This window comes from Acipenser ruthenus, chromosome 1 (assembly GCF_902713425.1).
Source record: "Acipenser ruthenus chromosome 1, fAciRut3.2 maternal haplotype, whole genome shotgun sequence".
Classification (NCBI taxonomy): domain Eukaryota; kingdom Metazoa; phylum Chordata; class Actinopteri; order Acipenseriformes; family Acipenseridae; genus Acipenser; species Acipenser ruthenus.
Window position 1 is genome coordinate 117,339,726 of NC_081189.1, and position 144,179 is coordinate 117,483,904.

Here is a 144,179-nt window from a genome sequence, read left to right on the forward strand (position 1 = left end):
TGAGGAAGTGCAGGCTCTATATTCTCTGTGGGCAGATAGAAGTGTTCAGGAAGATTTGGAGTCATGTCAGAAATGAGAAAGTTTATGCCTGAAAAGCAAACGGACGTAAACCACAGGTACGGTTTACTCACGCACAAAACCACAATTCTACCAAATTTCTCATCCTTGACCTTTATTATATTAATATAAAGAAAAAAATGTGAATAGAAAACAATTCTGAACTTATTTAGAAAAATAGTCAAAGTACTGTACAGCTGTACCATGCGTACAGCTACAGCTCTCAGTGCACTCACGCAGCTGCCTTTTTATTTATTTATTTATTTTTTTAACCACCGAAACAAAAAAACAATTAGAAGCAAGAACTATTCTTAAACAGGATAACTTTTTTTTTTTTACCTAGTTTCAACTTCTTTTAAGGCAATGCTTTTTACCGAGATGTCATGTTGGTTATTTATTTTTTTCAGTATTGTGTATTGACAGAATTATGGGTTTATTATTTGTATATATAGAAGGTCAATTGATGTAGAATATGTAAGAACGATAAACAAACCAAGATAAATCAGTATTGCTTAATAAAATACCCATACCCAACCTCATTATACAAGCAGTCTTGTAGATCACATGGTTTGTGTTGCTTAATTGCATTACAAATCAATCTAATTGTTTTATATAGCGTCTTTTGTGATAAATCGCCTCCAAAGTGCTTTTACAGATAAAAACAAAAATAAGTAACATACAAAACAATTTGGAGAAATAGTCAAATATAAGATGATAAAATACCTTTTTAAATAATATACAGTAAAGTGGTTAAAAGTAATTAGAATTATGATCTAAGAGAGCAATTAGGGAGATGTGGGGTCAGCAAATCTTTTAGATAAAGGGGAGCTAGGCCATTTAACGGTTAGAAGTTGAAAGCAAGACCTTGGAATGAATCCTAAACTACAGGAAGCCAGTGCAAGGCTGCCAACACAGGAGTAGTGTGTTCATACTTCTTAGTTCTTCTTAACTGGCAGCAGCATTTTGCACAAGCTGCAATCCAGGTAAAACACAACTTGAAATAGCAGAGAAAAGAGCATTGCGATAATCAATCCTCAGTGTTATAAAGGCATGCATCAGTCTCAGCATTTGGCAGTGAAAGAGAACATCTTGGTTTTGCAATATTTATAAAATGAAAAAAAGACCCACATTTCTCATTTCAGACTTCAACTCAGGAGAGAAACTACCAAATGTAAAATCAGATGGATTTATGTTATTTGGTTGATTTTGTGATCCCTTTTTTAACATATTAAAACATTTTTTGACATCCATTGCTTTATGTCAGCAAGACAGGTAGTCTGAGTGTTTTCAGTTGTGGTGTCACATGAATTACATAGCATGGCCTTCATATCATTATCAATAGAAGACATGGTTACAACTGAATAAAAGATATAAATAAACAATAGGAGCCCCAGTTACAGAACAAGGATCACTTGATTTCCACAGCTGCTGCTGCAAAAGCAGATGAATGAAACAGTAATACACATATAATGGAGTTCAGGCCCAACAGCTTGCCTGCTGTATTGCAACTGCTAGAGAAGTCCAGGCCTGAGTCACTTGAGTTTTCCTGGTGGAAATAACCACTGCTGCAGAGCGGAGTGGAGGCCTCATTCACTGAGCTGTCCTGTGTAGGTTCTGATCCACACAGTGCTCTCAGTCAGAGAGGCTCCTTGTGGGCATGAATTGTCACCTCCCCTGCCAACAGCAGCAGGTCCATGGACCAGAAGCAACACAGCGGCAGGCAGGGTCCGGTAGTAGGTAACAGGTGGTGGCACCTTACAGGCTCTCTACTCAGGAAGCAGCAGCTCCTTACAGCCAGTTTGTCTGCTCAAGCAGCAGGTAGGAATACAAACAGTGGCCCCTTGCAGATTTCTAGTTAATATGACAGGCAGCAGCTCCTTTCAAGCTCCCAGCTGGAGTGGCTCCCAAGCTTGGGTTTACAAAACTCTGCTGCTCCCAATCTAGGCTGCAGGCAGAACTCCTGGCAAAATCAGCAAAGAGTTGGAACACAGGTAGGTTACAGGTTTGGGTTTGCAGGCTCCCTGGAAATGCAGCTGTTACAGTACGAATGACCAATTTTATTTTTTTGATTTTTTGCAATGTTTTCAACAAAGTAACTTTTTAAACAGTGTATTTTCCCTTGTATAACATTCTGTGACATGCATACATACAGTATATACATAGGACAGGGGGCTGTACAATACAATACAAACTGTACATTAATAATTTTATCAAGGGGTATGTTTTTCAAAATTTATAATCTGGATCAAAGTGATCCGGATTCTGTAGTCTTATATTTTGTGATCGAGATTACTTTGTGGTCCAGTGGTTAAGTTCCAGGGCTTGTAACCAGAACAAGTCACTTCACCTCCTTGTGCTCCATCCTGTGGATGAGATGTTAAATCAACGTCATATTGTAAGTGACTCTGCATTTAATCCACAGCTCACAGCCTACCTCTGTAAAGCGCTTTGTGTTGGTGGTCCACTATGAAAGGCGCTATATAAAAAAATAGATATTATTATTATTATTATTATTTTATGTAGATTATTTTGATATTTTTTTCCAGAAAATGTCACTGCTGGATTACTTTTATCCAGATTGCAGATAGAACTATCCCAGCACAGGAGTACACAAAACTGAACCTTGGATATATCACTGCGTGAAATATAGGTGCTATCATTCATCTTCTAAATATGTAGTACCTATCCGCAATACTACAAGAACCCAGAGGTCTGTTTTGCCAAACTTTGTGAATGGTGGGTGGGCTCAGTGCTTGGTTGTGGAGGGATGGTGTGTGCCTACTGGTTGAACCCTCTAATTGTTCAGTTTCCCACAATTCCACTGAATGCTCGGTTTACTTGTTTTGTTGTTGTTGTTGTTGCTGTTATTTTGTGCTAAACTTATGAAATGGAGCTTCTCTTCACAGAGATGTATATGGAATGATGCACTGTAAAATACTAATAAAAAGTATTGCTTTTTCAAGTCTGCTTTTTTTTCTATCTAACTTAGAAAACTCAGCTTTTTCTAGTTGACTCGTTAGCTTCTTTTAGTTATTGTTTTCCTGTGTCGTGCCACCTTGTGTTCTGATGTCATCTGAGCTAAATGTTTTGCTGTCTTGAAGTGGAATTTCACCAGGGCACTGTGTGTTTGAGACCTCTCAATGTTGCATATCAAACCAGCCTGGATTACAAATGAAAACAAGGTTTGCCTGTCTTATTTGTTTGTTCTGTTTCTCCAACAGAGGGCTCTATTGGCTTCTTCATTAACTTAATTAAGAGAATTCCTACGCAGCACGTCCCAACTGGCATATTATCACAGAAAGTGATCAAACCCCTACTCGGCTTTCCAGCCAGCTGTGACTCTGCTGCACCTTCTTAAGCACCTTCAATGTACAAGAACCTCGAGGCACTTTGCAAACAGAACTTCAATTAATACAAAGGAAGAACAGGAAAAGACGTAGTAGATACTGAAGTACTTGTAAAACAGCTGAGATATTTAACTTGTGGAGTAATGAAGAGTATGTTACTCATCAGTTTTTATGTTTAAGGAAACTTAAGAAGAAAAATTTCACAGATAATTCTATGCACCTGCCTCTACTACATTAACAAGCTTGATCCTTCCTGCCAGTGCTCAAGAAGAACACATTTAAGCATGCAGCTGAGAACGGAGTGTTGGGAAGTAGAAATGAAGTTTAAGTGATCTGAATACTGACATGTATTATATCACCTCTGTCCCATGTTAGGGATAATACAATATCTTACACCAGTACTACCTTACAACATTATTGCCAATTGAACATGATTAGGGCAGAAACTGGATATCCCTTTTCAGCAGGAGTTTGTAATGTGTTTACAAATAAGCTGTGGAGTTACTGTTCAGGTAAGTCTGGTGAATGAGATGGGGTTGCCATTTTGGAAAACATACACCAAAGGAGAGAGATTAATTGAGTTATAACCAAGGTAGTAAATTCCATTTCCTCCCTAGTATTAGCATTGGCTTAATTAGGACTTGTCCCCTTTCTAATAATAATAATAATAATAATAATAAAGGATATCATTTTAGCAGGATGCTGCAAAACAGAAGTGTGTATGTATGTATACTTTGGCTCCCTATATACAGTGTCTATTGTATAAAGCTTATGCTTTCAATTTCAGCTCCTGTAAAATGCTATCAGTTTAACACAAACAACTGCATGCTTTGCTACCTTAGTTATTTACTCCACTTGTGGTAGAAGATGGATTTCGTATGCCAACTCTTTTGTAAATGTAGATGAACCATGACAACAAAGCTGAACGATGGAGGAACAGAGTGACAGAATGAACCAGTTACGTTTGTGTAAAATGAAGCACAACGGTGGGACTGCCAGCTACGTTTAACCAGCCAATCAAAATCTTCAAGATCAGGACTAAATAACGAATTGAAACGTTTGGGAACTGTATTTTTTCTCTCTCTACCAAACGCCACACATTAGTTCGAATTGTTATTCCAGGAACTACACTTCCGACAATGCCTTATAAACGCGTGTGGCATTGTGGGGATTGTAGTACTTGAATTTGTCAGCGTCCGTTCTCTAGCACGAAACATTGGCGATAGAAACATGCATCCCCCAGAATGCCCCAAGGTTTAAATGACCTAGTTTCTGCAGCTTTGATCAAAGCAGCACTTGGCTCACTCTTTTGAAAAAACTGAACATTAATTTCATAAACAGATAACCGTGCTTCTGTATCATGACGGATGATGTAGCCTACCCACCATTTAAACTGGGCAAGGCCCGGTACGATCAGGTAAAACGAAACTTTTCAAACAATTTACCGTACATAAAAAATCCCTAGTATAGAAATGTATATTATGAATAATGCAACGTGCGCTGTACCGTTCGTGCACTGCATTGCAGAGCAAGCGGTTGCTTAACATACGAGGAGAAAAAAAAGAAAAAAAGTTTGCATTTCTCTTTTCTTGACAAATTGTGTTTTTAAGACACAATTTGAGCTCGGTAATTGGTTTCGCGGAGTGTCAATAACGTAATTGTGACGATCACTACTGAATTATTATGATTTCTATTGGATTGAGCCAACGCCATTCATTAATCTACGCCCATGAGGTACAAAAAGAGACACGTTACAGTAATTGGTTCTGCAGAATTGTTGAAAAACATTGTCTAGTGTTTTGTTAATCTGGAAGGTTGTGTCCGTATTCTGCCTTTTGCAGATCCTCGTCCTCAAGTGGCTGTTGTGTTTTATTGTGTTCAGACAGTTCTTATTTGTTAACAACAACACCACAATCATTACAACTGCAGACTGTCTTAAAGAACTACAGCTACCTGCATTGGTTGAACCATCTGGGTAAACAGCGCGCGGTATCGCAGTTAGGGAAGGGTGCAACTTGAATTTCAGTTTGTATTACTTCTGAAATATGTCGCCTATATTCACGGTCTTAAGACTTTTGAGTGCTTAATAGTTATGGGTTTCATTAGTTACATCGCATTAGATGTAGGGTGACCAGACTTCCCGGTTTTCCATCAAAGGTCCTATTGTCCAGACGTTTTGCTCAACATCTTTAAAAAGTACCGGTTTTCAGCTTACTTCAATAGTCAAAATAACGTAAACAACTGCTTTTAGTTTATGGCACCTGCAGTGAAAACAAGCTATAATAATAATAATAATAATAAATAATAATAATAAAAACATGATAGGTAATATAGAACATTATTTTTATAAAGTGATTAACACAGGTGTACATGCGTTTCAATTTAGTTTGTATTCATTATGAATCTGCAATTGTGTGTAATGCGGTAATTTTGTATCTATTCAGTTCTGGTGGGATTTTATCCCAGACACTACAGGTTAAACCACAACAACATCTGGCTTTTCGGAAACCACACAGTCTGCACATAGTCTGCACATAGTCTGCACTCATAAACGTTGTTAATGACATCCTGCTGAATGCAGATGAGGGGCTGTTATCAGGGATTGTCTTTTTGGATAAATCTGCTGCATTTGACACCATTGATCACACACCACTTCTTGATCGTCTTGAGAAAACTATTGGCATGACTGGCACAGTACTCGCCTGCCTGCGGTCCTGCTTAACCTCCCCACATCAATGTGTATCCTTCGGAGGATCAAAATCGGCTAATTCTCTTGTTGTTTCTGGGGTTCCACAGGGCTCTGTTCTTGGTCCTTTACGTTTTAATTTGTATATGTTATCGCTGGGTAATGTGATCAGACAACATGGTTTTAATTTCCACTCTTATGCCAATGACACTCAGATTTATTTAAAAATGAGTTCAGATGACGTAAACGTAAACTCCAGACTATCAACTTGCCTTCAAAAAATAGGGGCTTGGATGTCAATTTTTTTGCAGTTAAATGCAAATGAAACAGAATTTCTTTTAATTGGCTCTAAAACAGCATTAAATAAAATCCCACAACCAATGACCTTTGGCAGCAACTCCCCCCCCCCCTCATTAGCTCTTCGCAAGCTGTGAAAAGTCTTGGAGTCTTATTTGATTCTACTCTTAGTTTTCAGCATCACATTTCAACTGTAGTGAAGTCTGCTTATTATCATTTCTGGAATATATCTCAAGTCTGTTTGTATCTTGCAGAATCTGACGTAGAAATTTAAATTCATGCATTTGTTTCATCCTGTCTGGACTACTATAACACCCTATTGGCTGGTCTACCTTATCAATCGCTTACAGTAGGTTCAGAATACAGCTGCACAAATTCTGACAGGTACAAAAAGATTTGAACATATTACACCTGTTCTTGCCTGCTTGCATTGGCTTCCGGTGAAGTACAGAGTTGTTTTTAAAATGTTATTAATGACATTTAAGGATGTCTCTGGAAATGGCCCTGCTTACATTAATTATATGCTTTAACCTTGTGTCCCTGGACGCCAGTTGAGATCTGCTGATGCTGGGCTTCTGGTGACTACAATGATAAAACGTAGCTCTTGTGGTGGAAGAGCCTTTAGTCACTGTGCACCTGTATTATGGAACAATCTTCCAATTGAAATCCGTAAAGCTGACTCAATAAATGCATTTAAATCAAAGCTTAAAACACATCTTTATGCAGAGGCCTTTTTGTAGATTGAGATGGCCTATTTTAGAATTTTGTTTATGTATTTTATTTATTTATTTATTCCCATTTGTTTTTGGATGTTTTTTTGATATTTTATTGTATATTGTATCATATTATTGTATAGTATATTTATTTGTCATGAAGCACTTTGGGATGCCTTGGCATGAAAGGTGCTATAAAAAATAAATTTGATTGATTGATTGAACAACAACGCCAGTAAATAGAGCCATTATTATTAGCCACAAATTATACACCCAGAAGCAGGGGTGAATAATTCTGCCACCAGGACTTATTTTGATGCCGATACTGAGTACCAGGACTTATTTAATCTGCTTTTCATCCAACACGATGCATTCCATCCACTCACAAGTCCACTAGCACAATGTTTCTCAAATGCGCTTTCATTCAGCACAGTTCATGCTGCTTGCATTGTGTTTCTGTTAGCTGCTATTGGCCATCATTAACGTCAGTATAATCACTGCATGTTGATTGGCCAAGCTTTCATTCTGATTAGATTTCATTTTGCCATGAGTCACAAATCTCTGCCCATTTCGCTTTGTGTCGGTGCTCATTTGTTGATCGACGAGATAAGACTTTAGCAGTGCAACGTGAAAACAGCGGTATGGAGTACCGTAATTATCATTATTGAAGCGATAGTGCCCGTCGATGATGGCTCTACCATGTGATAGTTGACCGCAACGGGAGTTATGCTAGGGGGTTATGCTATGCGAAGGCTAGGGTGCTAACGAAAGTTAAGGTCAACTATCACACGGTAGAACCAACATCGAGAGGGTACTATCACTATTAGAAATTTTTTCCATTGTTTTTTTTTTTTTAAAGAAAACTCCTTAAAACCTAGATTTACCTTGAACTTGTATTGTTCTTCGGGTACTTTTCCCCTGAGTAAAGACGTTCTAAGAAAATAGTCTGGAACATTTTTTTTTAAAATAAAAACAAGGATGACATACATATAAAGAGAAAAACACTTAAATTTTTATTTAGTAAATCGATTTTTGTTTTTGTTTATTAACTTGTTATGGTTTATAATCTGGACATTGTCTGAGGAATGAACGGAGCAATTACTGAACAGTCCACGATGGAGTCTGAACTACCAATACAATCTCTCATTAAATACCACTTTAAAATGCCGCCTAACTCACCATGTTTCTACCTTAAGCTAAAGCCTTTCTTTCCTGAATCTATATATGAATGGAGCAATATTACTAAATTGTCCATATCTCACTTTGTTGTTGTTGAAAGATGCTGTGTCTGTGCTCCAGTCGAGCTGACCGTCTGTGATTGGCTATCGGCAGTTGCGAGTACAGGATTGGTTGCTTTCATCGATGCAAAGTATTGACTGGCAGGTTTTGGTGGATAATAAAATTAATTTGGACCAATTGTGTCTTTGTTTAGTATATTCTGTCCAATAGATGTGAAGTATGCTTAAACATACAAGCAAGTCAATAAGAAAAAGCCAGCACTTGTGCGGATTGATTTTAAATTTGATTCACATTTGGTGCTAAGATGTCTATCTACCTTCTGTTAGAGTCTGCTAGAACTGGGAGCTGATTGGCTGACGGTTCTGAATCATTTTGTAATATGAAGTAATAATTATTTTCTTTAGTGTGGCGGAGAAACTATCTGAAATTTTCGAAATGAACATTGCTGCACATAAATTTGAAGGCAAAAATCCACGTCAGTGTTTGCTATAAATTACATTAGTTGATAAATATTAGAAATAATTATCATAATGTGTTTTGCCTTGCACCGATTTACCACACTGCCAGAATGTGTGCAAAATTTTCTAAAATGCCAAGTGATGTGTGGGACAATAACATAAAAAAACAGGATCAAAGTGCAGCTTCAGATTTGGTAAAAGAGTCAGAATCGGGAGATGGAGGTGTGTTTCACGCTTTTCAAACACTGGCCCAACTTGCAAGGTACAAGTTAAGCATAGTGATCAATGTTTTGTTTTGTTGTGATCCTAGTTTTTCTGTTATGAGTAATGAACGAAAACCAGGTGTTTTTTCTTTGTACAATACCCCCTTTTGTAAAACATTTTGAAGAGTTTAAGTTAATGTTGTGTGCACATCTTCAAAAAAAAAAGGCAGAAGTAAACCACTGTAGTGATATTACTTTATGAAAATGTGTCTTTTGCCACTTTATTTCTTGTGCAGAAACCACAATACCAAGGATAAAAAAATAAAAAAGTAAGTCTACTTTTATACTGTTTCTGCCTGTTTCTGGAATAGATCATGTTAATTAATCTACACAGAAACAGAACAGAGAAGCACACAGAACATATTATTGTAAGATAAGTAATAAGTATGGGGCTCCCGAGTGGCGCATCCGGTAAAGGCGCTCCGGATGGAGTGCAGGATGCGCCCTATAGCCTGGATGTCGCTGGTTCGAGTCCTGGCTATTCCACTGCCGACCATGGACAGGAGTTCCCAGGGGGCGGCGCACAATTGGCTGAGCGCTGCCCGGGGGGAGGGGCTTATGTTGGCATGTCCTCGGCTCACCGCGCACCAGCGACTCCTGTAGACTGGCTGGACGCCTGTGGCCTTGCCTGTAAGCTGTCCGGAGCTGTGTGGTCCTCCGACACTGTAGCTCTGGGTTGGCTGCATGGTGGGCCTGCAGAGTGTAAAGAAGCGGTCGGCTGACGGCACATGCTTTGGAGGACAGCGTGTGTTCGTCTTCGCCGCTCCCGAGTCAGTGCATGGGTGGTAGCTGTGAGCTGAGCCTAAAATACAATTGGATATTTCAAATTGGGAGAAAAACGGGGTAAAATCAATTAAAGACTACTACATTTTTGAAGAAGAAAAAATAAATAAAAATAAGTAATGAGTACAAAATAAATAAAAAAAACAGGGATATTTTAATCCAAGTCTATTACTGTAGCATGGCCAGGTCCTGTTGTAGGTGAGTAGCCAGGGTCTGGAAAGTATGGGGATGATTTCAGAGAATACTATGGAGATTAAAATGACCAGGTACATCATTAGTAGTAGTAGTGCCTGTTACATAATAAATTAGAGGGGTATAGTGCATTGTTTGACTTAGACCTTTTTGTATAATTTGTTCATAGCACAGTTTTTTAATACCATTTTTCATAACATCATCCCTTTTTTAGGATATCTTGAAATAAAACTCCCTCTCTACAGCAGTTGCTGTATAGTGTAATATTTCTTAATGCTTGTCGTTTTAAGGTTTAACTTAAGTGTTATATTGCAGTACATGACTGAGTGATACAAGCAGAGGGTACAAACCTCTCAGTATTTTCAGCTTCTTTGTTTATGTTGAATTGGTTATAATTGATCAGTTATTTTTTAAGGCTTATTTTGTATTTATAAATGTATCGTGTACCGATATGTATACATTTTTAAAGTATTTACTCATTGGCACTCAAACTGTCTCCATTTTTAAAATGTTTACACCCGGCTGTGCATATGAGTACCTGCACTGTTTTGTTGAATTTCACCCCTGCTCGAAAGTGTACTGAAATTAGCTAGCTGCTTAAAAAAAACAAAGAAGATAATACTAAGAGTGAGAGGATGGCTATTTAAATAATCATTAAAATAGCCTTTATTTAAATGGTTTAATTAGTCTTATCAATTAATGAACAATGTGTCCTGTTTTTTTGAGCTTTGAAAATCTGATCAGCTTAATTAGATGGCATGATGCATTTGATGGTGTGATTATCTTTAGTACAACAGCCCTGCAAGCAATAAGTAAATTAAATGGAATGGTACTGTAGTGATTGGAAGAAGTATTCTACCTACAATGCTGAGTCACATAGCTAGCCCGAAACCCATTTTTGGTGGGTAGTGTCCCACCCAGTGGGTCTGCATTGATAGTAACCAGATTGCATTAAGGATGCCACTGGGACGTATTGCTTGTTAGAAATCTTTTTTCTACTTATGAAGAGGGGACTATTATCTATTCAGCTATACCAAGGTATTTGAGTGGGTTTATGGGCAGTAAATGTATTGCCACGTGTGGTTTGTCATTCCTAGAAAATAAATGGCACTGCTATCTTGAGATGCTCATTAAAATCACATTGTGACGAGTGGACGATTATCTATTCAGGGATACGAAGAAATTTATCAGTGGTCTGGGTAGTGGGTAAAATGGGAAACAAACCAGCATGGGTGGTTGAATGCTTTTGAGTCCCTGCATGTGGTAAATTCATTTAGGTCTAGTATTTGTGGTCTCAGTTAATTCAAGTGTGTTCTTCTGTTACAAAACTACTTGAAAATAAAAAAAAAAGAATCTTTCAAGTAAATCTTATTTTGTATTATTATCTATGTGGACCCATCTGCTGGAAAGATGTAGCTGCCAATGTTTTTGGTCTGTAGCAGATAGTTCTGTTAGTTGCTACCTATCTGCTGAATCCTATAAGCATCTGCCCAGCATCTGACAAAAACAGGGTCTAAGTGGCTCAGTGGGTTCATTCTCACACTTCTCTTTGCACGTCTTTCACTCCTAGGGGCCAGAGTTTGAATCGTCTCAACCACCAAACATTTTTCCCCACTAGGGGCCCAGGGTGTTGAGGTCAGGACTGGGGTGTGCTCTCCTCATACTGTTGTGAGGGGAAGCGCTTACACATTTACACCTACCGGCTTACAAATAACCAAACCATACTTTCTTAGCTTTCCACTTTCCAAAAATGTGTTAACCTCCTTTAACTTCTTCTAGTTGTTATACGTAATGGGCAGTACACTTCCCCGTTGCAGATTCTGGCCCCAGTCGGTGAGATGAGATTAAATGCTCTAAGACCATGAATGCAGATGAGCCCAGCTCTTTTGCATTGTGGTTAAGACGTTTGCTAGCGGTGTGTCGTGTCCCGGTTTGCGCCCAGTCTCTGCCCTGTTACATTGGTGCCATAATCCAAATCTCAAAGGGAGGAAGAGTGTAAAGGGGCAGTGCTGTGTGATACTCTGCCGTTACAGATTCTGTCCTGTCCCCTGTCGGTGAGAGTAGAGGAGGTTACAAGCTCTAAAACCATGACTGCAGCCGATCGTGGCTCTTGTGCATTGTGGTTAAGACGCTTGCTTGCAGTGTGTGGGGTCACCGGTTTGCCCTGTTACATCTACGCAAGTGTGAAAATGTATCAACATGAGTGACTAAAGGCATTTCAACCCAGTGCTTAAATCCATCAGAACCACTGCGTTATCCCAGCATAATAAATCCATCTGTGACTCTGTCAAATCTGTTCTCTTTCAGACCACGTTTTCCGGGAGGCTGCGACACTACATGGATATCATTGACCCACGGATGCTCTTCGTAACAGAGGTACAGATAGCCACCCAATCTCTTCCTTCCGCAGTGGAAGTATCTTCAAATTACACTTTCTTACTTATTTTTTTACTGCCCCCTTTAAATTCCGTATTATGTTTGCAATAGTTCTTAGTGGTGCTTTATGCAATTGCACAAATATTTATTTATTTGTTTATTTATTATTTTTTTATTATAATTCTGTGTTACGGTGCTTTGGCTATGAGAAACCAGAAACAGAGGTCACAGTATGAAACAAAGTGGAGACTGAGCACGGAGGGTAGGCGACACCTCTTCACACAGAGAGTGCTGAGGGGATGGAATGGCTCACCCAGCCATTTTGTTGAAGGAGACACCTCTTCACACAGAGAGTGCTGAGGGGATGGAATGGCTCACCCAGCCGTTTTGTTGAAGGAGACACCTCTTCACACAGAGAGTGCTGAGGGGATGGAATGGGTCACCCAGCCGTGTTGTTGAAGGTGACACCTCTTCACACAGAGTGCTGAGGGGATGGAATGGGTCACCAAGCCGTATTGTTGATGCTGAATATTTGAGATCTGTTAAAACCTGATCTGACAAAGTTCTGAGATCGATCGGGTACTAGGAAACGGACAAGCATTTTGTTAAGTCTTCTTACTTTTTTGTATTCTGGTTCTTTATGCAATTACTCAACTACTGTAAGTCTGTGTTAAGGTGCTTTAACTGTGAGTTCAGGAGCTGCCTGTCATACATGAATACTAGTGTATTTTTATATTAGTAAGCACCAGCCCCATCTAGTGCAGAGCAATGCATTGCCAGCTAAACCAGAGGAAAGTAGCAGATTGCTACAGCAGATGGTTGTGGTTCTTGCTTTTATAAAGACATCTTGGCTGATCTTGCTTGCATTACATATATCTCTGGCAGACAACTACAACTGAAGAACTGCCCCTGAACCTGGGTAAAATCACCTCAACACAGACTTGGCTTTAAAAAATAATATTGCAAGGAGATCCACTCAGAAGAATTGCAAACATCATAACAAGTAAAGAGACAAACAAAATGAATAATTATTTTAAAATATTGTGATCAGAAGCTGTCGCCCCACTGTGATGGTGCAGCTTGTCTGTGGGCTCACAGCAGCACAACTGCAGCGTTGGAAACAATAGTGAATTTAGTTGGCAATGTGTAATCTTTGGGATCTTTTAAGACCTGACTTTGACAGGGTTTCGGGATCAGTCAGTACTGGAACCGTGCGAGCACTGGAGTTCATGGCCTCCGCTCATTCGTAAGTTTCCTTCTAAGTTGCGTGGGTGGGGCAGATCGGAACAGAAAGATTCATTGGTGCTAGAAAAAAATATTTCAATAACAGTCAACAGGGCCATGCCATAGTAAGGTGACTCCACTGCAACTGATGTTACATCTAGAGCTAAGCTCACCACATAGATTCACAAGTTGTCTTTTTGTCTAACTGCTTTTGCCCAAGACTTCATATACTGCCTGACAGGAGCAGTACATTAGAAAGTACAGTAAATTAGGAAAACATCAAGGGGTGTACCGGTTACTAACGTAACTGCAGTATGTGACTGACAATGCAGGGGTGGAAATAAGACTCCTACTGCATAGCAGTTTGATCCACTCCTGGCTTCATGATGAGTTTAGTACGTCACACCTGAGCTTGTTACCTGTTCGCTGTGGCTAATCAAGCTTGTATTAAAACCTGTAATGGGTGAAACTGCTATGCAACAGGAGTCGCATTTCCATCCTTGTAACACTTGTGAACCTTGACAAATAATTGGACTGGGAACTTGAAATTTGGCTCAACTAGGAACACCAATTTCTCCTTGTCATTGGTGAGGGGCTTCCTCCTCTGTGGTCCAGAACACTATTACTATGCAGGATCATTTCCCATGAATAGATGGGTGCGCCATAAATTTACATATCTAGTATCCCCCTGTAAACAATAAATGCATTTTTCAATAGGAGTGCCCATGAGTTTCCAAGTTCAGCAGAGCTTACATTTCCTCTGTGTTTTAAACAAGGAGAGCCAGCTTGAGTCTGCCAGAGTCCTAACAACAAGGCCCCCCGTGGTGTGTTAACAGCCTGTCTTTTAAGAAACAAATGAGCCCAATCCATACAGACGCCCTTTGCTGAGCTCTCCTGCTGCAGGCTAATTGAAGCTCAATTAAAAGCTCCATCCCGTGGCTCTGTGATCTCTACGCTGATAGAAAGGGAGCAGGCCCAGGGATGGGGGGCGGACAGGGGGTGGTGACACAGGCCTGCTGAGGGGCTTGTGAAGATGTGTCAGGGCTGAAATGCCTCTGGCACACCTGTCTAAATGTGGAGCACTTACTGCTTTATCGTTTTGCTGTAAATCGTTTTCCAGACCCTTTTAACTAAAAGAATAAAGAAAATTATGAACAAGAGGTGGCCATTCGGCCCATCAGTGCCCATCCTGTTCCTAGTAGCTTGTTGATCTCAAAACCTTTGTCGGGCTGATTCGGCATCAACAACGTGGCTAGATAACCCATCCCATACCCTCACACTCTCTGTTTAAAGAAGTGTCTTGGCTGGGGTTAACTTTGTCTTCTCCTTTTAACTCTTTCTGCTCATTTCAGCATGGTTGGCATCCCTATCTCAAGGGAGCATGTGTTAAACAGTATAGGACTGTCAAACTTATAATAAACTTCTAATAAACTTTGCAATGGCTTGCTTCTTTGTTTTAGAGCCGTTTGAAGGAATCTAGAAAGCTGCTGGATGATTTTAAACATGGAAGTCTGCCCCCAGGAGTCTCTGATAAACAGGTGCAGTATGGGAGGCAGGGGCGTAATGTCTTTTAAGAAGTATTTATCAGCAGGTATTTAAGAAATCCATTCATTGATTTTTAAAACAAAAAAGCTGTCCTCCCGCACATTTTAAAAGCCGATTGGAAGAATATTTTCCTCTCATCCGGGCCGCTGACATTTTTATTGGCCTGAAAGGTGTCAGTTTGAGAAAAAAGTATTCTTCCAATCTGCTTTTAAAACTCTCAGTGTGGAAGTTAATGGCCTCTTATTTGTACTCCATTGGGATCACTTGTTTAAACAGAGACCCTGAATGAAGCAATGCAGATCCAATGTCGTGTGCTCCCTGAAACAGCAGATTGGTACATAGGGCAATATTGCCCTATCAATATAGCTGGTATCAATAAAATAGACCCCAAGGAAGGTACCATTCAAAAATGTCTGTTGGAGTGAGAAATGTAACTATTAATACATAACAGTAAACATTTATCACCCAAACAGCTGTCTAATTTAATAACTGTGTTTTTTTTCAGTACTAGTCAATAAATCCAGTGGACAGGATTTTTGTCATGTAGCATTTTTTTTTCTTCATATTTTTAAGTTCAAAATGTAAAAAAAAACAAAACAAAACGCTTTGTTTAATATGTTGAAAATACACATCAAATGGTTCTGTTCATATTAGTTACAAGTTAGTACTGCTCTTTGTCTGAAGAATCACGGGACTAACTTAATACCTTGCTTTCCAATCCTCTAGGGGCAGAAGACTGAGACATTGTGTTTGTTGCAATTGAGAACATTTTAAAACCTAACCTGTAGTCTATCTGGAAGTGCTTGATTCATTGCAATTGAACCTACCCTACAGTGTATCATTAGTACTGTCCTCTGTAGTAACCACAGGATCACTCCCATTAGTACTCTGCAGTTCACCCCTAGAGATTAATCAACTACTAGCAGTGGGGCGAGCATTGATTGGCCGAATGTTCGTCTCACGTTACACATAACTGCCACGTTACACATAACTGCTGCGACCATGTTTTTCCATAAAAATTTGCCCTGTGCACGGAACAGACAAGTAAACACAGGTCTGCATTTACTATGTATGCACCATGTAGAACTACACATTGAAAAAACATCATAAACATTATTACTATAAATACTTGACAGCATTTCCTTCCACTGGTACTTCAGTTAAATAGTTAGCATGTTGCACTGCTACCATCAAGCTGGTAGGTTCCATTCAAAAAAGTAAATGCAGACTTGCTTATCAGTTTGACTTTTACCGTTTTCAAGTGTGCGTCGTATTTACTAATTTCTATGAGTGTGCCACTTCTCTCCTTTCTGTCCCACGGAGCAGAGTGTTACAAGTCTGAAACTGCTGCATCATTTGCTCTGCCCTTAAAGGGATTGTAGTAGACAGAATAATTCCATGCATTCGTCCATTCACTATACAGGTCTCAAACTTGTTTACTGATCACGTATTTTAAATCAAGGTATGTGGTCCTGCCCTGGTATCTCTGTTTGTAGGCATTGCTGTCAGACACTGTAATGTGTGTTTATTTCAAACCTGTACATTTCAGACCTATATGAGTGCACGACAAATTTATTACCTTTTTTTTTTTTTTTTTAGGCTTCAAGTACTTGAATACCTGTTTTTGAATTGTCCTCGGCTTGCTGACCCTAAAGCTGGGGGCTTGCTGACCAGAGCTGTTAAAGGAGCAGCTCCATTAGTTAACCCTTTTAACTCCCATTAGTTCAACAACTTTCTTGCAAGTCATTTGTTCTGTCAATAGTTGGGTTTTCCAAACATTCCCTCTCAATAGGATGAAGCCCATTTACCTCTCGATTCACTCCTTGTGTGGCAGCTATCAGGATGCAAGAATAGGGGAGAAAGGGACTTTCGGATTGGGTCCTAATAGAGTGAATCTACTGAAAATAGTTTCTGCAAAGGAAAACTAGCTGTAGAAAAAGGGGCATGCTTGTGACCTGGCAATAGCCCCTTTAAGAGTTCCACACATTATCCTCAGTGAATGCAGCAACATAACCTGTTAATAAGTGCAGAATACCTCCTGAGACTACATAGTCCAGCATTTGGTGACTGCTAACGGAGCCCTGAGATAACACTGAAGCCTTCATTGCCTTGAGTGGGATACCAGAGCTCGTCCCAGCTAACCCAAAGTGGTTCGGAGTTAATTGGTCATGTATTTTGTAACCTGAAAAAAAGAAGTTCAAATAATGACTCTTTTTATTATTTGCTACAACTGTCATCGTGCGACATTTATTTGTTATTTTTACGAGTGAGTTTGCATCTTGCAAGCGCAGCCATTTTGGGGGGGGGGGGGGGGGGGGGGGGGGGGGGGGGGTTGTGCTGTTGATTGCATTCCCTAAGGTCAAAGGTCAAGGCAGTGAAGGATGAGAACTGCAGTCCAGGCTGGGGATTGTGGGAGGTGATCCATCACTATGGCAACATGGCTAACAGAAACATAAAGGAGGACTGTGACCTTAACACTCACTCTGTACTCAAGTGAGAGCTCTCCATAAGCCACTGTGCAGAAAGAAATGACACCCCCAACATAGTTCCCAGAAGGAAGGAAGGATTGTGGAATGGTCTGATACTTTTCACATTTTTTTTGCAGTGCCATGGCAGGTGTTTACTATTTTTTTTTATGCCCAACTAGCTTTTGTCTAGTATGATGATGCATGCATGTATTAATTTACTCTTAAAGCACAAATGAATCTGTGCTGTAGGTGATCATTAGCAGAGTTAAATTTAAAGACTACATACAAATGCATTGTAACTTAAAAAAAAAAAGAAATGTTTTGTGATATGAGCATTTAAAGATTTAATATAAAAACCTGAATTTACCATCATCAGATGTATCTTCAGTTTTGTAGCAATGTGCAGTCTTGTATTTACTACTGTCGTTCTTTCCCATGTCAATGCAGTTTTTATCGCTCCTCTCAGTGCTGGATTACACTATGTAACACAATTTTTTTTTGTTCCTGGGTAGTAAGTGTTATTTCCTAATTGCTTATGCCACAAAAGTATAGAAAATGGCTATTACTCCCCACAAACTTTGCTTTTGTGACCACGACAGTGATATTTTGAAATGTACCTATTTCCAATGAGAAAACGGGTGAATTTGTGTCTTTTCGTTCACATAAAGTCAGAAAAAAACAACATATGAATCCAAATTAACATGTATTTATACTAAAGTAATACAAAAATGACTACAAAAGATTTAGAAGTGAGTAGTTTTCGAGATTTACGATTATACTGTAAATCACTTTCACGAATCAGCCCCCAAATGTTGTCTCCCATCATGTTCTCGTTATACTGTCCTTGGTAGCGGCGTTCAAAGTCCAGTATATCCTGGTGGAAGCGCTCGCCTTGCTCCTCCGAGTACGCTCCCATGTTCTCCTTGAATTTATCAAGATGAGCATCAAGGATATGGACTTTGAGGGACCTCCTACAGCCCATTGTGCCGTAGTTCTTCACCAGAGTCTCAACCAGCTCCACATAGTTTTCGGCCTTGTGATTGCCCAGGAAGCCCCGAACCACTGCGACAAAGCTGTTCCAAGCCACTTTCTCCTTACTAGTGAGCTTCTTGGGGAATTCATTGCACTCCAGGATCTTCTTTATCTGTGGTCTGACGAAGACACCGGCTTTGACCTTTGCCTCAGACAGCTTAGGGAAGAAGTCTTGAAGGTACTTGAAGGCTGCCGACTCCTTATCTAGAGCTCTGACAAATTGTTTCATAAGGCCCAATTTGATGTGTAGTGGTGGCATCAGCACCTTCCGGGGGTCCACCAGTGGCTCCCACTTGACGTTGTTCCTCCCCACAGAGAACTCGGTCCGCTTGGAAGGGTCCGCCATGCAGAAGTAGCAGTTGCTTGAGTGGTCAGTGGGTTCCCGCCAAATTCTTGGGATAGTGAACTTCATGGCTCTCTTTTCCCCTCTGTACCATCCTACAAAAATACATTTATTTCACCCATGACTAATGTGTAAGAGATTCTCGCAACATTTTTCATATATGATATATTTTTCAATAACATTGAAAATTGTAAAACATTTTAAAATTAAAAACTTTTACAATTTTAAAAATTAACACATTTTATAACATAAAATTCCGAGCAACAATTGTCCATCTTAACTTCCAGAGTTTTTTTGCAGTGCTCGCAGGTGAAATGAGGTGCCCAGGGTTTGCCTTGATCCCGACAGGCATGCCGAAATATGCCTTGTAGGCCTCACACATCTTAGCAGATGCTTCCACGGAGTACTTTTTCGCTCTTGTCTTGATAAATTGGCCGCAGACATAGCAAAATGCGTCTGCCGGATGCTTGCAGCCTCTTGATGCCATCTCAGAAAAATGCAGATATGTATCCACTTAGGCAGCTGGAACTAAACTGAACTGGTGGGCTTAAGGCCCCTGTATTTATACTACTATTTATATTACTGGAAAGTTCTAGAAAGTTCTAGAAGTTACTCCAAGTTTACTCAGCACTGAATCTATCTGGAATGTTCTGGAAAATAGGTACATTTCAAAATATCACTGTTCTGGTCACAAAATCAAAGTTTTTGGGGAATAATAGCCATTTTCTATACTTTTGAGGCATAAGCAATTAGGAAATAACACTTACTACCCAGGAACCAAAAAAAAAAAAAAATTGTTACGCGGTGTTATTATAGCATTGGACAAATATTCAAACAAACCCTGCTTGAAGGCTCTGCTTGAAAAATGACCAAGTTCGTATTTATTCCTGCTATGGAAAGTGAAGGACATTGGAACACTGATGTTCATTCCAGCACGTGTTCATTATACACCTAGGAATGTCAGAAGTGTGCTACAGCTGGTTCCTTTTTAGCATGGAGAGCGGATGGAAGCAGTAGCATTGTCTTCCTGCTGAGTTCCAGTCCAGGCTGTGGTTCTCAGTTTAGTAAAGTCTTCTGTTACAGGACATGCACTGTTCTTGTGGTGTTGTTATTGGGTTTATTTTTTAAAACCATTCCTGTTTTTCTCCCTAGCTCTGGGAAGCCCAGAAGATCAAGCAGGTAAACTGTTTATTGTTATTGTTGTTTAGACTTTTTGGTGGCTGAACATCCCCTTAAATCTCAACCAAAGAAGTTATTTGTAAACATTTCAGTTTGCAGCAGCCAATGACTGGAATGTGTTTCAACAAATGTTAAAATTAGAGCGATTCATATCGGAGGTTGCTTTTAGCCGTAGGGTTGACTCATTGCTGACTGACATCTATCGCTCCTGAGTTGCTGCTGAGTTTTCTGTTTTATGATTTATTGTGTTTTCTACTCCTTATTTCTTGCGTGTGCTGTGGTTGTGTGCGCCTCTTGCCAGCTCGTCATTGTAAAGGAGAATTGGTTCTCAATTGACTGATCTGGATAAATCAAGCCAATCTATCAAATGGTAATGGTCTCACCTGTACAGGTATACAGTGCACAGCATACCGTTTCTTTTAGTGCACAGATTTATACTTTCTGTTTTTTATACTTTCTGCTTTCCTATTCTTTTTATGTCTTGCCTGTTTAAACCCAATTATATGTGTTCTGTATAATTTTCTTTTGCTGTCTTGCCATGCTTACTAACTATTCCACCAAAATAGTTTTTCAACCACTTCTGATAAGACTCCACCACCAAAGCTGATATTCTGAAGTTAGGTGGGGAAGCATAACAGTGATGCGCACGCTTTAATGTTTTCCCACTGAGCTGTAGCACACTGTGCAATGCTAATATGTTTCCCTCACTCAGAAAATGTACTTTTCAGAAGCAGCCCCCAGTGCTTGAAAGAGCAGATATTGTAACGCACCAAGACTAATGGGCAAGGACCCATGGAACTGATTTATAGATTAAAAAAAAAATTAAAAATCAAAACAGTTGTAGCGATTATGTTGAAAAAGATATTGCAGGAACACGTGCAGTGCAGGGAGCAATGGTAAGGAACGTGTTTTGTCGTAAACTTTGCAGCGTGTTCAGTAAGACATTCAGGCACAGTCCTACAATTTTATTTCATTGTTCCATTCATTTAATGTGTTGAACTGTAGTCCCAGTTGGTGTTTCCTGTCATTTTAACTAATTTAACCATATCTAATATCATCTTTAATTGCAGGCTATCATCCACCCGGATACTCAGGAGAAGATATTCATGCCGTTTCGAATGTCAGGTACTGTGCTTATTAGAATAACCTTTCAGAATCCCTATAATGAAGGCTTGTGTCTGCTTCTTCAGTGAAGTAAATGTTAAATCACAGCAGGTCTGTTTCGAAGGAGAGCTGAGAGGGTTGTGATACCATTTAAAATACTTTCTCCCCCCCCCCCCCCCCCCCCCCCCCACACACATAAAACATGTCTTAGTAGCATCACACTTTCTGCCCTTATGAGTGCTGCGTAACAGTGAAAACTGTACAGAGGTATACAGACTGACAAGGCTGTCTTTGGTGTTAGAACGAAACGTTGGTACAAGATTAGAGCTATCCGTATCAGAAAAAAGTACATTACCCCATTACCCTGACCTGTACCCACAGTACTACATGTCCTGTATAATGTCTTTACCAAGTTTCATCACACTTAAGTAGGTCTATTGATGTATGTAAAACTATAATTATGGGATCCTTAAAAGGCATGACTGAGTGGTGTGGTGCATTTGTTGAGTAATGGAATCAGGGGAGCGCAGGTTGGTGTCCCGGCTGTGCCAAGTTGTCAGTCTTAGCTGGGGATCCCACATGGAGTGTTGGGTTCGCCCAGACACTCCCATGCAATTTGCTTTGTGCTGGGCAAGGTTGCCTCAATAGTTTCTTGAAACTTGTGTTTTTGATATCTCCACTTTAAATGGCTGGGCACTTTTGATAACTTGGCATTTTTTTCACATTTCCAATGTGTTTTTGTTTCAGATATCACTTATTTTTTCACTTAATGGATAATAACAACAATTAATGGATAATAACACACACATTACGGGAATAGCAAAATTGTTCAACCTATATTGAGGCAATGTATTGCCATTTGGACAGGGTAAATGTAAATAGTAGCCTAGTCTGTTGAAAGCGTTAAGATGTGAATCTGTGTAGAGTAGCGATTATGTAGCTGGATTGAAAGTATGACTAGTTAGGTTTCAAATACTGCCTTTATATATATATATATATATATATATATATATATATATATACACACTACCGGTCAAAAGTTTTAGAACACCCCCATTTTACCAGTTTTTATTGAAATTTAAGCAGTTCAAGGTAAGCGGTAAACTGCCAGAGGTTAAAAAAAAAAAAAGTTTAGGTTACCAAAAACTGAAAAATAATGTACATTTCAGAGTTATACAAAAAGGCCTTTTTCAGGGAACAAGTAATGGGTTAACAACTTACAGCTGTTCTGTAGCAATGGAAGTAAATTAAGCCTTGAAAGTTGATGCTAACAATTCCTACAGGTGTCCCAACTTTTGTTGATTACTATCAAACCCTCTGTCTGTATAAAAGCAGTGTTGGAACAGACTGTGTTACTACACCCTCTTAAGCATTATTTGGACAGTATTGTACTGCAGGAAGTAGTATATTGCTCTCATAATGGCGAGAAAAAAGGCAATTAACAAAGGAAGACAGACAGACCATTATAACCCTTAAAAGTGTAGGTCTTTCCTTTAGAGAAATTGCAAAGAAAGCCAAGGTGTCAGTGAGTACAGTTTCCTGCACCATCAAAAGGCACTTGGAAACTGGAGGAAACTCTGACAGGAAGAGGTCTGGCAGACCCAAAGCCACAACAGAATCAGAAGACAAGTTTCTGAGAGTCAACAGCTTGCGTGATAGGCGGCTCACAGGACAACAGCTTCAAGCACAGCTTAACACTGGTCGAAGTAAGCAAGTCTCAGTTTCAACTGTGAAGAGAAGACTTCGAGCTGCAGGTTTGACAGGTCGAGTGGCAGTAAGAAAGCCATTGCTAAAATGGCAAAATAAGAAAAAGAGGCTTGCCTGGGCCATGAAGCACCGCCAGTGGACTACTGAAGACTGGAAGAAGGTCTTATGGACCGATGAATCAAAATTTGAAATCTGCGGTTCATCACGCAGGGTTTTTGTACGCCGTCGAGTAGGTGAAAGGATGGTTCCCCGGTGTGTGACACCAACTGTCAAACATGGAGGAGGAAGCGTGATGGTCTGGGGCTCTTTTGCTGAGTCGGCGACTTGCACAGAGTGAGTGGCTGAACCAAAACTGAACCAAAACTGCTACCACAGCATTTTTCAGCGCCATGCATTACCCTCTGGTATACGCCTAGTTGGTCAGGGGTTCATCCTACAGCAAGATAATGACCCAAAACATACCTCCAGGCTATGTCAGAACTACCTTAGAAGAAAAGAACAAGACGGTAGGCTTCAAATCGTGGAATGGCCAGCACAGTCTCCAGACTTAAATCCCATCGAGCTGGTTTGGGATGAACTGGACAGAAGGGTGAACGCAAAGCAACCTACAAGTGCAACACATTTGTGGGAACTTCTGCAACAGTGTTGGGAAGAACTTTCCGAACAATATTTGATTTCCATTGTAGAAAGAATGCCACGAGTGTGTTCGGCTGTTATATCTGCAAAAGGTGGCTACTTTGAGTCAAAAATTTAGATTAAATTTTGTTATCTCCAATTGTTTATTTGTTCTATGCTTTAATTTCAGAGTACATTGAGACATTAAACTGCGTAAATTTCAATAAAAACTGGAAAAATTGAGGTGTTCTAAAACTTTTGACCGGTAGCGTATATACAGACGTGCTCAAATTTGTTGGTACCCTTACAGCTCATTGAAATAATGCTTCATTCCTCCTGAAAAGTGATGAAATTAAAAGCTATTTTATCATGTATACTTGCATGCCTTTGGTATGTCATAGAATAAAGCAAAGAAGCTGTGAAAAGAGATGAATTATTGCTTATTCTACAAAGATATTCTAAAATGGCCTGGACACATTTGTCGGTACCCCTTAGAAAAGATAATAAATAATTGGATTATAGTGATATTTCAAACTAATTAGTTTCTTTAATTAGTATCACACATGTCTCCAATCCTGTAATCAGTCATTCAGCCTATTTAAATGGAGAAAAGTAGTCACTGTGCTGTTTGGTATCATTGTGTGCACCACACTGAACATGGACCAGAGAAAGCAAAGGAGAGAGTTGTCTGAGGAGATCAGAAAGAAAATAATAGACAAGCATGGTAAAGGTAAAGGCTACAAGACCATCTCCAAGCAGCTTGATGTTCCTGTGACAACAGTTGCAAATATTATTAAGAAGTTTAAAGTCTATGGAACTGTAGCCAACCTCCCTGGGCGCGGCCACAAGAGGAAAATCGACCCCAGATTGAACAGAAGGATAGTGCGAATGGTAGAAAAAGAACCAAGGATAACTGCCAAAGAGATACAAGCTGAACTCCAAGATGAAGGTACGTCAGTTTCTGATCGCACCATCCGTCGCTTTTTGAGCGAAAGTGGGCTCCATGGAAGAAGACCCAGGAGGACTCCACTTTTGAAAGAAAAACATAAAAAAGCCAGACTGGAATTTGTTAAAATGCATATTGACAAGCCACAATCCTACTGGGAGAATGTCCTTTGGACAGATGAGTCAAAACTGGAGCTTTTTGGCAAGTCACATCAGCTCTATGTTCACAGATGAAAAAATGAAGCTTTCAAAGAAAAGAACACCATACCTACAGTGAAACATGGAGGAGGCTCGGTTATGTTTTGGGGCTGCACCCGGCACAGTGTGCCTTGAATCTGTGCAGGGCACAATGAAATCTCAAGACTATCAAGGCATTCTGGAGGGAAACGTACTGCCCAATGTCAGAAAGCTCTGTCTCAGTCCCAGGTCATGGGTCCTCCAACAGGATAATGACCCAAAACACACAGCTAAAAGCACCTAAGAATGGAGAAGAACAAAACCTTGGACTATTCTGAAGTGGCCTTCTATGAGTCCTGATCTGAATCCTATCGAACATCTATGGAAAGAGCTGAAACTTGCAGTCTGGAGAAGGCACCCATCAAACCTGAGACAGCTGGAGCAGTTTGCTCAGGAAGAGTGGGCCAAACTACCTGTTAACAGGTGCAGAAGTCTCATTGAGAGCTACAGAAAACGTTTGATTGCAGTGATTGCCTCTAAAGGTTGTGCAACAAAATATTAGGTTAGCGGTCCCATCATTTTTGTCCATGCCATTTTCATTTGTTTTATTATTTACAATATTATGTTGAATAAAAAATCAAAAGCAAAGTCTGATTTCTATTAAATATGGAATAAACAATGGTGGATGCCAATTACTTTTGTCAGTTTCAAGTTATTTCAGAGAAAATTGTGCATTCTTCATTTTTTGTGGAGGGGTACCAACCATATATATAAAAAAATTAATATATGCATGTTAAAGTTGTGTGCAAAAGTATGTACGTTCAGTGAAAGTGTCATTCATATCAACTACATTTTTTTCCACATCACAAATGTGTTTTGTTACACATAAATAAAATACATTAAAAAAAAAAAAAAATTGAAGTTTGCAATATAAACAGTGTGTGGGAATCGAACCCAAGACATGCTTCCAATGCAGCTTGGAATGCAGACACCCTAGCTTACACACCACAAAGTTTGTCCTTCCATTTTACAACATTTGCAAGTAGTATAGCAGTAAAGTAAAGTTTTTAACTAGTAAAGTAAAGTTTTAACTAGTAACGAGACGAACAAGGTTTTGTAAATAATGATTATGTATTATCCCGATTTGTATTGAAAGCTTTCATTTGATTTTGCAAACTATCATAATAAGCTTGATCTGTTAATTTAGTATACTGTCACATTTTCATGTTTAGGAAGTAGTACTCTGTTGAATTCTCAAAATGTTTTATTTTTATTTGAAACTACAGAGAATTCCTGTCAGGGGCCAAAATTCACAGCACCAAAATAATAACCCTACATTTTAGTCTTGGCACTTTCACTGCATATTCTCTCCGATCACAGCTCACACACTTGCTCAGTCGCACTCACAGTTTCTCATTCAAGTTCAGTGCTGGACTGTCTCCAGTACCCAGGCTCCCAGGCCTGGAAGAGTGAAACGTTCCCATGCACCCCCTTATATAACCTCCCGTCGATTCCCGCTGCTGTCCCGCTCATCAGCCAGTCACATCCATACTCTGCAACCCCCAAAAACAGCAACACACATTCTCCCCTCTCATTCGTTCAAAACCAGCAGCTTCTTGTATCTGAGTCTCTCTCCTGAAGGAAACAAGCCTTCAGAGGCGATTGGCAAGGGATTTGAGGGTGCCACTTACCTTCAATACAATGAGCTGCTTTGAAGAGGAGCTGCTGCAGCGAGGAAACTAAATCAGAGCATGAATAAATGATTTTGATGATTTCAACACCTTTTGTAGTAGAAATATGTACAGTAAATATTACACTTGATTTAATAAAGATACTCAGTTAGACTTTGTCAATGCTGAAGGTGCACAGTTACTACAGATGACCAGAACGACAATTAAGTACCATTAAACCAAATATAGACACTTTCAGTATTCAATAGTGCTGAACTGTCTCTTGATTCCTCTAATGATAGAAGAAAAAAACAGTAATGCACAGTTCAGTAGCTTTAACACTGTTTAAAACATACCTCCTGGTGCAAATGTGTATTAACAGTTGCTAAGGAAAGTCAAACTTAATCAGTTCGTGGGTGGAGAGAAGGAAACACATTTCCATGTGTGGATCACGTTGCATACTGTATTATGGCATGTTTCAGCCAATTTGTTCATGTTTGTTTAGTCAATCTGTTAATGCACCGATTCTGAATTCTCCATGTCAAAAATGCTTTGGAACAATGGAAGTTTTGTTGATATTTGGCTGCAGATAGACGGGCCATGCATTGCCAATTAAACATGCATCAGTAATAATCTTAGCAGAGTAAAACCCTCAAATTGAGTTCTCATACCTTATCAGTAACGAGATTCAAAACCGAAGTTGCTGTGACACAAATGTGTTGATCTACAGGTAACGTATCACACCTAAACATTTAAACCTCCAGATTGCACAAGTGTATATATGTAGGGAAATGGTTCATTTTAACCTTGTCATTTTATTTAGTTAGCAACTGACTAAGAACACGCCACCTAATGTGTTTGTATTGCAGGTGGATTGTCACTAAACACTGGGTTTGCCTGATGGCGATGAGTGTTCCATTTTCCATATATACACTTAAACAGAGCTGTGTCCTGTAAATAAAGGACTGCTTTCAAACGTTTTAGGCTTGAGTCACAGTTCAGACTTGCTATGAAGTCACAGCATCAGCGAGAGGGTTAGAGTTTAATAAGCCCTTTCAGTTGTTTCTTATGCCTCTTTTCCATTTTATGACTGAGCCACGGTGCGGTTAAAGGGGAACTGTACTCAAAATAAAAAAAAAGGCTCTCTAAATGCTCTGTCTACATAACAAATGCGTCTCGCTGTGCCAATTTTGTTAAAAAGTCAAGCGTTTGGCCAGTATTTCAGTTTTTTTGTCAGCTTTCTGGGTCAACTGGAAATGCAGGCCGCCGCCATATTGTAACCTTTCTGGCGCCGCTGTTACGTCATATCGTTGACAGCCCCCCACACCAGTGAACGACACCGGCAGGGTGAATTATGTCGGAATGCAAAGCGTTCGGGTGCAAAAATAACAAGGGAAAACAGTAACAAAAAGTATTTTTGTGTGCTTAAGCCTTTAAGCCAACAAAGGGTGGTCATAACAAAACAATGGCTACATAACATAGGACATGTGCTTAATAGAATACTATGTGTGACTACAGAGAGACAGGACGTCACACAAAGCAAGACGGAAGAGAGCTCCAATGCATTAAATGTTCATTTGTTTGAATGGTTTTTATACTATCTACTGCTCAAGGAGAGGCTGAAAATAAATCGAAAGCTTTTGTTAATATGTTTTCTATTTTCTATTGAAATGGTTATGCAATGGTGTTCAAAAATTAATAGACCAACAGTACAGCTGTATCTTGTATCGCTATATTTTGTTTTATTTTCCACATTTTTTTCTTTATATTAATATAATAAGGTCAAGGATGATAAGTTTGGTAGAATTGTGTGCAGTGGAGAACCACCCGTACCCGTACTGTACCGATCCCTCACGGGTCGGATGTACCACTGGAGAACCACCCGTACCCGTACTGTACCGATCCCTCACGGGTCGGATGTGCCAGTAGAGAAGGGGTATAAGTTTGGTCTCACTACCTGCTACTGCAGCATCCTACACACTATGCGTGGTTACAACTTTCTCTTTAACCCTTTACTGATATGGTGACTAATATGATACCAGCTCGTTAGTGTAATTTAATGGGCTTAGCCACTATAATATTAAAGGCTTTCTGCCCCCGCCATACTAATCTCTTGCTGTGAATTTTCCAGGTTATGTGCCTTTTGGGACACCAATAGTAAGTACTCATATATACTATTATAAATAATAAATAAAGCTTAATTATATGGGGGCACATTTTGAAATCAAGATTTATGTGTTTATGTGTTTCTTTCAAAACTACGCTTTAGCTAGCATCACTTTAACCTCCCCGCGCTGCATTGTTTTCCAGGTTGTTGGCCTCCTTCTGCCCAGCCAGACGCTGGCCTCCACTGTGTTCTGGCAGGTGGGTACTCTGATCTCCTGTGCTGCATGTGGTCCTGAAGCCCTGGGTTCTGTTGTGTCCTCCTTGGGTTATCAATGTATGAGCCCACAAAAGTGGACTGATAAACTGTGCCTGACAGTGTGCCTACATCTAACCTCATTGTTTTTTTTGTTCCTCTCTTTGGCAGTGGTTGAACCAGAGTCACAACGCGTGTGTCAACTACGCAAACAAGAATGCCACCAAGGTATTCTGAAACTTTGGTTTGTAGCAGTTCATTTAAAAAAGGCTGTACAAGTCATGCACTGAAATCGGATCAGAAATGTCGGTTGTAAAGCAGGTTATAATTATTATTTATTTATTCTTTAGTAGACGCCCTTATCCAGGGTGACTTACTTTGTACTGTGATATTTTGTAACAGTTGTATCACGTTACAAAATATCACATTTCAGAATATCACATTACAGAGAAGAGCAGTAAAGTACAATAAAATCAGTAGCAAAAGATCAAATCCAATAAGAGCAAAGAATAGAGAATACAGCAAATAATTACATGTAAGAGCGGGTTCGACTAAGAGCAGTTAACTTATATTAAATATTTACTTATACGAGTAAAGTCCAGTATGACCACATAGTATGTACGATAAATGGATGAGAATGATTTCAATAAGAGCAATTACAAAAAATGTGAATACGCATACCTATAATGTAATTGGATATCCCATACAAACCCATTAACCATCTCTACAATACAGACTAAAGCGCATTCAAGCATGCAATCGAAAATGCATTATCTAAACGCAAAATCTGACAATATGAGTGGTTTTTGGTACCACAGAAACAGAGTCGTGTTCAAAAGTCTGGCAACAATAGTTGATTTACAGCAAGACTAGGGGTGGGGATTGTATTGCCCATTTTTCCTCACTCGGACCCCTTACTTCCTAAATATCTTGGTATCCCTGAATAGATAATTGTCTCCTCTTGAAAAATATGCAAAGTAGGCAATGCTGAACAATCCCCACCCCTCGTCTTCCTGTAAATTGGTATTTTTCCACACTTGAACACGACTGTATTTCTTAGAATGCCTTTAGACCTTGGTGTTAAGTGTGGCGCATTAACATTATTTTATACAGAAATGTTATTTAATAACAGACTTATTATGGAGAGAGTCGCTGAATGATTTTGCCACTTCAGTCTATGTTGACACACTTCTCCAAATCATTTGACAGTCATTTCATTATTATATAACTTGTTAGGATGTTGGCACTGCCTTTCTCTTACCCAACAGTCATTTTCCAATCTGTTATGGTGACAAATTGCTAAATACACCTTTTATTTCTAAATGCAGTCAAATTCATTAATTGCTTTTCATTCTGATGATTCTAATTCTTAGAATCCCCTTGCTAATGCCTCAGGCCCATGCAAAGCATCCAAATAGTAACTACAAGTTCTCCTCAAGGCCCTGTATCCTGTAACTGTTGGAACTTTTATATATGTACCTGCAGCTGAAGTCCCAGTTTTATATTAACTTGGTAATATTACATTGTACAGCATGCTACCCCCACAGGGGTAATGAGATTCCCATTGCATAGCATTTTGATCCATTCCTGGTTTTACTATAACTTAAATAAGACACATATGTTACCTATTATTATTATTATTATTATTATTATTTATTTCTTAGCAGACGCCCTTATCCAGAGCGACTTACAATTGTTACAAGATGTCACATTATACATTATTTCACATTATACAGATATCACATTATTTTTACATACAATTACCCATTTATACAGTTGGGTTTTTACTGGAGCAATCTAGGTAAAGTACCTTGCTCAAGGGTACAGCAGCAGTGTCCCCCACTGGGGATTGAACCCACAACCCTCCGGTCAAGAGTCCAGAGCCCTAACCACTACTCCACACTGCTGCCTATTATGGCAGTAAGGCCTGCAGGGGTGATGTCAGACCAGGAAATGAAACAGAAACACAAGATGGTACGGGGCAAAACGGCATGGCTGCGCTCGTATTTTAATTCAAAATAAAAGATTTAAACAAAACCAAAACACTGACAGCAAAGCAGGGCACATTGGCCAAAGTAAAATAACACACACAATAATAATACTTATTATCAAAACGAGTGCCGTGGTTCGCTCACTTGGTAGCATTCGCTGTCGCTCTTGCTCCTCTAAAACTCTCCCCCAACTCTGAGCCCGGAGTGGGTCTTTTATACTGTGGCTTGAGCCTTAATTACCCATTAGACAATGACCTTATTAAGGCTCCAGCCACATTCCCACGAGCTACTCGGGATCAATCAATCAATCTTGCTCTTAATTGTATTCTTGCTCTTAATTGTATTATTACTTGTACTGTGATTCGTGAAATGTATTTTTGTTTACGACTGTCAGTCGCCCTGGATAAGGACGTCTGCTAAGAAATAAATAATAATAATAATAATAATAATAAAACGATGCTGGTATTCAGATCAATTGAATAGATCTGTGTCAATGTTATATATAATCTAAAAAATCTATATATTTAAGAATAGCCCAAAAGTAGAGTGACGACGGTTTGGCTGAAAGATTTCCCTTTGTTCAGACGTTCTAGATTTAATCTGGAGTTTTTCAGTCTTGGTTATAGCCCCTGGGGATTAAATATGATTTAACTATTTTTTTCAACAGCCCACCCCAGTGAGTAAGTTTTTCCAGGGATATCTGGGCGCCGTTACCAGTGCCGTCTCAATAGCAGTGAGTAACATTGCATTTCTTTTCAATTGTTGCTTTCCTTACATGCTATGTTGTAAAATTCTTCAGTAACTCATCAACGTTCAAAACAGTTTATAAGATATTAAAAAATGTATTTAAACCCGGCTTTTAAAACACACCATTATTTGTTAGAGGGGTTCTTTATTTCATACAATAGAACAATTTTATACCACTACTACTAATTTGATATCATCTACACTGTCCTAATAGACATTTCTGTACTGGTTTGATCTCCTATCATGTGTATTCTGTATGAGTGTTCACCTATGGTGTTCACTGCACAGAGCAACACGAACATGCTTCCTCGCCTCATAAAATCAACCAGGAGTCTTTTTTCAGAAGCAACCTTTTTGCTGGAGTAGTTATTAAGCATGGCAGATAATGATCCAAGCAGAAGCACCAATAGAGAATCACACAGGATGCGCATTACAGCTTATCAGACAGGTAGGAAATTAAATAAAAAGAAACTGTAGATGATGCAAAGTATCCCATAAGCAGCATTTGCTAACAGTCCTCCTTGATTGAATCAACTCAGTGACATGGTTACCCTTGTGAGGGGGGAGGGGGGTCTAGAGCGAAGGAATACACTTTAAAAGAAAATAACAGGTATGGAAACAAACTGCTTGGGATCAAACCGACTGCAGCGTATACGTTCTCCACATTGCCTGATCACAGCACTCAATTAGAGGCAATTAGCTTCCCTAGTGGGAGCCTGGAAGAGTGAAGCAACCTGAAAGCAGCAGGCAGGCCAGAGTTCAGGGGGGCTAATTAAACCTGAGACCCTTCCCAGGGCATCGAGAGGCAGAGATAATGAGCACAGGACTGTGAAACAAGGCAGGGGCCTCGCAGGGTCATGTTTGGAGTAGTTAAAAATTAGACCTCTAATTGGGACAAGATTACTCATTGATCAGCTCCATTGATCCCGCAGGCCAGTGTAAGTTTTAGCTCTCTGTTGTCTCTGCTCCCAGTCTCCCTGCAAACACCCAGGGAATACACTACTTGTGCCTGTGTTTGTGCTTCTATAAAAGAAAACACTCAGTTATAAATCTTATGTAAAACTATATATATATATATATATATATTAAAAAAACAAAACAAAAAAAAAAACACAATCTTCTTTTTCAGATCAGAAAAGTGCATTTTCTGCATCCTGATGGGGTCGTATTTCATCCTTTTTCATACAGTCACAGACAAAAGCGTTTGTCAAAGAAAGTTCTATAATTTCCAAATGTTCTATTGAACGCTATAAATGAAAGTAGAGATTCAGCTTTATAATAAAACAACAAATTATTACATAACATGCATAAAATGAAAAATAACAAAACTAATGAATCCCATTCGTTTCTAATTATTGACAATTATGATTGAAAACCATATTGAACACCTGATGATAATTATAGAATAAATACATAATTATTGACAATTATGTTTGAAATTATACATGCAATTATGGTTTTCAATCATAATTGTCAATAAATCAATACATAATTATTGACAATTATGATTGAAAACCATATTGAACACCTGATGATAATTATAGAATAAATAAATACATAATCAAGTGCTGAAAAATAAATTGGAAATTTCTGATTCAAAAAAGCAACAAGAATGGTTAATACTAAAGAGTACAGCAACAATCTCAAGATGGGAGTGATAAAACTAAACGAAAAAGGAGAAACTACCAGAAAAATAGCAGAAAGACTGTGTGGGCTATTATTGACAAACACAGGAGAACAAGAACTACTGCAACTAGCTCCAGGTGTTGGATTACTGCAAAAAATGTCACCCAAGAATTGAGATGGTCAAGAAATTCACGAGCAAACAATTCAACGACACCTTAACAAGATGAATGTCCATGGGTGAAAACCAAGATGCAAAACAATACACAAGAAAGCGATTGGAGTTCTACATAGAATAAGCCTGATGATTTCTTCAAACACATTTTATGGTCAGATGAATCCAAAATAAAACCGTGTTCACCAAGAAAGCAGCAATATGTGTTTGGAGGAAGAGAGGAGAAGAATTAAAAAAAAACTCATCATGCCCAGTGTTAAGCATGGTGGAGGTTGTGTCACGGGATGGGCTTGTTTTTCTTCCTCAGGCATGGACGACCTTTGTATTGTAGAAAGATCAATGAATGCTGCAAAATATCAAGACATTTTGCACTCTCATGTGTCACCCAGTGCTAGAAGGCTTATTGGACGGATGTTTGTATTCTAGCAGGATAATGACCATAAACATTCTGTGAAGTCAACAAAGGAATTTCTGAAAAAAAAGGAAGATTACAGTTATGGATTGGCCATCTCAGTCCCCAGACTTGAATCCCATTGATGTTGTGGATTGACTTGAAGGCTGTTGCAAAAAGGAAACCAAAGCCAATTGCAGAAAAATCTGTATGTGTTAAAGATCCTACTACTTCACCTGGTAGGCTATTCCATGTATTTATACCTCTCTGTGCAACAAAGGGCATTCAGCTTCCATTTATACCCCCTTGTTCTTCTCTCTGTGCTAAATCTGAAGTAGAGTCTTGGGTTAAGTTTATTCCAGTCTGATTTTACACCTCTCACAATGACTCTCTGCTTTCTGTTTTGTATCCAATTGCAGTACATAAGAACATAAGAATGTTTACAAATGAGAGGAGGCCATTCGGCCCATCTTGCTTGCTTGTTTGGTTGTTGGTAGCTTATTGATTCCAGAATCTCATCAAGCAGCTTCTTGAAGGATCCCAGGGAGGCTTCAACAACATTACTGGGGAGTTGGTTCCAGACCCTCACAATTTTCTGTGTAAAAAAGTGCCCCCTATTTTCTGTTCTGAATGTCCCTTTATCTAATCTCCAATTGTGACCCCTGGTCCTTGTTTCTTTTTTCAGGTCAAAAAGTCCCCTGGGTCGACACTGTCAATACCTTTTAGGATTTTGAATGCTTGAATCAGATCACCGCGGAGTCTTCTTTGTTCAAGACTGAATAGATTCAATTCTTTTAGCCTTTCTGCATACGACATGCCTTTTAAACCCAGGATAATTCTGATTGCTCTTCTTTGCACTCTTTCTAGCACAGCAATATCATTTTTGTAACGAGGTGACCAGAACATGCCCTCCCCTGTATTCCTGCTGATTTTAATTTAAGTCCAAGGCTAAAAATCAAGGCAAATTATATGATAAGCATTGCTATCATCTACAGCTGTAACATCCTCAAAAAAAGTAAAATAGGTTACTGTTGCTGTATAAATAGTTTACCTCATAATATTGCTTCCATCATTTTGCATGTTACAGAAGTTAAACTAATAGGTCTATAATTAACTGGGCCTGACTTGTCCACATTTTTTAAATAATGCCACAACATTTGCAAGCTTCCAGTCTTCAGGGACCTCACCTGTTGTTATTGAACTGTTCATGATATTTGCTAATGGTACTCTTTCTACTTTTACATCAAACATAGCAACATGTTACCACAGCATATAGAACAAACAAGAACGTATTAACATTATAATTATTTTAAATAACTAAAACCACCATATGGCTGTGACTGCCATTTGAAACAATGGCAGGATTCCTTAAAGTAAAAAAGCAAATGAGTTTTGTATGCCTAGGTGGTCCAATTTCAAATTTTCATGTGGCTACTATTAATCTTTTGTAACATTGTCATGAAATAGATTTTGTCAGGTTCTGTCAAGCTTCTATTTTGATATATGGCATGATCATTTCTCTCTTCCTGCCGATTTATCAAATGGAACAGAAGCAGACATTGAGAGCCCAGAGAAGTTGATTGCAATGACTTCAGTTCTACTACTTGTACTCAGCGGTGTTGTTGAGCCAGAACAGTTCCAGTACTGTTTTCTATAGGCAGCTCAGACATCATCGTTCTGCCACTGCACACAGACACAAAGTAAAGCATTCTGAAAAGATGGATACATGCTTTACCTAGTGTATGTGTTACTAGACGTTCAGTATGCAAATAAGAAGTGAATTTGTGTAATAGTTCTTGTTTTAGTGGCGTTTCGGTACCTTCACATTCAGGACTATGCCACTGCTTGCACTGTATATCTATCGGCTTATTCACTATTCCAGATTTTGTCAGCCTGTTATCGTGAGGACAGGACTCTGGTCTCACAGGTTACCAGGGGCAGTCAGGATAGTAGTGGTGTTCATGGAAAAGGTTTTACAGAACCAAATGCCAAGTGGACCTGTATTTCTTTCTTTAGGTGGGACTGAATTTGCTGATCCAGAAAGCCAAGTTCAGCCCTGCGACTCTGGGTTTGATCCAGAGGTTTGTGCCCTTCCCTGCTGTTGGTATGTATCAATTCTACATGCACCTGTTTACAGCTTTCCCTCTCGCCCAGTGCTTCTCAAACCTTCTCCAGGTGGTGCCCCATTTAAAGTGACTTTTCTCGAATAAATGATGGAAATAGCTAAATCTAGATTTTTATTGAACTAACAGGAAATGTATAAATAATAAAGCAAAAGGACATATCTATTATTATTAATCTTACAAGAGTCAATTCACTAATGTAGGACCTGGTTGGAAACAGTCCTGGACTGGAACACGCCTGAAAACCATTGCACCTGTTAAACCTGGAACACACCTTAAAACCATTGCACCTGTTAAACCTGGAGTGGGATAGCCCTCCAGGACTGGGATTGGATGCCTTTGTATTAAGTGAGAGCCCCAACCTGAAATCACATAGCTGGAACATCCTCCAAGAACACTCCAAAAATCTGTATGGAAAATGGCCCCATTGCATCGTGTGCAGGACAGTTTGGTGATCCTAACTATACTGGTTCAGCGGTTGTATAAATAATAAATATATGCCTATGCGGTTTAGTCTTAATCCTTGGATGATCTTCCGTACACTTGAATGAGTCATCAACTTCTTTCCTGTTTGCAGACTTTAAGGCCCAGAATACAGCATCTCGACTAGAGTGGATGTTTCCAAAAAAATACTTCCTGGAAATGTTTCTTAGAGACACATTTTCATGTGTATTATTCACACAACGAACACTATATTCCCTACCGTCCCCGCAGCCCTCCCCCAATATCATCTCAGCCTTAGGTTCCAAGTAAAGAAGCCAGTATCCTGTGATTTGATCTAAGTTAACATGTATAGTTCAGTCTCTTATGGAACAAGAATGTCTTCTGGCTGAACGTGCGAAACTATAAGACACTATTATACCTTAGGAGAGGTTCAGCTGTGCATGTTGTTTTGGAAAGGCACAAAACATTTTAATGTTTTAAGTAAAAGAAATGCAAAAAATACACAGTCAATTCTGTGATTGTCGTCTTCAGAATTGTTGTCAGTCGGGCGTGCACTAGACAACACTTTTTAAGGAGCTGGATTGGTAGGTGACAAATCACAGAATATCACTGGTGAAGTAAAGTCGTGAAGTGCTTGAAACAGTCCTCGGAGTAGTACTAGATTCACTTAAAAAGCCAAACAATCCTATCAAATGCTTCTGCAACAAAAGTGAACTAACATTTGAATTACATTTCACTGCTGTGTACAGTGATTCAGAGGCCGTGCTGACTCATGATCGCTCCATGTGTTTTGAAGGGGAATTAGCCGCCCTAATAAATCTGAAAAGCCTGTTCATTGCAAGGCTATCAGCCAGCAGAGCACTGAAGTTCAGAGTGAAGGCTGGCTTGTTAGAAAATGAGTAGATGTGCTCGGGTGGTGAAATAGGTTTTATTTGGAGGATAAAGCAAAATGTAACTTAATTATGTTAAGAATGCAAAAATAAAGTTGAATATATTTTTTGATACTAGAAATTCCACTCCTAGCTGACCGTGTCACAGAGCAATCCTTGTATACAGTGGGGTTTAATGTATCAAGACAGTAGCCATTACAGTCTTACATTAAATAGTATTTAGTATTTGAAAGAAACAAACTTGATTTTAAAACTTAGTTATCTACCTTGTAATTAAGCAACAGAAGCCTAATTAGTGGGCCTTGCTGTCTGGTAGCAGAGGGAAGGACATTACCGTACAGTCAAGGTCAACTACCAAGGCAATGCATTGCAGTCGGGGTTTTATTGTAAACAGTGCCTTTATTGATATTTTAAACAATTGAAATCTTGAATTGGCTTGGAACTAGGCATGTTGGGAAGCAGAATGCAAGCATGTGCACGATATGACTGTCCGTCCAAGTGTGGTGAAGGTTATTGAGAAACTAGGCCATGGTCACCTACTTTTTCTTGGAACTGACCAGTGATTAGGTGATCTGTTTAGGTTCTCTCTTGGGAACTGTGCGCCTGACTGATAAAGGTTTACATGGTTACTACAAGAAGTTGTTACACATTAAGCTCAGTAAACATTATTCATGGTGACCTACTTTATCAGGGTACTTTTGAGCCTGTTTTTTTAATCCAAGGCAAAGTTTACCACACAACACATTTCATGTTCTGGAACAACTGAGCTGCTCGCACATTGTAACAAAGCTGTTTCATGTGATTGATTATGTTCTCCTTTTAAAAATAAATGGGTGGAGGGGAACCTTTGAATTTGTGTTCTTTGTCTTTAGGAACTAAAAAAAAAACTCAAAAAGGGTACCCTTTAACTAATGAACTCTCTTCAGATCTGTTCAGCTGGCTGTGAAGGGTAAGAAATCTATTCCTTCTCCTCAGGTCAAGTTTACACCTGGCAGGACCTCTACTCTAATCGGACATTGGCAATTATCATTCACTCTGCACGCCTTTAACGAACGCAGTCCAGTGCTGGTCTAAAGACTCAAATGATCGTTCAGAGCGGCTTGATTCGGTTGACACACGTTGGTCTGGCTGCAGCTCGGTCTCTCCGGGATTTCATACCTTTTCCGCCTCCCTTCTGGTCTTATAAATGTAGTGTGGATTTGATACCCTTCGCTGCACCTTGTTAAAAAGTAAAACAAGTTGGCTCTATTGCTTGCACTTATGGCCGTCGGTATAACGAACAGATCTCAATCGTGTTTGCTTTGGGGTTCCCCAGTGGCTCACGTGTGGTGTGCAGAGTGAGTCAAGTTAGTTTCTCCTCCTCGCATTTTAGGTGGGTAAAATATAGCTTGGGTTTATCAAGTCCTTTAGCGTTCCGCTGAAGCTTTGAGGAAAAGGGCTGATTTATTCAAATAAGACTCCACTGTTTTTAACATTCCATTATCTTTTGTGAATATTTCCCCGAGTGAATTAGACAAATAGTTTTGGCAAGTAAATCTGAAATTATCCAGTCCAAAATTTGGTTAATGCTGGATATATCCAACTAACCCTGCTCGTTAACCCTAGAATGCTGTGCACTCTGTTGAATGCTGAAATGTTTGTCATCTGCGTGACTTCACTGAAAGGCAAGGACTAGCTGTCAGTTCAGTCTTCCCCAGAATGGAGTGCTGTCCGCCCAGAAGCTGATGCAAGGACTTAGAACGCAGGCCCTGTGTTTTTAGTACTTGTCTAAGGTGTTGAATGACAGAGATCTGGAAAGGTTTAGCACCTTCCAATGACCAGGTCCTCTTTCAGGTAGATTAAGCGATTCATTGTTGCATCTCTAATTATATATTAAATACAATTAAATGTCCTTTCTTACTCATTGAAACTTAAGAAATGTATGTTACAATGCTGATTACAATCTGGAGTTCCTTGCCCACATAAAGTAGGTTAAATATAAATATATAAATGAAACTCCACTGTTCCCAGTGTTGATAACGGAGACAGTCCGCATTATGTCTGTGCCTGCAGCCTCACTCCCACCCTCTCTCCCACAGGTTCACCCCCCACCTCCCCCAAAAGACCTTTGATTGTTTCCCAATAGGACAGGGCAGGACAGGCCCCTGTAATTGAATTTGTTTGCACAACTCCTAATTAGATCAGTAGCTCTTGCTATTCGTGCAGTTTTATAGATTAATTGGTGGAAGATTGGGCCAGGGTGCTGGAAAAGCACCGCCTAATTACCCTTTCTTGGTTTGCTGAGAAGCAGAGGGCTTGCTGTTTGTATTAATAGAAGTTTATGATGAGATTAATTGAAGGCAATAAAACAGAGGTGTTGCTGTGAGCTCTGTTTGTGTACCCACATTCTCACTCTCTGATGTGTTTATTTTGATATTCTAACCACAGTCTCGTCCTGCTGTAGGTAACAGCAGAGGTAGGCCTTTTAAGTTACAAGTATTATAAGGCTTCAATGGGGAAGGACATCCTATGCCTGAGGCTGAAATTGCCTTTCAGAAATGTGAACCTCTAATAACATTGATAAACTAGTGTATTTAAGAGTGCAGCGATGCGCCACTTGGAAATCGTGTTTTCCTGTAAAGTTGTAGAGGATTGTGGTACAGTACATGCAAACCCTTTTCAAGCATAAATGAGGCTTTCAAGCAGGTATACATTCTCATATTGCTCTTATCTCAAGTACAACATAAAAACTTATAGTAAAAATATGTGCTTATTCGAGTAAAGTCTATTAAGAGCACATAGTAGGTACGATAAATGGATGAGAACGATTTCAAAAAACAGCAATTACAAAAAACGTGAATACGGATACCTATAAGAGTAAAATCAAGTACCAGATACAGGAAGTAGTTATAATTAAAAGCAGTGGTAGAATATGGCAAGGTATGGAGCAGTTCAGTGCAAGTACAAGCTGATGCCAGTAGTGGTACAATTGGGTGCCATATAGTCCAGTATAGTCGAGAGTTGTGAGTTTTACAGATGCTGTCTGAACAGGTGTGTCTTGAGGAGGCGCCAGAAGGTGGTCAGGGACTGAGCAGTCCTGATATCCGTGGGTAGGTCGTTCCACCACTGAAGGGCAAGGGTGGAGAAGGAGCGGGCTCTGGAAGCGGGGGAGTGGAGGGGGGTATAGTTAATCTGCTGGTGGTGGAGGAGCGGAGGGGGAGAGAGGGGGTGTAGGGAGAAATGATAGTCTAGGAGGGAGCATAAAGGTTGAGGCTGAGATAGGCGAGAACAAGAGTTTTGAATTGGGTGCAATCAGCGATAGGGAGCCAGTGGAAGGAGCGGAGCAGCGGTGTAGCGTGGGAGAAACGAAGAAGGGAAAAGATAAGGCGAGCAGCAGAGTTTTGGATGAGCTGGAGCGGACAGGTAGCAGAGGCAGGATGGCTGGCCAGGAGGGAGTTGCAGTAGACAAGGAGGGAGAGTACCAGGGCCTGAACTAGGAGCTGTGTGCAGTAGTCGGTGAGGAAGGAGCTTGCCAGAGTAGAGATGTGCTGAGAGTAGGAGAGGGAGGAGTCGAGGGTGACACCAAGGTTCTTGGTGGATGAGGAGGGAGAGAGGATGGTGGATTCAACAACAATAGAGATAGAATCTTAATTCTGATTCAGTTTCCAAAAAACATCCCAAAGCACCATACTGGGGATACGAAAATATAGAAAAAAAGGCGCTCGGACATTCTCAAGAGTGACTGCAAGCATTGTAGTGTTAAAACATTGCTGACTGATTGATTGATTCCAGTGTCCGCTGCTTCCCTTTGTAGCCAGTGCCAATATCTGTAACGTGGTCCTCATGAGGCACAACGAGCTGATGGAGGGGATCAGCGTGCTGGACTCCAGTGGAAACGTCGTGGGCTCCTCCAGAGTGGCTGCTAAACATGTAAGTTGCTAGTCGTGTTCTAAAAACGGTCAGGGTGGGTAGTAACTTCCCAGTGGCCACTCCTGAAAAAAATCTCTTCTGTGAATGAGAAGCGGCACATTGAAAGCCTATCATATTGTTCAACGAGGGCAGCATCGTCGGTTTATGGGATTGCATCCGTCAGCCAGCGGAATTGTGTATAGTACCTGTACAATATCAGTACGCAGATCTGTTTTGCGTTACAATCTGTCTCAAAAGTTGTGCCACATATCTTTTCTGTGCTGCACTACTTTTTTTATATAAAAAGGTACATTTGTATTTCACTGTCTTGTTATATTGTGTTGCCAAAGGTATTACTTTTCTAGCACAAAATATAACCCCAATAAGAGCATCAACATGGTCAAAGGCTTGCCCATTTATATTTTATGTGTTTGTTGTTTTGGATTTTAAAGACTTGTGGACCATGTACAAAAACATCTTCCACTATTGCTCTTCCTATTATTCCAGTTTGGGTTTGTAATTTGTTGGTTTCTAATAAATATATGAAGCCTAGACCTCATTGATTTTAATAGGTGTATTGCATTGATTTAATGTTGTATTCTGGCTAAAAAGACTTGCACATAAATAAGTTTGGTATAATTGTTTACCAAAAAAAAAAATTCATATATATATGCTCATCGCTTCTTGAAAATTGCTTCCAAAAATATTTGTTCTAGGTTTTACCTGAGAGGTTCTTGTATGTCAGTCAGCATATATGTACGTATGTCTGCCACTCTGCAAAATGTGTATTTGCAATTACAATGTCTAACCAATTTGTCACCCACTCAAACCTGCTTTCCTGTTTATATGAGTTTAGGCTTTGTTTTGCATTGTCAAACCAACTAACTCCACTGAAACCGCCCTCCTGTCTGTCACCAACTCCCTTAAGTCTGCCCGAGCTGCCTCTCTCTCCTCTGTCCTAATTCTCCTCGACCTCTCTGCTGCCTTTGACACTGTTGATCACTCTATTCTACTATCATCTCTTGATGACATAAGAACATAAGAAGAACATAAGAAAGTTTACAAACGAGAGGAGGCCATTCAGCCCATCTTGCTCGTTTGGTTGTTAGTAGCTTATTGATCCCAGAATCTCATCAAGCAGCTTCTTGAAGGATCCCAGGGTGTCAGCTTCAACAACATTACTGGGGAGTTGGTTCCAGACCCTCACAATTCTCTGTGTAAAAAAGTGCCTCCTATTTTCTGTTCTGAATGCCCCTTTATCTAATCTCCATTTATGACCCCTGGTCCTTTTTTCTTTTTTCAAGTCAAAGAAGTCCCCCGGGTTGACATTGTCTACACCATTTAGGATTTTGAATGTTTGAATCAGATCGCCGCATAGTCTTCTTTGTTCAAGACTGAATAGATTCAATTCTTTTAGCCTGTCTGCATACGACATGCCTTTTAAACCGGGGATAATTCTGGTCGCTCTTCTTTGCACTCTTTCTAGAGCAGCAGTATCTTTTTTGTAACGAGGTGACCAGAACTGAACACAATATTCTAGGTGAGGTCTTACTAATGCATTGTAAAGTTTTAACATTACTTCCCTTGATTTAAATTCAACACTTCTCACAATATATCCAAGCATCTTGTTAGCCTTTTTTATAGCTTCCCCACATTGTCTAGATGAAGACATTTCTGAGTCAACATAAACTCCTAGGTCTTTTTCATAGTTCCCTTCTTCAATTTCACTATCTCCCATATGATATTTATAATGCACATTTTTATTGCCCGCATGCAATACTTTACACTTTTCTCTATTAAATTTCATTTGCCATGTGTCTGCCCAATTTTGAATGCTGTCTAGATCATTTTGAATGACCTTTGCTGCTTCAACAGTGTCTGCCACTCCTCCTATTTTTGTGTCGTCTGCAAATTTAACGAGTTTGCTTACTATATCAGAGTCTAAATCATTAATGTAGATTAGGAATAGCAGAGGACCTAATACTGATCCCTGTGGTACACCACTGGTTACCTCACTCCATTTCGAGGTTTCTCCTCTAATCAGTACTTTCTGTTTTCTACCTGTTAACCACTCCCTAATCCATGTGCATGCATTTCCTTGAATCCCTACTGCGTTCAGTTTGAGAATTCATCTTTTATGCGGGACTTTGTCAAAAGCTTTCTGGAAATCTAAATAAACCATGTCGTATGCTTTGCAGTTATCCATTTTCAATGTTGCATCCTCAAAAAAGTCAAGTAGGTTAGTTAGACATGATCTCCCTTTCCTAAAACCATGCTGGCTGTCTCCCAGGATATTGTTACCATATAGGTAATTTTCCATTTTGGATCTTATTATAGTTTCCATAAGTTTACATATAATAGAAGTCAGGCTTATTGGTCTGTAGTTACCTGGTTCGGTTTTGTCTCCCTTTTTGTGGATTGGTATTACGTTTGCTATTTTCCAGTCTGTTGGTACAACCCCTGTGTCAAGAGACTGTTGCATGATCTTGGTTAGTGGTTTGTAAATAACTTCTTTCATTTCTTTGAGTACTATTGGGAGGATCTCATCTGGCCCAGGGGATTTGTTTATTTTAAGAGCTCCTAGTCCCTTTAACACTTCTGCCTCTGTTATGCTAAAGTTATTTAAAATTGGATAGGAACAGGTCAACATGTGGGGCATGTTGTCCGTGTCCTCCTTTGACCTGGGGATCTCTGGCACTGCTCTGGCCTGGTTCTCCTCCTACCTCTCCAACCGCACTTACCAGGTAACCTGGCGTGGAGCAACCTCCACACCTCACCCTCTCTTAACAGGAGTCCCCCAAGGGTCAGTCTTGGGTCCTCTCCTGTTCTCTCTCTACACTCGCTCCCTAGGCCCCCTCATCGCATCCTATGGTTTCTCATACCATTTCTATGCTGATGATGCTCAGATTTTCCTCTCCTTCCCCACCTCTGACTCCACCATCTCCTCCCGTATCTCTACCTGTCTGTCTGCTATTTCCTCCTGGATGCACTCGCATCACCTCAAACTCAACCTCTCTATATCTTACCTCCTTTTCTTTCCCTCCTCCTCCCCCTCCTCTGATCTCTCTATCTCTGTTCCTCTGTAATCTACCACACTCTCTCCCTCTTCCTCCGCTAAGAACCTCGGAGTCACCCTGGACTCCTGCCTCTCTTATTCCCAGCACATCTCCACTCTGGCACGCACTTGCCGATTCTTCCTGAGCAACATCCGAAGAATCCGACCCTTCCTCACCAACTACGCCACCCAGCTCCTGGTTCAGGCCTTGGTACTCTCCCGCCTAGACTACTGCAACTCCCTCCTGGCTGGCCTCCCTGCGTCCGCCACCCGTCCGCTCCAACTCATCCAGAACTCCGCTGCCCGCCTGGTGTTCTCTCTGCCTCGCTTCTCCCACACAACTCCACTACTCCGCTCACTCCACTAGCTACCGATCACCACACGCATCCAGTTCAGGACTCTTGTACTAGCCTACAGATGCCTTGACCAGACTGCACCCAGCTACCTCCAGACCCTCATCTCTCCCTACACCCCCACTTGACCTCTCCGCTCCGCCTGCACTAGAAGACTGGCTCTACCTCCTCTACGCTCCCCTGCCTCCAGAGCCCGCTCCTTCTCCACCCTCACTCCGCAGTGGTGGAATGACCTTCCTACAGATGTCAGGACTGCCCAGTCCCTGACCACATTCCGGCGCCTCCTTAAGACTCACCTCTTCAGACAGCACCTGTCAATCTCCTCTGTTTTACTCCTGGGACACTATCACCCTTCCTTAAATGCGCTTTATTTGCTCTTATCTGCCCCCTATTTTACTGCATTTAGTCCTGTACTTCAGAGTACTGCAATCTGCCAAGTGTTTAATCTGTAGTATTTTGTATTTAATCCTATCTTGATGTAACTATCACTGTCACTGTTATCTGCTGTATTATTGAATTGTATTTTGTCACACTTGTACTTACTTGAACCAAAGTCATTGTTTTTATCTTGCTCTTATTGTATTACTTGTACTGTAACACTTGAAATGTATTTGCTTACGATTGTAAGTCGCCCTGGATAAGGGCGTCTGCTAAGAAATAAATAATAATAATAAATAATAAGAGGATCCATCCATCCTGTGATATGTTCAATTTGTACATAGTCAGTACTGACCAAACTTGGTCAAACACTGCAGGCATCTGTGTGATTTCCAGTTATGTACCTGCTGATGTAAGTCATGGTGGTATACTTCTATGCTTTTTAATGACAGGGCAAATGTTGGTGACATACTTGTTTATAAATTGCACATCTTTCTAAACATGAATGCTGTTAAATAGGATTGCCTTAAATGGGATTGTTTTATGGGTCCTTCTCTCTTTCCTGGTTGTTTAATTTACAGGCACTGATGGAGACAGCTGTGACTCGAGTGGTCCTCCCCATGCCTATCCTGGTGTTGCCTCCCATCATCATGTCCTTTTTGGAGAAGTACGTACCTGACATCACCAGACCTGTGTTGTTTTAGACAGTTTTTTATAACTACATGTCCATTTTTCTTTACAATATTCAAAGGGAAGCACATGCACCCCAACATGTAACATACTGTATACCCTTTTTCACTTTCTAGCTTCAACTTTTTGAAGTTGTCCCTGTAGTATTTACTACAGGAACATACTGGTGTGATACACATAATTGCACATTTACTAACTTGGAGATCTTTCAAACAAACTTAGGTGGGGTACAATAGAATTTAGAAATTGATGGATCAAAGGAAACAAATGCATGCGAATGGCACACTTTGGTATTGTTCATAAGGTAATCTGATGGACTGCAGTTGTACAGTTGTAGTCAAAAGTTTACATACATGTGGCAAGCTGAGCGGTGACATCAGACCTGAAAGAAACACACAGCGCTGCGTGTGAAATAGATCCACAGCAGATTGGGGTAATTGATGCTTTGTTTTTTGAAAATAGGTATTGTTTGGCATAGGTTATTGATCTCCAATTTAGAATTGACATGGCAGTTGCTATTTACTTTGTGTAAGATTGTACTAATTATACAGACGTGCTCAAATTTGTTGGTACCCCTCCACAGAAAACGAAGAGTGCACAATTTTCTCTGAAATAACTTGAAACTGACAAAAGTAATTGGCATCCACCATTGTTTATTCCATATTTAATAGAAATCAGGCTTTGCTTTTGATTTTTTATTCAACATAATATTGTAAATAAGAAAACAAATGAAAATGGCATGGACAAAAATGATGGGACCGCTAACCTAATATTTTGTTGCACAACCTTTAGAGGCAATCACTGCAATCAAATGTTTTCTGTAGCTCTCAATGAGACTTCTGCACCTGTTAACAGGTAGTTTGGCCCACTCTTCCTGAGCAAACTGCTCCAGCTGTCTCAGGTTTGATGGGTGCCTTCTCCAGACTGCAAGTTTCAGCTCTTTCCATAGATGTTCGATAGTATTCAGATCAGGACTCATAGAAGGCCACTTCAGAATAGTCCAATGTTTTGTTCTTATCCATTCTTGGGTGCTTTTAGCTGTGTGTTTTGGGTCATTATCCTGTTGGAGGACCCATGACCTGCGACTGAGACAGAGCTTTCTGACACTGGGCAGTACGTTTCGCTCCAGAATGCCTTGATAGTCTTGAGATTTCATTGTGCCCTGCACAGATTCAAGGCACCCTGTGTCAGGCGCAGCAAAGCAGCCCCAAAACATAACCGAGCCTCCTCCATGTTTCACTGTAGGTATGGTGTTCTTTTCTTTGAAAGCTTCATTTTTTCGTCTGTGAACATAGAGCTGATGTGACTTGCCAAAAAGCTCCAGTTTTGACTCATCTGTCCAAAGGACATTCTCCCAGAAGGATTGTGGCTTGTCAATATGCATTTTAGCAAATTCCAGTCTGGCTTTTTTATGTTTTTCTGTCAAAAGTGGAGTCCTCCTGGGTCTTCTTCCATGGAGCCCACTTTCGCTCAAAAAGCGACGGATGGTGCGATCAGAAACTGACGTACCTTCACCTTGGAGTTCAGCTTGTATCTCTTTGGCAGTTATCCTTGGTTCTTTTTCTACCATTCGCACTATCCTTCTGTTCAATCTGGGGTCGATTTTCCTCTTGCGGCTGCGCCCAGGGAGGTTGGCTACAGTTCCATGGACCTTAAACTTCTTAATAATATTTGCAACTGTTGTCACAGGAACATCAAGCTGCTTGGAGATGGTCTTGTAGCCTTTACCTTTACCATGCTTGTCTATTATTGTCTTTCTGATCTCCTCAGACAACTCTCTCCTTTGCTTTCTCTGGTCCATGTTCAGTGTGGTGCACACAATGATACCAAACAGCACAGTGACTACTTTTCTCCATTTAAATAGGCTGAATGACTGATCACAAGATTGGAGACATGTGTGATACTAATTAAAGAAACTAATTAGTTTGAAATATCACTATAATCCAATTATTTATTATCTTTTCTAAGGGGTACCAACAAATGTGTCCAGGCCATTTTAGAATATCTTTGTAGAATAAGCAATAATTCATCTCTTTTCACAGCTTCTTTACTTTATTCTATGACATACCAAAGGCATGCAAGTATGCATGATAAAATAGCTTTTAATTTCATCACTTTTCAGGAGGAATGAAGCATTATTTCAATGAGCTGTAAGGGTACCAACAAATTTGAGCACGTCTGTACATTTGTTATACAAATTTTATGTTTTGAACTAGGAAAACCCACCATTCTCAAGCCTGTAACTGAGTCCTAACGAATAAAAACTGAACACTGCAGGCTAGGCCGTTTCAGGTGACTACATCGCACTCCTTTCTCCGACCCATTCATTCTCAATTGCTTTCAATGGAGCGTGACTCATGTGTTTACCCTCAAAGATGGATGAGAGTGGTGAGAGATGGCCTGTGCTAACTGCAGGAGCCTGGTTATCCTGCAGGGAGGATCCATATTGTTCATGGCAGACCCAGGGAGACCCCAGCAAAGCCATTCACTTCTGCCATAACCATAGCATCAAAATTAAGATTCACAGAGTCCAGCTTCCAGCATCAGAGTAGTATGAGGAGCTTCCAAGCTGTTCATATTATTGGTGGTAGTAGTAGTACTCATGGTAGTAATGGTAAATTCCTCATCAAGGCATGTACAAGAATGTTTTCCAGTGAGATACAAAGTTCATTTTTAAGACCTTACATGGTCTTGCTCCTGCCTATATTTCAGAGCTGCTTTTCCCATATGTTGCTAGCCATGCCCAGCGGTCTCCAGATCCCAGTATCATTGGAGCATAGAGTTAGACCCAGGGAGCGCTTGCCTTTTCATACTATGCATCTGAAATCTGAAACTCGGTTCCTAATAGGGACTTGAAACAGGGCGAGGAGCCCTGTATGTGTTATTTGTTTATTTATTTATGGAACGGGGTCTCCTCCTCCGCCCCTGTGCAGTGTATTACTTTGTATTTGTTTTGTTGTATTGTTTTATTATTATTGTTACGGTTTATTGTTTTATAAATTTGACGGTGGAGCCGAATGTTTGTTTTTGTTTCGTACTGTTTGGTAGTGTGGGTGGGAAGCCTCGTGCAGAAGGTGGCCATCTCCCGAATTAATTAAGTGATTAATTTGTTGCTAAATCGGGAGATGGTCACCTACATATAAACCTGCAGCTCTCTCAGTTCCAGGTGGGTGTTCAGAGGAGGAACGAGAGCGAGCGGATTGAGAGAGAGAAATAGTAATAGTAATACAGGAACAGTGACAGCAATTGCCCAGCCTGACCTGTATTGTTTTAGTTTTGTTTTGTTTTGTGTTCGAGACTTGTTTTGTTTACCTTTTTATTTTCGCTCTGTGACCAAGTTTGTTTTTGTTAAAACATTTTATTTATTTTTGTATTATTTTAATAAACGGCTCACGCCTTGTCCTTTTTGCACCGCAGTACTGCCTTTGTGTTTTGGTTCCTGCTTCTGGCCTGACGTCACCAGACTAAAAAAATGTTAAATTCTTCCAAATTAATTTAGACCTTTTTTTTTTTATAGTTTGACCTCAGTATCTGCTTAGGAGTAATGTAATGTTCTAGTGTTCTAGGTTTTTATTTTATTGAAATTTTGCATTGAGGTGCCCTGATAGAAAAAAGTTCAGATTTGCTGTTGCTGTTATTGTTGTTTTTAGGTGTTGATTATGAATTATTTAGGTGGCATGTTTTGGTATGAGTTCTTTAATTATTTCTACAGTGCAGTAGGTTTGTGTCACAAAGACGGCCGGAGTGGGTGGCGTCAGACCAGAAGCAGGAAGTAAACAGACAGAGATTTGTGGTTTGGTGAAGCTGAGCGAATGCTTTCGCTCAGCATTTAATCAATAGAACAGAAAATAAAAGGTTTGAAACACAAAAAACACTGGACACGGCACTTGCGCCAAAATAAATAGACAAACAAAACGGACTAGACAGTGCACAGACAGACGAACAAAACACGGTGAGCAGATTTAACTATTTACTTTACTTTTACAATTACCTCCGTCTCCAAACCCGTTCTCCACTCACCGAACACCTAACCCCGAGTGAAGGAAATGTGCGTCTATATATACTATTGTGCTGGGATTCAATTACTAATTAATTATTCACTTGAATCCCAGCACGTGAATTAATTCTGTGCAACCCCGTGCTTACATATTACATTTAACCAGCACGTGAAGTGATTTGTGCTCTCCTCGTGCCTAAATACAAATCTACACTTTTTAAATACACGTGAAACACAGACCCGTTTATATCCCGTGTACCAATGACTATACACCAACATTAACACACGCACGCAACATACAACACATAACACACAAATGCACACAGGGGCGGGGCGCATTGCCACAGTTTGTCATTTGGAAAAAGTGATCCCAAATTTTGCACTGGAGCAAAAAACTTGAAAATCAGCCTGTGAACCTGTAGCAGTTTACACTGTGTAAAAGAATCGCCCTCACCGCGGTTCGTTGCCCCTTTAAAAACACTGACCCAACACACAGAAATGGATTTTTTTAAGCGCGGTTGCGCAATTTTTAATAAACACAAAAACAAAAATAAACAAAACAAACACCTAGCTCTCTTTGAGCACTAACTAAAACAAAACAGGAACCTAAACTAAACAGGACAGCTAAGCTGTTTACCTGTACAAAAACAAAAGAAACAAAACAGCACACACAAAAACAAAGGCTTCACTCTACCTTTTTTTTCCCTTAATTTTACGGCTGTACCCACACACCAGCACAGTCAGGCTTCTACCCTCTTCAGCCACCCAGAGCAGACTGACTGCTCTCCTTTTAAACCCTGCACCTGGCTCCAATTTTCAATAGTAGCCAGGTGCAGGTAATGATTCATAATAAAACAATTAAAAACAATTAAACAATTAAAACAAAACCAAAATGTGCCTTCCGCACATGTTTTTCTAGAGGGAGGAATTAACCCCCTCCCTGCTGTCTCACACATCCCCCCCCCATGTCTTTTCAAGACACTGGCCATACAACGGCCACCTCCCTCCACCCTTAAAAGACCACCCACCCTCAAGTCCACAAATGTCAATTTTCGGCCTCTTCCACGGGCGGGCTTGAGGGTGGGTTGGTCCCTCTGGCGTCTCCAGGGAGGGACCCAGGACCGGCGAGGAGGGACCCAGACGGCTTGTCCAGGGCGACCATAGCGCAGACCGGTGACCGGGAGCCAGGACTGACAAGCAGAGGCGTGCGCCTGTGGACCTGCGCAGCGACCTCTGGAATTCCAGGTGGAGCGCAGCACGATGCAAGGGGAGTGGAGCAATCAGCAGGGGGAACGCTAGTGACCTCTGCCCCTTGCGTAGCGACGTCTGCCTCTTGCGCAGCGACGTCTGGGATTCCAGGGGGAGTGGAGTAAGGGACCAGGTAAGCGACTGTGCCTGGCAGTGCTGCGACCTGGGAGCAAGGTCCAGCGCAGGGAGGTCTGGGCATTCCGGCCAGGTGTCCACGATGACGGGACTGGGGACCTCCCTCGGCAACGCCGGACTCACTTGCATGGATGATGGTTCTGGGAGAGGCGGCTCCTCCCCTCTGGGCTCTGGTAATGGCAGCTCCACCCCCTCTGGCTCTCGGGACGGCAGCTCCACCCCCTCTGGCTCTCGGGACGGCAGCTCCACCCCCTCTGGCTCTCGGGACGGCAGCTCCACCCCCTCTGGCTCTCGGGACGGCAGCTCCACCCCCTCTGGCTCTCGGGACGGCAGCTCCACCCCCTCTGGCTCTCGGGACGGCAACTCCACCCCCTCTGGCTCTCGGGATGGCAGCTCCCACTTTTGTAGCAGCCGCTCCAGTTCCGGTCTCTGCCTCTCCATCTTCCTTGTCTGCTCCTCCTGAGCAGTGGTGTTCTTATTAAGCCTCTCTATTAAATCTTTAAAATCCATTTTTGGGTCTCCAGGGGCGCCCACACTCGCTGCCACCATATGTAAAAGAATCGCCCTCACCGCGGTTCGTTGCCCCTTTAAAAACACTGACCCAACACACAGAAATTGATTTTTTTAAGCGCGGTTTGCGCAATTTTTAATAAACACAAAAACAAAAATAAACAAAACAAACACCTAGCTCTCTTTGAGCACTAACTAAAACAAAACAGGAACCTAAACTAAACAGGACAGCTAAGCTGTTTACCTGTACAAAAACAAAAGAAACAAAACAGCACACACAAAAACAAAGGCTTCACTCTACCTTTTTTTTCCCTTAATTTTACGGCTGTACCCACACACCAGCACAGTCGGGCTTCTACCCTCTTCAGCCACCCAGTGCAGACTGACTGCTCTCCTTTTAAACCCTGCACCTGGCTCCAATTTTCAATAGTAGCCAGGTGCAGGTAATGATTCATAATAAAACAATTAAAAACAATTAAACAATTAAAACAAAACCAAAATGTGCCTTCCGCACATGTTTTTCTAGAGGGAGGAATTAACCCCCTCCCTGCTGTCTCACAACTGGCTATCTACTTGCTCATCTTGAGCTACAGCTGACACACGCCAGAGCGTATTAATACTATCACGACTGAGACCTCATATCTAACCTTTATACCAAAGTGTTTTTTTCTCCTGCTTTTGAAAAAGTAGTTCCCAATTAAGATATTACACCCCATGTGTTAATTAGCTTCTTAATCAAGACATAACTCTTAATTAGGCTGCTGAAGTGTGACAGGCAGACCGGGTCTGGTTTAAACAACGCTGAGCTCACACGCCACGCTGTGCCGGTGATTAGATGCAAGCGGGCCACTCTTTGGCAAGAGGATTGCTGGGCACAAGTGGGCAGTAATTAGGGATGGAGTATTTTTAGAATTAAAAAGGTGGTTTAGGAAGGGTGGTGAGGAGTCTCTTACTGTACCAACATTGCTCGGCTAGATCTCTGTTCTGCTGTTGGTTAAAATGATTGTGGTTAATGACATAATGAATTGCCTGTTTCAAACTTCCCTTAGCTACACAGTTTTGAAAAGAAACGTGTTGAATGTTATAGCAAAAATGTAATTTAATTGTATAAAGTCGATATCTGTTACTACTTTGGATTACAGAAGTTCTCAGTTTCCATACCTTACTCTCAGGAAATCTTTATACACTGAGCATATGTCAGTCAAAACAGGAAGCAGCTGGTTTGTTAATGACAAGAAATAAGCAGTTATTTTTATTATTATTATTTATCAGACGCCTTTATCCAAGGCGACTTGCAGAGGCTAGGGTGTGTGAACTACGCATCAGCTGCAGAGTCACTTACAATTACGTCTCACCCGAAAGATGGAGCACAAGGAGGTTAAGTGACTTGATCAGGGTCACACAATGAGTCAGTGGCTGAGGTGGGATTTGAACCGGGGACCTCCTGGTTACAAGCCCTTTTCTTTAACCACTGGACCACACAGCCTCCCTGAAGGGGTGTGGAAAATGTTACCCTTCTGGAAAAGTGTCCAATGAAGTGCATCACTGTGAAAAAACAACAGTTGCAAACAGAGATTACCTTAACATAGTGTAGTACCAGATATCATGTTAAAAAAAAATACATCTATACATTTGTTTCTTTCAGAAGTAAACATTTGAGACCTACATGAAAACATGGCTGTTTTCACAGACCATGATGAGCAGTAAGCTCAGACTGTTTCATCTCTATAACACTAGGTAGTCCAAGATTAGGGCTAACCGGAAAGCACAAAGCCGTCCGTCAGTGTTTGTTTTTTATTTTGTGCCGTTGTGTTCCAGGCTGCCTCTGCTCCAGTCCCGGAGGAGGCTGGTCCTCCCAGTGCACAGCCTTGTGTGCCTCGCCACCTTCGGACTCGCTCTGCCTCTCGCCATCAGCCTCTTCCCTCAGATGTCAGAGGTAAAGTGATGCAGATTCACACACAGAGACAAACACACAGGGAGACAGACTAGTGCATGGGCCACATAAGTAACTGCAACACTGTTTCAGTGGGGGGTGGGGGTGGGGGGAGGCTACAAGATGATACTGTAGCCTCCAATAATTCCCCTGTTTTTCACTTTCCTGTTACAAAAGACAATCAAGTGTCAGGTATGTTTCACATCTGTAGGTTGTGTAAGTTGGCGTAATGCTCAGGAAAATTATGGGGGAATTGGAAACAAGATGTAAGTGTACAGTTTACCTGAAGATAATAGGAGGCCAGTCCTTGGTCTCCCAAGGGTCTCACAGACTGTAATATGAGGGCCACTGGGGGGGAGGGGGGTCTGTGCTACCTCAAGCTTCCATTGAAAGAATACAATGTTGCATATCATATAGTATTAACTAATTGATCGGGAGATTATTTCTAGTAAACACCTGCATTACTGATTGTGAATACCGGGCACAGCTGACAATTAACATTACCAGGACAACAGGACACATTAGTCAAGTGTGAGGCATTTTGTTTTCGTCGTGCACTCCCATTTTCTAGCTGTTTTCATGTAGTTTGATACACTGAATAAAACATTTAAATCCTTAGTTTTGGCTACAAATTACTGCGTCTTATTTTGATGACAGTCAGGTTAGACATGCCATAATCAGACCAGTGAATTTTCACGCCAGCTATGAAGCTCAACACATAGAAAATGGAGCTTTATGACTGGGTAGGAAATTGATAATTTTTAGGCTTCAGTTTATTTATTTTTTCTATTTATATTGAGGGCTATATTTGCAGAATTTAAGTTACATTTAGTTGCTGTTTACAAAAACAAAGTAAGTTATCATAACAATATAGTTAATATAACAATATAGTTAAAGAGGAAATAAAAAGAACAAGCAGATGATACCAGTAAAAAATGCTCAAAAAAATATAAAGTAAGCCCTCATATAAAGAGAATGGCACTTAATGGGTTAAAGCAGTCCAACAGGAATAGGTGTTATATCTAGATGTGGTTACAGTAGTATTGAACGCACGCACGCGCACACACACACACGCGCACACACACATCCATGCCTTATGTTTGCTGGTCTAAGAGTTACTCCTACTCGTAGAAGCAGTCTACAGAAATAACAGCTTGTTGGTTTTGGTTCTAGTTTTGTGAAACAAGCAGGAGTAAATTTACAAAAACGTTTTTCAAACGGGCCCCGCAATTTCAAAACGGCTTCACACCAGAGGCATGATTAATCTTTCAGAATATGGCTCTTTGACTCCAAGTGGCTGTGTCTATGTTATTCAAATAGATTTACTAATAACTACGCCGCTGGCAAGGCAGAAGGGGAAATATTGTCACGTTCTTAGTCCTCTGTTTCCGAGTCAAACAGTAAAATAATCGCTCTGTGGGCCTAAAGGTTGTGGGAGTTCAGTTTAACTCCATAAACTGCAAAGCACGATATACAGGACCTGGTAGAGGATTCAGACTGTATCTCGTTCACTTCCTCACCCCATGAATGTTAATTAGGATTTTCATGTTTACTGTATGTGGACACCTACAGGTTCACATGCGCATACCATGGAAGATTTGCGTTGTCATGATCCTGACAATGTGGTGCTACATGTATGCAGTGCTGAGAGGGGCCCCCAAAATCGACAAGAAACTTTGTGACTGAGCCTTTGCGTCATGTCTGTGGCACCGTGATTTTCGGTTCCGGCCTCCTTATTTCGACCCAGCCATCGTGTCCAGATTATGTTACTGTGATAGAGTCCTGGTAAACTTGCCTCAGGTAGCCGAGGAGAACACAGACGAGACTGAGATAGAGATTGACGTTGATACGCCGACACAGGCGCACGGGATTTAATTAATAAACATAAACAAAAAGTAAACAATAATGTCATGTGACGCTACCAGCGATGGTAGCGCACAGAGGACGATACATGACTGTACAAACACTCAAAAATAAAAACACAATACAACAAACTATAAATCAAAGGTGCCGTGAAAACGGCAGGCCTTGCAGCAGCCCCGGTCACAGTGATCTCTATGTTTTTATACTAACGCTCTGCCGAGACACGCCCACCTGCCTGCTGGAACGGCTCATTGCTTTCAGCTGCTGCTCCACACAGACAGGTAATCGTCCCCGGCGGAGCGCAACATCAATTAAACAGTTAATTAAATCAATTTACAACAAATAATGCAAAAATATACAATAAAACTACATATTTCCCCATGTGTAGGGCTTCCGCCCTGCCACAGTTACCCATACAAAATGTTTTAAAATAAGCTTTAAGCTTTCTACAGACCCAAATGACAGCAAATCTGCTAATCGGAACATGAAAAATATCAATCATTTAGATGTTTTAAGGCCACATTTCCTAGCCTAGTTTAAAATATGTGGAAAGACTATTGTGAATGTTACTAAATGGAAAATGCCAGCACCACTACATGACTCAAGCTGGTATCTCTGGTCAGCAAGTAAACCTGTATCTAGAGACCTCATGAGGCGACTGGGATAATAAGGGGAAATCAAACCATTAAGGTAATCTTTTCACTATGAGTAAACCTTTAAAATCAGTTCTGTGCTCAATAGGGAAACAATTTAAAGACTTTAAAATGGCAGAGACATGTTTATTCATTTTGATGCAGGTCAAAACAAGCTGCAATGACCAGTGCCTTTGAGTGAAAATAGATTTGATTACCAGGTACAGATTTCAGTGTACAATCTCTCTTCACAACCCATAACATTTATAAGGGGGGGTAATAAGTGGGTCTTCTAATCAAACAAACAAATTAATTCCTAATGTATATTACCCCCCCCCCTCACCCGGTTGATAAATCACATGGTCAACACCACCTTTGAAACTCTGTACGATCTCCTGTACCGTGCCTCTTCTGAGTGCCAGCATGCAGCCTCACGCTATTTCTTAGCGGAACAAGAAAAAAAAAACTGCAAAACAAATTCAGCTGCCAGGTGATTAATCTCTCCCCCCCCACCCCCTTTCTTTGTCTGCTCTACCTGTGTCAGCTGTTGACAAATTCACCGCGCAGTAATTGGAGGCATTTTTGACGCGCCCGCCAAGCATTTCCTGATGACTGAGACACTTGGCAAGCCCTTTCTCTCTCCCTACATCTCCTAACCCTGTAGCCATTCCGTTCTCACCCTCACGCTGTCCCGTGGAGAATGAGGCAGCCGGGTGATTGCATCTTTCCTTCACAAACAGGAAAGCAAAGAGAGGGAGGGAAAGAGAAAGAAAGAGAAGGTCTGCCTGCCTCCACACATTCATTTCCCCCAGCCCCCTGCAAGGCCTGCAAGATACAGAAACCGATTGTGATAAAGACACGTGCAAGAGAAAATGAAACTTCAATAGGTTTAGTACTGTCGGAGCAAAAAAAAAAAAAAAGACACTTTTTTTTCCCTGGATTTTTTCTTACAATTCTGTAGTAAGGGACATTCTTCTTTGGACAGGGGAGGAAGTTATCCTGACAAATTTTATATCTTAAATAATAATACTGTCCCTGCTATTTATTTTTTTTTAACTATAAAGACCAGGCGATACAATACAGTATATACAAATACAATTCCGTTTGCAACACAAAGGCCCCTCTGGAGATTCTGGAGAGGAAAGGTGAAGTGAAACTTGACAAGGACAAGTTATCGAGTCACAGAACTAGAAAGTATAGGGACCGTTTGTCTGTCTGTATATCACAGGTACATTTTTCAATGGATTTAGCTCCTAATAATTTACTTTTTCTTGGTAGTGATAGTTCTAAATGATGTATTTACAGCGTGGTGAGACATGTACTGTATGTCACTGACGTTGACTTGTGATTACTTACAAGCTTCTTGTTTTGAGCGAGTCTGGTAAACGGAAGGACCTGGCTCAGGCAATGTTTTATTAAAGCTCTTGTATTGCTGTGGTATTCAAAATGGTTTCTGTTTATGTTTCTAACAGACTAACAGACCCAACCCCCACTCCCCCCAGTCCCCCTCGAAGGGCTTTGCAATCTAACACGCACAAAGGAACAGGAGCAGAAAATAACATGACACGTGCACCATGCACACAAACAAACACCAGGGCACATGGAGGTGTGTGCAGATGGCTTTGTGTTGTTGTCTTGAAGTTGTCATGAATTGATGAAACAAAAGTAATTTACACTCCCAATCAGGATTCATTTACACTCCCCGATCACAACACTGCAGGTAATGAAGTGGAAGGGGGAAAAAAGATACATTTTGATTCTAAAAGTTGAAAAAAGAAACAGCAATGTAACTTGTGATCAGATCTGAATTCCAATTTCAGTCACTCTGAGCAAGATTGCAAATCTGACAGACTCTCAGAGAGTTGATAGTGGAGGCTCGCTGGACAGGTGCGTTTGTATGTTTACTGCTGTGTTCAGGAGGAACAGACACTAGTGTTAACCCTACAGGCCATTTTGGAGAGCAGTTCTTATTTCCACTCCCAACTACCCTGATGGAAACAGTGAGGACTGCTGTCATTTATTGAAATAGATTCTTCATGTCTGTGCTATAGAGGGGTCCAATAGTATATATATTTTTTTCGGCTTTGTAGGGCTGTCTGAGACGAGGATGTTAAATAATTGAGGCAGGCTTCAGTCTCCAAGTGCACTATGACAGCATTTGACAGCTTAAAGATAGGTATTTAAAGATATTTCACGAGTTTAAACATATTTATTAAAGCAGAGAAAATAGCATTGAAACATACAAAATTGAATATTATACACCAAATGTTCCTAAATCTTTAAATGCTGACCTGAAAAAACAGTAAATGCTAAATTTATATAATACTTTTTTTATGTCTACCTTTTAAAGACATTCTGTTTTCACTATCAGTGAATTAGCAAACGAAAAAAAAAAAAAAAGCACAAATTAATGTAAAATAGCAACAGACACGTGAAATGTCCCCTTATTGTACTGGACAGAGTGATCTTTAGCAGAAATAGTTCTGATCTTTATTGAAGCTGATGTTTTTCTTTGAAGACGTTTTAAAGAAATTGTGCAGCTCTATGCGCTGTGTGTTCAGTCATTTACTGGAAGGAAGCTAAACCGGCTGCCAGGTTCCTAAATGCAGTGTAACAGGGAGTGCGTCAATAGGGCAAAAATTGGCTGTGTTTTATTTTTAAGAGATACAGATATGTATATTTACACTATAAGATATTTACACCCCATATTACATGGCACTGGGTACATTTCACGGAAATAGTGAAATCCATGATAACTTCCATTCATTTTTACTAATTCTTTATCTCTCACATACCCTTTTCTTTTCTTTTTTTTTGCATGCTGGCTTTTTAAGGTAAATCTCTACCTCTGCTCTCACCAAAAAAACCGGTAGACTGAATCACTGTTATGTAATTTTCCCTTGGCCACTGAGGTGAATGTATTTACCACCCCTAATTTTTTTGCAGACAAATCCATGACAAATCTATTGAATACACAGCACTTTACATGAAGTGCATTTACATTGTAGTTACTTAGTAAATACATGTATACTTACAAATAATTACAATGTACTTAATATGTAAAAGATGTGTAAACCTAACTCTAAACCTAACCCGTTTCTGATACAATTGTGTACTAACATATATCGTGCAAAAAGATGTACACGTTAAGTACATTGTAACTATGCATAATAACATTGTAATTATGTGTAAGTACACTGTAATTAGAGACATTTAATGGAAAGTGTTTCCCAAGAAGATGGGAGACCAAAGCATCTCAGTAGTAGTGGTGGTGATCCTTTTTTAGATTGAAATGACTGTCAGAAACACGACTATCGATGACTGTGTCATTAAAAGCAAGTGATGATGTGATAATAATGATTGTTTCATTCTCTCATTGTGTGTATGCTCTGTCTGGTTAAAGTGAAGTTCTAAACTACTGTAGCATGTGGCATTGGTTGAGTATTTGAATTTGTCGTGCCACACACCAGTAAACTGCATGAACTGGTGCAATTATCCCACTGCAGCACAGGATCTTGCTTTGAGTCACTTTTTAGGTAGAGAAATGCACAACATTTGTCGGAAGAAAACCGGTTCTTTGTTAGCGACAAAACAAATGACCCAGCTGGAGATTACGAGGGGGCTCACATGGAGATTTTAACACTGTTTTTTGTCTTTTGGACAAAGTGTGTGCAGCGTGCAGTGAAGGCAGATGCCTGGTTTCTATGTGCAGTGCTGCCAGTCGCTGGTGTCCCCAGCCCTGCTGTTGGGAGTGTCTGTCTCACTAACAAGTCAGTGTATACCCCCGGCATTGCAGGCACTGCTGTGGCATGCTCTGAGGAATTTTACCATAATCTAGATACAATGTCTTTTCTGTATGTAGCATTCCCGTCTGCAGATACCTCAGTGCTTTCATTTCTAAATCAAACAAAGTATACACTTAAAATACTATATTATACCAGAGGTAAGAGGGGGACTATAGCTGAATGCCTTGCCTAGTATGATAGCTTTTTATTCAGGTTCTCAGAATAACTAGCAGACTATTGCTGGCTGATCTCCAAGTCCAGTCAAGGTTGTAGAATGCGAGTAGATCACTAAAATAGGCAGGGCCAGAACTAAGCCCAACGATTGCATCCCTGACATGGATAACTGTTATTTCCATATGAATTGCTTTGTCTGAAAGATTTGCAGGAGTAAGTATTACTTTACACACAGACATTCACGTTACTGTAAGACAGTCACTTTAACTTTTAGTGAGGATATAATAGGGGCACCTGACTTATGTCTAGTACTAGTACAAGTGACTATAAGCGATTGAGGGATACCACGATATTAGTAAGTAAGGGGTCTGATTGGGATGAAGGGGGAAATTAAATGTCCATCCCCCACTCATTCTGTTTCAAGGTTGGCGAGACCATCGTGTTGATTGCCAGCGTGTGCTCAAGCTTTTGGTAAGAAGATATTCCATTACAGATGAAGTGTGATGGCAAAAGAGAGCTGAATTGTTTAAAACAATGCATTGCTTCTTTTGCGTTAAACTGAAAGCCCTCATGGAGGGGGAAAGGGTTAACTGCGACTGAAAGAAAGAAAATAATTTGAAACAGGGCAGCTGAGCACACACAAGCAACACACACACACACACAAGCAACACACAGACACACACACGCAACACACACGCAATACACACACACATGCAACACACACGCAATACGCACACACACACACAAGCAACACACACACACACACACACACAAGCAACACACACGCAACACACACACACACACACACACACACACACGCCACATCTGTTCAGGATAGCACCATGCAATTAACTGCTCACATGTTTGAATTTAAGTTTTCTCTTCATTTTTTCTTCTATTACCCTCATCTCTCTTCTCACCTCACCTGTATCATCACCTCGCCAGCCTCTGCTTCTCCCTGTGTTGATGTTTCATTCTGTCACCAAGCTATTTGAAATGGTGATTAGAACCACAAAACATTTTAGGGAGGTTTAAAAGATGATTAGCATTTCATTATTACTGTAAATAGCTTGGGCTGCCATATGGTGACAAAACCAGACATATGTGCCACTCGGAATGTCACAAAGCTCTATACCCCCGAAATGCACCGGCAGCAGCTTTAGCATTTTATTTTTTTATTTTTATGTATTCATGATACCTCATGAAGTTATTAAGAACTACACCCCCCCCCCCCCCCCCCCCCCACCCTCCTTGTCTCCCTGAAAATGCCATCTGTTGGTGTAGCAAAAATAATATGTTTGTGTTCCAAAAACCACAGCAGAAACTTAAAGCTACAGTGTCCTGCATTTATGCTTACTCTGTACAGGAAATAAACTGTATTAGCTTTCAGCTCCAGTGCGTTTACATACCTGAGTGCCCCCCCCCCCCCCCCTCGAAGATTTATTTTCACTCTGTCACGCTTAAATCCTTCTACTACGAATAAGGTTACGAATGCGACTTAAAACATCTGCTGCAGCTTAACCCTTTAAGGTCCCACAGATTAAATGATGCTAACTTTCTTAATGTTACAATGAGGCGCACGAAACAGGGTTTAAAATGTACTGACAGGTTGGATCTGGATTTCTTTTATAAGTAGATATGGCGTGTGTATGATGTTGCTTACTGCAGTTTGGGCTGGACGACCTCAAAGCTGTATGTTCCGTGTACAGAATGACATCGGTACACAGGATGTTCACAAACCCTATACAGTGATAGATCATTTCTCATTCACGATTTTATAATGTTTTTTTATAGGCAGTGATTGTGTACGCTCTCTCTGATAGTGTTATAAGAAACGACTTTTCACAATACAAATTCTTTAACTTGACTGTAAAGTTCTTGCCACTAGCAAAGAACGGCAAAACAAGTTATACCTGTCTGTGTTTAACTCTGTTTGAATGGTCAATAAATCTGATCCTCATGTAGCAGGTATTTTGTACAATGTTTATCAATTATATTTTCCATATCAATAAAGCTTCTGTCTCTCTGGAGTTGTTCTGAAAGAATGAAAGAGAAAGAAAGACTATATTTTACAATTACTCATGTACTGCATACCACATGCCCACATCTAAGAGGCCCATTCTCAATTCAAAAAATATGATTCTAAGTGGTTTGGCTGGTAATTCCCTTATAAAGGTTTACCATGGTAAATTTGCACGGTAGTAATGCAGTTTCTCCGTGCTTTGTGTAAACTTGTACAGGAGTTTAAACAGTATAAACTGACTCAAGTGGTAATTCCTGAGCTGCATGCTGAAGAAACTCTTCTGAAAGGCTGTAGAGCAAAGTGAGATTATTAATTAGCACCTGGCTCCATTCCTAAGTGACTCAGGCATGGGCTGGTTGGCCCAACTAAATCACAAGCACATGCTGTTGGTGGTTGAGTGGGAAGTCTGCTCACTTCATGGTCACGGGACTGAATGTTTGAATTCACTTGGGCATCACCCAGACCTTCTCCACCCACTGCCATTCCTGCTTGCTGGGTTTGTGGAGATGTGAATTCACCTGGACATCACCCAGACCTTCTGCACCCACTCACACTCCTGCTTGCTGGGTTTGTGGAGATGTGAATTCACCTGGACATCACCCAGACCTTCTGCACCCACTCACACTCCTGCTTGCTGGGTTTGTGGAGATGTGAATTCACCTGGACATCACCCAGACCTTCTGCACCCACTGCCACTCCTGCTTGCTGGGTTTGTGGAGATGTGAATTTACCTGGACATCACCCAGACCTTCTCCACCCACTGCCACTCCTGCTTGCTTGGTGCATGGAGATGTGAATTCACCTGGGCATCACCCAGACCTTCTGCACCCGCTCACACTCCTGCTTGCTGAGTTCCTGGAGATGCAAAGCTGTCACAGCGAAATGGAGCTGCTGCCAGCTTGGCAAGGTGCATGGTGAGCCCATGGTATATTTATCAAAGAGGAGCATAGGCCTTCATCACAACTCATTCTACAATGCACAATGGTGAGTCATCTCTTCATCAAAGGCAGGCATGACAGACATGTCAAATCCACTGGCCACCCCCACGTTACATTATGTACCAGTCATTGCCAGCCATGGTGTTTCGTACAGATATAAAGCGTTGGAGATTGAACGCTTAGTTAGAGAAAGGAGACAGCTGAGGAAGCAATGGAGAAGAGCAGAACAAAGTCAGAAGGAGGGACTCAATCTCTTACAAAGGGTCATAAAAGATAAGCTTGCAACATTGCGCAGAGCTGAGCGCATACGGAAACGCTACAAAAAGAAGGAGCGTGCGAGAACTAACTTTTATAAAGACCCATTCAAATTTGTAAAGAAGTTATTCACCAGTGAGAAGAATGGCACACTAAAAGCATCTAAGTGTGAGCTGGAGAGATATTTGGAGGAAACACATACAGATTCAAAAAGGCAGGAGTCTATGTCAATTCCTTCAGACATCCCACCTATCAATCCACCAGAATACCAAATGGAGGACTGTGCATCTAAGTGGAAAGAAGTAGAGCAAGCTGTGAAAAAAGCAAGGGCTTCATCATCTCCAGGGCCTAATGGAGTTCCGTACAGAGTGTACAAGAGTGCTTCAGGAGTTTTATGAATCCTGTGGACATTGATGAAAGTGGCATGGGAAAAACAGGTTGTACCAAGAGCATGGCGACGAGCAGGTGAAGTCTTTATACCTAAAGAAAAAGATAATACAAGCATCAGTCAGTTTCACCCTATTAAACATAGAAGGCAAGATTTTCTTCAGCATTATTGCTCAGAGATTGTCAACTTACCTATTAAAGAACTGCTTCATTGACACTTCAATACAAAAAGCGGGCATTCCAGGTTTCCCAGGATGCTTAGAACACATCAGTGTGATCTGGCAACAAATTCAATCAGCTAAAAAGGAGAGGAAGGAGCTCCATGTGACATTCCTGGATTTGGCTAATGCATATGGTTCAGTGCCACATGAACTTCTTTGGGCAGCATTTGATTTTTTCAGTGTACCGATGACAATAACAAATTTAGTGAAAGCCTACTTTGGAGATTTGCAATTTAGTTTTTCAACTTCATAATTCAGCATTACATGGCAATGCCTAGAAGTTGGAATAATGGCAGGATGCACCATTTCTCCACTGGCTTTTACCATGGCAATGGAAGTAATCATTAGGGCATCAAAATGGGTAGTAGGAGGAGAGCGCTTGACTTCTGGAATGCGACTACCGCCAATTCGAGCATACATGGATGACATGACAACCATGACTACAACAGTAGCCTGCACTAATCGGTTATTGGGCAAATTAACCAATAACATTGAATGGGCACGAATGCAATTTAAGCCCACTAAATCAAGGAGCATCTCTATAATTAAAGGTAAAGTAGTAGATAAAACGTTCTTCATTAATGGTGAGGCAATACCAACAGTGTCTGAGAAGCCAGTGAAGAGTCTTGGGAGATGGTATGACGGGGATCTAAAGGACACAGTTTGTGTGGGAGATGTTAGACAACAAGCAGTGGAAGGGTTGAAGAGCATACACAGCAGCGCTTTACCAGGCAAACTAATTCTCTGGGGCTTTCAGTTTGGTCTACTGCCGCGGTTGATGTGGCCACTGTCTGTGTATGAGGTGTCTTTAACAACAGTAGAGAAGCTTGAAGCTTTAATCAGTTCATACATCAGGAAATGGTTGGGAGTTCCACGCTGCCTCAGCAGAGTGAAACTTTATGGTTAAGGAATACTGCAGCTACCAGTCTCCGCTCTAACCGAGAAGTTTAAGTGCGCCAAGGTCCGACTGGAAATTACATTAGTAGAGTCACGCGACAAATGCTTAAGGGAGGCAGCACCTGTGTTGAAAACTGGAAGAAAGTGGGCGGCAAAGAAAGCTGTGGAGGATACAAAGGCTGCCCTTTGAATTGGTGATATCATAGGGCAAGTTCAGCATAGAAGAGGGGGTCTTGGTCTCAGCTTAGCTCCTCCTACATGGCACAAGGCGGCCCTGCTCAACGGAGGAAGCTAGTAGTCAACGAGGTGCAAAAGCAGGAGGAGAGGATGAGGTGTATAAAGGCCATTTCCCAGGCCAAGCGGGGAGAATGGATGAGATGGGAACAACGCAAGATTGGCTGGCAAGACCTATGGTCAATGGAACAGAGCATGATCAGTTTCCTCATCAGGTAAACATATGATGTTCTCCCATCACCACAGAACCTAAACCTCTGGGTAGGAGAGGATCCCTCATCTCCTTTGTGTTCATCACCTGCAACATTAAGGCACATTTTGACAGGATGTAAGGTAGCTCTTAGCCAAGGACGGTTTACTTGGCGCCATGACCAGGTGCTGCGATGTTTGGCCTTAGCATTGGAAGACAAGCGTAACATGACCAATAAGCCATAATAATTTTTTTTAAAGGCACTGTAGTTATACAATGTATGCAACTGTGTGCAAAAGTCCCTCCTCCCCCGAACCTCCAGAAGATTAGGTACCACCAGCAGTTGAAAGCAGGTTGACAGCTACACTAAACAAAAAAAAATGGTCTTCAAGCCAGTAATCTGTGACAACTGCATGATGTGGGAAATCCGAGAAAACCCAACAGAGCTCAACCAAGTTTGTGTAAAGTGCCGCACCATCCAGGACTTGCTTCAGCGATTAAGCCTGCTAGAAAAGGAGATGGAGGAAATGAGACAGCAACAGGAGCTTGAGGAGCTGACACACCCACAATTCATGGAAGTCTGCACCCCTAGCAGACTGAAAGCCACCAGGGAGATGGAAGAGAGTCGAAACAGCTGGGTTCAGATAGGCAGAAGCAGGGAAAAAAAGAAACTTTGTCAAACACAACCACCAGAAATCCAGACAGCCAACACATTTGAGCCACTTCAACATTTAGATGACCAAAACCAACATCAAGAGAATGAAAGAAACAACACCCAGGACCCTATAAACAGTGCTGACTAGGCAGCAAAAAGAAGGGAGGTCATGATTGTTGGGGACTCCATACTGAGAAACACAGCAAGTTCAGTTCGCAGTTTGGACCCCCTTACTACAACAGTGTGCTGCCTTCCAGGAGCCTCAGTCAAGCACATCACTGAGAATGTGGACAGGCTCCTAGAACGAACAGGAGATGACCCGGTAGTAGTCGTCCACATTGGTACAAACAACATTGGAAGAGACAAGGCCAAGATCCCTGCAAAACAAATTCAGAGAGCTAGGAAGGAAATTAAAAGACAAGACCAAAACTGTGGTATTTTCTGGGATACTGCCGGCGCCTTGCAAAGGACCATATGGACAGCTGGAAATACAAAATCAAAATGCATGGCTGAAATTGTGGTGCACACAGGAAGGCTTCACCTTTCTTGAACATTGGAGCACTTCCTACAACAAGGACTATCTATACAGGTGGGACGGACTGCACTTAAACAGAAAGGGAACCAATCTACTCGGAGAAAGGATCCTTCAGGCGGTACAGAAGCATTTAAACTAGAAAGGAAGGGGGGAGAAAACAAAAAAACAGAAGGGAGACTACATCAAAACAAGGGCAACAACTCAGGTAAGACCACTATTAAATGTATTTATCTTAATGCTAGAAGTCTCAGAAACAAAATGTTAGAACTTGAAGCTACTGCACTAACAAGTAACTACGATGTGATAGGTGTTACAGAAACTTGGTTGTCTGAAAGTGATGGAGACGAATATAATTAGTGGGTACACACTGTATAGGAAAGACAGGCAGGACAGAAGAGGCGGAGGGGTAGCGCTATACATAAGAAATAGCCTTGAAGCCCAGGTGTTAAATCAGGACAAAGAAAACAATGCAGAATCAATATGGGTCAGAATAATGGACACAAATTCAAAGGGCATAATAATAGGAGCATGCTATAGACCGCCAAATTCAGACGCTGAGCAAAATAATCTGTTGTACAATGACATTCGAAATGCGTGTAGAAAAGGAGAAGCCATACTAATGGGGGATTTCAAATTCCCCCATATAAAATGGGAAAACCCAATGGGGGGCACGACGGACGAAATTGAAATGGTGGAAATGACAAATGACTGCTTCCTAACGCAATTTGTCAAGGCACCGACTAAAGGGGTGGCATGCCTTGATTTAGTCTTTTCAAATAATGAAGACAGAATAACTAAAACAGAGGTCAGAGAGCCATTGGCAAACTCATACCACAACATGGTCTCATTTGAAATATTTTTTAAAACCCCAAAAGTAATGACTAAAGCTAAGGTTTACAATTTTAGAAAAGCAAACTACGAAGGTATGAAACAGAGACTAATAGAAGTAGATTGGAGTAAAATAGAGAAAACATCCACAGAAAAAGGGTGGCTGTTTTTTAAAAATGTAGTACTAGAGGCACAAAACAATTACATCCCAAAAGTAGACAAATCTAAATCTAAAACAAAATTGCCAAAATGGTTTAATAGATCAATTAAAAAAAATATTCAGCGAAAAAAGGCACTTTACAGAGCGTTTAAAAGGGACCAAAAACAAAGCACACAGAAAGAGTACTTGGAACTGCAAACACAAGTCAAAAAGGAAGTTAGAAAGGCCAAGAGAGAGATAGAAATCAATATTGCTAAGGGGGCTAAAACCAATTCCAAAATGTTTTTCCAATGTTATAACAGCAAGAGAACATTCAAAGAGGAGGTTAAATGTCTAAGAGACACAAATGGCAAAATCATAGATGAAGAAAAAAAAATAGCAAATATATTAAATGATTACTTTTCACAGGTTTTTACAAAGGAGGACACTGACAACATGCCCCACATGTCGACCTGTTCCTATCCAATTTTAAATAACTTTAGCATAACAGAGGCAGAAGTGTTAAAGGGACTAGGAGCTCTTAAAATAAACAAATCCCCTGGGCCAGATGAGATCCTACCAATAGTACTCAAAGAAATGAAAGAAGTTATTTACAAACCGCTAACCAAGATCATGCAACAGTCTCTTGACACAGGGGTTGTACCAACAGACTGGAAAATAGCAAACGTAATACCAATCCACAAAAAGGGAGACAAAACCGAACCAGGTAACTACAGACCAATAAGCCTGACTTCTATTATATGTAAACTTATGGAAACTATAATAAGATCCAAAATGGAAAATTACCTATATGGTAACAATATCCTGGGAGACAGCCAGCATGGTTTTAGGAAAGGGAGATCATGTCTAACTAACCTACTTGACTTTTTTGAGGATGCAACATTGAAAATGGATAACTGCAAAGCATACGACATGGTTTATTTAGATTTCCAGAAAGCTTTTGACAAAGTCCCGCATAAAAGATTAATTCTCAAACTGAACGCAGTAGGGATTCAAGGAAATGCATGCACATGGATTAGGGAGTGGTTAACATGTAGAAAACAGAAAGTACTGATTAGAGGAGAAACCTCGAAATGGAGTGAGGTAACCAGTGGTGTACCACAGGGATCAGTATTAGGTCCTCTGCTATTCCTAATCTACATTAATGATTTAGACTCTGATATAGTAAGCAAACTCGTTAAATTTGCAGACGACACAAAAATAGGAGGAGTGGCAGACACTGTTGAAGCAGCAAAGGTCATTCAAAATGATCTAGACAGCATTCAAAATTGGGCAGACACATGGCAAATGAAATTTAATAGAGAAAAGTGTAAAGTATTGCATGCGGGCAATAAAAATGTGCATTATAAATATCATATGGGAGATAGTGAAATTGAAGAAGGGAACTATGAAAAAGACCTAGGAGTTTATGTTGACTCAGAAATGTCTTCATCTAGACAATGTGGGGAAGCTATAAAAAAGGCTAACAAGATGCTTGGATATATTGTGAGAAGTGTTGAATTTAAATCAAGGGAAGTAATGTTAAAACTCTACAATGCATTAGTAAGACCTCACCTAGAATATTGTGTTCAGTTCTGGTCACCTCGTTACAAAAAGGATATTGCTGCTCTAGAAAGAGTACAAAGAAGAGCAACCAGAATTATCCCGGGTTTAAAAGGCATGTCGTATGCAGACAGGCTAAAAGAATTGAATCTATTCAGTCTTGAACAAAGAAGACTACGCGGCGATCTGATTCAAACATTCAAAATCCTAAAAGGTATAGACAATGTCAACCCGGGGGACTTCTTTGACTTGAAAAAAGAAAAAAGGACCAGGGGTCATAAATGGAGATTAGATAAAGGGGCATTCAGAACAGAAAATAGGAGGCACTTTTTTACACAGAGAATTGTGAGGGTCTGGAACCAACTCCCCAGTAATGTTGTTGAAGCTGACACCCTGGGATCCTTCAAGAAGCTGCTTGATGAGATTCTGGGATCAATAAGCTACTAACAACCAAACGAGCAAGATGGGCTGAATGGCCTCCTCTCGTTTGTAAACTTTCTTATGTTCTTATGTTCTTATGTTCAGTCCTGCGTCAGTCAAACGGTAATTAAATTAGTCAGGATTTGTGAAATTAAATAAAATGGTTTGCTTTGCTTTGCTTTGAACACCAACTGTTAGTTAACAAAAATGAACAACAATAAGTACTAATAAAATTATATCTAGTTATTTTTATTTATTATCATAATGTGAAATTGAAATCTGATGTGCATGTTAAAAGTTCAAGTCCTTTGCTTTGTATTTCCTTTTTTGTTTTTAATTGGAAGTGTTCTAAACTGAATCTTTTTTTTTTTGCACAACAGTGTATTAGGTTATTGGATCTTCTGTTAAAAAAAAAAAAAAAAACGTCAATGCACTAATAAGAAATCAGGTTGCTAATTGCATCACTGTGACTACTCACCTTAAAGTTACCATTTCCACCCTCTCCCGAAAAAAAATCCTGGCTACGCCACTGTTGCCAGGGTTTATTATTTAAAAATACGTAAGTGCACAGTTTATTTCAAACTTTCAAAACTTAGTAACATAACCAAAGAGTGTTTAAGACCCTTCACCGTTATATTTGTTCTCGTGTGAGACTTTCACTTTTTCAGTCAGCGAAAATATGTGCTAAAAACAGAGTGAATTTGAGCCTGTTAAAATGGCAAAAAGACAGCTACGTTTGGAGTTTTTCTACAACAAAAAATCTAAGCCACCAATACCAGAGACATCAACAGAAACCAAACCTGACTCTTCTGTAGTTCAGAATGTAACAGCACAAGAGTGTGACGATACTTCCATTTCAAATGCTCAGATGAGTGCAGGTGCAGCTGTCTGTCGATAAGAGACCCTTGCCTGTAAAGTGTTGTTTGCAGCTCACAGTTTTTTTGGGGGGGGGGGGGGGGGCTGTGCCCCACCAGTTTTTTAAGCCACAAATCACCCCTGTGTAGATGAGGCATATGAGAGGAAGAAACTGCCGTAATCTCAACTAGCCACTTAAGCGGAACAGCGAGGATGGAGAGGCCGGGTTTACCCAGTGGAGGTGGGTTGTCGAGGATTTGTGGCACACTCTACAACCCGGTTTCTCAGAGACGTCGGATTCAGTGGCCAAGAGTTGCGTTTCAAAGTGAAGAACTTATCTGAAGCAGCAGAGAGGAGCAGCAACTGGCTGTAGTTGAGACGCAAAGATTCTGGCTGGGGATCTCAAGCACAATAGAAAGAAAGAAACGCTGATGTACGGGTAAGTAAGCTGGGCTGAGTTGAGTGGGGGACGGAGGGGGGTGATGCTGGGATGCCAGAATCACCGTCGAGCCCTCTTGAGGTGTCATGGGCTAGTCGACGAAACACAGAGGATGGAAGGTGCCCACTTGAAGACCCCAGAGATGTATCCTACTTAGCTCAATCCAGACAGTTGTCATGCTGATGCACTGGGGAGACCGCACTGTGGTTGATCCCCGGAGCCAGCATCGCAGCCGTTGTGTGTGCTGATGCGCTAGGGAGGCAATAAGCTGATCCCTGGAGCCAGCATTACACTTCAGCCATCAACACCAGACAGAAGGATATCTACATCATCATATGGAAGGAAGCGCAAATGGATGGAGACACATATGGATCACATTAGTTTACTGTAAAGCTACGTCTTAGTTGGTGCTTATCTTGGCGAGAGCCGAGCTCAAATCCACATGAAGTTTTAACATCTACTCTCGTGTAATGGAAGTCTTGTTATGCATCATTTCAGTCGTCAGATCCTGGTGACTTTTCAAAAATTAAAAGCACCCCTGTGGACTATACATAGCAACACTCTGCCCCCAAATTAATAATTAATAATAATAATTTATTTCATAGCAGACGCCCTTATCCAGGGCGACTTACAAGATATCACATTATTTTTACATACAATTACCCATTTATACAGTTGGGTTTTTACTGGAGCAATCTAGGTAAAGTACCTTGCTCAAGGGTACAGCAGCAGTGTCCCCACCGGGGATTGAACCCATGACCCTCCGGTCAAGAGTCCAGAGCCCTAACCACTACTTGTTTGTTTTATAAATTTAGTAGTCCCAATTATTATTTTTTTGTTGTTGTTGTTGTTTTCTCCCCAGTTTAGTAGTGTCCAATTATTTTGTTTAGCTCAGCTCACCGCTACCACCCCCGTGCTGACTCAGGAGCAGCAAAGACGAGCACACGCTGTCCTCCGAAGCGTGTGCCGTCAGCCGACCGCTTTTTTATACACTGCAGACTCAATGCAGCCACCCAGAATTACAGCGTCGGAGGACAACACAGCTCTGGGCAGGCAAGCCCGCAGGCGACCGACCAGACCACAGGGGTTGCTGGTGCGCGATGAGCCGAGGACACCCTGGCCAACCTAACCCTGGGAGCTCTCGTCCTCGGTTGACAAAGGAATAGCCTGGACTCGAACCAGTGATCTCCAGGCTATAGGGCGCATCCTGCACTCTATGTGAGCGCTTTTACTGGATGCGCTACTCAGGAGCCCCGAGTCAATTATTTAATGGTACCTATAAAACCTGGACAGGACCCCAGTGCAGTGGTCCAGTGGTCAAAGAAAAGAGCTTGCTACCAGGAGGTTCCTGGTTCAAATCACGGCTGAGCCACTGACTCTGTGTGTCACTTAACCTCCTTGTGCTCTGTCCTTTGGATGAAATGTAAAACAAAGGTCCTATTGTAAGTGACTCTGCATACTAGTTCACCCCTAGTCTCTAAGTTTTTTTTGGATAAAAGCGTCTGCTAAATGACTAATTAATAATATAATAATTAGTAGGATATAACCAGCAAGGTTACAGCATCGCTAACCAGTGGTCTCTTCTCTTTGAACAGATTGAGGTGTCCGAACTGGAGCCTGAGATCGCCGCGTTAACCAACGACAAGACGGTCATTTACAACAAGGGTCTGTAGGCAGTGGGGGGTGGTGGGTGGAGTCAAGGCACTGCCAATCAACATCAGGCAACCAGCTGCCCGCCACCAAACAAGAGGGTCCAAACTAGGATGCTGAAGTGATCCTGAACAGTATTAGATTTTGATTGTTTTGTTTCATCAGTGTCAGGCAATAGGCTTAACAACTTACATGGTACTGAGCATTTTCTGAATGTACAGTCTAATATAGTTTGTGTTCTAGGCCAAAAGTTCACTAACTTACAGGAACACTCCCATATGAACTATACTATTATAGCATACAGAGCTACTGTGATGATGGTAATAGTAATGGTCATATATTCTTAATAGATTCAGGTACACACTCACACACACAGCTAAGATGGATTGATTTAAAACTAGCGGCAAGCTCAAAAAACCTTCAGTGTGAATAAATAGTGGATGGGTTAGTGGGCTTAAAAGGATGAGGGTCTATAAAATGAGCCAAAAATGAAAAATTTATTGTGAAAGTAGTATTTTCCTGTTTTAGCAGGGATGGAGATAAAACTCCTCTTGCATAACAGTTTCACCCAATCCAGGTTTTAATATGTGCTTAGCTTAGCCCAGTGTATAACAAGCTCAGGATCAAACTGCTGTGCAATAGGAGGCTTCTTTCCATCTCTGTTTTAAAATTTATCACATCTCAAAATTGCCTAAAAATGTGCAAGTGCACCTACATAGGAGTCGATACACATGGAAATAATATGAAAGTGTCAATCAGCAAGTGTCTTTCTGCAAGTACACCCTGTGGTAGTTCCGTTAATGGTGAAACAGCTTCCATAGTACATATTTCATTTTTGACTTCTCTAGCTTTGTAGGCCCTTCTCCTTTGTTATAAGTATGTTGGAATGCACATAATGAGAAACGAGTTACACAGACACGCCTTTTCTCTTTGGAGATACACAGTTGCAGACATATAGTCACACAGCAGCCTAGCAAATATCTCACAGGCCAGTACAATTCGAGCCAAAGGGAACTACCAAGAAAACAAAACTGACCACGTATGTCACTATTGTATAGTTCTACACCAAGAAGAGTTTTTTATTTCAGATAGAGAGTGACGCAAGCCCTACCTCTCCTGCACTGATGCCTCTGCTGCTCCACTCTAGTACCTCGTTTTCATGCACCACTCAACCCAATTCAAAACCCTGCCTGTCCTGCACTGATGCCTCGTTTTCATGCACCACTCATCCCAATTCAAAACCCTGCTGCCAATGGCTGCCAATCCCACCTGCCCCTGATTTTTTTTGTATCCTTTCCCAAAAAGGGCCAAAACAGTATGGGTGGAATTACATCACAACCCTGACCAGTCAAGTGATGAGTGTCTGTAAATGTTTAATCTACATTCAGGGTGATCAGGTTCCTCTGTGTTTTAATATTCTTGTATCGTTTTTTTAAGTTTTGTGAGAAGCGAAGCAATGGCGTCCATCCTTTCGGTTTTGTATACAATGCGACCTTAACCACAAGGCATGCTGGGTAAGAACCGCCAACATCTGCCGAAAACTCGTATTACATAGATAATATCAATGGGGGTTCAGGAGGAATGCGGGAAAACCCGGATCAACTCTGATTGGCGGTCAGTACTGCTCATGGAAACGAGGTATAGCAGCCCCTTAGTTTAATCCCGGATTCTATGCATTGAGAAAATTGAGAACGATTGCCATTGAAGATGTGCGGTGAAGGATTGAAGACTTGCCAGACACTGTTACATGTCTTAATAACCAGCACTAGAAAGCACAGCTAACCTGTAAATCCGTCTTAATGTGCCAGAATGTGTTTTTTTTTGTTTGTTTGTTTTAAAAGAAAGTTGCAACAAGGTTGCGTAACATAGTAACCTACTGAGCTGAAAAGTGGCTGCCAGGAATGGTTTAAACTGTGAAAAATACCTGTGATAAAATCACAGCTGTGAAATGCAGTAATCCTGTCCATTGATGTTTTCATTATAATTTTTATTTTTATTTTTTTTTATTTTAAGAATACACATGCATGAAATTGAGCAGAAATATTACTTTTGGTAGACCAATTGTTTTCAGATATGGAGTTATAATGGATTAACTAATTTGTTGTTTACAGTTATTTCTGCATAATTTCTTCTGATGCCTTTCAAACTTAGGTAACACTTTACATTGTGTCTTTAATTACTGTGTATTAACATAGTAGTTACTTAGTAAATACATGTATACTTACACATAATGACTATGTTATTATGCATAGTTACAATTTACTTAATTTGTAAATAAAAAAAAAAACATGATATAATCCTAACCCTTTTCTGATACAAATGTGAATTTACATATATCATGCAAAAATATTTACACATTAAGTACATTGTAACTGTGCATAATAACATTGTAATTCTATGTAAGTATACATGTATTTACTAAGTAACTACAGTCAAACCTGCTCATGCAACCAACTTTATTTAGCAGCCACCTGGTCTAAGTGACCACTTTAAATTCCTCCCAATGACATTTGTGCATTTATATAACTGTATTAAGCGACCACAATTCTCTTACCCAGCAACGGACTCAAACCTGTATTAAGCACCCTTACACAGGGCTATTGTTATAAAAAAATATGGTTTTAAATGGTACGTCCTAAATTCAAAGGAATATGGCAACCACTTTAGCAGTCTTTTATCCGTAATCACTTCCTCCAGATGCTACTTTAACATTGCATTTCGTTCTCGCACTTGCCTGGAAACTAGGTAGCTTCCAATATGTCCGTTTCGTGTTGTGTTGTTCTTTCCCGCTAATTTAACAGAATGTTCTCAAAATTAGGATGTAGCGGCTTAAGACTTAAAGGTAAACCGTTAAAAGGAAAATAAACACTGAAACATTCAAGCCATACTTATAAGAGTATGAAAACAATGTGCGCGGTAATCGAAAAAAATCTTATGCTTATGCTGGCGTTGGTTTCAGGATGCAATTAATCAACACGTACCTGAAAGGCAGACACAGGCATTGAAATTTGCAAAGGATTTAAAACATTTTATGTGACCTGAGACAGGCAAGCATTCATTACTTTCACAAAATAATTTGTTTTGTAAATCCATTATCTGAATGAATGTTATTAAATTACATACTTCCTTTTGTTCATATTACATCTTCTGACTTTTACAGTTACAGGAAAGCATGTCAGAGACAAATAGAAAATTCATAAGTTATGGGCCCTCTTAAGAGACCACCTGTGTTAAGAGGTCACTATAGACTGTCCCTTGAGTGGTCTCTTAATACATGTTTGACTGTACGATGTAAATACACAGTAATTAGAGGGACAATGTAAAGTGTTACCCAAACTTGACTTTACTGTTTGGGTTTAGTTTCTAAAAAAATGGGAAAAAAGCACCCAATAAAGCTACCAGTTATAAATGACTGAAAAGGTAATGCTGTTAAAGTCTTAAGTTGTTTATTATTTTCTTCCATAAAAAAATGCCTCAATGGTGTTTTGGATTAAATAACCCTGAGGCTCTGGTCCTGTGTTTTTAGGGTCCTTGTTTACTGTGTGCCCCCTTCTGGTAGAATTACAGGGAGTCTTCTACAGCAGGGCTGCGTGCTTCGGAAGTTGGGATTGTTGGCAGTTTCCCATGAAAGTTTACCATGTGGTTTGCCATGTTTTATTACCTCCTTGGTCCTTCTGTTCAGCATACGGAACAGTTTTCATTTGAAATTGCCCACAGCCAGAGAGCCCTCGGGTACGGACGTTTACAATACTGAATGTTCAGCATTTCGTGGTCCCAAATGTCTTATGTTTTGTATGTTTTTGTGGTCTCATGTAAAGCAAATAACGCATTTCAGACAAGTTTAGTTTTCAACAAACCTGGTCTCAGGACCGAGGAAGCTAATAAGGTTCCCCATATCTCTGTGGTCTTTACAATGCTTGCCAGTGCTTCACATTACTTTGATTGTGCTTTATTCTGCCCTGCTGTGGTTTTACCATGGGAATCTTTTGTAAGGGATGCCAGTGGAAGTTGTTCATCGGAGTGCCAATGAAGTCAAGAAGGAGGGAGAGGCCCCCTGTGTCTCCCATTCTGCAGTGCACACAGGTTGCTTTGTATACCCCCTTCAGTCACTGTGTGTATAACTGCACCATGCTAAGTTTCCTATCTTTGTATCTGTTTTATAATGCATGGATGTTTTTTTTAAAGTTATGGCAGGGAAACATCTCAAACTTCTCAGAGTTCACACACACTGTTTTACAATTTCTAAAAATGAATAAAAAAATGTGTGACCGAAGGGGATATATATTAGTGTGCAGTATACTTGAGTTTGACAGTGTACTTGTGTAATTTAACCCTGTTTGTGTTCATATTGTGATGATTTTTTATAAAAGAAGACAACAAATAGTGAGATGCTGGTTGAGTTTATACAGGCTAAAGCCACTTTCAGTTCACCCCTGCTTAGCATTTCCCTAAAATCTCTCATTTGCATAATTACAGTATAGTTTTATGTAATAATAAAATGGAAAAAATGTAATTGGAATGTGCTTAACACGTACTTTCTGTTTTCTTTTTTTTGGGGGGGGGGGGCACAGCTCTAGTTTCTATTTTGTGTGTGTGTTCATGAAAAGTTTGTGTTCCAGGAAAACCTAAGAGGAAAACCCAAGGGATGGCAGCGGGGGGGGGGGGGGGGAGAGAGAGAGAGAGAGAGGCTGCCTGCGTGTTACTTCATTGCTAGAACTGCCACCCACATAAACCCCCAAGAAAAAGCAAAATATTTATTGGGGTTCCAGTTCAGCCCGAAAACCCACAAAAGTGTTACAGTTCAGGTTTCCCGCCAGTCTTGATTCCTCTCAGCCGCTGACCTTAGGAAAGTCCTTTGACAGCATAGCAGCCGAGGCGGGATTTGATTTCCTCTTAAAAGGAAAAATAAACACTTCTCTACTTTTTTAAAACAATAACAACGGAACATTGTTGTTTGAGTTCTGGTTTGTTTGCAAGATGAGTAGATCCAGCCGATCATTTTCAAACATAACCTTGTGGTCAAACAGCATGTTAGCAATAACTCGCAGGCCAGTGCAAACCCTAGCCAATGGAAATGCTCAGTTAAACAATCATCAGAATATAGAAACAGTTGTCCTCCTATCCTCGGGACACAGTCAGTACTTTATACAACAATGAAATATGCTGTGGACCGTCATCAGCACAATGTATAAGTATCAGAATCTGAAGGTATGGTGGAGGTGGAGCACGGGAAGTACTTTTTTATTTATTTTTTTTTTTTTATGTTGTCTCCAATTTAGTTTTTTGCAGATGTCGCCTGTTCAGTGTTTCTTTATTGATAAAACGAAAAACAAATAAAATACACATTTCAGAAGATTTAGGGGTTTACCACACCGTGTTAAACAGCTTTCGTCTATACCTGTCTGTGCTACACTGCAAACATCACTTTGCTATGTTTTATTCCATTTTATTCCATGGTACAAAGTGTAAAGTACTACACGCAGGCAATAAAAATGTGCATTATAAATATCATATGGGAGATACTGAAATTGAAGAAGGAATCTATGAAAAAGACCTAGGAGTTTATGAATGACTTTATGAATGCCTTCATCTAGACAATGTGGGGAAGCTATAAAAAAGGCCAACAAATTGTTCGGATATATTGTGAGAGAATTTAAATCAAGGAAAGTAATGTTAAAACTTTACAATGCATTAGTAAGACCTCACCTAGAATATTGTGTTCAGTTCTGGTCACCTCGTTACAAAAAGGATATTGCTGCTCTACAAAGAGTGCAAAGAAGACCAACCAGAATTATCCCGGGTTTAAAAGGCATGCCGTATGCAGACAGGCTAAAATAATTGAATCTATTCAGTCTTGAACAAAGAAGACTACGCGGTGATCTGATTCAAGCATTCAAAATCCTAAAAGGTATAGACAATGTCAACCCAGGGGACTTTTTTGACTTGAAAAAAGAAACAAGGACCAGGGGTCACAAATGGAGATTAGATAAAGGGGCATTCAGAACAGAAAATAGGAGGCACTTTTTTACACAGAGAATTGTGGGAATCTGGAACCAACTCCCCAGTAATGTTGTTGAAGCTGACACCCTGGGATCCTTCAAGAAGCTGCTTGATGAGATTCTGGGATCAATAAGCTACTATCAACCAAACAAGCAAGATGGGCTGAATGGCCTCCTCTCGTTTGTAACCTTTCTTATGTTCTTCTGTTCTTCTTTATTATTATTATTTATTATTATTTGTTTATTTAGCAGACGCCTTTATCCAAGGCGACTTACAGAGACTAGGGTGTGTGAACTATGCATCAGCTGCAGAGTCACTTACAATTACGCCTCACCCGAAAGACGGAGCACAAGGAGGTTAAGTGACTTGCTCAGGGTCACACAATGAGTCAGTGGCTGAGGTGGGATTTGAACCGGCGACCTCCTGGTTACAAGCCCTTTTCATATTATGGAATGTATTGGTGTCGCCGTGTTAAGTACAATTTTTTATTTGATTAATTAATTATAGCTGCACTCTGTGCAGTTGGTGCGTATGTTCTGAAGTATTCTAAAATATGGCAGTGAGGAAAATAGAAAAGTTATGAGCACTGGATTAATTTGAAGCTAACCATTTTAAAATTAAAATCCAGGATTTAACCTAAAATAGCCACCTTAAAGTATAAAATGGATTTCCCAATTGTCCTGACAACATTCTGCTGGAATTAGAGCATGTAATTTCTCTAAACCCTCTGAGTGACCTTTCTCCACTGGCACCTCCACCTTTCTAAGAGCAGCTGATGTTTACAGTGGGTGTGTGCGCAGGCTGCGTTTACACCAGCGGCACACTGGGCTGTCAGGAGCCTGGGGCCGAAGCACTTTCCCCCTTTCTCGCTGTCTCAGGTGAGGTGTGAATCCAGAAGTGAGGAGAGCTGTAATTGTTTGTTTGTTTAGCGTTGTCGAGCCCTGTTGGATACCAGGCTTGTTATGCGGCCCTGTGGGCAGACACCTGCTCAGAGACCCTTACAGAGCTCACAGCCTTCTGCCCAGTGGGACCTCCAACACTACTGAGAACAGGAGAGCTTTCAATTAAACACAAGCACTCCTGAGCCCTTTCACATGCCTTACCTAAAGAAAAGCTGCATCCGAACACATGCAGGTATTGTTTTATTAATTAGGGTTTCTGATTTTAGGTTTTAAATGATTACCACTGCAACAAAAAAAATCAGTGACCAAAACAAAAAATATTGAAATCAGTGTTTATTCTGTAACAAGCTACATTATATTGTAGAACACTAAAGTTTGTGCTGAAATTACCCCTATTTTGTTGCGATATATACAGTAGGTACAGATTTTCAGAATGACTCAACTATCCTAGGAGAGTACCAGTAAAAAAAGGGTTATTACTTATAAAACCACTGCCACAAAGCCAGCATTCCACCCATTTTCTTTAATATATTTGGAGATGAGACTCCAGAGAACCGGTACAGCACCACCTTTCCCAGTGAAGACAGTAGTCCACCTGAAAATATACGCACACCTGGGTGGTAAAAGATTAATCACCATGAGGCATGCATATATTTAATGGGAACCGAACGACCCATTGTGGTTTATACTTTACATACATAAGAAGAATTTAAGAACTTAAATTTTACAAACGAGAGGAGGCCATTCAGCCCATCAGTGCTCGTTGGGTTCCTAGTAGCTGATTGATCTCAAAATTTTGTCGAGTCTTAAAAGATCCCCATGATCCAGTATCAACAGCGTGGCTAGGTAACCCATCCCATACCCTCATTGCTCACTATGAGAATGTTTGTGCGGATCTGGAGACACAGCACACCATGGAAACTTGTGGAAGTGACCAGTGGGTGTGTGTAGTGGGCTGAGCCCACAGTAATCTGAGACCCGCGGTAACCTGATCACTCCACTACTTTGCCTCTGATCCTCTCCACTCTTGCAACAACAGCACCAATTGTTTCAATGTAATAGTGATGGATTGCTATCTCCAGCAGCACAGACCTGGGCCAGGACCCCTGTCCCACTGTCTCAGTTCCTCCTCCCTGCTGATTGATGGCTCCTTTTGTCCTCACAGATTCATATAAACAACATGTTTTACTACAGTAACTTAAAGTAACAGCTTTACAAAACTTAAGGACATTTACTTGATTATCTGTCCCAAAAGGAAAACATAGGAGATTCTCACCACTAAGTTTGCAATAGGCCACACTCATAATATTATTATTTATTTCTTAGCAGACACCCTCATCCAGGGCGACTTACAATTGTTACAAGATATCACTTTATTTTTTTACATACAATTACCCATTTATACAGTTGGGTTTTTACTGGAGCAATCTAGGTAAAGTACCTTGCTCAAGATTACAGCAGCAGTGTCCCCCACCTGGGATTGAACCCACGACCCTCCGGTCAAGAGTCCAGAGCCCTAACCACTACTCCACACTACCACAATAAATATTGCTCCAGTAAATTCAGCACACTTGTCATGACTACATAAAATGAAGACTATTTTAACTCATAAAAATGTTATCTTGGCATTCAATCACTGTTTGCTTAGCAAATTAAGTAAGTGGATCTTAATTAATTAGGTCTCTGTAGTACATTATACTTCGGGCTTCTGTTTTTCGGGTTTTATTAATTTTCAGTGCTTATTTTTATCGTTACTTTCCAAAATGCTTGAGCGTATTTTTTGTTTTGTTTTTGTGTGTGTGTGTGTCAAAATATATTATAGTAACTGGACAGTACTTGCACACTTAAGTTGTACCTTCTTTCCTTTGCTGTGTTCCACAACGAAATCCCTGTGGTCATGGGCACATTCTTCTGGGGTTTTTGTGTGTAGGAATTTTTGTACACTTCGTCACAGTTCTGTTTTAAATCCTCCATATTTTAACTGTAATACAGCTTTAAATAACGTGAACAAGCCTCCATTCCTGATTGTAATCTTGTTTTAAATCTCACAAGCGGAGTCTCCAATAGAAATGTAGGAATGTGCTGTCACTCGGTAGTTGGGGCGGTTTCAAGGTATTCAGAACGAATCAATGATAGATACAAGTCAGGAAGGCGGGACATTGCCCTGCAGCCCTGGGAAATGTATTTATTATTATTTTTGTAGTAGGTTTTATTTTTTTTTAATGGGAAAAGGGTAAAGTAAACGTGAATAGATTAACCATTTCCACAGTTTTTTCGGTGTTTATTGGCTATCCACCGGGGTGTTTTATCAGGTTTTATTAGTTAAAACCGAAAATCAGAAGCCCTAATTATACATTACAACTACTACTTTTTATGATTAATTAGTCATTTAACTTATAGAGACTAGGGGATGAACTATGCATCAACAACTGCTGCAGAGTCACTTGCAATAGGACCTTGGGTTTTACGTTTCATCTTAAGGATGGAGCAGAAGGAGGGTTAAGTGACTTGCTCAGGGTCACACACAGTTAGCCAGTGGCTGAGCACGGATTAGAACCGGGGGCCTTCTGGTATCAAGCCCCTTTCTTTAACAACTGGACCACCAATCATCATCATCATCATCATCATCATCATCATCATCATCATCATCATCATCATCATCATCATCATCATCTTCATCTTCATCTTCTTCTTCTTCTTCTTCTTCTTCTTCTTCTTCTTCTTCTTCTTCTTCTTTAAATAATAATAACATTTAAATGTATGTTTGAGCACTCAGGGATCTAGTCCACTGTTTCCTCCTTCAGAGAGAACATTCTGTTAATTGCGGAGTGGATATGTGTCAGGTGGGCTCTACGATGTGGAAGCACCTCAAAGACTCTGTGAAAGAGCAGTCCCTGGAATGACAGGTATGTGAAAGAGCAGCCGTGCAATGACAGGCATGTGAAGCAGAGCACTGGTCTGCAGAACATCTTCACACCTGTGTGGGTATTGAATGTATCCCGGACACAGCACTCCAAACAAATGGCCTTCCATTCCACTCTCTTCTGTTGCTTTTTTCCCTCCTCCTTAATAAATGTTAATGAGTTCTGTTTTGCTTTTTGCTCAATTTAATTTTTTTCCACAAAGCTATGGCCCAAGACAAAACCAATGTTAATTGCAAGCATCTCTGAGTTAATATTTGAGTTCAGTATATACATACAGCATATCCCCTTCAGTCACTGTGTGCACAGTTGTACCATGGTACAAGTTTCCTATCAATATATCTATGCATAATGTTTTAATATCAAAGTTTTGGCAGGGCAATTTCTCGAACTGCATAGAGTTCACACAAACTGTTTAAAAAAAATTAAAAAATTGTGACTGAAGGGGATAATTACATAAATATGTAAGAGAATAAAACATTTTCAAACATTTTACCAATCGGAATGTAAATTGCGTGAAATCCTTTTATAGAGTGAAGCGCTGGATAGGGTTGTTATTAGCACTGATATTGGCGGTTTGGTAAAAAGACTGCTGCCATTAGTGCTTGTGTAATGGGCAGTGTTGTGATACACTGCCCTTATGGATTCTGTCCCCTCGGTGAGATGAGATGAGGCTAAAAGCTCTAAATAAACACAGGAATCCAGACAAGCCTGGCTGTTTTGCATTGTGGTTAAGACGCTCGCTTGCAGTGCGTGGAGTCGCCAGTTAGCGCCCAGCCTTTGCCCTGTTACAGCGCTTCTCTGCAATTGCTTTTTAAGAAGAGATTCGCAAGCCCACATTATCTGTGAGAGAGTGAGGGACATTCTCCGAGCTGTAAAGAGCCTGGAAGGTGCAGAGAGATCAAACCAGGGGCCATTTCCTATCAGGCCCGCTGGTTTGCTTAGCTGTTAAGTTTCAAAGACTTCCAACACTTCTGGCCCTGCAGTTTAAGAGTGCTGAGTTTTGGGGCCTTCTCTGGGGGGCTTCCTCTGTTAATGGGACAAGCAGTGACAGCAGACTCATATCACACGCATTGCGCCCAGGAATTTTGAGGCAAAACAATTTGTACTGTGAATGCAATTGAGTAGGTCTTTGAACTTCTTTTAACTGTGCAGTAACCTGGCCAATACGTCTTTCTCAGCACACTACGTTCCCAGGTAACAATCCCGTTCAGCCAGGTGCCTTCTGGGATGCTTGCCTTAAATATGCCTTACACATTGGGAGTTTGGTATAAAAAAATTACCAATACCATACTGTTTTCAAACAAATATTTTTTATTATTTTACAATTGTTGTTGCCCCCGAAATCTCTTGCTTACAATATCGGTCATAGGTCTGTGACCACATTTGTGATATAAATGAATGAATTAAGGAAAGGAGTTAAAGATTTTTCTGCTAGGAAATATATTTATGAGACATATGTGGGTTCTGCCTTTACCCTATCATTTTAGAAAAGTGGTTGTGTAAGATTTGAGATCTGAGATGAGTCATCATATTCAAATGCAAAAGCAAAAAAAAGTAACGGACATACGAAAAAGCACAATGCTATACGACACATATATAAATAATTCACACTCATAAATATGGTGCAATTCGCACTTAAAAACCTTGATAAATCTGGCCAAGTGTGCATTGCAGTGTAGATAATGAAATAATGATTCCAATAACAACCCCAAAACTATGCCCTACAGCAGAACAACCCATCTCTCCAAGGGAGTCTATACATAGCCATTTCTTTATTAATCATAAATAAATACATTTTTAAAATGAACAAAAATCACACCATCAAAGCAAACTGACATGCCACATAAGATTACATTGTTCCAGTTGTTTAATGTTCCAGAATAAGGCTGGAAACTGCACAAGAAATCCACAATTCCAATGAATGAATGAAGCACAGGTATAGTTTTGTAAAAGCCCTTCTAATTACTTTTTTTTCTTGGTCACATTGGAGACATTTACACTACCCCTTCCAGCAAGTTCTGAGACTGTATTGGGACCCGTGGTGTACATGTGCTGCTTCAGAGAGTTACAGAAACTTCTGCATGGAAAATAGGGGAGTGCTTTGAGAGCATTTTTTTCCCCCAAGCAGTTTTATGTCAGTATCAGAACATTATGCTTGTTAGCATTAGCTGTGACACCTTTCAAAACCATGTCTTAACATGTATAAAGTAAGACTAATAAATACATAGCACATGTTGTGCTAGTTGGCTTCCCATTCTAATCACATTTTTAAACCACAAAAGCAAGGCGTTCTCAACATCAGGATATTGAGCAAATCAGAAATATTGACAACTTGCAGCCACAGTTCCTCTATCATTGTATCCTGTTTTTTAGAATGGTTTACAGTGTTCGTAGGAATGTTGAAATCTGTAGAAACATCCTTCTTTTTCTTGCATGCAAGGATAGTGCACATTTTGTGTGAGCACTATGGCAACTTGAAGTGCATCATAGGATCTGTACAGAAACAGTAATGTGGATGCAAGTTAATACATTTCCCAACATCCATTACACACTTTTATTTTCCCCCGGGATGGGCCAGGAAAGTTGTGTAAGTGAATTTGTATTATAAGAAGTCATTTACAAAAAGCGACTGCTAAATTTAGACAGGACCTTGTAGAAAATTCGTACTATACACTAATATATATTTAAACAACTGCCATTATAGCATTGAAAGATCAAAACTATATTGCTTGAGGTATTTGCGGTGGTTAGCAATAATCTTGGACTACCTAATGTTAATGTTAACCTTCAAGACTGGCAGAGAGTAGCATAACTTCATTGTTGTGTTCTTCCTGGTCAAGCTTTGATCCAGTCTCCATGACTGGATTAACCAGCCTATGCATTCTGAGAACAGACACACACACAGACATGCACGATTGCCATGTTTAGTTTTCTTGGTATAAAATGCTTTTACTGTGTGATCCTTACTGGGAAACGGGGGGGAAAAAAAATAATTTAAAATAAATAAACACATGAACAATATGTCTGATTGGCCGAATGGTATCATGGCTCTTGGGTGCCTGGGAGGCAGTAGGTTGTTCATATACATTCCACCAATGAGATAAATATGCTTATAGTAAGTCAACATTAATGCAGTTACTGTATGGTGGGGCCAGCAACCGTCTTGCAAGTTTAAATTGCTTTGGATGATCTTCCAACAACTGCAAAGGAATTAAAAAATAAAAACTGTCTGTGCCTCCTCTTCCTGGCACTAGCTCTCTAAAAAGAAGACTGGATATTGGCTACTATTAATCTGGTTTAATCCAAGCTTTTTTTTGGGGGGGGGGGGGGGGGGGGGGGTTGATTCCTGCAGATGTATTTTCTCCTCATTGTTATATATATATATATATATATATATATATATAAACAATATTAGACGCACACACATATATATTTTACAATATTCTATTACAAATAGTGCATTGCACTAGGAAATGTCTTAGTGTGCATTGGTAGTCTGAAGCCCCCAGCCTAGTGTCTGGGGCTCTCCTCCGAAGGGGGCTAGTTAGTCCTCAGATGTGACGTCAATGTCCTCAGAGCCGGACTGCTTGGTGGCCAGCCTCCACCTACTAATGTGGTGAGACCCTTTCTTCTTCTGCTCGGACTCTGGACCCTCCTCCTCCAGCTTCTGCCTCTTGTGCTTTGTCCTTCTGTTCTGGAACCACACCTTGACCTGAGGGAGGGAGCGACACAGCATCAGAGTCAGGAACAACTATTATTATTATTATTATTATTATTATTATTATTATTATTATTATTATTAGTTTATTTAGCAGACACCTTTATCCAAGGCGACTTACAGAGACTAGGGTGTGTGAACTATGCATCAGCTGCAGAGTCACTTACAATTACGTCTCACCCGAAAGACAGAGCACAAGGAGGTTAAATGACTTGCTCAGGGTCACACAATGAGTCAGTGGCTGAGGTGGGATTTGAACCGGGGACCTTCTGGTTACAAGCCCGTTTCTTTAACCACTGGACCACACAGCCTCCTATAACAACTACCCAGTCAACCCCAGTAACAACCATTGTGACACAGTGTTACAGTCAGGAACATGTGTTTCAATGTAATGGCTTTATAGCTACATAAGGTAAAACACTAGCCTGGAATGCATTTTCTAGTTTCTGAATTCTGGTTAGCATTGAGCATGGACAATAACATAAGGAACACTCTACCCTGAACCTGATAGGCTAAGATATTATTAAAGTCTATAGCTGGGGACAAACAGATACTCATATTTTTATCAGTTAAAGAGACAGGAGAAAAAAGTTTTGGTGTTTTTAAATTAACAATGAAGTGTTTATATATATTATTATATATATATATATATATATATAGTACAGTTTATTTTTCAATGAAGTTTTTTCTAAATGAATAAAATAAAATTCTTCCCAAATGAATACAATAAGTTTTTCAAACATCATTCTTTTCTAATCTAACCCAGATCCGGAATGAAGCTGGCGACGGTTGTCATGGTGATGTAATTTCTCAAGGTGTAGGCGGCATTCGTTCATTTTGATTGATATTTCATCGTTGTCCAGTAATTATATCAACAAGACAGAATGACATTGCATTTTATTGTTGCTATAATATATTATTGAAAGCATAATGATTCAAAGGGAAATGTCGGATATGTTTGACACAGCAGGTGGAAAACAGAATAAATGAAACACAGCGAGACAATAAAAGAGGGATTCACTTGCGGAAGAAACTATTAATATAGCTGATGCCCAGGTACAATTATTTATACCTGCTCTAAAGAAAAAGTACCACCCAGTAAACATCATAACGTTGGCCCAATGTTGGCTTTAGGTCGAATCAGTCTGTGTTGGTTGGCGTCTGCAAACTAACCAAATGCTGATGGTAGCCCCACGCAGAATTTTGATCGTGTGCTCTCTCCTCTTAAGAAACATTAAAAAATCATGACGTTACTTACGATAACCCTGGTTCCCTGAAAAGGAAATGTCAACCATTACGAGTCAGAATAAGTGACCCTCGTGTCACATGACCTGCGCATATATTTAAAAAGCTGCCCGATAGGCCCGGTGTGACCATGTGTCTGTTACATTTTGGGAACAAGACGCTACGTCACACAGCAACCTTCGCCATTTGATTCCGAATGGCAATTAAGACGAGCTAGAGTCCTCGCCATATTAATGGTTGACATTTCTTTTTCAGGAACCAGGGTTATGGTAAGTAACCTCACGTTCCCTTTCAATCTCGAAATGTCAGCCATTACGAGTTGGGAAATGTATAACCAAGCTGTCGCAGTGAGCCAAAGCAGCCACAAGCCTTGCCCTGGCGCAAGCCGAACTGGAAAGCTGCTGCGCAAGAGGGCAAGCTGCATCAAGGACTCTGGACCCCACAGAAGGCGCTGCTGAAGTAGCCACATTCAGTCAGTAAAACCTTATAAACATGTGAGGTGTGGTCCATGCCGCAGCGTTACATATGTCAGGCAGGGATGCCCCATGATGCACTGCCCAAGACGTCACAGTCTCTCTGTAACATCACTTGGAGAGGGTAGGTTAGCCAGCTGGATCGTATCCACTATCCAATGCGACAGTCGCTGTTTGGAAAGTGCCTTAACTTGAGTATGCGACCCATAACACACAAATAACTGGGTTGTCTGTCACCATGATTGAGATCTATCAATGTAACACCTCAACACCCTGACAGGGCAGAGTGTATTAAGTCTCTGATCTGCTTCAGAGGAGAAGGGGGGCAGGTAGAACACCTCTAATTCCACTGACTGGTTCAAATGAAACTGTGAAACAACTTTAGGCAGAAGAGCCGGGTTAGTGTGTAAAGTAACATTATCACCGCTGCTTGCAAAGCGCAAACAGGAACCCTCTATGGAAAGGGCCTGTAACTCACCGACACGTTTGGCTGACGTGACGGCCAGGAGAAAGGCTGTCTTAAAGGACAAGTATTTAGAGTCCACTGAATGGAGAGGTTTGAAGGGAGCTTTCATGAGAGCCTCTATTACCAAGTCCAGATGCCAGGAAGGGACTGTCAGTTTAATAGGAGGGAGGAGTCACCTAATTTTTACGTGGCACACGGATATAGCAGCCAGGTACACCTTCAACGTACAGGGGGATTTACCCACCTCTAGGAGGTCCTGTAGAAACTGCAAAACAACTGACATGAGGGCAGGTGGAATCATGGTCTCTCACCAAGCACCACTCCTGTAAAATCTTCTATTTATAAGAATACTGGGTACCACCTGGGGGATGCAGGTGCTACTAGTCATGCCGAGGAGCCCCCCTCAACAGCAGGTCCACTGCCTGGTTTGACACCCCTGAAAATGGTGCAAAGCCAGGTGCACTGCTCTCAGTTCTAGCGCATTGATGTGGGTGGACTTCCACCTGCCAATCCAGACCCAACGGATTCCCTTGCCGTTCCACACCGCCTGTGGTCAGCACCTCCCTCCGGAATACTACACCCATGGTCACTCCTACACGGAGGTGGCGAGGGTTCTTCCACCAGCTCAGGACACACCAGCATGACCAAGACACCGTCAGCCAGCGGTGTCTGTCTCTGACTGGGTGAACCACTTGAGCATTGAGCCATGCCTCCAAGGCATGCATATGGAGAAGACCAAGAGGGAGGACAGAGGAGAGCTCTTCTCCAGATTGACATGGGGGTTCTTGAAGGCAAATCGTGCGCTTTGCGCGTAAAGCATCCAATTCTTGCGCGAGGACAGAGACCTCTGCGGGGTCGGGCACCAAGGTGTTCATGAGCCCCTGGAAGGGAGGAGGTCTGGCTCAAAACTGGAGCGAGTAGTCGGAGTGGACGGTTGCAAGCACCCACGTGTTGGTGGTGCATTTTCTCCATGCCAGAAGGTGGGGCTGGCTGAACGGGTGCAGGGCCTGAGGCCGGAGCCCGTCAGGGCTGCTGCTGCTGTTGATGAACCTGCTGAGCTGTGTTAGGCTGACACTGCCTCTGTTGAGGGCGCTGCTGGGGTCTCTGCCTGGCACTGCCCGTCGCCACCAAGGGTCGGTTGTGGGGGTACTGCCTGCTTGGCCCAGGTGGAGCAGCCACCGGGACAGTGTGCACAATGGTCTGTGGTGGAGTAGCTCTGGGTCTCCATCGCTGTCACCCCTGGTGCTGAGTAGGTGTAGGTCGCGGAAGCAGATCTGTGAGCTGCATTGATGACTCCCTCGCATGGTGAGACCGCTGCAGCATCCCTTCCATGGCTGGCCTGAAGGTGTAGCCAGGGGAGATGGGCACATTGAGCAGGGACGCTTTGTCTGCATCTGGGACCCTGGCCAGGGAGAGCCAAAGCTGGTGTCACGCAACCACAAGGGCTCCCAGGTTACGTCCGATAGCTTGGCCACTGTGCTGAACTACACGGAGCAGGTTGTCATTCACCAGCCTCAGCTCATTAATAATATGAGAAAGCTGGGCAGACAGGTCCTGCAGCAGCTGCGACTGGTACATGGTCAGCAGACCAGCAGTGTTTGCTAGTCTAGCTGCCAGCACTGTATGCTTTTTTGAAGTACATCTCTGTGACCCTGCACTGGTTATTAGGGCAGCAGAAGTCACAGGCCAGCATTGATATAGTCAGTATATGCACTAAGGCAGCCACTGAGGAATCAACGGGTGGGAAATGCTGGAGCCCCAGCTTCTCTGCATCCTGGAGGGCATACAATGCTTCCACCGGCCTGGAGCAAGTGGGCGCTGCTGCTGGGCTACCCCACGAGGACTGCAAATCCTCCACGAAGTCCAGTAAGCCTGGGAGGGGCTTACAGCGCTGTAAAGCTGACACCAAGGTTTCAAAAACCCGATTGGCGGACCTGGGTCTCCTCAATCCAAGGGATCTGAACCAGGGCAGCAGCTCTGCCCACAAGGGCTGCTAGCTCAACTGCCAGTGGACCGCTAGGTGCCATATGGGTCTCCGACGGGGAGCCCTCTAAACAGGAGGGGTCCTCCGTTCCCCCTTCGAATTATCCTTCCTCCATGGAGGCGACCTGGCACACCCACAATTCCTGAAAGTCTGCACACCTAACTGACAGAAAGCCACCAGGGATATAGAAGAGGGTCTAAACAGCTGGGTTCAGGTAGGCAGAGACAGGGAAAGAAAGAAACGACGTCAAGCACAACCACCAGAAATCAGTACATGAAACAAATCTGAGCCACTTCAAAATTTAGAAGATCATAACCAACAACCAGGAAAGGAACAACATCCAGGACCCCATAAGCAGTGCTGGCCAGGCAGCAAAGAAAAAAGGGTGTCCATGATTGCTGAGGACTCCATATTGAGAAACACAGCAGGTTCAGTGCTGGATACCCTTACTACAACAGTGTGCTGCCTTCCAGGAGCCTCTGTCACGCACATCACCGAGAACGTGGACAGGCTCCTACAACAAACAGGAGACGACCCGGTAGTAGTCATCCACATCGGTACAAACAACATTGGAAGAGACAGACCAAGATCTCTGCAAAACAAATTCAGAGAGCTAGGAAGGAAATTAAAAGACAAGACCAAAAATGTGTTTTTTTTCTGGGATACTGCCAGCACCTTGCAAAGGACAATATGGACAGCTGGAAATACATAATTAAAATGCATGGCTGAAATCGTGGTGCACACAGGAAGGCTTCACTTTCCTTGAACATTGGACCACATTCTACAACAAGGACTATATAGGCGGGACGGACTGCACTTAAATAAAAACAATCTACTCAGAAAAAGGATCATCGAGGAGGGTCAGAAGCATTTAAATTAGAAAGGAAGGGGGGAGAAATCAACAAAAAAAACAGAAGAAAGACCACATCAAAACAAGGGCAACAACTCAGATAAGAGCCATTAAATGTATTTATCTAAATGCTAGAAGTCTCAGAAACAATTTTAGAACTTGAAGCTACTGCACTAACAAGTAACTACAATGTGATAGGTTTTACAGAAGCTTGGTTATCCAAGAGTGATGGAGAGGAATATAATATCAGTGGGTATACACTGTATAGGCAGGACAGAAGAGGCAGAGGGGTAGCACTATACATAATAAATAGTCTTGAAGCCCAGGTGTTAAATCTGGATGAAGAAAACAACGCAGAATCAATATGGGTCAGAATAATGGACAAAAATTCAAAGGGCATAATAATAGGGGCATGTAATAGACCGCCAAATTCAGACACCAAGCAAAATAATCTGTTATACAATTACATTAGAATGCGTGTAGCAAAGGAGAAACCATACTAATGGGGGATTTCAACTTCCCCCATATAAAATGGGAAAACCTGGTGTGGAGCATGACAGATGAAATTGAAATGGTGGAAATGATAAATGACTGCTTCCTAACACAATTTGTCAAGGCATTGACTACAGGGGAGGCATGCCTTGATTTAGTCTTTTCAAATAACAAAGACAGAATAACTAAAACAAAGGTCAGAGAACCATTGCCAAACTCAGTCCATAACATGGTCTCATTTGAAGTGCTTTTTAAAACCCCAAAAAGTAATAACCAAAGCTAAGGTTTGCAATTTTAGAAAGGCGAACTATGAAGGAATGAAACAGAGACTAACAGAAGTAGATTGGAGTAAAATAGAGAAAACGTCCACAAAAAAAAGATGGCTGTTTTTTAAAAATGTAGTACTGGAGGCGCAAAACAATTACATCCCAAAAATAGACAAATCTAAAACAGAATGTCCAAAATGGTTTAATAGATCAATTACAAAAAAATATTCAGCGAAAAAAGGCACTTTACAGAGCATTTGAAAGGGACCAAATACAAAGTACACAGAAAGAGTACTTGGAACTGCAAACACAAGCCAAAAAGGAAGTTAGAACGGCCAAGCGAGAGATAGAACTGAACATTGCTAAGAGGGCTAAAACCAATTCCAAAATGTTTTCCAATATTATAAACAGCAAGAGAACATTCAAAAGAGGAGGTTAAATGTCTAACAGATACAAATGGCCAAATCATAGACAAAGAAAAAAATAGCAAATATATTAAGTGATTACTTTTCACAGGCTTTTACAAAGGAGGACACGGACAACATGCCCCACATGTCATCCTGTTCATATCTGGTTATAAATAACTTAGCATAACAGAGGCAGAAGTGTTAAAGGGACTAGGAGCTCTTAAAATAAACAAATCCCCTGGGCCGGATGAGATCCTCCCAATTGTACTCAAAGAAATGAAAGTTATTTACAAACCACTAACCAAGATCATGCAACAGTCTCTTGACACAGGGGTTGTACCGACAGACTGGAGAACTGCAAACGTAATACCGATCCACAAAAAGGGAAACAAAACCGAACCAGGTAACTACAGACCAATAAGCCTGACTTCTATTATATGTAAACTTATGGAAACTATAATAAGATCCAAAATGGAAAATTACCTATATGGCAACAGTATCCTGGGAGACAGACAGCATAGTTTTAAGAAAGGGAGGTCATGTCTAACTAACCTGCTTGATTTTTTTTATTATTATTATTATTTATTTCTTAGCAGACGCCCTTATCCAGTGCGACTTACAATCGCAAGCAAATACAAATACATTCAAGTGTTACAATATAAGTCATACAATAAGAACAAGAAATACAATTTTTGAGGATGCAACATCGACAATGGATAATTGCAAAACATATGACATGGTTTATTTACATTTCCAGAAAGCTTTTGACAAAGTCATTTATAAAAGATTAATTCTCAAACTGAACACAGTAGGGATTCAAGGAAATGCATGCACATGGATTAGGGAGTGGTTAACATGTAGAAATCAGAAAGTACTGATTAGAGGAGAAACCTCAAAATGGAACAAGGTAACCAGTGGTGTACCACAGGGATCAGTATTAGGTCCTCTGCTATTCCTAATCTACATTAATGACTTTGATTCTGGTATAGTAAGCAAACTTGTTAAATTTGCAGACGACACAAAAATGTGGCAAACACTAATGCAGCAGCAAAGGTCATCCAAAATTATCTAGACAACATTCAGAACTGGGCAGACACATGGCAAATGACATTTAATAGAGAAGTGTAAAGTACTGCACGCAGGCAATAAAAATGTGCATTATAAATACCATATGGGAGATACTGAAATTGAAGAAGGAATCTATGAAAAAGACCTAGGAGTTTATGTTGACTCAGAAATGTCTTCATCTAGACAATTTAGGGAAGCTATAAAAAAGGACAAGATGCTCGGATATGCTGTGAAAAGTGTTGAATTTAAATCAAGGGAAGTAATGTTAAAACTGTACAGCCTTAGTAAGACCTCATCTAGAATATTGTGGTCAGTTCTGGTCACCTTGCTACAAAAAGGAAGTTGCTGCTCTAGAAAGAGTGCAAAGAAGAGCAACCAGAATTATTCCCCGTTTAAAAGGCATGGCATATGCAGACAGGCTAAAAGAATTGAATCTATTCAGTCTTGAACAAAGAAGACTATGCGGTGATCTGATTCAAGCATTCAAAATTCTAAAAAGGTATTGACAATGTCGACCCAAGGGACTTTTTCGACCTGAAAAAAGAAACAAGGATCAGGGGTCATAAGTGGATATTAGATAAAGGGGCATTCAGAACAGAAAATAGGAGGCACTTTTTTACACAGAGAATTGTGGGAATCTGGAACCAACTCCCCAGTAATGTTGTTGAAGCTGACACCCTGGGATCCTTCAAGAAGCTGCTTGATGAGATTCTGGTATCAATAAGCTACTAACAACCAAACGAGCAAGATGGGCCAAATGGCCTCCTCTTGTTTGTAAACTTTCTTATCTTCTTATGTCCTGCTTCTCCTCAGTGAACTCAGACTGAGGGAGAGGAGGGACCAGTACTGAGGCTGAGGGAGAGGAGGGACCAGTACTGAGGCTGAGGGAGTCTCCACTACTGCAGTGGCCGGAGTGGGTGCAGGTGGAGCCGTCATATTGACAAGACGCTCCAGCAACGATGCTTCCCATTGAACGATGCCATCTATTTATTTCACAAAGCAATTTAAGCTCAACAGCTTCCTTTAAGCAGTTAAAACAAAAATCCTTGAATATGTACAGGCAAACACTCTTTTTTAAAAAATTAAAAGTAAAAAAAACACTATTCTGCTGTTTACAAAACTGATGCTTTAGTTTAAGTCAGCCTTCATTTGTGCAAAACTTGCACGTAAACAAACAAACCTCTTACTGTACTTTTTTTACTGTGGTTTATAAAAGTCACTTATTTTAGACTGCGTCAAGCCTTTTTCAGGTTAAACAAATTGACCCATTCCATCAAGGTAAGCCATTTGTTTTTATCCATTACAATGTCTCCAATTATCCTTCGATTAACGGTATGCAGTGTCTTGCTTTCATATTTTCAGACGCATACATGCAGATTTTTTCTTTTGCTCTGGTGTTATATGTAGGGTCGACTCGTCATTTTGTACTTTCTGTTTTGCTTTGGGAGCGTGAGTGTTGATGACATTGGTATGAACGTTCAGTTAACAACGAATTAGGAAAGTGAGTCAAAGGTTAACTCTGCATAACTTTGTTGTTTTAATTATTATTAATGATTTTCAATGGAGGTGTCCTTCTCGCTGCACAGAAAGCATTGTGGTATAATCAGAGAGCTCGGCAAAAAAACTTCTATGGAGAGTCAATGGGGACGTAAGAAATATTGCTGGTTTTTCACATTTGCCAAAGGCCTTTTGAAGAAAACATCAAAATTACCATATTATTATTATTATGACAATATGTAATTATTATGAAAAACGCTATTCTGCGAGTAAATACAGTCACGGCTGATCGCATATGTCATCGATGATAATATCTATTGACAGCTTTCGGAAGTGGGTAACAGGAAATTTTAAAGCTATATCATATCAGATATATGTTATTACTATTTTTGTGTATGTTAATTATTTATGAAATCATTTTATAACAAATATACAGATGAACATTGCCTTTTTTTTAACTACTTTGTCCAAGTAGCTACCAGTAGTTTGTTTACTGTACTATATTGCTGTGTCTTAATAATATTATGTTGTAATGTTATGTATTTCTAAAGTAACCGGTGTTAACAGACTGTTGAGTGATTTAATGAATACGCTTCTTTAGAGCGATGTTTCTGCGCATGCACCACCGAACCGGACAGTGCTCAGAGAATAGCATTTTTCATAATAATTACGTATTGTCATAATTTGCTAATGTTGCCGTTTTCTTCAAAAGGCCTCGTGCAAATGTGAAATGTACTTCAAAAGTGATGCATTTTTTTTAACATGGCAAAAAAACAGCAAAAATTTCTTATGCCTCCATTGACTCTGCACAATGCTTTCCGCGCAGTGAGACGCCTCCATTGAATCAGCTGAGTCGAGGATCTTGTTAAATAGAATATCTTTTGAAATGCCCTTTCTAATAAACTGCAATATTATTGGCTGAAGCAGTTTTGGGTGAGGGTGTATTTTCATTGGTTAAAATATTAGTGCGTGCTCCCATTGGCTAGAAAGGTTGCAGTGTATTCGGCACAGCGTGAGATTGACAGTTGGAAGTTTGTTGTTTGTTTGTAGGGAAGTTTGTAGGGATGTTCGTCTTGTTGATTGGAAATTTGCAGATCAAGCGCCGAGCAAAGGCTTGAAACTAAAGTCTGTACAGCCTTTTGTATTCATGAATTGACGAATTAATTAATGAATTATTAGGTGAATTAACAAATAAGTTAGCGATAGTGCTACCCAAATTGTCTGAGGTAAAATATTGAAATTAATCCGATTAAACTGTAAATATTGAAATAATTTAATAAATACACAAATGATGTGTATTGTTATATCGTGGTTTTATTATTATGTAACAGTTACTGTATTAGTGTGACGCAAGTTGTCTGAAGTAAAATATTATTTATTTATTTGGCAAATTCAATCACCCGATTAGCTTTATTCGGTCAATTTTATTCATATATCCCTACTTGATATTTATACATATTGTAAAAATATATGCAATGTAAAGAAGAAAAAAAAACATGAAATCCATTCTATCAAATGATATGCTTTTCAACTATGTACTGCAAAGTATGGTGGCTTCCTAAGTTCAAAGAACAGCGCACATGTGTCGTGTCGAGCCTTAAAATCCACATCTCACATAGAACATCCTTTTTGGCTTTTGGGTTGTTGCTTTCATAATGGGAAATAAATTAAATCCCCCTGGTTTATTGTAACTCTCTGAGAGGCATACAAAGATCAATAATTGCGGAAAACACCGACCACGGACCGAAGATGCACCAAGACTCACGGCTTGAATATACTGTATTCGTTCCTTTAAAAGGGACGGTGACGGTACACACTATTTGCAAATAACCAAATTCTCCATCTGGCCACATATTATTAAAATGTTGTTGTTTTTGCTTCTTCTTACATGTGGTTTTGTTTAAATTGTGATTCTTGTGCATTCTTTTTCAGAAGCAGTCAGTTCAAATCCAGTTTCAAAAACAGCCACAGGCACAAGTAATGTGCGGTGAACTGGCTCCGGTGCTCCAGGGACCGGAATGGTGGGAGACTGCAGCGCGCTCATGCCGGCCAATATGCAGAAAAGGATGTTTAGGCGTTGTTTTTTTTGTTGTTGTTTTTAGTTTATATTTAGTTTTTTTTTGTTTTGTTTAGTTTTTTTTGGGAGGGGCAACGAAGTTCTTGTTTAGTTTTCTTTTTTATTTTATTCATTCTTAAATGTCTGTAAAAAGGTGTCTGAGAAAATAACCAATAAATTGCGTGTTTATTAGCTATATAAACAGCAATTTTGCAGTTGTTTAAGCAAGGTAATATGATAACCCACCACTCTTAAGGGCTAGTCACACCTGTGGAGTTGAATGCTACCATTCACACTTGAGCGTAACCTCTGCAAAAAAGAAAATCAACTTTATTTTAACTGAATTTATTTATATTTTTTGTACGTATCCTTCCACATAAGCACTCTAAAATGAACATTCTATAAATAAAGTCCTCCATTTGGTCTCTAGTGACAACATCGTTTTTAAAACTGTAGCTATTCTTTGATTTGAATAAACAGACAACAGCGTGCTAATGGGCATAGGTGCTTTTCTAAGATGTATTACTATGATTATTATTAACCTTAGTACCTGATTTGAATAATTCCAGATCGCGCTTTTTAAAAACACTTCAGTATTCAGTTTACCCGACATTCACTGTATTTAAAAAGTCCGAGGACATAAGATAACCTACTTGTATTATTTTTCGGTTAACCACCCCCTTGATTGACAAAAAAGGCTGAAATTTACTTTAAATACGTGTTTTGCTTCAACAGTAAAACATTATATAGCATTATATATGTATTTGTTATGTTTTTATTGATGGTATGTCATACTATCATTGGTTTTCACCGCTACGCAAACTGCACCTCTTAACCACTGTTTGCATTTAATACAATGCATTTTCACAGGTAGTAATGTATTTATTTTAAAATTCAACGTAGTGTTAACTGTAATTTCGATTTCCTCACATATTCTCCCTTATTTTCTGTTTGTATTGCATATCGAGATATGTATTGTGCTGCTAAGCTAGAGCAATACAGCAGCCTATAGAAGCAGACGTTGCGATGGACATTTGAAAAAGAGAGTTACGCTCATGTGTGAATTCAGAAATCGCTGCGAACCGCTGGCGTAAAAAACGCATCGAATAAACGCTGTCGTGTGTTTAGTCCTTTATGTGCAATTTAAAAATACGAAAACATAAGCTAACATCACAAAGAGCTATATAAATAGATACATACAATAAATAAATACATAAGATAAAAAAAAAAACAATTAACAAAGTCTCTATTTTCTGTTAGTTTATTTGTGATCATCTGTGTAAACATGTTATTTCAAACTGCTACATATTTATACTTTTTACATTGACAGGAATGTGGTGCTTATTTAGCAGTTTATGTTCATTGGTTTATATTTGATACAAAGTGTCATTCTTTGTGGAAATCAGTATCAAACTCGAGGTTGTAAGCGTGTATCAGATCTGGTGAGATGTATTCGAACGGACGCTGTGAGTTAACTGCGTTCTTACCTCTGGCTCTTTTTGTAAAGCCCATACATGATATATTTTTTCAGTGATCTGAGAGTAGTCTAATATCCCTAGCTGCTACTGTTAAAAAATGATGTTGTGCCGCTATTTGTTTAATGTACCAGTATATTAAAATAGGCCTATGTAACTGTGAAATGTTTACATAACTGGGATATCGAAAGCTTGCAACAGAGCAATTCGGTTAGCGTTAAAGCCTTCAATTACTGCCTGTTTTTCTCGTTCGTGATGCTATTTGGGACAGAGAATGTTGACACAACACCCCCCCCCCCCCCCCCCCCCCCGGTTTGAAAGAAAACAGGAATACATGTGAAAAAAGTTGTTTAATAGCTTATATACAAAGTTATATCATGGTTATCAGAGCAGAACTTGTTATATAATTTAGTTGTATAATTTGCACTTACTGTAAACTATACTGTATTTAAATATTGTTTTGAATTGTAACCTTGAATTGCCATGTAACACTTTTAAGTCGCCTTGGATACCAAATTAATAATAATAATAATAATAATAATAATAATATACGCTGTTTAGACCAGCACTATCACTGCTACTATAAACGCAATCAAATTAAATCCCCTTCAGTCACTGCGTGTATAATTTTAAGATTTTAAGTTTCCTATCTATGTGTCTATTTTATAATGCGTACGTTTTTTTCAAAGTTTTTGCACATCAACTTTTCGACCTCAATAGAGCTCACTCAAACTTTTAAAAAAAATGATAAATATTTCATTAAAAAAGCATGACTGAATGATCTTTTACACGTTGTTTTCTTTAGGTCAGACAGTTCAAATAGAACAATAACACAGGGTAACCTCATATGAGTATTATATAAGTATTCTACAGGGAAATTAATGCAGATTGGCTTGCTATTTGCAATATCTTCCAAGTATAGGCTAAGGTGCAAAGGGGGTATTTCCAGGTTTCAAAATATAGGTACTGGCAAGAATAGCAGCCTACTGGCAAAAACGTAAATAGATCAATACCGTTGGACCTTTTTATTTGTATTTTGTGGTTTTAATGAAAAAATTTACAAAGCAATTATCTGTGGAGGTTCTATATATATTTATATATATATGAATGAGAGAGAGAGAGAGAGAGAGAGAGAGAGAGAGAGAGAGGCTATTTACATCGTTTTCCTATATTATATATTAAGTTTGGTGCTAAAAAGGAGTAGGCTTATATATACTTCTGATACAGATGGAACGTTGCAATATTTAAAAAAAAAAAAATTAATAAAAAATATCTAGACACTAACAATTAACATTGCAGCTATGCTGGTATGAAATATTTTTCAAACAAAGCCTAACAACTGTAAAATATGTTACTCGTAGTAACTTGACAACAGAGCATTTGTAAAAGTTCTGACAGAATCTGTAGCATCCTAAAACCTGTCTAATCCCGGCATCGCAGGGGACCATACAAATGTGCCTGATAATACAGCTGGTTTATAGAAGTAACTACTGTAAAACCGAACACTGTACCTACAAAAAAAGGTATAAATGACCAACAATTTCAACATTGTAATGCACAATTTGAAGCGGTCTTTAAAGAAGACGACCTGTGTTACCTAATGCTTCAATAATTGTGTCGTTACGGTTAAAATGATACACTCTCTCTCCCCCCCCCCCCCCCCCCCCCTTCTTAGAGAAGCCACTAAGTCCCCTTTGTGGGGCGCCTTCATTTTTTGTTCTAATACCAATCAATTCAGTGGCATTGTGATTATTTGTTTTTATACCAATCAATTGAGCGGCATTGTGATTTTCTTTTTTTCAATGCCAACATGTATCCCACCTTAGCCAAGGCGGCGCTCACAATTTAGATTTCATCTGCCCTCTAGTGATAACCTACAATGCATTATCCATAACAATACACATTCAATAGTGCTACCTTTAGAACTACAAAAAATAAAACGGATACATTCAATGACAAGCGGTTGAGAAAGACTTATAGTCCAAACGTTTGTCGTTTAATGTATTGCTTTCCTTTTAGTATTTCTAATCTGTGTTTTGGTGCAATACAGTCGATCTTATTCCATGTTTCCATGTTGAGGAGCTGTGTTTGAAATCCAAATCGTTAACAAATGTTAATATGTGTTTTATTATTATTATTATTATTATTATTATTATTATTATTATAAGTAGGCCTAGTGTGCAGTCCGTTCGATACGCCGTCATGTTTGTCATGGGTGTAAGACTCCTTTTGGTGTTACCTGTGTTTCAGATAGACTGAGGGTGTTGGCAAGCTGCTTCCTCTCAGCCCCAACCACATAATGGTTCTTCTCGAAGGCCCTTTCCAGCCGCAGGAGCTGTGACGGGGAGAAGGCCGTGCGGATCCGCTTGGGCTTCCTGGCAAAGGGGCCGTGCAATAGCAAACTTTCCTGGGAAATTTCGCTTCCTGCGAACACAAACGAGAGACGGTTCAGCCTCACTGCAGCGCACTCCCACGTGCTTTGTTTGTTCATGGGAGCCCCGCTATTGGAGTTTAATCTACTAGAAACGAACTCTAACCAGACCTCCTTAATTAACCTGACGATTATTAGCACCCTGCAGTTAACAGATTGAAAGGGCTGACACCTCTGCTCTTGTGTGCTTAAGCTCTTTCTTTCCTTCTTTCTTTTCTTCTTTCTTTCTTTCTTTGCGATTTCTGTATTGTTCATTTTTGCTCTATTTAATTTCTCCTTTCTTTTATAAACATATTAGATTAACTATTTTATTTAAGTCTGTTCTTCCTAGATCGATCATATTAACCCTTTCTAGCACCAAATTCAAGCTCACCTAGTATTGTACAGCACTGCACAACTTGGTATTACCTTCACTAAGTGAACCATAACTACTTAATAGCATTACAACACACGCACGCACGCACACACACACACACAATCACACACATGTATGTGTGTAATATATATATATATATATATATATATATATATATATATATATATATATATATATATATATATATATATATATATATATATAAGCGTGGCGGATTTACAGTGTGGACAACATTTACAGTGTGGAGTTTCTCCTGCATTCCATTTGTAAAGGAAATGTGTTTTGTAAATGACTCGACCCCTCTTTGTTTAATGCCTGTGTTATTATTCTATAGGTGATGTTAAGGGCATTCCCAGTCGGTTAGTTATATTACACATTGCACTTTAAGACTGAAAAGAGCCGTTGGATGTTAAGGCATTTACCAGCGATACGTTTGCTTTGCAGCATTTTTCTTAAACGAAAAAACAACTCCTGACGTTACAGAACTATCAAAAAACAACTGCACGAGCCTCCTGAGCCTCATTAAATCTTTAAACTTTAATTGTTTTCTTGAAATAAAACCTTAACTGGCGTTTAAACTCATTACGGTGGTAAATGATTTGTAATCTACCAAGTAGGGCCTATTAATTAGTCATTCAGCAGGAACAATAAACGAATATGTTAACGTTCGAGCATGAGTTTACAATTTTAAACAGACATGAAATAAATAAATACATTTTAAAAAACTAAAAAAAAAGTGTTAAAATATTAAAACGTAGGGCCCCGTTTGACGTGCGTGTAAAATAAATGCCCTTATCATGATTCCTTTCTTATGATGTTGTTTAATTTTGAAGTTCCGCGTAGTTATTGTAAATGTGTATTAGACAGAACATAAGAACATTTAGGAACGGCCTATCTAAGCTCGTCCGGTTCTGTAACTGATTGCTCTCGGAACTTTGTGAAGTTGGGTCTGATTGTGAAGCGAGCACAAGCAGCAAGTTAACTTTCAGTAAACTAGATACACTGAACGGATCCTGTCTACTTTCTTATTGGTTGCGTACAGTTGAACTATAACAGCAGAAAATGTATTCTAAATTTAAAATGCGTGTGTGTGTGTGTGTGTGTGTGTGTCTAATTATTATATCTAAACATGACAATTATATTAACGCGTTTTAAACCTGTTGACAATTCAATAAATACAAAAGAGCTTCAATTTAAACCAAAATATATAGGTGATTTTAAAAAAGTGATTTCCGTTTTAATATCCGTTTTAATATCACTTTGTTCATATATGACTACTACTAATAATAATAATAATACTAATAATAATAATAATAATAATAATAATAATAATAATAATAATAATTTGCACACATAATAGTGTCTGCAATGGACTGCAGAATATTCTCTTATTTTGTGTTTTAGTCATCATAGCACATTCTAAATAGAAATTCTTCCTCATAACTTAAAACATCCAAGCATAGGCTTCAAACAAACAAACAAACAACCAAAAAAGGAGGTTTTAATAGCATGGACAAAAATGAATTCGTTTAATTCAAATATGTTATTTAGCACGATGCGCAATGCGAGCTGCAGAAATATTGATTGATTGGTTGATTGATTGATTGATGTATTATTTTTTAGTGAACTTGTATTTTATTTTATTGAATTACCAGTGTTGTAATAATGTCGAGCCCAGGTTTAAGTAAAACAAATGCTCAATCTATTAAAGTCAATACATCAATACATCTGAGGACAACCAGGAATTTTCTTGACAAGCCATGTAATTTGAATTAGGAAAATAGGCGGGAGTTACCAAGGTCAAATGGCCAATTACACTCCATTTGAATCTGTAGCGCTTATCAGAACTGCGGTACCATTCTTAACTATAACAGTCCCTTGTAACTTACTTAGATGTCTTCTTATCTTTTGGCTAGGCCACTACTTGAATTTAAAACAAAACGAATAGCAATGCGGCATTATATAATCACTAATACAGTACATATTCAAATAAAAAGTTCAATCAATGATACAAATACTGCAGCCTATATGTGCATTGGGATTCTGAAATGTGTATGCAGCTACATCATTGCAGCTCGCAGTGATGTTTTAGAATAGCTTCTGCTATTATTATTATTATTATTATTATTATTATTATTAGGCAACTATATAAATCTGAAACAACTATTTTTAAAATATTAATAGAAGCACAGCATGTTTTTGCAATTCACACAGACCGCATTTGAACAATTTCTAGCACCATGACCCAATAGGCTACATGATTTTATTCCAGGCATGTCTTTTTTTCTCACGAACCTCTATGCATGCACACACTCATACCCACACAACACACACAACCCCATAGCCTAACACGTACTTCAGCTTCCCTCTGTCGATGTGTTCTTAGATTGAGGTAGCTTCTGATCACTTGAGATAGACTGCTGATGATACTTGTTATAAGGAAACTTTTAAAGAGGAGACAATGATCTATTCAGGGAGATTTAGTGAGCAAGTAGTCAGTTATCAGGCAACAAACTGCCCATCCCGTTGTACTACTTTCCTGGAAAAAAAGGGGAACATTTCGTGGTACCATTCTACTTGTGAGATGTCTTGCTCATTAAAATATTTAACAAACACTTTACGAAAAGACAATTGTCTATTCAGGGATACCAATATATTTAGTATGTAGGGTCTGAGTGAGGAGAAATGGGCAATACAACCCCCGCCTCTAGTCTTATTGTAAATGTGTTGCCATAATTTGTGCAGGTACTAATACTATATATATATATATATTATAGCATGCATTCCTTTTACCAAAAACAACGTATGCTATTTGCAAACTTAAAGCTGCTGGCCTGAACAATTTTGTTTGTGATTGAGAATCAAATTGTATGTAATTAAAACAGACTTTAGTATTTATATCCCGTATAAACATTTCTGTGCATAACCATTTTCTCAAACAATTTAAAGACACTATAAAACGTGTTTGAACTGGTAAAACGTTTCATGTTGGTTTTACAGCAGGGCAAAGCAGTAGTAGGATACACGCTGATCCTTGTATTTCTGTTGATCTGAGCTTCTCATCGCTGCCCCCGCGACTATAACCATTCCATCTCTCTCAGGAGCAGAGCCCCGCTGCAGGAGCCGCCGCGCCAGGAGCAAGGCGAGGGAATTTGTTGCCGAGGAGATAACTTAATCTTTTTCTTTCCTCCGACAACAAAGACACCTTTGATGATTTTTTATTTCTTTTTTCTCCTTCTGTTATCCTCCCCTCTCGGTTAAGTGTACTGAGTGAAAGGCCTAATGCGGATTTGCATTTAGGACCCGATAATGAGTTTAAGAGACCATTGGCAGGGGAATGGAATAAGGCTCATGGCGCGTCCTTCGATTTCAATGAGAAGCTGCGTCGACAGCTGATATTCTCACCAACTCTGACAGGACCGGAATTATTACATGCATGTGTAAAAACAAAGCTAACTCTATAGGGGACACATAATGACAACGCTAACCCGATACTGGTGTACACCAAGTCATAAATTAACCAAATAACATGCTTATAACACAAACGGCACGCAAAACTCTGTTATAATAATAGTAATAATAATAATAATAATAATAATAATAATAATAATAATAATAATAATAATAATAAGCTGAAGAAATGTTAAAACTAAACATATTGCTACACAGTTGAAAAATCTGTAAAATTATAGGGCATTCTTGTAATAACTCTCTGTACATTCACAGAAACATATTTTGTAGTCTGCTGCGGTTATGCTGCTGCATTGTTATGTGATTTTACGGATTTTTATAGCGGTGGCCAATGCAGCATTTGAGTTGTTTTTATTTAGTTTGGGAACGTTTTGTCGCATTTTTTTCTCTCCTCTAAAATAATAATTTAAAAAACTGTGCTGGTGGTGACTTACGACTTCGAATAAAAAGCTCTGATAAACTAGCCCGCGATTTTAACATCCATCAACAACTACACACCAAGACATGTTAATAAGTGGTGTAATGATTTGGTGCCACTGTCATTGCTAATAGTCGAATTTCTATGCACAGTGATTTGGAGTTTGAGCCGTGCCACCAATGCAAAACTCCATCCGCTTTGACCTAAGTTATATTTTGACGAAATATTAACAAAAATCAATTATACTGCAAACACGTATAAACAACGGGGAAAGTTGTGGCATCAGTGAACACCGCCACTTCAAATCAGATCCAAATTATAATTTTACATTTAAAGTAATATATATATATATATATATATATATATATATATATATATATATATATATATATATATATATAAAATAAAAAAATGTAAAAAATCCCAGCACAGACCTTGTTTATAGTTAAACTTTTCATTGTAATGATATAAACACTTACCCCATTGAGCACAGTTATATACTGAAGTTTATTATTATTATTTTAAATCAGCTCAACTATAATTATTGTGTGTAATACCTGAAATGACTGTAGGCCTATTTATGTTTTGCCTATATGATCGCAGTAGCTTGGACTTAATAGATTGTATTGGATTTCATGTACCCAAAATTTAGTATTTCTTATCTTCTAAAACTAGTAAAACCGTGTAGGCTATTAAGCAATATGAGGACCGAAAGGTGTAAAAATCTCCCATTTAACACCAAGGCAATACAAAATAGTGTAGATACATATTCTATTTCAGTATCCATTGTATAATATTATTCGAAGTGTATCGCCATATTGGTTTTGTACAACGCATTTAAAAACTTTAATGAAATCATAAATAGTGGACATGCACAGTCTATTGCATGTGTCATTCTTTTGTCAAAAAAAAAATCGTATAAATAGGTCTAGTTAATACTAATAGTCATGCATACATGCATGCACACATGCATACACGTACATACATATACACACATATATAAATGCACATATGTTTTATTTTTTATGTATGTATGTATTTATTATTTTATTTTATTTTTTTTGTTATTTACCTTGAAATCTGTGCCCAAAGAATCTGTTCCTTAAAACCCAGGGATATAAATGAAGAGGATCCTGATGCTGGGCTCCAAAGAATGAGTGCGGGTGTTGCAGATGGGAGTCCCCGAGTTGGTGCCGGTGCACAGCCAGTGATGGGTGGTTCACCGCCTCAGGGAATACCAGCTCCGGAGTGGTGTACAGGGACATACCCCCTGAGCTCTGGTAGCCGTTCACAAAGGATTCTGCGGAGTTTGGGTAACTCAGAGCCCTGGGTCTGATGGGCTCCTCGGAAAACAATGGAGTGTCCTTCGCTACCAGAGAGTCAATAGTAAAACAACGCTTTGCTGCCTGTTGAAACATTGCTTGACAGTTCTGTGTGGGAAAAATATTGAAAAAAAAAAGAAAAAGACGGGATGGCATAAGCAACTCTTACTATCCCAAAAGGAAACGCGATGCACAGGCAGAGAGAACGCCGATAAACGAAGAGGTAGTCGCGGCGTAAGCGCGTAAAATATATGGAGCGCGGATAGTTGTTATCCCCAAAAGGAACCCGGGATCCATGCAGCTGCACCTGAGGCTCCTGATCAAGTGAAAGCGACTGATGCGAGCGCTCCAGTGAAGTTAAGAACCGGCTGAGATTTTATGAAAGCAGTGAAATACCCACTCATACCTGGCTAGGGCAATCTGATTGGACAGCTTCACCTGCCTCCAAAAGGTTGGAGAGGACACCTGGAGAAATGGATCGTGTGACAAAGCGGACTGGAGCTACGCATCCAAACTAGTGCATTCATTACCACATGATCTAGGAACAATGCAACACTATGTAGACTGTTTAATTAGTAAATCACTCTATTTATGTAGCTATTCATTATTATTATTATTATTATTATTATTATTATTATTATTATTATTATTATTATTATTATTATTATTTGTTAACATTCTATTAGAAAATACCTGATTTATGCCATACCAATAGATCATAAACAATTGAAAACGCCTGTATTATTGCAGGCTATTTATAATAGTGGTATTTAGCTCTGAGTCGCGGTGCTGTTAGCACAAGCCCAGTCCTTTATTATTCCCGTGTGCTGTTGCTGTGTTGTAGATGTATGGGAGGTCGCTGTACACAGTTAAGTGCGTAAGGGTTGGATATTGCACTTTGCCTATTCAGTGTTCTGTCTAATTCCTCTGTATAGGGTTTTCTAATTAATATTTTCAGGTAAGGAAAATGAATAGCATCAAACAAGAAGCTTAGTTAAGTTGTAAAGGTATTTAAACTCTTTCACGTCACAAAGTATTATTCATAGAACTTTGTCGTGTGTGAAATTAGTAAATAGGTTACTCTATAATGATATCAAGAATAATACAAAAACATTACATTAAGAAATTGCCAGTACCTTAAAGTTAGGCATATTTTTTGTTGCCAGCCTTTAATAAAAAAGTTAATTAAAAACAACTAAACATTATTATTATTATTATTATTATTATTATTATTATTATTATTATTATTATTATTATTATTATTATTTCAGAAAAAAAAATCAGAGACAGATGCTTTATTAATATGTTATTATTATTATTTCTTAGCAGACGCCCTTATCCAGGGCGACTTACAATTGTTATATCACATTATTTTTACATACAATTACATTATTTTTTTACACATTATTTTTTTTACATACAATTACCCATTTATACAGTTGGATTTTTTTTACTGGAGCAATCTAGGTAAAGTACCTTGCTCAAGGGTACAGCAGCAGTGTCCCCCACCTGGGATTGAACCCACAACCCTCCTGTCAAGAGTCCAGAGCCCTAACCACTACTCCACACTGCTGCATATGTAAATAAAATCAATCAAATCAATAGTCAATATACAACACATACAAATAGAACAGCACCAAAGAATATTTAAAAATACTCCCGATATAAAAGTTTAGAAACATTGTACAAAATACCAGTTTACATGTGGATCAGATTCCATTCAGACAGAGATTTTAAGACCAGAGACCAACATCTCAAGTAGTCTGCTAACTGTTATGACCTGTACATAAACAATTCATGTGTCACTTTTCTCAAATAAATATGTGCTGATTTTAAGTGGCGAGTTTCAGCCAGTATTATCCTATTGGTTCTGACAGAGAAAACACTTTATGAGGCTGTGTGGTCCAGTGGTTAAATAAAAGGGGCTTGTAACCAAAAGGTCCCCGGTTCAAATCCCATCTCAGCCACTGACTCATTGTGTGACCCTGAGCAAGTCACTTAACCTCCTTCGGGTGAGACGTAATTGTAAGTGACTCTGCAGCTGATGCATAGTTCACACACCCTAGTCACCCTAGTCGCCTTGGATAAAGGCGTCTGCTAAATAAACAAATAATTATTTAATAAAGTACACTCAGATCTTAAGCTTTTCAGTTATTCTCTCTTTACACATCTGAAACCCAGAGAGGCAAATTCAAAGTGCCTGCAATCGGAATTCAAAGTCAATCTGTTTCCAAAATCTTACAGCGCTGTTTATTAGGCGACATTGTTTTGTGGATTGCAGCCCAGATTCACAACCAAACAGGGTTTTGGCGAAATATGCATTCAACAAAAGGGTCGTGGCAATTGTGTCAGAAACCCAGAGATACAAACATACATGTTTCTTTTGTGAATAAAACACATTTGTTGGAATTTAGCGAGGTTTCGCTTTAAAACCTGGAAATATTTTTCTATTAGCAAAATAACACAAATAAAATAAGCAAATGAAAAATTGCTGTTGCTGTTGTGAGATTTTAATAATAATAATAACAATAATAATAATAATAATAATAATAATAATAATAATAATAATAATAGTCGCAGTAGTAGTATTGTTATTATTGATATAACTAGAATAATTAACATCATCAATCAATCAATCAAAACAAAACTGAAATGAGCCTTTATTACACTGCAAAACCAAACGCTTAAGAATCAAACACAATATGATACAGTTTCAGCTCAATCTCTTTTCATCTCTTTTGCATTACTAATTTACTATTTGTGAATATGCTTTGCATTGTAAAGATGCATCGCATGTTCATTAGTGTTCTTGTTTGCGTTCAAAGTAAGTTGATTAAAAAAGATAAGATAGATTTCATTTTAGAGATAAGCACATTAGAATGGGGGTTCACTGAGAACTCTGAAAGAACGCGATTGTGCCCCCAGTCAACGACCAGCCTTCGCTGATTGACACGCTGCACTGCGTTCATTTTGCTTTGTTTGTTAAAAAAAAATATCAACCAGCTTTCAATTAGAGAGTGATTTATCGCTGGTGACATATTTCAGTTAACATAAGGCCAAGGCACCTTCGATTGCCATTATTAACATTGCCTAGCATTCATCTTCCAAACTAAAGTGATGTAGCCTCTAGGCCAATAGTTTCAAACGAGACCTTTTTTGTTTAAATTATTTGTACTATAGTAAATCACGCTGTGGCAGATTCTCAAAGCTGTTTATTCCAATTGTGTGTGGCTTTAGTTTGGTCACAAAAATAAACAAACAAACAAACAAACAAACATTTACCATTCTAAAATGAAACAACTTCGGACTATTCACAGGCTCTTAAAATACATGTCTGTGTTCTTCGTTTATGATTTGGCAACTTTATTGGGTGTGTTTTAACGTGGCTATGTAAAAATAAATTAATATAATATTTTAGCCCTTGAATGAAAATATTTTGATCACTACCTACTAACCAAATCAGACAGAAAATATCTGACAAACATAAGAACATAACTAATAATAATAATAATAATAATAATAATAATAATAATAATAATAATAATAATAATACATTCGGCACAATAAATGTGCACTACATTGTAAAAAACAAACGTTAATGAATTAAACCAATATTATGGAAACCATTCAAGTGTTAATATTACTTGAATGCAAATACTTAAAACGCACAACAACCACTGGCGTTACCAGAATAAAGAAGATAAACATATACATATAGTAAAATGCTTTTATAATCAACTGAGATGTATGTTTAAGTCTTAAACGCGTGATTTAGAGAGTCCTGCCTAATTCTGATTCCTGTGTCAACAATCCGTTCCAGGTTTCACTGGGTTGTCTCGTGGTTCCGCTCCCCCCAGTTTCCCCTCTGAGTGTCAGGTTCGGCCCCCGCCATGCATGGGATTGAGCCAGCTAATCTGAACCTTGTTCGAATGGAGCAGCCTCCTCCCCTTACCTCCGCCACAATAGGGGTTTAAAGTCTATTTTACACTCCACTGGATAGCAATGACGAGCTGTGGACTATCTCACATCTCCCTTTCCCGCCCTGGAAATTAGCTTTTAAAGGGGCTGAAAAACAGGAAATCGTTTATAAATTCAGCAACAAAGTACAACGGGGTTTCAGATAATTAGATGCGTTATTTAATTTAATATTCTTGCCATCAATAAAAAAAATATTATTATTTGTTTATTTAGCAGACGCCTTTATCCATTAGCTGCAGAGTCACTTACAATTACGTCTCACCCGAAAGACGGAGCACAAGGAGGTTAAGTGACTTGTTCAGGGTCACACAATGAGTCAGTGGCTGAAGTGGGATTTGAACCGGGGACCTCCTGGTTACAAGCCCTTTTCTTTAACCACTGGACCACACAGCCTCCATATATTATAATTTCTATCTATCTATCTATCTATCTATCTATATCTATATCTATATATATATATATATATATATATATATATATATATATATATATATATATATATATATATATATATATAGCACTTTAGGGTGGCATTAACCTTGAAAGAATATTCTACAGAGAATAACCTCGTGACAATAAACACAACTGGGTACACGCTATAGAATATATAAACAAACAAGAAACATATGGAAACATTACCTTAATATAACCCTGGAAAGCCAATTAAAAAGCCAGGCACACCATACTGTAATGCGTGTAATGTGTTATTAAACATGACAACAGCAGCGCTTTGGAACGGGGGACCTAACACCTGTGCCATGATTCAAAAGTATAACTACTTCACACTTACAATTTCACAATTATAAATACCATATTTATTTGTGCTTTTTAGCTCAAAAAACAAACAAACGAGAATTTAGAAGAAGAAAAAAAAACCGTCTATAATTGTGCTTCTTAAATAATGAGCAACGCGACAGGCCCAATCGGTAGGCCTAATATTGTGTTTTTGTCAGAGATACTTTTAATACTTTTATTTTAAATCTTGTGGTCTGGTGACTAGATTCCTATTACACCACAGCACCTTATAAATATATTGGATTTTTTTTTCTTGTCCAAAGCCATCACATTGACCTCTATGATTAAGATATAAAAACAGAACCGTAATTATTTGTTCCAAAAGAATACTTATATGTCATGACCGAATTATTCGTGAGAAATATGAATAGGCCTATGAATTTACTGCAGTAGATAATTAAAGCCAGCGAAGGAAAAAAAAAAATGTAATACAAATAAATAAATATTAGTAAATAAAAACATTTTCCCTCTAGGACACGTACTCACATATTAATCCAAATTATGACGACTGTTACTCCCGCGTCTGCTTCACAACAGACATATTTATTAATTTATTGCAGTGCGAATGAATGCGTTTTGTTATAGGGTTTAGGATTCGTTTTAGGAAATCGAATAGTACCGCTGTAATAACGGAATGACATTGGATTATACTCCTATAAATATGTATAATGATTTAATTGGTTTGCCTGATGCCTGTTTTACACGTGTAATTGCTGTGCTGTGTGATTCCACGTTAATCCCAGACCGTGTCGACATACTTGAAGAGCTTGTTAGAAAACCTTGAAAGCGAGAAACCATTGAACAAGCAGAACACGACGAGCTTCATTGAGTGTTACGAGCTGGCGGGGGCTTCCCTTCCAAGTGCGGTGCCATTGCCTTTATGCCCCTGTAATTGTTTCATTGGCGCCATTTACCTCAGATATCCCTTTAGGAAACAGCGCGTTTAAATCGAAGCTGAAACTGCCTAATGGCGCAGCTACCATCTACAAACTGTGCAACCTGCAGACAGATCTTCCCATCTGTTTGTTTATGTATTTCTCACAACCCCATGTTTTACACTAACTAACACAGTGCAGAACCAGCATTTAAGGGCATTTATTTCCATTACTACCAATAGCAAATATAGTTATACTCCCATATCCCACTGATTCAGAAATGTATAGGCTATGCTTTTTTCTTTGACAAACTGCACACGGAAAGTCCATTTGAAAAACAAAGGTATATTTTGAAATACAGAGTATATATAGAAAGCTGTGGCTTACCCTATTGTGTCTTGAAATACATGGATGTCATATTTTTTGCCTATTTTCAGTAGCATATTTTGTGTATTACATTGAACTGGTTATGATAATTTTACATTTAATTCTTTATTTCCAATATATATGCATCACTAAATACATGTATTGAATAAGTCATATGTCAGAAAGGCACAGTAGATCATAACATCATTAACAAAAAGCCTATAGTACCTCCTTTGTTTGTTTTCAAACACACTTTCCCTTGACAAAGGTATTAAACATACCGAAACATTCACAATGGAGCACCACCCGCCACCCTCTGGGTGGTAGTTGGATCCTGTACACAACCTGTTGGGGGCTGTACACCCAGACCAGTGCCCAGTGCCCAGGGTACCATGGTGGACCTTTAACAGCTTCCCGCACTGTCTTGGGGACCACCACCTGCCACTTCCCCTCTTCTGTAGCTGGCTCCTACCACTGGCGTTGCAGAACCCCAGTGCGAATGTCCAGTCCATAGGCCCTTTGTCACTGGGGGCTGCAACGCCACTTCTTCCCAGGGGGGCCACCGCTGGTCCACCAATCACTGTAGGATGGGCTGAAGTTCAGGATCCTATTCCTGCTGCAATCTGCATTTTTCGACCCCGGCTGTGGCCAGCTCCCGACAAGTGACTGCCTCGGCCCCACTCACCGATTCTTCCAGTCTCTGTTCCTGATTGTGGCCCTCTCCTGGCTTGGCCAATGTCAGCTCCCTCTCCCAAGCCTCCCTCTTAGGGCAGTGGTTGCAGTCCTCTCCGGCGCAGGAGCTACAGGACAGGGCATTCATGTTGCCGTGGCAAGCCCCAGCCCGGTGCTGGATCTTGAAGTGTAAGGGCTGGAGCTGCTCAATCCAGCGGGCGACCTGTCCCTCTGGCTCCCTGAAGGCCAGGAGGCACTGCAGGGCTGTGAAAGGTAGTGTCGAAAGTGCCGGATCGCCACGACCACCGCTAGTGGCTCTGGCCGGGTCACGCAATACCACTGCTCCGTAGTAGTAGGCTGTAGTAGGTCACAACCCTCTCGCCGTCTGGCCCTTGTTGGGACAGTACAGCTCCGATCCCTTCATTGCTGGAGTCTGTGTCCAGGAGGAATGGTAGGTGGGGGTACTGGGAGCACTGGCGACTCCCAGAAGGTGTCGAAAGCAGCCTTCCATTCCACTGTCCATGCAAAGGGATCTCCCTTTCACAGTAGTTGGTGCAGGGGATCAGCAATGCTGGTGAAGTCCTGGATAAAGCAGTGGATAGGACGCAAGGTCCAGGAACCCTAGGAGACGACATTGGTCAGTGGGGGTGGGACACTTCCGAACTGCAGTCACCTTATCTGGCTCTGTGCTTATTCCCTCTCCACTGACCCAGTTGCCCAGAAATGTGACCTCTCGCTGCATGAACCGACACTTCCCCCGCTGCGATTTTAGTCCAGCCGAGGCCACTCTCTACAGCACCCTCCGCAGGGTGTCAAAGGCAGTCTGGAATGACACTCCATGCACCAGCAGGTCATCCAGGTAGAAGAGGCATTCCTGGGAGGGGACGCCGGCCAAAACCTTTTCCATGAGCCGTTCGAAGGTCGCTGGGGCATTGCGCAGCCCTAACGGAGATTCCCCTGCTAGTCGAAAAGCCGGTCTTGGTTCTTGCTGCTGGTGCAAGGGCTACTTGCCAGTAGCCACTCTTGAGATCCAGTGATGAGAACCACGTGGACCCTGCTACCAGGTTCAGGGACTCATCTGTGCGGCAGAGTGGGTATGAATCCATTTAGTCACCTCATTCAGCCGTCTGTATTCAACACAGAAACGCCACTCTCCGTCCTTCTTCGGGACCATCACAGACAGCAAAGTCCAGGGCCTGTCTGACAACTCAATCAGGCCCGCTTCCTGCATCTCTCTCAGAACCTTTCTCGGCAGCCTCCTGTCTGGCAGTGAGGGTAGGCGGTGAGGCAGCAGCTTAATGGGTGTGGCCTCCCCCATATCAATGTGGTGGTGCAACAGGTGAGTCCGGTCTGCTTCTTCTGGGCTGGTAGTGAAACTGTTGCAGTACTCCAGCAGCAACTCCCACAGCTGGGCCTGTTGCTCTGGGCTAAGCCCCCTACAGCTGCAGCACCAGACGGCGGTTACTGCAGCGACAGTGGCATCCTCTCTTGTGGATGGTTGTGGCTGGTCTGAATGGAAGCCTGTGTGTTGTGTCTAGCAGGCCGCTTGGTGGTGGGTCCAGATTGTGCTGGCTGGGTCGCTGGTGGTGCTTGCTGGATCCCGGCTTTGGCTGCTTGCAGGCATGGGTACCGTCCGGGGGGTGTTGATTTGGGCCCGGTCTCTGGTTGCGTGGGCTTGCAGCGGTGGCTGTTGGTCGGAGTCTGCCGGCTCCTCCTCCCCGGGGTGTGCTGGTTCCACGATCCAGTCCCATGCAGGTGCTGGGCTTGGTTACAGTCGTCGTGCAAGGGGGTTTTGGCCCCCACCAGGCTGTCCAGGTGGACCATGGTGATGGCTGGGCCCCCTCGACGTGTAGGGGCCTCACTAATAGCGTCCCACAGGGTCTTGGGCTCTTATAACAGGAGAATTCAATGGTTTATTGCATCCAGGGATTCTATACTCAGCAAGTAAAGCATGCTGCTTTAAAACAAGTAGTACAGCAACAGCTGAGTACCGTAGTGTTACACAGAGTGTCCCATCCCTATATATATGTGCGCTGTTTATTATTATTTGTATTATTATTTTGTATTTTTTATTTTAAAACCTCGTGAGGATGTGTGACTGATCAGCTACTGATTGTTTAACTAGCTGACAGTCTCGCATCCTTATTAAACTCGTGCCTACTATGGCCGAGGGGTAATAAGATAATTAATAGCTAGTTAACCCCTCGGCCAGAATATAAAAGCCTGCAACTTTCTTTGTTCGAGGAAAGGTGTTCGAGAGTGGAGAATGAGTGAGGAGTTAGGAGGTAAAACTAGTCTAGAGTAAACAATTGCTATACGTGCTGGCTAAAAAACCAGCACGATACTTGTTTGTTTTTGTTTGTTTGGCCAACGTGCCCCTTTTGTTTTGTGTTTGTTTAAATCTTTTGTTTGATTATTATTTAATAAAATATTGAGCGCTGTAGAGCCTCAGTTTCACCCCGCTACTTCCTGAGTCTGTGTTTCTGGTCTGACGTCACGCCTGTAGCCATCCGGTTCACAGTTGGTGTCAGAACCGGGCATCAGACTAGAAATACTGCAGGGTTTTTTCAAAAGGAGTGTTTTTTTTTGTTTTGTTTGGAAAAAATAATAATAAAAAAATAAAAAAATAAGAATTAGAAGAAGTGGGCGGAGGAAACAGCAGCAACAAGCGCATCAACAGCGCAGGGCTAGTCGCAGGTCCCGCTGCGTCTCTGCTACGCTGGTCGTCTGCCTCACCTCTCTAGAGGAGGAAGGGTGGTGCTTCCTTTGTGGCGAGGTCAAGTACCTTCCCCTCGTCCAAAACCCCCCATGGCAAAGGGAAGAGGAGTTGTCCCAAGCGCCGGTGTGAGAGGACCTGCGTCCTCCGAGGCAGACTAGTCCACTCTCCTCTGAGGGGATTTGGGACTGGCTGACGGAGCCTGAGAGGGAGGTCGAGGAGGCCCTCTCAGCTGTGATCAACCTCCTGTGGGCGAGAGATTGGGAGCGCTGGGAGTCCTGGGAACAGCAACACCACCCAGCATCCCTCCCAGACATCGCAGCCATGGTGCTCAACTACCTGGCTGCAGATATGGGAGGGGCCCCGCTGCCGTCTCCAGCGCTAGAGGGAGAGGAGCCATGGCTGCCATCTCCAGCGCCAGAGGAGCCATCGCTGTCGTCTCCAACACCAGAGGGAGAGGTCCCTCCACTGTTTCCAGCGCCAGAGCGAGAGGAGCCCTTGCTACCGTCTCCAGCGCCACTAGGAGAGTGCTTGCTGCCTCTGCCTCCACCACCTCTATCGCCAGGAGCAGAGCAACAGGTGCTGCCTCTGACTCCACTGCCTCCATCGCCAGGAGCAGAGCAGCAGGAGCTGTCTCTGCCTCCACCACCAGGAGCAGAGCAGCAGGAACTGCCTCTGCCGCTCCCACCTCCACCAGCAGAGGGTGACTACCTGCTGGTTCCTCCTCCACCACCACCACCCAAAGATTACCTGCCACTCCCTCCTCCACCTCAGTGGGAGGACTACCTGTCGCTCCCACCTCCACCGCCATGGGAGGGACTGCTCCTGCCCTGCCTTGCACCGCCCAAGGATGCCTGCCTTATATGCCCCCATCCAATCCACATCCCCAGCACATCACCCACCAACCTCCCATCCCTTGTTCTTGCAAAGTGTCGATCCCTTTTCTCCTTGCAATGGGTGGGGTCTGTTCCGTTCTGCAAGCTGAGCTCATGATTGGTTGAAAGTCTCTTGCTTCTGGTGTTACTAAAACACTGCAAACACATGATTATGTCACGTTATATTAAAGCAGATCCCCGGGTTGTTACAATACATTAAACATGCAATGGTCTTGGCAATCGGTTTTTTGTAATTATTTTTCATGTTAGAGACTGACTTGACACCACATTTTTTCTCTAATCTATACTGTCTGTGTAATTATAAATGTACACTTTTGGAGCTACACTATTAAACACAGTACTGTATATAATGTTTCCTGTATTGCAGCCACCTGAAATGATATCTTACTGGCCTCTAGAAACAATACAATGCAATACAATTCACATTCCTTTAGCACCTAGTATCACATTCCAAAACGCTTCTCACACACAACAAAAAATGAACAATTAAATAATTAAATTAAAAAGAAAAGTCTAATACAACATTTTATAAAACAGAAATTAAAAAAAGAGATACAAAAATGTGTATCTAGGGTAGAAACCAGTCCCTGACCTCTGGAGAAAAAGTCAGATAACTGGGTTTTTACTTCAAACTGGAATCATCTAGGGTTCCGGCCTCTCTGACTGCTCAGGAGAAGGAATTCCTTTGGAGTGTGATATCAAAAGACTTCCCTGCTTGGATCATAGCACAGCAGCGTGGAGGAATGGCTCGGAGGCAGGCAGGGACAGATCCCGACGCTTTCATATTGTAAAAAATTCTTCTTCTTGTTTGATACACCAATAGCGTTCACACATTCTTTGTTAAATGTCCACACAGAGAGTTGAAGGAAACAAATACATGATTGTGATTGATTGTGGTGAATGAAGGCAGAGATAGTCCAATGAAAAGTAAACAAGATGTTTCAACAACTCAGTTGTAATCTCAATTCAGAAACCAAGAGTACACATTCCATTTAAATATACTGTATACTTTCAGTTACACAAACACAGTCCAGTTCATCATAGCCAGAGATATAGAAAGCGATATTCACAGCAAGTGGTCCCAGTAACTCTAGTCTGAGTTACTAAAAAGAAATCCCTCAATCTGAGTCTTGTTTCCTGAAGCCAATTATAAGCACAACAGCCAACTGCGTTCCTTTGGTCAGGCTTCTCCCAAGCAATCCTCTCGAACAAACTCAGCTCCCGCTTTACGTTCACCTACTGCGTGGCTAATTCTCACTCTCTCTCCTTCTTTACCCAGCTACCTCAGCTGAAAGGTGAACTGTATCATTGTCATACAAATTAAGTATTTCTATCAGAACAATTCTTATTGGCTAATGCACATTCTTTATTTAAGGTCTGCACACCCTTAGAATCTGTGTTTTCTTGTCATGAAATAACACATAAAACACCAAATAACAAAACAAGCATTTTACGAGCTGAAACAAAGGGTTCTTCAAAGTGCATGAAAACCCCAAATTTACTACAGTCAATGAAATTAGAACATTGTTAAGAGATTGTTCATTTTCCTATACCTTAATATACACATGAACCTCATTTGCTTCCCAGTATCATGACTCCATAATAATCCATCCTGAAAGATGCAGAGGGCCAAGGCTGCATGCCAGACCCTGTGAGTGATCAGGAGGCCCTTGGAATGATTGGACAATTAATTGACGTTTTCTATACAGTATGGGCAGTTGCATGTTTATCTAGGTGCAAGTTCAATGAAAGGAGAGGAGCAGGTCACCAGTGTTCGGCACAGTTAACCTTTTCAACACTGCCAGCCTCAATACAGACATCCACTCAAAACTGATGACTGCTATTGTAGTATAGGAAAGATACCTCCACTTTAAACAGCAGACCAGTGAACTAGTTGGGTATGTCCATAAATAAATAAATTATGTTATTATGCATGGTCTAAGACACTGAAATGAGTTCACGGTTATGTTATTTTGTTTTAAGTGCTGTACCTTTAAGACGAGAGACAAGGTCACGTGTGATTCTAATGATTCTGAGAGTCCGTGTTAATGGAGGCTGTGTTGTGTTGCTCCGTTCCTCCTTTATGTTATGGATGTAGAGACAGCATGCCCAATGCTTATATGTGTATAGGATTGATACTGCTACAGAAGGGAACCAAGCTATGTATAACTCATGAGATATAATAAAAGTCAGTAGAATTCCTTGAAACGCTGTGTGTCTGTGTGTCTGTGGCCACTAATTGAACCTGCAACTGAACCTTCCGCTGATGGATGACCACCAAGGACCCCAAGCAGCGACCCCCGAGCAGCAATTCAACACACATAGTTATATTTCTATAACTGTACTTTACAGAATTTACTAATGTAAAGCCTTGACAATAATGAATGTTTAACAGCAAAGGCCAACAACTGCAAACTGCTGTCTGAGATTGGGTACCCCACCGCTGCCATAGGATTGTGAGTCATAACTGGTGACATTAATTGATGGAAGGAAGAGATCTACCATTGAATAACTTTTTCTATAAAATGGGTATTTTAAATACTCTATCCTGATTGGGCAAACCAGGTCACACGGGGGTGTTGATATTACAGCATATCACCATGGGTCGGCACGTCTTTTCAAAAAAGGGACAAATCACTGGTACATATCCATACGCCAGTAAAATTCTGAAGAAAAAAAAGGCAGACATATTGGAATTTATCACAATAATCATAACTGACGAGATTTATGTAAATGTTGAACTTTTGGTAAACCAAAGTGTACATGAGATATTGAATGAATCTGAATCGGACACCAATGATTAATTAAATTAGCGAAAAAAAAGTATTCAATTCACTTTAAAACCTGACATTCTGATCGCACTCTGCTCCTTCTCTGTGAACTACAGCGTTTCCCTATCCCATTCTCAAAATAAATAGTTAAAAAAAATCTTAAACGTTCAGCATTTTATGGTGTTAGCGTTTTCAGCCTTTGGTGGTTAAATGGATGTTTTGCTGCCGCTGCACCCAGTCTGTCCGTTCTTCTCTGGTCGGTCTGCATGCCTGCTGCTACTGGTCTCACTGCCTGCATAGCTGTGTGTGATCTGGTGCAGAATATTTATAAATGCATCTCGACAATTCTTGCCATACATGCATTTTTGGTTTTATTAAAAAAAAAGTTATATGGAACTATTTTTTCTTAGTTCACTTTTAGGCGGAAGGATATTCACCCAGGCACTTCAGGGTGTGCGTTGCAGTTGAAGCCACTCAGCTTTGTCTTGTGATTGTAACGCACCCGGGGCGTGGTGATATCACAGTGTATCAAACACCCTGTCGTGCCTTATTGCTTACATAGCCTGAGTGTTTTGTTTTTTTTTGTTTTTTTTTACTGTATGTCATTTTGGAATCAATCTTACCTATCAAATCCAAAGACAGGATGAATCGCACTAGTAATAATGAATTATTGAGAAATAAAAGTTTTAGTACTGCTGCAATGTGAGAGAGACATTTCCCCGTCGTTGAAAAAGTGAGGGGGGCATCCCCCCACGTCCCCTGTTTAAATTACGCCTTTGCAACAAGTAACCCTGAAGCAACTGAACGCGTGGTACGGCATGTGAGTGAAATAGCGATGAGGCTTTCTTATTGTTTGTTGTTGCTAGGCATTCAAACAAAGATAAGCGCTCAGAAAACACGACAACCATCAATACAAAAACTTGACCTTAAGACCAGCTGAAGACACAAAACAAGTTTTGAAACCACAGTTATTCACGTGGTTGTTTTAACACACTAGAATGACTACTCTGCAATCATAAGAGTCCATAATAGACAAATAATTGACCAGTACAGGTATTTCCTAAGAAAGAGAGCATCATTGTCTTTTCAGGAATGTCAGTTACTTATGTGATGACGGGTTGTCCTGTCACCTGTCGGTGAGATGAGGTTATAAAGCTCTATAACCAGGAACTGCATTGTGGGTAAGACACTCACTTGCTGTGTGAGGGGTCGCCGGTTCACGCCCAGCCTCCGCTCCATTACACATACAGCTATGGCCAAAAGTTTCCCTTATGGAACGAACATATATTTAAATATACTGAGAAATATAACATAGTATATTATAAAATATTATACGTATAAGTATTATACAATATATGCCAATATATTTAAATAGATTTTTGTTCCATAAGGGTTTGCATCCCCCTATAGAATTAACACATTTTGTTTCATAAAGTCGATTGAAACTGTGATGAATAATGCTACATTAATATACTGAATTACATACTGCTTTGTAGTGTTCCATATGTTACGAAAAATTTACAAATATTGAAAAATGTGATCTGTGATGTTAAATGCAAGATCTTAATTATGTTCATACAGTTTTTTTTTTTTAAATGATGTCTCAATCCTAAAATTCGAGGTGATGCAAAACTTTTGGCCACAGCTGTACCTTCCCCACCAGCTGTGAATTCAATATTAGAGCTGGAAGTGTTGATTAAACAGCTGAGACGTCATTAGGTAAGCAAATGAGGTGTTAATAGCATGAAAAAAAAGTATTAGAAAGGGTGATTTATAGTATGGGGAATAACAAAATAATAATAGTAGAAATGTGTGACATTCACAGATGGATGTACAGACAGAGAGACACATATACTGTGTCCTCCCAATCGGACACTCCCAGTAACTAATGCTAAATATTGTTAATACCAGGTTTGCTCAAAATATAATCAGTGATTTTCCAGATGTATTTCCAGAAACTGATCACAACACCACTGCATCAGAATGAGGAATAGCCTCATCTCACAAGCTAACAGTGTAGACAGGAAAGTTCTATAGTGTGTGCCAGAGATGACTGAGCTTTCCTCCACCAGTCTCACTGAACGCCTGAGCTTTATTTCTGAATTCCATGTGAAATGTTGATCCGTCTCCTAAAGTGTCAGAAACAACATCACAGTAACATGTCACAGCAACATCCTGATTACCTCACACTGTCGACAAACTAATGGAGAAATTAGCTGATAATTTGCAGATGTAGAGGCATGTAATACAGAGACAGAGCGGGCTTGCTGAGTGATATATTGAGCTGAGTATCTAGTGTCTGGATAAGAACCACTTTAGCAGGTTTTTATGGTTTGGTTTGATAATCTAGGATAACCGAGTGTCAATGTTTGTTCTCAAGTTTTTTGGGGTTGGCAATTGAAAGTAACTGTAGTCTCCACTTTTATCCAAATCATTTTCTAAGCACTCTTGACCACCATTGATTTGGACAAGCAGTGATGGAGCTTATAACCAAATCCAATTAAACCCTTGAATTCAGCTCTAAAATGCTTTCCATTCAAGATATCCTCTTCATTCACTGCGTGCCGTGCACAATTGTACCATGTAAAGTTTCCTATCTATATATCTATTTTATAATGCATAATTCTTTTATTTTTTCTTTAATTATGTCAGGGCAATGTCTCGAACTCCATAGAGTTCACAAGCTGTTTTAAAATTTCAGAAAATAAAACATCTGTGACCAAAGGGGATATACAAAAGAATTTAGAATCACAGAGATCAATCACCTATGAACTGAGATCAATCACCTACGAAAGAGCATAGATGGTTTGAATGACCTGCTCTTGATTAGATTGTGAAGATAAACAGGGTAAATAAGTGAGGGGGAGGGGGGGGGGTGTGCTCTTAAGAAAATTAAAAACAGTGAACTGTATATTAATAAACATTATTAACATTTTGGTAAGCTAGTTATTACCAGCTAGCTAACCAGTGAAATACAGTGTTTACAAATTGCCTGCAGTGGTGCAGTAACTGCTTAACTATACCCATATGCTACCGTGCTTGTTTTAGTGTATGAAATGAGGGTAGCTTTTGCAGTCAGGTCCTCTTTTCATTGCTATGCTATCTTTAATAATAATAATAATAATAATAATAATAATAATAATAATAATAATAATAATAATAATAATTTCATACAACATTGGGTTAGGGTTAGGATTAGGGTTAGTGCTAGGGCTAGGGTTAGTGTTAGGTTTAGGATTAGGTTTAGAGTTAGGTTTAGGGTTAGGGTTAGGGTTAGGGATAGGGTTAGGGGTTGGTCTAGAGTTAGGGTTAGGGTTAGGATTAGGATTAGTGCTAGGGCTATGGTTAGTGTTAGGGGTAGGAATTGGGTTTAGAGTTAGGCTTAGTGTTAGGGTTAGGGATAGGGTTAGGGCTTGCTCTAGAGTTGGTTATATCTCCCTTAGATATATTCCATACTGTGCACAGTGAGTATGGAGTACTCATGTGACGAAGAGAGAAAGAGGGGGCATAAGAAGTGTGCTTCATTGTTTGAAGAATGGGTCTTCATTTTTCTTCACCTCAGCTGCTCAAAATGCCAAGAACTAAAGAATACAAACCAAGTTCCTATTTATTCACCTGCCTCCGTCTCTCACTCTCTCCCTATCTGAACACATAATTAATTGCTCAAGGCATAAGTAATGAATGTTAATGGGCCAGCTGTACAAAGACTAATTAAAATCTACCATGCTGGGGATTAAAAAAAACATACCTAAGCAACTGGCAGAATTGAGAATTAGAGAGAGCAAGAGAATGAGAGAGAACGAGAGAGAGAGAGAGAGAGAGAGAGAGAGAGAGAGAGAGAGAGAGAGAGAGAGAGAGAGAGAGAGAGAGAAGAGGGTAGGAAACAGCTTAAGGGTCCAGTTTTAAGCAGATCGGTGGATTGGATAGAACAAAAAAGCAACACAAAACTTGACAGCCATCTGAATTTTGAAGTAGCTGTCAGTTATTTAAACAAGGCATTACTGAAAACTATAGGAAATAAAGAAGATAAAACAAGCAAGCCACTCAAATGACTTGAGAAGAGCTTTCTTACTGCATCTACAAACTTGAACAATGACAGTCCAAACTACAGATAGTGCTAGCTAGCATATGTTTATTATTGAAGGTAAACGTTATACAACATATATATATATATATATATATATATATATATATATATATATATATATATATTGTAAGATAGCGGGTTGTGAGAGACAGCAGTGAGGGGGTTAAAACCTCCCTGAAAAAGAAACATGTGAGAATGCACTTTTTGGTTTATTGTTTAAATTTAATTGTTTAATTGTTTTATTAATGATCATCCGCACCTGGGCGTTATTGGGGATTTAGACCCAGGTGTGGGGTTTAAAAGGAGAGCAGGCAGTCTGCTCGAGGCTGCTGAGGAGAAGGAGGCAGAAGGGTGTGCTCTGCTTCCTGGCAGTCATGAGGTAAAGAGTAAGTGCTGTATCAAACCAGTGTGTTTTGGAAGGACGGGGAAACAGCATAGCTGTCCCGTGTTAGTCAGGGTGTTCCTGTGTGTTAGTTAGTGCTCGGACAGAGCTAGGTGTTTATTTTGTGTGTTTTGTTTTGTTTGAAGATCATTAAAAAAATAGCGCAACCGCGCAAGAAAATCCATATCAGTGTCCTGGGTCGTGATTTTTAAAGGGGCAACGAACCCGAGTGGGTGCAATCTTTTACATTTGGTGGCAGCGTGTGTGGGCGCCCCTACGACCCAAAAAAAAATAATGGATTTAAAGGAGTTGATTGAAATGGTCAATCGGAACACCGCTGCTCAGAAAGAGCAGATAAAGAAGTGGAGACAGGACTGGGGGCTACCTGATCCGGAGCCCACAGAGCTAGTCCTGCTGCTCCAGAAGTGGGAGCATGTATGGGTAACTCCGCAATCTCCCAAGCCCAGAGGGGAAGAGCTGCCGCTGCCGGAGCCCAGAGGGGAAGAGCTGCCGCTGCCAGAGCCCAGAGGGGAGGAGCTGCCGCTGCCAGAGCCCAGAGGGGAGGAGCCGCCGCTGCCAGAGCCCAGAGGGGAGGAGCTGCCGCTGCCAGAGCCCAGAGGGGAGGAGCTGCCGCTGCCAGAGCCCAGAGGGGAGGAGCTGCCGCTGCCAGAGCCTAGAGGGGAGGAGCTGCCGCTGCCAGAGCCCAGAGGGGAGGAGCTGCCGCTGCCAGAGCCCAGAGGGGAGGAGCTGCCGCTGCCAGAGCCCAGAGGGGAGGAGCCGCTGCTTCCGGAGCCCAGGGAGGAGGTGAAAAGCATACCTCCACCACAGCCCCGACCACCACCCCTACGGTCCAGTCCGGCGTCGCTGCGTCCGGTCCCTCACCCCTTGCTCCTGGACACCCTGTCGGTTAGCCTGGACCTCCCGTCACTAGACCTGGAGCCCAGGAGTCGGCAGAATCGGGCACAGTTCTGCACCTGGTCCCCTGCTCCGCTCCTCCCGGACACTAAGACTGCGCTGCTCCCAGACGTCGCTTACGCTCCCCCTGGTCACTGCTTCGCTCCCCCTTGCTGACCGGACGTCGCTGCACTGGGTCCCAGCTGCAGACCTCTGCCCGCTGCTGCAGCCTCCAGTGCCCCGGTTGTCGTTCTGGTCACCCCTGTCAAACCGTTGGGGTCCCTCGTCGCCGGTGCGCGGTCCCTACTTGGCTGAGCCGGGACGTGGAAGAGGGCGAAAATTGACATTTGTGGACTCGAGGGTGGGTGGTTGTGTTTTAGGGGAGGAGGTGGCCGTTTCGTGGCCTGTGTCTTGTAAAGACAAGGGGGGGGGATGTGTAAGATAGCGGGTTGTGAGAGACAGCAGGGAGGGGGTTAAAACCTCCCTGAAAAAGAAACATGTGAGAATGCACTTTTTGGTTTATTGTTTAAATTTAATTGTTTAATTGTTTTATTAATGATCATCCGCATCTGGGCGTTATTGGGGAATTAGACCCAGGTGTGGGGTTTAAAAGGAGAGCAGGCAGTCTGCTCGAGGCTGCTGAGGAGAAGGAGGCAGAAGGGTGTGCTCTGCTTCCTGGCAGTCGTGAGGTAAAGAGTAAGTGCTGTATCAAACCAGTGTGTTTTGGAAGGACGGGGAAACAGCATAGCTGTCCCGTGTTAGTCAGGGTGTTCCTGTGTGTTAGTTAGTGCTCGGACAGAGCTAGGTGTTTATTTTGTGTGTTTTGTTTTGTTTGAAGATCATTAAAAAAATAGTGCAACCGCGCAAGAAAATCCATATCAGTGTCCTGGGTCGTGGTTTTTAAAGGGGCAACGAACCCGAGTGGGTGCAATCCTTTACAATATATATAAATCTGACAAGTGTTGTAAATATGTGTGTATGGTGTGCGTATCTTTTTACTGCTTAGGCAGTAATTTATATTTCTATAAAGTCTTGAATGCAAACCTATGTGGTACAAGGCTAAAATGGTTCATCACGAGAAATAAACCAAGAAGAAAGTTTTGAAGCATTTTTAACTCCTCAGCCTAGTCCAAGGTTTTTGTCAATCAAGTTCCCAAGTCCGGTCTGCTGTTTTTCTTTTTTTATTTCTTGTGAATGTCAGTTTTCAGATTGTATTGCCATTTCGGTTCAAAGACATCTAGCAAGCTGCAAACAGAAAAGGCAGTAATGTCACAATTCCTTTATAAAATGGCAAGACTGCAGGGATCAATCTCATTGGCTAACGAGTGTTCCAGCCTGTGTAGAGATGTAACCACACCAGCACAGCTTGGGACTTTTAGAACCACTCCACGATTCAGCTGACAACCAATTCACTTAGGGAGGGGTGTGATAGGGTGGGGGGGGGCATTTTAAAAACACTTTGCCTTGTACCATCCTAGTCATGCGAATATTGGACTGCATTAAAACACCCTGTCATGTGTTATTGCTTTCATAACAACTATGTGCTTGGGGTATTTAATTACCCAACTGCGCTGTCCAGAGTCCTGAAGTCAGAATTCAAGACTGCTGAATTCATCTGAATTCATTTGATCAATGTGTTCTGCCTCAGATAATAATTGGGGTATGCTGATTAATGGTATGCATTCTGATAATATTTCGTTTTCTTATTTCCTATTAAGTATGGTTTGTATAACTTCCTTTTGCAGTTTCTGCTTATCTCTGCAGAGGGGGCAGAGATGACAACTGAGCACATATGGTGGCAATTTTTCAAACTGTCCCACTTCAGAAATTCAGTGTTTTTCAGAAGCAGCTATAAGTAAATAATGATAAAAGTTGAAACAGCAAAACACATGTAATGGGATATTAAATAATATTCAATAATCAAAAAAAAATGTAGATGGCGATGCATAACGTTTAAGTGATCATTTCAATGCTCAGAATAACCCCTTTACCTTATTCTTAACAACTGAATGGGCAGTAGTTAATGAATTAGATTATAATAACCAATAATGTACATCCCCTGGGGTATATTTAGCTGTTCATAATTTTAAGATTTAATATAGTATATATGCAAATTATCACATGTTAGTATTTTCACAGGTCTAATAAGTGCAGTCAATTAAAGACTTAAATAAACTTTTAATGCTGGCAATTATTGAAGTGGTGTGCATTTGTCCTGTGGAATGAAATGTGGATTTCAGATCTCAATGTGCTTGCTAATAAATTGATCTATTTTCAGAGGTGTAAATTAAACCCTTGATGACTTCGTAAAACCTGTGTTTTAAACCGAGAGGGGGACAGTGCGATCTCCTATCACTTTCTTTGCAAGCTGAATGTAGTGTGCATTATTTATATTACATTTTATCAGTGTGCAGACTTGTCTCTCTTGTTTCCGCTGGTGTATAGCTTTCAACGAATGTGTTGCAGCTTTGTGCTTTGTAACAATGTATGTGTGTGTGTGTTGATTAACTTGTGACATGCATCACTGTAAGATATCCAAATGCAGCTTCTATCTTAGATCATAATATTTTTGTATATCCAGACAAATAATAATAATAAACAGCTAATCTTAACATGGCTTCATTTCATTAAGTTATGCGTATGTTTTTTTCAAAGTTTTGGCAGGGCAACTTCTCGAACCATAGAGTTTACACAAACTATTTAAAAATTTCTAAAAATGTAATTAAAGAATCATGACCTAAAGGAAGGGGATATACTAAAACGTGTTTGTGGATCCAACACAGTAATTGTTACTGGGTGACTTTGTCCTGCCACAGCAGTCCTCCAGTAGCCCCCCTGCCAGTACAGCTTCCCTTCATTCTATTTTCTGTTGATCAGCACTATTGTCTGTAACAGTCACACTGACTCGAATTGCACTAATGAAGTGATATTCTGCTCAGCTCCGCTCCTATTGGACAGCCATGCTGTCATTCTAACTGCAATACTGCTGATTGGCTGATCAATGCAGATTGCTTGTTTTTAATACTGGTGAAAGACTTGAAACGATATTCAGATAACCCCCAAACTATACATTGGAGTTGAATAGCCCATTTATTCATCTGTCACATGCCCTACCTGTGTGGCCAGTCATTTTAGTGCTACTGCGTTGCTAAGCAACACAGGCAGACATGATGCAATATTTGAGCCTCTTTTTAAAAGCATTAACCACAAGCCTTGTGAACTGGAAGCGCTGGAAAGTGCATTGTTGCATTGCTGCCCATAAGCTTTGTGATGGTTTACCATTGTTTGATAGATATTTTGAGGCCAGCCCAGTCCCTTGAGATTCTCCCCAGCTTGTTTTAGTTGCACTTCATTAAATGTTGGTGAGGTCTTGGTCCTTGACTTGGTGAGTCTGTTCTTAAGCATAGTTTCTGAGTGATAACTAATATGATGAGCAGTGCAAGTGTAAGTGAAATTCAGACTGTGTAGCTACAGTGGCAATAGCTACCCTTATATTAAGGAAATGACTGCATGAACTACCAACGTGAAGTGGTCACAAATTTATTTTCTCACAGATCAAGAGTCTGAGACAGTTCAGACATTCAGCAGGAGTGAAACGTAAAACATAATTGAGACCCTCACATTGTTTACAAGGTGAAGTCCCCAAGCAGGGAGTAAGGGGAGCCCCAGAAATGCCTGATAATTACCACACCTCACATTGTAGGTTTAGTTCAAGGTTAAATCAAAGTATTACATGAAGAATTATTTAAAGGAAATGTCCTTATATTCCTCCCCGCTTTGTATAATCATTGTCCCCAATGATTGTATCTATAATCCATAAGAAGCAATAACAAAAAAACACTTCATTTTTTAGTAGCCTTTGCATCTTCACAATTTTTTTCTTTTCAGTTCTTTAGATCTTCTTTTACTAACCTAAACATACACATTTTAACAGCAGTCCAGACTTCTGCACCAGCTCACTATTTAGTTGGTGGATTGTTTCTTTTGCTTGCTGCTTTACAGCAAGGGCCACCTTTTGGTTGTTGCAAATAAGTCTTTTTGGAGGTATGTCCTTATTGGGTCCCTCTGATCTCCTCAGCAACTGGGGAGTTAACTTACTGAGAGGTCCACAGTCACTACAACTCTGCTCTGAAGTTCTGTCTATCAACCTAGGAGTAATTCACCCAGCCTTGGCACATGCTCCAATATTTTCCCAAGGACTGCAGCTACAAAGGAACTTGCTTCGTCCTCAGGACTGTCTGGCTCAACCTGCTTCGGCATCCGGGAAAGAATATTTGCATTGATGTTCTGGGGCTTGTACTTTATTTCAAAGTTGAAGTCAGACAACTGGGCCACCCCCTCTGCTCCAGATACTTCAAGGAGTTGTGATCTGTCAGAACCAATCCATTGGAATACATGAGATAATCTCTCAATTCTTCTGTTATACTCTATTTCAGGGCCAGGAACTCGAGTTTAAAGGCACTGTATGGCTAGCATATGCCACAGCTCTTTCTACACCTCCCTGCACTTGGCTCAGTACGGTTCCATGTCCTTTCTGGCTCCCAACCGTAAGATCGGTGGTAACGTTAGACGTCTCTTGAGTTCATGGAATGTGGCTTCACATTTTCCTTCCCAGTGAATTGGCACCACCGGAGCCTGTTGCTTCCCATCTTTAACTTTCCTGGATTTCCCCACCAGTTGGTGAAGTGGAGCTGCGATTTAAGCAAAATTAGGCACCTGCTGTAATAGCTCATAAATGCAAGTGTTTGTCTTACATCTTTGACTGATTTCGGAGTAGGCCACTGATCCAAGACTTTGGTCTTCTCGTTGTCTGTCTTGATCCCCTACTCTGAAATGATGTGCCCTAGGAACCTGATCTCCCTCTGCAGCAGGTGGCATTTGGCTGGTTTTCGTCAGCATATTAATGAAAACTAATGCCATGTCGTCTAATTATTTCATCGAGAGGGAGCATTTAGATACTGAATAAAAAAGGACCCAGGACAGAGCCCTGAGGAACACCAGCAGTAACTGAGCCAACATCAGACCTACAGCCGCCTATGGTAACAAATTGTCTTTTGTTTAACAGATAGGACCTGAACCACTGAAAAGCAGTGCCAAAAACACCAATATAGTTCTCTAAACGATGTAAAAGAACATCACGATTAATTAACACTTTAATCAGGAGCACCCTCTTGCTGTGTAACAAGCTTTTTTTAAATTTAGTAGTCACCAATTGTTTTTTTTATCATTTTCTCCCTATTTAGAGTAGCCAATTATTTTTAGGCTCAGCTCACCGCCACCACCCCCGCGCTGACTCGGGAGCGGCGAAGACGAACACACGTCGTCCTCCAAAACGTGTGCCGTCAGCCAACCACTTCTTTTCACACTGCCGACCCACCATGCAGCCACCTCAGAGCTACAGCGTCAGAGGACAACGCAGCTCTGGGCAGCTTACAGGCAAGCCCGCAGGCGCACGGCCAGACTAAAGGGGTCGCTGGTGCGTGGTGAGCCGAGGACACCCTGTGCGACCTAACCTTCTCTCCCCCCGGGCGGCACTCGGCCAATTGTGTGCCACCCCCTGGGAGCTCCCGGCTATAGGGTGCATCCTGAACTCCACGCGGCGTGCCTTTAACCGATGCAAGCTTTTTAAGTGCTGTATTGAAAGAGTCTAAACTCAAAGCCTCTGTATCTGAGGCGGCTACACATACAGCAACTGTTCCTCTTGTTTTACCCTTGAATTGGGCTGTGGGATCTGGTTTAACATCCTCCTCCTCCTCAGACCACGTTATAACGGCTTGTAGAAGTTGTTCAAATTCAATTTCTTTAAATTTCCTCTTCATTTCTCAATGCAGTAAGTCATCACGAAGGTCAGTTACCAATTGTTCCTTCAGCATAAGACTGGAATCATAAACACGGGAGGGGTCCCGCTTCCTGATGTGTTGTTGCTTCTCTGTAGGTCGTACGCAAATGCCCTCAGTCTCTGTGGGCATCCTTACTTTCTCATAGAACTCTCTTAGATGAGTCCCAATGGGCACCTTGTCACCATAGGCATCACTTAAAGCTTCAAAAACTTTGTTCACATCTTGGCGGTGGGCATGTGACAGAAGTTTCACTGTGGTCTTGGCTTGACCCTGTAAATATGCCATGACTGTATCAACCTGGTACTCTTCTGGAATACAAGCCCTCAGGAATACAAGCCCTCCGTGCAACTCTCATTGACGCGATCCACTCTTCCACAGCCACATTGCCAGCCTTTGCTGGAAATCCACTGAATGCAGCTACCTTGCAACTTGGAGGAATGTAGACAGTAGCAGGGGGTCTCTGGAAAGCAGTCTGTTGCTCAAAAACAGCTTTGGTCAAAGACAGGGCTTCACGCTGCTCTTCTCGGGCCTGACGCAAAGCTCCAACTTCCTCCCTGTAAAAGACCTCCTGGTCCTGCTAGCTGGGCAGACAGCTCCTCCATAGTTTCCATTTCGCTGATGATTATCTCTTCACTCTGTTATAGTCTATGTGGTCATACTACAATGGACTGAAAAGTTTAGTTTACGGTTAAATCAAAGTATTACATGAAGAATTCTTTAAAGGAAATTCAGTGTTTATTTTTCTCATACAAGCAAAGGACATTTTGTAATAATTAACCAGAAATACAGAGACACCTCGTTAGATACAAATCGGATCTGACTAAGTCAGAGGTCTCCAATCCTGGTCCCTTCTGTTTTTTGTTCCAAATGTACCCTAAATTACTTAATTGGACCAATTATGTGTATAAAACAGCAGCTGTTGCATATTTGGAGTATTTTGTAAATAGCCCACCTAACAAAGAGAATGATCAAAAAACACATTAGCTGGATTATATACAAATATGGATCGCAGTTAGTGTTGGAGCCTTGTAATCTAAAGTGTTATAGTAAAGCAATTGCAGACGAGGGAAGACAGAGTGGCCTGACAGCCGGTTATGGTGCATGATGAACTATCGACTGTTTGAGGCACTATTGCATGAATGTAACTCATTCTCGTCAGGAATGACCAGATATTATAGACTTGTTTGGCCAATAAACCTTCATCTCATTGCTGCCAGAACACAATCTCCCATGACTTTTTGAGTATTATTACTCAATTAAACCATCATTTTCCCTGACTGTAGGGTATTACCAGTTTAATAAAGCTGAAATTGCAGCAAACAGGACTGTTCAGTTAATGTTTTAACTTCCTCTCAGGCCTGGGCTTGTTGCTGTTCCTTCATTAACTATGCTATTGGATGAGGGCTTGGGCAATAGAACCTCTTCCCTAGGACCATTAACCACAATAACTGGTGAACACTTCATACGAACCAGTTAATGACTCATCGTGTGCTGTTTTACTGGCTGACTGAATGTTAACGATTAGGGCAAGCTGTGTTGTTCTGTACTCCACTGTGAAATTGAGTTATCACAGGAGAAATGGTCCACATATATATATATATATATATATATATATATATATATATATATATATATATATATATATATATATATACATATATATATACAGTATATATATATATATATATATATAACTGCAGTGTACAAAATTGAAGGCATACGAAAGAAAAGGTTTTTAAAAAATGTACACAAAAGGTCTAAAAGATTAAAAAAATATTTTATTTTCAGGACGTTTCGGGCAAAAGCCCTTCAGCTGTTTAAAAAGAAAAGTAAACACATTGCAGTAAACTTGTTATTCAAGAATTGTAATTATACAAACATTCTGTGGATGATGTCATGATTATTAGAATAGAATGTTCATTCCCAGAGGTTCCAAAGTTCCCAGTTTGAAGATAAACTCTCTTTCCTTTTGGTTCCGAGCAACATTTGTTCCATAGCACTGATTGATCACACAGACTGTGATGTCTTCAGCAGTGTGATCATCACTGTTGAAGTGATGGGCTACTGGAAATGCAGTGGTGTTAATGTGAATGCTTCTTAAGTGTTCTACAAACCGGTCTGCTAAACGCCTTTTAGTTTCCCCAAAATACAATTTGTTGCATTTCTTGCAGATAATGCAGTAGACTATTCCTTTAGAGGTACATGTAAAATGTTCATGAATGTTGAATGAAGATTTTAGTGCCTTTAATCTCTGTTTCAGAATGAATGTATTTACAGGTATTACATCGTGGTCTATTACATGGATATGTGCCTTTCAAAGGTTCCCCAGAAGGACGAATAGCACTGTGTACCACATATCCTCTTATATTCTTGTCTCTTCTATATGACATCAAGGAGGGAGTCTTGATAATAGGCTCTGCAGATGGGACTTGTTGTAAAATTGTAAAGTTTCTTTGCATAGTTGTATGTATCTTTCTGTTGGTCGGGTGGTAAGTGAGGACCAGAGGGGTTCTATCATGTGTGTTGTATATTGTTATTATATAAAGCATTTTTTCTATTTATAGTTGAAATGCGGGATTTAGCTTTGGTGGTGATCTTGTCCGGAAAGCCACAATTTCCAAAAAACGCACACATTTCCTCGCTTTTGGTGAAGAAATCTTGATCATCACTGCAAATACATGAGAGTCTTAACAGTTGTGAATAGGGAATCGAGTCACTGCAAGCCTTAGGGTGTGATGAGTCATACTGCAGATATGAATGAGAATCAGTTAGTTTGTAGTAGACAGTGTTGTTAATGGTGGAATTGAAAACAGTGATATATAAGATATACTATTGCCAGTTTCTGATGTGTTCCATGTGAAATCCAGGGCTGGGTGGAAATTTGTTCCTGACTGAATTAACTGTTTTAAATCCTCACTAGAGCTGATGGAAATTCCAAAGATGTCATCAATGTACCCAAGATATAGTTTAGGTGTGTTTTCATTGTATTGCTGTAAAAAAATGTTTTCAAACAATCCCACAAAAAGGCAAGCATATGATGGTCCCATTTTAGTTCCCATGCTAACATCTCTTACTTGAGTGTAAAAATTACCATCAATGTGAGCACAAGTTCAGCCAGTCTCAGAAGGATATCTGTTGGAGGTTCTTTCACTATCCATTCATCAAGAAAGTGCTTTATTGCAAGTAACCCTTCATTATTTGGTATAACAGTGTAGAGGCTTTTAATGTCCACTGTAAAAAGAATAATATTATCACAAGGGTGCTGTTCTTTGAAATTATCCAATTGTTTTAGAAAATGTGTCTAACATAGGAAGGCAGTGATTCAACAAGGGGTTTGAAGATTTCATCAAGAAATTTGGAGATCAGTTCTGTTGGACAGGAACAGGCTGATACAATTGAGCAGCCTGGATTGTTTGGTTTGTGGATTTTCAGAAGTAAAAAGGATTGCAACAGGGGTTTTCCACTATTAGATCATGTGAAGAAGTGAGTAACAAATTGTTTAAGATAGCATCACTAATAGTGGAAATGACAGTGGCCTGTAAACAGTGAGTGAGATCTTTGCAGTTCTTGGTGTAGAAATTATTGTGGGAAAGTTGTTGTTGGGCTTCTTTTGTATAGAGGTCTTTACTCCAGACAACTACTGCTCCTCCTTTGTCAGCAGGTTTTATTACAATGTCATCTCGGTTTTGTATGTTCCGCAGTGCAATGTGTTCCTCTTTAGAGAAGTTTCATAGGTTGGTTAAAATCTATTTGTTGAATTTCTCTTTCACATTTGTTGATGAAAAAATATAGTGCTTGAAATTCACCTGAAGGGGACGTCCAGGTTGATTTAGTTTGTTTGTATTGATGAAAAATATCAGGATGCATGGAACTAGTAAGAGGAGTAGATGAGTGTGACAGAGATCGAATGATTCTTGGTGTTAGATCTCCCTCTCAACCTGTGAGGGCACGGTGCAAGAGGAACAGAGTACCCTTAATTAAATGGCACGACAATTTATTCCGTAGGGTAGGTGGAAGTTGGTCATTTAGGAGAGGAAAGGAGCTACGGTATCCAAACTCAATGATCCCGACGGTAAACGGTGTGGCATCCAAGGATTGGAGGAGTGGATGCGCTCATTAACTTAGGGGTCATGAGCGAGGATATAAATAGGGGGGTAGCGTACGTGATCTGTTCCTTTTTGCATATGGTTAGGAACAACCTAGAAAAGGAGCCTGTATATTGAATACCGTGAGTGTTATTTGTGAGTCTGTGTGTTAACATTGTTTGTCTTGTGTTTGTTGTATTCAAAGAATACTAACCCACACGATCCGGAGCTGCAGCCGCAGGCCAGCGTAAAAACCGGACATCACTGCTCAACTTTTCCACTACAGGAACCGTCTTTGCACCACTAACGAAATCACGCACTGTCTGTGTATATGTGTTTTGTGTGGTTGTCAGAAGAGGGATGGACTACGCAGCACTGTCGGCGCTGCTGGAGCAGCTGGACAGCAGACGCGAGGCTGTGGAGAGACGGAGAGAGGAGAGGTACACCGCGCTGATCGAGAGGGTCGGGCTGGCAATACCGCCCACAGTATCAGCGGGACCTACCATGACGGCCCCAAAGGCGAGGACGCAGAAAATGACGGTGGAGGATGACCTGGAAGCATACTTGGTGGCGTTTGAGCGGCTGGCTACCACCGCGTCATGGCCCCGAGAGTTCTGGGCGAGCCAATTGGGACCCTGCCTGATTGGTGAAGCACAGGCAGCATACCAGGCAATGGCTGATGACGACGGCGCTCAATACGACCTGGTAAAGCTGGCCATTCTCCGCCGTCTCAACATCACGGAGGAAGCTCACCGGGTGAGATTCAGGGGGTACAAGAGGTTCCCGAATACACACCCCAGGGTGGTCGCGCAAAAACTCTGTGACCACATGGTACACTGGCTCAACCCTGCTCAGAAGACAAGCGCCCAGATGGGCGAGGCCATTGTAATTGAGCAGTTTTGCCATGTGGTCGGCACTGAGACCCAAACGTGGATACGGCGCCACAACCCCGACACCCTGGAGCAGGCAGTGAAACTCGCTTAGGACTTTGAGGACTCCCTGACATCAGCCCAGATAGGGCTACTCACCGCTCCGGCCCAACGGCGCATCATCTCACCACCCCCTCTCTCTGCACCTCCACCCCCACCACCGGGACCGGGTCATAGACCTTCCAGACCGCCGGCCCCAATGGGCAACCTTGCCTCCCCTCCATGGAGACCAAGGTTGACCCCCAGCTGGGGTAGAGGTGCTGCCCCCGCCCCGTTGCCATACCAGCAGCGGGACAGATATCTAACCTCTGTGCCCTCCTTTCCCCCTATCTGTTTTAGGTGCCACCAGCCGGGTCATCAGGCCAAGTCATGCACATCTGCGATGGAGTGTGATGTGGCCGCATGCAATCTGGCATCAGAAGCGGGTAAGCGAGGGAAAAATGGTCGGGAGGGGCCTTGTATGGTTAATGTAATTTTGGGAAATGTGAAAACCCACTCATTAGTGGACACAGGGTGTGGTCAGACCTTAATTAGAACATCTCTCTTGGGCGGTGTGTTGTGGCAGCCACAAGGTCAGATGGCTATCTCCTGTATCCATGGAGACACGGCAACATACCCCGCAGTCAAAGCAGACTTATCGGTCGGTCCGATAAAACGTCACCTGATAGTGGGGGTGGCGGAAAGGTTACCATACCCAATTATTCTGGGTCGAGACTGGCCAAACTATAGAGAATTGGTGAAATTAATGGCAGTCCCAACTGCACACGTAAACGTGGCAGAGAAAGACGAAAGGGAAATGATTGGTAATGTGTTTCCCTTTCAAACTGAAATGTTTTCTCCCCTGCTCCGCCCGAGAAAAATAAATAAAGAGAGAAGGATGCGGAAATGGGAGGGAGCATTAATGAGACAAGGCTGGGGGCTGGTGGGAGCCTGCTACAATGGTAACAAATGCCAGTCAAAGGGGGTCGGAACGCAGTGTGACCGAGAGGGCGAGGTTACTGGGCCATCAAGGGCAGATGTTACTCCCGCCCCTCTCAATATACCGGACATGTGGCACTCAAGCGCAGACATAGTGTGGGGGCAACATAACGACCCCTCACTAGTGCACACTTGGGGACAGGTCCGGTCTATTGAAGGTAAGGATGTTGAAGGCGCTTGGGCGCTAGTATTTCCACATTTCATTATCAAGGGGCAATTACTGTATAGGGTAAAACTTGCCACGGGCACAGGACAGCCTGTAACACAATTATTGGTTCCCCCGTCTTGTCGGACCGAGGTCATGAGGCTGGAGCATGATATCCCTTTTGCGGGGCACCTCGGAGCTGACAAGACAAGGAAGCGAATATTGGCTCGATTTTATTGGGTAGGACTTCATAAAGATGTGTTGAAATATGTAGCCACATGCCCAGACTGCCAGCGAGTAGCGCCGGGTCGAGTGCGCCCCGCCCCTTTGGTTCCACTGCCAATTATTTCCACCCCTTAGAACATCCTATTCTGTACATAAGTAAAAAAAATGCTCCCTCGGGAGCGCAACTACTCCGTCGTCAAAAAAGAGTGTTTGGCCATCAAATGGGCTACTCACTCTTTGAGATACTACCTGCTGGGACACTCATTTGATCTTGTCACTGACCACGCCCCACTCAAGTGGTTAAGCACAATGAAGGACAGCAATGCCCGGATAACTCGGTGGTATCTGGCATTGCAGCCCTTCATGTACCACATGGTACACCGTGCAGGGAAAGACCACCAAAATGCGGATTGTTTTTCCCGGGAGGGGGGAGTAATAGGAAAGGTAGATTCAGCCGAGTGTTCCTTCTGCTCCACTCTGAGCGGTGGGATATGTGACAGAGATTGAATGATTCTTGGTGTTAGATCTCCCTCTCGACCTGTGAGGGCACGGTGCAAGAGGAACAGAGTACCCTTAATTAAATAGCACGACAATTTATTCCGTAGGGTAGGTGGAAGTCGGTCATTTAGGAGAGGAACGGAGCTACGGTATCCAAACTCAATGACCCCGACAGTAAATGGTGTGGCATCCGAGGATTGGAGGAGCGGATGCGCTCGGTAACTTAGGGGTCATGAGCGAGGATATAAATAGGGGGGTAGCGTACGTGATCTGTTCCTTTTTGCATATGGTTAGGAACAACCTAGAAAATGAGCTGTATATTGAATACCATGAGTGTTATTTGTGAGTCTGTGTGTTAACACTGTTTGTCTTGTGTTTGTTGTATTCAAAGAATACTAACCCACACGATCCAGAGCTGCAGCCGCAGGCCAGCGTAAAAACCGGACATCACTGCTCACCTTTTCCACTACAGGAACCGTCTTTGCACCACTAACGAAATCACGCACTGTCTGTGTATATGTGTTTTGTGTGGGTGAAAGAACTGGACTTTGGGTTACGGGTCAAACCCGCTGGATTATAAACAGAAGTGTTACACGCCGCTGTACCACTTCTTTCATTATTGTGTACAGGTTTTGCCTTGAGGCTCTGGACATTTAATAATTTAAATAAACACCCTTGCACCTGTACAACATTGTCTGTGTGATTAATCCGCTCTGCACTGCACTCACCTGCACGTATTCACCACTTTGCCACAATGAGGTATTAGGATCAGTTTCTGTGAAGTGGGCATGTAGACGCAGACTTCGGAAAAAATGTTGCATATCACTGATGGTTGTGCATTCATCAGCTACTTTTTTTATTGGTACAAATCTTAGTCCTGATAAAATTAATGTTGTTGTAATAACTGTAAATACATTCATTCCTGAACATTTTACATGTACCTCTAAAGGAATAGTCTACTGCATTATCTGCAAAAAATGCAACAAATTGCATATTGGCCACTGCATTTCCAGTAGCCCGTCACTTCAACAGTGATGATCACACTGCTGAAGACATCACAGTCTGTGTGATCAATCAGTGCTATGGAACAAATGTTGCTCTGAAACAAAAGGACCAAGAATTTATCTTCAAACTGGGAACTTTGGAACCTCTGGGAATGAACATTCTATTCTAATAATCATGACATCATCCACAGAATGTTTGTATAATTACAATTCTTGAATAACAAGTTTACTGCACTGTGTTTACTTTTCTTTTTAAACAGCTGAAGGGCTTTTGCCCAAAACGTCCTGAAAATAAAATATTTTTTTTTAATCTTTTAGACCTTTTGTGTACATTTTTAAAAAACCTTTTCTTTCATATATTATGCAAAATTAGCAACCTTGTTTAGGGTAAATTTAACAAAATAAAATATGACAGACAGGTACAGCATTATAAAACAGAATACAGAATAACCTATCAAACATAAGAAATAAAAAAGTAAATTAATCAATAGTTCAACACTTTACACAAAATAAAGATAACATGAATCGCCTGTAGTTTTAGAAGAAATAAAATTACAATACAGCAGAATAAAGGAAAATACATGGATAAATTGACTCAATACCAGAATGCCTGAAGGTTTAAATAGAAAGGAATAGTAGATTGTTACATCATTAACTATGTAGTAAATGACATCACAAACACATCAATAGATTTAAATAGAAATAAGTGAGTGTAGTTGTTTTCAACCACACTTCCCCTTGACAAAGTTATGTTAAACATACCGAAACATTGGGAAGTTGGATCTTTTGAGCAAAAACTATATATATATATATATATATATATATATATATATATATATATATATATATATATATATATATATAGTTTCATTGCTTCTGCCAACAACGTCCGCTATTTGAAAACGTAACGCTGCAGTCTTGAACCATTGTTTTGGCTTCACATTTCCTTCTGGTCTGGTCTGATGATCTAAACAGGGGTAGCTCTAAACACCGCTAGTCTTTAACTCTCTATCATATGGCAAGTGGAATCTCTTTGCCATTGTTCTAACTGGGATTCCAGATCCTTTTTATCTTGGCATGGCACAGTTTGGATGAACATGCATCCAAGGGTCTACAGCAACAGCAGCCTGTCGCTGAGCCAAAATACTGATTTGGGCAAAGTCAGACTGACAGTGGAAGCAGCACGTCGTGAATTCAAATCCAAGATCTGAAAAAAAAAATTCCAAAGCTGTTGGTGTACAGTAGCTAATGCTATAGTGTATTGGGGACAATAGCCCTCGTTCGTACTGTATACCATCCTTGGCTTCGTCTTAGATTGAATCCAGTCTGAAAACTGACATCACCTTGTACACTCAAGGCATTGCTTAAGTAGTGTGGTTCCGATTTACAGAGCCACTTGACTTCATACTTATTTAAGACCACCTTATGTAGCCCTACTAATACTAGACACACTGACTCAGCTCTTAGTAAAAAAAAAAAAAAAAAAAAAAAAAAATACTGTACTATACCAGTAACAGCAAAACTCTTTAAAATAATGTTCAGACCCTATAGTAGTTATTATAGGCTAGTGACTTTGTGTTGTGTTATTTTCTTATTTCTTAATTTAGGTTTAAAATAAAAAGAATTCAACCGTTTGTTTTTGCGGGTGATCAAACACAGTTTTATTGTTTTTCTTTCTTGTGTTCCTGCAGTCACATCCAGACAGTCATCCAGTCTTCACAACTGAAAACAAAAACATTGTTTATGCAACTGATATAAAAAACTAAAATGTATTTAAAAGAGATCTTCCAAAATAAAATACAAATGCCCAGCATTCCTGTATAACCTTAAATAAAAAAATACCTTCAGACACAAATCACTGCATCACAACCCAAGTGTTATTTTTTTAAAGATAGTTTTTTTTAACCATAACATAACATGTTTTGCCAACCAATATAAATCAAAGGGGGGTTAACGTGTACTTATCAGTTAATATCAAATGATAACACTAATGGATGCAATTTTAAGTAAGATTGGAACATAGATAAAAAGGCAGAATAATTCCATGTATTTTACCTTCACAACAGAAAACAAAAATGTTGACCTCTGACATGCGGGAGGTCACAATAGAATAGAGGGTACAGTGAGACATTTTCCCAGGGGGTCTCAAGTAAACCAGCTCCCCCTGGTGGTAAGAAACAGAAACTGTACTCTAGGCTACATCTACATTGCTTCATGCAATAAAAATACACTGAAATGAGGACACAGCACCAGGGTGTAAAGAGATGAGCTGTTTTCATTGACTCGCTGGTTTGGAAAGGTGTCACACAGCTCCCAATAGGAGTTGCTAGTCTGTTTTAAATAAGTTCAGGATAGAGTCATGAAAGTCCGTCTGATCGGGTGGCTGCAGGGAATCTCTGTGAAATGAGTTGGGGTATACTTAGTACAGCTCCTGATAGTCATTGTTCCACATTGAAAAAACAAACAAACAAAAAAATCACCATAAAGTTGAGGAATGGGAAGATCGATCCTAATAATAATAATAATAATAATAATAATAATAATAATAATAATAATAATAATTGACGAGAAGACCCTTCAGTCTGCTACACCATACAGTATTTCAGAGTGATAATAATAATAATAATAATAATAATAATAATAATAATAATAATAATAATAATAATAATAATAATTGACGAGAAGACCCTTCAATCTGCTACACCATACAGTATTTCAGAGTGATAATAATAATAATAATAATAATAATAATAATAATAATAATAATAATAATAATAATAATAATAATAATAATCTGAAATGTCATATAGTTTGTATCAGAAGACTTAAGTAAATAAGAAAGAACAGAAGAAAGTTTACAAACGAGAGGAGGCCATTCAGCCCATCTTGCTCGTTTGGTTGTTAGTAGCTTATTGATCCCAGAATCTCATCAAGCAGCTTCTTGAAGGATCCCAGGGTGTCAGCTTCAACAACAAAACTCAACTTATTTGAGTTTATTATCAGATGGAAAAGATATTACATTAAGTTTAGCTATACTGTTTAATTGTTCTTTTTTTTAATGCCATATCGACAGCAAAACTGTACGATGCAAATGAGCTGTTTTTAATATTTCAGAGTTTTTTGTTGTGTAGGTCAGAGAGTTTAAATAAAGACATAGCACTGTATTGTAGAACATAGGACATTGTAAGATACAAGCTGATTGTGACCCAACAAGGTGAGAGTGGCCAGGAAGCCCACACAAAGCCACTCTGGTATCAGCTTGTATTGTACAACACCCTATAGGAGAAAACCTTTTAGAAGAGACAAGTCTGGAGTTATCTTACATACATCTAGAAACTGTTAAAATATCCTCCCCACCCCTCCCCCAGCCTTGTGAACATGTGTGTGATTGGGACTGGGAGGGGAGGGAGGAGGGGGTAGTTAATAAATGTTTGCAGCCTCCTGCCTTGATCTATCTCCAGTTTGCACCTGAGTTACATGGAGTTCTGTCGCTGCTTTTAATTATTAACAAACCAAAGGTTCACCGGTGTTCTTGTGCAATGCTGGTAACGGGTGCCAAATGAGGCATCAAAAAGATGTTTATTAATTTATTTGAATGATTTAACCTGAGGTGCCCCTGCTGAGCTGCAGGATGGTTAACAGAGCCTTTCTGAAATGCAATGAAGCGACAAGATCTTAATAGCTAATACAGCATTAGCAGCAGGTCCCACTAGTGAAAATGATGAAGATACAGTAGAGTGATATAGGATTAATAGGTAGAGCTGTGTGGGGGTGCCTCACTGTGCAGAGAGAGAGAGAGAGAGAGAGAGAGAGAGAGAGAGAGAGAGAGAGAGAGAGAGAGCATTGGGATGAGGAGGAATCACAAGGACGAGTGGTTTCCAGCATGTAGTCCCAGCTGGACTTGTCATTAAACAAAGACAGCTGTTGCTCAACGAGTGGTACTAAGTTAATTAAAAGGCAGATATTAATCAGCAATTATATCACATATTACTACATTTTTTAAGAGCAGTTTCTAAGGAGTTGTATTAGTCCTATATCTTTTCATATCTTGATATATGATATATGATATATAACGAAAAGCTAAAGAGAAAAACAGCACAGGCTATATACTATATATATATATATATAGTATATAGCCTGTGCTGTTTTTCTCTTTAGCTTTTCGTTATTATTTGTGAAGCCAACAGTTACAAATAGTGGTACAGGTGCAGCAGCACACTGATATAAAATGAAGACTCTGCATGTATTTAGTAAGGTAAGTAATGTGAAGATGTGTTGTGTGGAAAAGAAAAGAGGTAGAAACTGAATTGAATAGCATGAGACAAAAGCAAAAGAGCAGGGAGAGCCACACCTCTGATTTTCATTTCATTCATCAGACAAATACTAGGGTTTCGAGAGAGCGATTGTGTTTCTTCTGATGTATACTTCTGTGGCACACTCCACGACCTGGTTTCTCAGAGACATCGGACTCAGTGGTCAAGAGTTGTGACGCATAGTGAAGAACTTATCTGAAGCAGCAGAGAGGAGCAGCAACTGGCTCTGGTTGAGACGAAAAGATTCTGGTTGGGGACCTCAAGCACAGTTAAAAAAGAAAATAAAACCTTGATGTAAAAGAAGGTAAGTAAGTTGAGCTTAGCTGAGTGGGGGACAGAGGGGGGTGATGCTGGGATGCCAGAATCACAGTCGATCCGTCTTAAGGTGTCGTGGTCTAGTCGATGAAAGTGCCCACTTGAAGACCCCAGAGAAGTACCCTACTCAGCTCAGTCCAAACGGTTGTCATGCTGATGTGGTAGAGAGGCAAAATAGGCTGATCCCTGGAGCCAGCATTACACTTCAGCCATCAACACCAGGCAGAAGGATATCTACATCATCAGATGGAAGGAAACACAGATGAATCACATTAGTTTACAATAAAATAAGCTATGTCTTAGTTGGTGCTTATTTTGGCGAGAGCGGAGTCCAATATTAGCATTAAAGTTATAACACCTACTCTCATGTAATGGAAATCATAAGGGTCTAAATAATCAATAAAAAAAGCATTTTCTTTGGCTTTCATGAGCTCAGAAGCTGTGAGCTGAGTTTGAATGTCACAGTCCCTGTAGCACACACAGCCCTCTGTTGGTGAAAAGGGATCATTGCAGTTATGTCACAAATCTTTGTTCTTGTGTTTTGTTGCAAAGTGAGACACATCAGGGGATACTACCCATTTTAAAGGAGAGCATTTAAACAACTTCAGAGTGTCTAAGAGAACTTGAATTATATTATCTGGTTCGTTTGATTCTCATACTTTAAATAAATAAGAGAAAGAGCAAAGTGAATCTATCTATATGTCATTGTACACCTGTCTGTCTGTCTGCCTTTCTCAATCAAATGACAGATAAGAATGGTTGAATTACATATTAAAATAGTTAATGTACAGTTGTAAGAGTCTTCCTAAAGCAGCTACTACTACAAAAAAACAGCAATAATCGTCAGAGATGTTATTCGCTACCACTTCTTAGGCAATTCTGGCCCCTGCAGGATAAAATATTTTATTACATATGTTCTTCATTGACAGAACTTTACTGATCTCAAGATGCACCCTAAGGTTTAAGGTTTAACAGAATTAAATTATTATTATTAATAATGCTCTTAAACTACCAGATCACCCCATTGCTCGGCCTTAGGTCCTTTGTCCTTTTTACTATATATGCAGCCATTAGGGGATGAATGAATTTCCATTGTTACGCAGATGACACTCAGCTATTCTTTGGATCCAGGCAATCCTTCTACTAGGGTGCTATTAGCTGCTTGCTTTGCTGACATCAAGTGTTGGATGTCACAGAGCTTCTTAATGTCGAATTCTGACAAAACAGAGGTCATGCTTGTAGGCCCACAGCATCAACTAAAGAATGTAAATTTACATAAGCTAAACCTTAGCAGACTCTCACTGGAACTAAAACTAGAATGAGAAATCTGGGGGACATCTTTGATCCTGATCTATCATTTGAGAATCACATTAGGAAAATTACTAAAGTATCATTTGAGAAATACACATAGTTAGACCCATTATTGCAGTACCCGATGCTGAGAGGCTAATGCATGCCTTTGTTTCATCAAGAATTGACTATACCAAAACACGTGGTTTCTCATTTATTTCTTAGCAGACACCCTTATCCAGGGTGACTTA

At 40.5% G+C, this 144,179-nt stretch overlaps 2 protein-coding genes across 2 annotated transcripts; one reads left to right on the forward strand and one right to left on the reverse strand.

Annotated features, from left to right (window-relative positions):
- The first annotated feature begins 4,611 nt into the window (after positions 1–4,611).
- Positions 4,612–76,552, forward strand: LOC117420850 (sideroflexin-5-like). Its single transcript, XM_034034542.3, has 14 exons — positions 4,612–4,821; positions 12,343–12,411; positions 15,096–15,173; positions 20,176–20,202; positions 21,273–21,327; positions 28,552–28,577; positions 28,731–28,784; positions 28,951–29,007; positions 31,438–31,503; positions 35,723–35,810; positions 40,957–41,072; positions 45,419–45,504; positions 53,236–53,353; positions 71,979–76,552. Exons 1-14 carry the CDS (start codon positions 4,765–4,767, stop codon positions 72,054–72,056), a joined length of 975 nt encoding a protein of 324 aa, XP_033890433.3. The 5' UTR covers positions 4,612–4,764; the 3' UTR covers positions 72,057–76,552.
- Positions 76,553–85,249: 8,697 nt separating this feature from the next.
- LOC117421497 (homeobox protein EMX1-like) lies at positions 85,250–106,250 on the reverse strand. Its single transcript, XM_034035989.3, has 3 exons — positions 105,625–106,250; positions 100,096–100,280; positions 85,250–85,571 (listed from the first exon to the last, which is right to left on the reverse strand). Exons 1-3 carry the CDS (start codon positions 106,028–106,030, stop codon positions 85,404–85,406), a joined length of 759 nt encoding a protein of 252 aa, XP_033891880.2. The 5' UTR covers positions 106,031–106,250; the 3' UTR covers positions 85,250–85,403.
- Positions 106,251–144,179: the final 37,929 nt, after the last annotated feature.

Bases quoted from the DNA above. Each gene is read 5' to 3' on its own strand.
- LOC117420850 (XM_034034542.3), top strand. From the start codon at position 4,765: ATGACGGATGATGTAGCCTACCCACCATTTAAACTGGGCAAGGCCCGG. The intron at 35,811-40,956 runs GTATGTATCAAT...TTCCCTTTGTAG, and splicing joins TGTGCCCTTCCCTGCTGTTG to CCAGTGCCAATATCTGTAAC. The intron at 41,073-45,418 runs GTAAGTTGCTAG...TTTAATTTACAG, and splicing joins CCAGAGTGGCTGCTAAACAT to GCACTGATGGAGACAGCTGT.
- LOC117421497 (XM_034035989.3), bottom strand. From the start codon at position 106,030: ATGCCATCCCGTCTTTTTCTTTTTTTTTTCAATATTTTTCCCACACAG. The intron at 100,281-105,624 runs GTAAATAACAAA...TTGTGTTCGCAG, and splicing joins CTTTGGGCACAGATTTCAAG to GAAGCGAAATTTCCCAGGAA. The intron at 85,572-100,095 runs GTAACACCAAAA...TCCCTCCCTCAG, and splicing joins TCAGTCTATCTGAAACACAG to GTCAAGGTGTGGTTCCAGAA.